This window comes from Melopsittacus undulatus, chromosome 3 (genome assembly GCF_012275295.1).
Source record: "Melopsittacus undulatus isolate bMelUnd1 chromosome 3, bMelUnd1.mat.Z, whole genome shotgun sequence".
NCBI classification, from domain to species: domain Eukaryota; kingdom Metazoa; phylum Chordata; class Aves; order Psittaciformes; family Psittaculidae; genus Melopsittacus; species Melopsittacus undulatus.
In genome coordinates, this window is record NC_047529.1 from 48,632,686 (window position 1) to 48,753,810 (window position 121,125).

Consider the following 121,125-nt stretch of genomic DNA (forward strand, 5'->3'; position numbering starts at 1 on the left):
TTTCAAGAAAGAAGCAAATTTCCAGCATGACTTGCCTTGGATCCAGGGACTTTATAAACAAATTCTGCATAACCAGATCTTCAAGAGAGCATAATGAGGTAAGCAGCTAGATTTCTATCAATCCCATTTCTGAAATGAGAGCACTATATGGAGGCATGGGGAGGCATTTCAGTCATGCTGCTGCAAAGGTTTGCAGGAAGAAACACAAAGTGAACTGTAATAGTGGTGGTACAGGACCCAGGCAGCAAGGCAGAGTCTCTAGCTGCCTGCACATTTATTTAATTGTATATGCTTATTTGTATATCTAAATATATATTTAAAATGAGAACAGCTTGTGTCCCACAAAGTGTGGGGCTGAGCAAGGCCCATTGTGTTTGCTCATCCCTGAGCAGCAGGGATGCCAGACAGGTACGAGATACTGTTGTGATGGTGTAGAGGTGAGCTGGGAAGTGGTGATTTCAATACACTGCTGGAAACACCTTCCAAGCACAAAGGAATGGTGTGCTCTACCCCAAAGGTTTGCCCACAGAAACAGCTCCTACAATTTGGTTCTCCTATGAAAGTAGAAAGACTGAAATCTCCAAGTGGCCAAAGCCCTGTGAACAACAGAAGATACTTTGTGCACAGGTTCATTAATCAGTTGATTCAAAGATGCTCTAATACCCAAGATAGAATTTGTATATAATGATTAATTTGTAGAGTAAACTGGTCTCAATACTACTAATTTTTCCCTCTTTCTTCCCTTGCTGATCTACTAAACTTGTTTTTTTCCCCATATTTCAAAAGAGAAATTATCTATTCTCCTCCCTGATTCTTTGAAATAAAGCCAAATGTCAAGGTTTTGAAACTGCTCTGTCAGTTGGTTAAAGCCAGGCCTTTGCTACCCACATTGTTCGCAAAGTTTAATTAAGGGAAAGGGAAGAGGTGGTGAAGCTTAAGGAGCCAGGATCTGGAACAGAAAAAATGGCAGTGCTGTCTGCTTTAAAATATGCATAGCCTCTCTCCTTCTGTAATCCCATCTCTGAAATTCTTTATTTGTCCCTTCAGTACCACTCAGCGTCTGCCACTTCCCACGTTGCTCACAGCACTAGCAATATAACACATGAGGAAAAGGTTCTCTCTTTTAATAAAATTTCTGATATATTTCATGTTCTAGAAGAGCTGGATCACTAACTCCATGTGTCATCTTTGTGTCACTACCATTACTTTTACCACAGGAAGTTTCAGTTGGCTTTTCTAGGCATTAAGTCATTGGGACTTTTGTCCCCCATGCAGAATTAAGTTGCCTGAGCAGGCAGCTCTTATTCTGGCGTGAGAGATGGGGAAGGAGGAGCAGGAGCCAAGATTCATGCCAAAAACACAAAACAATGTCAGCTATGGCTACTGGACATTTCATGAGCTAGATGCTGTGAACTACCAGTTAAGCACCACCTCATCTCAAATGCCTTTACAAAGCAAATCTCCACACCTCCCACCCCAGCTACAGTTTTTGCCCTAGAGTTTCCTGTTTGGCTGTTAAGACAAGTTTCTAGCTTTTGCAGTTGCCTTACTAAATCTTAAGAACAGAATTTCAGGTAGCAGCCTGATTTTGCAACCAGCCTGAAATGTTAAGGTGGTCTCCAGGATGTTAGATGACAGCAATGAGTTAGCTCTCACCATCCAGGCTTTCCTCTGGGTAAACACCAGCATCAATCCAGAAGTCCTTCACTCAAGCTACAGTATGTTTTGAAAGGTATACATTATAAAATAAAGCTAAAAATCTCAAATAAGGCCAATTAAAATTAATGCCAAATGGGGAAGAGGAGTAGGAGACACTGCTAACCCCAAACATTCAGAACATCAGTCAGTTCTGAAGAACAAGTTGGGGGCTTTTGTTCAAACCTCTACACTAAGCTGAATATTTATCACTCCTTAAGGCACCCAGTACTTAAGGGAGAGCTACAGAAGTAGCATGTACTAGAGATGCTAGCTTCTAAAGAAGCCAGCACACAGAACAGCAAGAGCTTGGGTAAGGGACATATTAGTTGTCCAAAACCTGTCCTCCTGTCATGAAAAATGCAGGGAAGGGAGACAATTTCTTCCCCCCACAGACAGGAACCCTCCTCCCCACCCACTCTTTGCTATAGCTGTTACTGAGAAGTGGTTAGTCATAGCAGGGCACAGATGCGTTTATGCCTGGATGATGAAACCCTGATGATAACAAGAACATGTTCTTTTCTAAAGGACAGGAGACAACTGCTTGTTTTCCTTGCAAGCCAGATTTTAGAATTCCTCTGTGATATGGAGTATGAGTCACTTTTGTTTAGCCTTAGCACACTGAAGAAATACACCAGTTTTACTTCCCAACACACACAAGCTTCTTACTTTTCCACCATGTTTGTTTTCTGTCCAGACTTCTACTTCCTCACAGGATATCAGATGCCACACACACTGCAGACTGCACCAAGCTACTGGCCGTGAGGTCTACAGAAGACCAACAAGAGTAAGGTACAAGGGTAGCAGACATAGTTGAAGTTGATGCAGAATGGCAATTACTGCATGGCAGGGGTATGTACCCAGCAAAGAAAAAGCCCTCACGCTTGAGGTTTGGCCCCTTGAAACATGTAACATTGCAAACATTCATTTGCAGTTCTGTTGCAAGTTCATCATCTAAATTTGAACGAGACATCAATAAACTGGTCTGAATGTATGTACATGTTTGGTTATGACTGTCCTCTGAAAATGCTGTCCTTACTTTGGGAAGACATGCACAACATAGTGGTAAGAAGTCAAGCACTCCCTGCATTTGGAAAGACATAGCACATAGGAAGGATAGGCAAAATCATGGTGAGACTTTCTGGAGAGTTTCATGCTCAAAATGTGACAAAACAGTAATTTGCTGAGCTTACAGATTTCTAATCCAGAACACCCTGAACCAACAGGGCACACATCCTAAGGCTGAAGCATAATATCAACTTTTCCAAGGCCAAACTTGATAGATTCAGAATACCAACATAGTAGTAAGTGAAAGAACCCCAAATGAATAACCAAAAAAACTCTTGAGCAATGCTACTCCCTGAATGGTTGCATAACTTGGTCTTTGAAATCCAGTAAGTCTTTGAAATCCAATTCAAGATTCAAGCCTTAACAGAGCGTGATCAAGTTGTTTCGGTGTTTTGTTGCTTACAAAGTACTTCTAAGCAGTCTTTGGCATTCAATACTGCTTCATCACTTCATTTTGTTACTAAATCACACCATACAGTTTAGTACATTAAAGTCTCTCTTGTATGAAATGTTTTTTCCTCCTTTCATCCTGCCATAAGATGAACTACAGCACAATCAATTCATGTAGCATTGTAGCTATGCTACCTCTCAATAAGCTATTTGAACAGGAACACAGGAAAGAAATCAGGACCAGTATTATAAACTTTCACAGTTCCAATATTACTTCATTTTAAGGAGATAAAGAGCTCTAATGAAGCCTCCCGCGATGTTATAAGTCAAAGTAGAGAATTCTTTTCTCCCTCTCCCCACTTTACTTGTGGCTTTGTACTCTGTCTTTGTATGGATCTCTCCTGCAATGCTTAAAGATCAGCAAAAGTCATTACCACAGGCAGCAGACTCAGTGTCAAGACCTATATGCATTTTCCCCCTCTCAAAGTGTATTACTGTGCTCAACATATCTCAGCGATCATGAAACTGGCAACAAGATATTTACTTTGATCAAGGTGTTTATTGCATCTCAGAGGACACACATGCACTGGGGTTTCTTGTTGGGTTGGTTTGGGTTTTTTTTTTTAGCTTTTTGTATTCTTTTTTTTAAACTGAAATACAAAGAAGAGCCATTTTGAAATTAGCTTTTTATAGAACTTTCCCATAACAGTGTATGTTATCCCTACAGCAAATTCAGATACAACCACTTTTAATGGTACCATACATTGATTAAATAGTTCATTTGAAAGACTTTAGATGAATATCTTTCCAACCCAATATGCTTTTACAGAGAACTGCCAAGCCACTTGTAACACTGATCAACAGTGACCTCATTGAAGAGTCAAGATCTTACGCCAAGCCATCAGCAGAAACAGTATGAGAACAAATAAAAATTAAAGAAACACAGTATGTACAGTAAAGGGCATGGATCTCTGGATCAGAATTAAATCTAATCACCAATAGTACAAAAGCTACTCACAGCGCATTCGGGGCAATGGAGAAAACACTAGCCTAAGGCGTACACAGGTCAGCACTAAATTAAGAGATGTACATAAGAACTGAACAGAGATGAGTAACATCGCTTTTAATGTTTTGACTACAGATATACCAAAGAGTGCTCTCGTATTTGAAATCCCTTCATGCCAGCACAACTATGGTTGCTTTTTCCAACTACATGGAGAGAAATTGACCCTTTACTTATTTTCAGTGCATTTAGCAAGAACTGATAAATATGCCAATTTTAAATGCAAAAACTTAAATACTTAAAATAAAAGATTTTAAAAATAAACCCAGCAATAAATATGGTATTCTTTCAGATATGTTTTTTCATTCTTGGTAAATCATTGAAAAAGTATTTTGTTACGGAAGTTTACCTTTATATTACTTTAATTATCTTAACATATACAGTGCCACAAAAATAAAACATTTTTTCCACAACAATTGAGATTTCTGTGACTGGGAAAAAAGAAATGTATTCCGTACAATTTCATAAGTATTTTCCTTACTATCTGGTATTATCATACTATGTTTTGTAACAGATAAAGGAGAAATTGAGTCCTAGGGAAATTTTAGGTGTCCTCAAAAAGTTATATACATTGAAACCTTCAAAAACCACAGACATCGTTCCAAATGGCTCACCAAACAACAGCTGCATAATCTGCCCCTGTGGGATAGGTTCAGAAAAGCACTAGAAGGCATCAGAAACATACATCCATTGTTTAAATTGTAAAACACAAATAACCCAAGTACACAAATTTCGAGAGAGTAGGGATAACAGCTAGGGTAGTACACATTCCTAATGTTCACTTTCACAGCTGTGCTACACGTTTCAGGAGGAAGAGAAAGTCTGAGTAAGCGCTGGGTTTGGTATTGGTGGCTCACTTTGAAACTCTGAGCATCCGCTTGTAGACTCCAAACTCATGTTTTCATCATCCAGTCAGAAAAACTGCAGCTGTGAATATAGAAAATATTAGATGAAAACCAATATAGTAAGTTAGATAAAACACAATGTAGAAAGAGCACCAAAACTGCTCCTCACTTCACACTTAAAAGGAGTTGTTACCACGAACAGCAGTCTTCCCACAAGCAGTTATGAATCTGTCTACTATAAACCCATTGGAACCAGTGAGTCCCAGCAATGAAGGTGCATCACCACTCCAGGCCATCTCCAACAAGTACCAGGTACACCTTCAGTGGAGGTGGAATTTGGAAAAGAGGGAAGTGGGACTGGGTGGTGCTTGTCAAGAGCAGCCTGATCCCATCCGCTGCTGCTAACTCAAGTGCAGAGTGGGCTTAGAATATGGCTTTGAATTAAGCTACAGGAAGAAAGAGAAGGGATTTATGAAGAAGGCTTTAAAGATATGTAATGATCGTCCTCTCCTCACTTGACAAATTATTCTGGTCTTAAATATAAAATGCCTACCTTACTTCTGCATTATCGTATTTTCATTGGCTTAAGTGTCAGTTCAACCTGATTTATCTACTCGGCCATCTTCACATCCTGCTCCAAAACCCTCACAGTAATGGCTTTGCCATTTTTCCTTCCCTTCTGCAGTGCTGTTCTTTTACTCCTCCTCCATTTTTTTCTTTTTATTTACTCCTCTTTTCTTACCCACTGTTGTTCTACACAGCACTGATCAGGACCTCATACCTTAGCATTCAGAATAGTAGCACCTTGAAAACTGTAAAGCAGGATGTGTAAGTTTTTCCTCTTTTGATCCCTTCACACCTATGATACCAAATCCGTTTCCACACCCACAAGACTGGAACAAGACTATTCAGCACTGATTTGGCCCCAGTATTTATACACTGTTATTATTCTATTTGTTTCAGTATTAATTTCAGGAAAAAGAAAGAAAGAAACAAGCAAACAAAAAAACCCAACAAAACCAAACCTAAACCCCATGGATGGAACCAAGGTAAAAATGGAAGCTACAGAATGAAGATAGCTTTGCCTGGCAATCACTTTTGGAAAAACAAACAAACAAACTAGCCAAAAGTCAAGCTTTCAGGCTAAAATTAGAAGTGTGGACAGATAATGCGTTTTTCTGTTTAAACCAGCACATTATAGTGCATGTTTCTACCTATCTCTGCTGCTACAATTTTATCAGTCATATTCAATCTACTGGCCTAATCAACATCTGTGTGCCAAACATGTACCACAGCATAACATGCTTAGGCAGGCAGCCACAGAATACCTTATTGTTTACAAGAAATCCTTGATGTTAAGATCCGCTAATGGGTCCTTTGTTGGAGGTTTCTTGGGACTCTGAGTAGCAGGAGTTGGGCTTGGAGAAAGCTAATAGACGCCAGCCAGGAAGGCAGAACAAAACAAAGCAGACAAGGGTACACAAGCATTAGGTAGATACAGCTGGTTCTCACATAAGCACACTGCAAGCATACAAAGTCTTCATTTTTCCACAAGTTCAGCATGTTGCTATTTTGCTCAAGCACTGTTTAGAGTCCATCCTTACTAAAGGGTTAACAGTGTTTGGCTGGTTTAATGGATAAGAGTATAGACACTACATATTCTAATTAGCATAGCTTCAAATCACTCTCTCTCTGTAAGACAGAATGGTGTTAGGATCATCAACCCAGACAGAAGTTAAACAACTGTTAGATGTTAAACACCAAGTGCAGAATAAGCAGAGTGCATGCTGCAGGGTATGTCTGAAAACCCCCTTGACTAGCATTTTAGTACAAGTTGTTCTACATTGGTAATGTAAATAAGAGTCAAAAGGGTACTTGAGACATTACTATATTACACTCTGTTCCTCCTCTGGTAGGTACAAGTATCATCAGTTTTTCCACAGAAAATACCAGGTTTTCAAGTTCCATGTATCTCTTCTCACTAGGGAGCCACATGATTCTGTCGTTCTGTCCTTACTCCTCCCCATCCCTGCCTTAGTCAGGGCACTGGAGATACCATGTATGCAGCCCTGGCACCTCAATGACTACCCTTCTCTGAGAAAAAAATGTTTGTCTCCCATAGTATTATTCTTGATAATCTAAGTGCAGAGACTGTTTAATGTGGGAGGAAAAGCAAGATCAAGTACCTTCTCAGAGTAGTTTCAAGTTCTTCCCATTCTACACAGAACACCCAGACAAACTTCAATGGGGATGTGGCTCCTTAATTAAAATGTGTGGTTTGCTACAGGTTGATGGCTTACAAAGGAATATAGAGTGACTAAAAATTAAGATTATTCATTTGCATTCCTCCACCCCAATGTAACTTAGAAGAAAAACTTTACCCCACAGTATTTCAATTTGTGTATCACTGTGGAAAGTATGCATCCTGAGTGCTCCAATGTTATATGCTCTATGGTAATTCATACTTAAATGTATTTGTTATGTACTGACAGAAGACCAGAAAACTACCATCCTGAAACAGATAAAGTTGTATGTACTGAGAAAGCCTGTTCATAAGCAGAAGGCCAGTTTTCTGAGGAATCTTTTTGGCTGGAAGGGAAGATGCTGAGTACAGCTCTAGTAAACTTTTACCAGCTCTGAACAGAATAGGAATACCCATCAGCTTTGAGCTTTTATTGAGGTAACACCCAAAACCAGATCTAGATGTGGTTAGCTGTACAAAACCTCTTCCACTTGTCTCATACAAGAGAACTGACAAATGAAAACGTCAACACAGTTCATGTGATCTATTGCAAGTCAGGCAGCTCATACCACATTTACAGACCTATAGTTAGAACTGAGCTGAGATGATGCATCTACACTAGCTACATTCTAAAGAAAAGGAGAGCAATCAATATTCATCTAGCAGTAACATATACCTGTACGCCAGGGCCAGTGGCAGCTCCAAATGGTGGCCTCATCATAGGCTGCCCATACATAACTGGCTGCTGGGGCATCATGGGTACGCCTGCGCCTGCTGGGGGCTGTGAATAAATGCAGTGTGAGTACAATTCCGGGTAGAGAAAGGAGAGCAGCATAACAAAAGAGACTCACCATCCCAAATGCGGCCCCTGGCTGTGGGACAGGTGGGGTACCTCCTGCGGCAGGAACAGCGCTTCCTGGAGGCACGGCTCCCGTCTAAAAAATGTTTTTAAAACAACTTAAAAAAGCAAGAATCTCTGTCACACCAAGCATCTGGAAACTGCACGGAGCCCCCAGAAGTCTCAGAGCTGTTCTGGACAGTAAGCTGTTATGCAGCAGATAATACCTAACCTCAAAATCACAATGCTTCAAAGAATGAAAAAGTTGAATGAGTCCTTATGCTGATGCTCAGCTTGCTTCTTCAGAAGAAAGCATGGGTGACAGACTCCATTCTCATCATGAAGAGACTCCATTTACTGAATACAATTCAAATTAGGCCCAGGAAAGCATGTACTTTCCTCCTCCTTCTACATAGTGTAAGAAAGCATTGCAGTTTCAAAACTGATAGGCAAAACACTATAGCACTTGTAGCACTGTATTTTAGTAAAAGTTTAAACAGATTGTAAAGCTAAGAGAAATAACTGCTATAGTTACACCCATGTTTCATGAAATGCTATCAAAACATCCAGCTTTCAAGAAAGAATCCTTATTTATCAGACAGTAAACCCATTACAAGATCAGGCTGATGTTACAGAAGTTAGAAATTTTGGGTAGTACAAGTCATCTGATAGTTCACATTCAAGTAAAGCAAAGACAGTTTGAAGCCATTATTTTCAAGCTTACAGCACAGAAATGGTTAATCACTACTATCATATTCAAAACACTGCCTGAGAATTATCTGCTGGGCAGACAGTCCAAGAGCAGCCATATTAGGTAACTTGTAGCAAGTTTTAAACAGCAGTAATAACTGCAGCACAGGTAAGAAGCTGTTAGTATCTTCGTGTTTAGTGAGTAGAATAAGAGATCAAAAAAAGAATCACTTACACTGTACAGTATTGCCCAGCCTTTCTATTAAGAAAAAAAGTTGATGTTACAACTAATATGTTCAATGAAATACCAAGTTCAGGGAATCTTTTTATCTTCCATAAGGTTAAGGAACAAACCGGAACACGCTTAGAGTCACATTAACATCTGGCTGTGGAAGCAGGGATCTGAACGGATCATGCTCCCCTTTATCAGTCCTTTCCTTCCCAATCCAACCTTTTTCAAATGGAGGTTGTTTAATGCCCTGCATAACTTTGATGTGATGAGGTATCACTGCTCTTTGGATTACTCTTGTAACTTACTCATGACAAGTTGCCTTATGCCAAATTTAGATTTTTAGCTCAATTCAACCCTTTTCTCTCAAAGTTAGTGTGTCCTGATACGTTTTACAGGGCAAACTTAATTTTTCCAACAAACTGCTTTACTCTGCTAAACAAGTTACCCATTTCTAACCCAACATCAATACCTGATCTGAATACTGTGTAGTCTTTTCAACTTCTTAATTCAGGAAAGCTTGAGAAAAACCTATTTATTTTCTTTCCTTCCAGTAGTTCAACTTTGCACCAATACCATTGTCTTTTGGGTATTCACCTGATCCTGGTGCTGGCAAGACCTGTACAGCTAACCTCACACAGGTGTCACAAGAGGACACTTGGAAATGTCCACAGGTATTAAGTGTTTATGTAGAATAACATCATTAGTGTAATATCTTGATACATATGCCAGTGTATTTTTCATTGACCTCAACGATTTATTTATGACAGCATAAATCTGGTCTTAAAAATGTGACTTGAAACAATCATATAGTTTATACAGAACCAAACTCTAGCTGAAGTAGACAGGAGTGGTACCTACACATATGATTGCATAGTCTCCTAAAATACTGATGTTTCAATACCAGTGGTATCAATGGATTGACCACCTACCAAAGGACCACTTGGGACACCACCAGTTGACCATGTTGCAGGTGCTACTTTTGGCTGCCAGTTGGCTCCTCCTGTTAACTTTTTCTCTCCAGCGTTCCACTGGAGGTCTCCCCTAATAGACAGGGAGAGAGACAGAGCTATTATTTGCATACCTCCACAGTGAAAATGAAAACCAGTTGTGGCATACATTAACATTAGTTTATGGTGTATGCAGTTATTAACAGAAAGATACTACACTTTTAGTGCCACTCAGTTTCAAGGGTTGTTAGCAGTAGACACCCGTACACTCCATACTGAAGTCAGTAAAATGGTTATGGCCTTTGTGGTGAGAATTAAAGAGAAGTTTTACTTAGTATTGACTCAAGGTAACATATTATTGCATATACCCTTGCAAAGTTGGAAGAGGGACTGCTACTGCCTATTCTACTGGTGCCAGGCAATACAGCTGCCTGCTAGAGGTCTTTGAAAGGTCATTTCATTGCTGGAAATCTTGCTCTGACAGCTGAAGGAGGAAAGCATTCAGTTCTGAAAAAAGCTGATAGATACAAAAGAAACAAATCATTCATAGAATAAAAGGGCTGTTGCAAAACCAGATTTTGTTAGCGGCTGCTCTGTCCAGAATAAGATACACCATTTGAATGAAGTAGGAAACTTAAGTTTTGGGGATAAACTTCATTATGTGCTTATACATATCCATCCTATCATCTCCACAGAGGCACAAAACATTCTCAAGAACATGCATTATAAAGTGGTCTTGCATACAGAGGAAAACTCAACACAGAAGTAAGAAAACAGATTAAGAAGATATATTAAAAAATAAATGCAATTCTGTAAATATTTTTTTTTTTTGCAAAAGGAAGATTTTCACTGCATGGAATAAAATGCCTACATGATAAGCACATTCAGTATCTTCAAAAAGATGAGCAAAACTATTACACATTAGCCTATATTACTGAGGGAAGCTATACAATTTATTATTTGGACTACTTGTTCATCTTAAGTTGTTTGGAAACCAGCTACCCGATATGAAGATGGTAATACACATTTACAAAATAATAAAGACTCAGATTAAAGCCAGCAAGTTTAAAAGCTATGTCAGGAACATTTAACCTTAATTATTCAGTGAACCTATATAGAACAGAATACTTTTTCCAGAATTTTGTGAACTGATTTTTGAGAGGGGGGAGGGGATACAAAATGAGTTCATTGATTCTTAATAAACACAGATGTAAGACTATATAACAGAGTTGAAAAGTTTGTTTGTGTTGGTTCTGTTTGCTTGTTTTGTTTTTTAAAGTCGAACTTACTTTTTTGAAGTGGTGCCAGAAATTCCAAGATCTGAAAATTGTGAGAAAGATTGAAGAAAAAAAAAAAAAGTCATTTGTTAATAAATTAAAGCATGTCAAAGTAACAGCTCATGTTTCATTGCACATGGGCTTATACAGAATAATAATGTTTTGGCTGTCTTCATTTAGGCAGCATCAGAGGACTGGCCACATGTACCCCTTCTTTAAGACAAACTTCTTAGCAACACTGCAGATGCCTTATACTTCAGCAAGCAATTTTTGCTCCATAAGCAGACCAAAGTAACAACAAATTTAGGTCTACAAAACGCAAAGTTATTTAAGAGCACAGAACTATTTACCATGAATAAGTTTCTGTTCCTCATACATATAGAAACATACATGTAAATCTCAATGTCACCTGGAAGTTTTGCACAGATTTATCTGCTCTAGCATACATGGGAACTCCAAGTAGTTTCCTTACTCTTTAGAAGAAGTTTTAAGCTAAGTTTTAAAGAATACTTTTCTGACATGACCAGCATAAGTCATGTAAGTCACAAATTGCTAAGTTTGATTCCCCCCCCCAAAACCTGGATATACCAAATGACTTGCAGAAAAGGCTTCAAGTGATTAAGAGTCCTGCTGACTTCCAAGCATAGTAGTTTCCCCACATACTTAACAGAAAAGTAGGCATCATAAGATCAGCTAGGTCTTTGCTGGGGTACGTTTACATATACTGACAGAGTATTCTATTTGTGCAATCCTCCAAAGTATGACTTTAGTATTATTACACCTTAGCCTAGGCATGCCTGTTAGGCTTTTGAGGGGCCTGCTACTACTGATCTTTTGTTATAAAGGCTCTAGCCCTTTTTCTACTACAGGAAAAAGAACATATTCTAGGTTAGCATTTCAAGAACATGTTTTGGAAAGTTCACTTGCTGAGAGAAGGTCTGTTGCTGGCTGCTGTGCAAGCCTCACCCCACTTCTCCTCTCATTAAGCAAGAAATCAGCTATGTGTTCACCAGCTTTTCTGCTTATCTTGCACAGTGCTATCATATGCTGTAGACAATTTTCACCTTGCCATCTTTCTGCTTTCCAGAGGGCACATCCATTAAGAGTCTGATGTGCCTCTGAATGTACCTTGGACATTCCCTTGCTACAAAACACATCTACTGAATAGATCCCAATATTTGACTGAGATCCTGGGCAGAAAGACCAACAGTTTATGAACCCAGACTACGAGCTATCTGAATCAGGCCTTATTCCCGACTATAGCTTTTCCGATCTCCCCAGAGAAACAGAAGGACATTGAAACAAATTAAACAGGTATTTGGCTCTGTGGAAAAGTAACACAGTTGTATGCCATACCACTCAAACCCAAAATCTGTCACTTACTGCCTACTAGGTTTGCAAGAGATGAATCAAGATCACTTCCAAGGCCTTTGCTAGCTGCTGAAGGAGGGACTGTTGCTGTGGCTGAAGGTGCTATAGATTGACCAGAAGGAACCATAGTTGGCATAAGAAGATCACCTAAGCCATCAAACACTGAAAGTGAAAGGAAAACGGGTTAGAACAGTATCTCTGGTAAGGAAAACACTACCTGTCACTTCACGGTTGCTCTGACAAATCTATCACAGACAACCACATCACCAAACATTGTCTGACATTACAATTAATGCCAACAAGGGCATGCATGTCATTTTACTAGACACCAAATGTCAGTAATCCTGAAAGAGCTATACCAATAAGACTAATATGGGAGGGCATGCCTAAAAGGACATTCATTGGAGAGCTGAATCTGTGTAGATACAGCACCACTTCCACACGACAGTACTTTTCTTACAGACATCCTTAGAAAGATGTTAGCTGTACACGCATTTGTGAAGCGATGTTAATTAAAAATGTCTTTAAAATTCACATCTTGCAGCAAACACCAGTCAGAATTACTGTGGTAAAGGCAGTCTGATACCTTGACATCTTAGGGTAACAGGATTGAAAGTCTCAAGATGTTATTATTCACTCACAAGCAGCAGGGAATCAGGACAACCTAGTAACATCTTATTAGATCAGAAGGAACCAGAACCATCCACACTGACAGCCATTAGTCCAGTCATAAAACTCAGAAGTTCGTTTTTTAGATCACATGAAGTCAAACCATCTTGTACATCTCATGCCCGCATTCTGTCTTCTGATCCATATTTGAGGTACATGCTAATGTTAAGTCGACACAAAGGGGTAGTATGTGCACTAGCAAGCAACCAAATAACCAAGCAGCAGTACTACTCCAACCATTTTTTCTTATACAGTTGCAGAACTCACCAATTTAAAGTTTGTAGCAAGGACCCAGCATGGAAAATATAGAATGGAAGAGATGCAAACAAAACGATAGCAGTGATGACAGTTTAAGCTTATAATCAGGCAAAGAACACTATCCCAGTCTCTGTTTTGTGTACACTCGGGTGCCATGCAAGCTCAAGAACAGCTTCAGCAGCAGCAGCAAGATGACTTGCCTATATATTTGATTTATAGAAGAGTGTTTTCCTTGTGTAATTCCTGATTCATGCAATCAGGCACATGCAAGGGTGTTCACACTAGTGTGTTTTTTACTGATGTAGGAGAATAGAAAATAGGTACAGAGAGCACTTGAGTGCACACCAGCCTAAACATCACCGGGGGTTCTTCCAGTAGAGAAGGAACAAAGAAATTACTGATATTTCTTGTACTCAGAGCCTAAATATGGTGTTAATAATTAATCTAATATAAAACACATTAGAAAATTCGTAGGAAGAAACCCTGTGGCTCACCTGATGCATCAAACGAACTGCCAGTCGTTGGAGCTGTTGACCCAAAAGCTGCATCAAAGTTAGGCTGTAGTAAGCTGGTTTGAGCTGGAGTAACTGGGGATGGTGATGGAGAGGGAGCAATAAAAGAACCTCCAAAGCCTTGAAAAAGCCACAAAAGAGAGGTATGGACACTAGAGTCAGTCTGATGGTTTATGTTTAACAAAAAAAACAAACAAACAAAAAAACAAACAAAAAAAACCAAACCAAACCAAAACCGATCTATAAAAGGCAGTAGAATAGAGACAGTTCTTACTAGACCAATGTAAATAAGTCAGTAGTACACAAGCATACTTGGTATGTCAGGAATGACCCAGGGAATCTAAAATTCTATCAGTCACCAATAAAAACTTTAATGTGTGTTATTTAGACTTCTGCAGAGCCTGGCCAATCAAGCAGAGGACACAACTCTTCCCATACTACACCCTATCATTCAAGATAAGTAACTACACAGGCAGAACGCAACAATCAAGAAATAGTTCAGGAAAAAGATAAAAAGAGGACTAACTTGAGAAAAGCCTATGATCATTGATCAACCACTGTAACAGTCATTCAGAAGACACTGTCTTCCTAATCCGGTTTAGTCTCTCTTGCCATCTTAAAACATTCCGGTCTCCCTCATAAAAATGTCTTCAAGCTAGTGCCTACTGCGCTACCCTACCCCCCCCACGCCAAAGCAAGATCAACAGCATGCACAACTGAACTGCTTGTAGGCTGGAGAATCTCCATGATTAAGGTTAATGTATATATTATAAACCCTATATTTAAATAAATAAACCCTACTCATGACTGTTCTCAAAATCCCTCCCTTGGCCTCCGTATAATTTGCTCTCCCTTGCAACTAAAGCTTATTTATACTATCTACAGAATCTGGAAAATTATTATATAGGCAAAGACTACTGAAATGACTGCCTTACAGTCCTTATTTGTCCAGCTAATCATTTCTGCCTATGGACAGAAGCTTGAACATTTACTCATTTTAGAATATCTGTCCTAGATCATCACCTTCCAGTAACTGAAGGGGGGCTATAGGGATGCTGGGGAGGGACTATTCATTGGGGGTTGTAGTGACAGGACAAGGGGTAACGGGTTGAAACTTAAACAGGGGAAGTTTAGACTGGGTATAAGGAAGAAATTCTTTACTGTTAGGGTGGTGAGGTACTGGAATGGGTTGCCCAGAGAAGTTGTGAATGCTCCATCCCTAGGGTTTGTTCAAGGCCAGGTTGGACAGAGCCTTGGGTGGCATGGGTTAGTGTGAAGTGTCCCTACCCATGGCAGGTGGGTTGGAATTAGATGACCTTAAGGTCCTTCCCAACCCTAACTATTCTATGATTCTATGACCTGTCCCAAGGCAAAGCTCCATGCATTCAACTATCTGCAAAAAAGTAATAAATCTCTGAAGAATCAGACCAGAAGCAGGCTGAAAAGATACAGGGATGACAAAGACAGCTGACTGCAGCAGTTCCTACAGCACTGGAGTCATCTAAAGATCCCATGCTCAGTTAGATCCTTCCCATTTCCTGAGTGATCTTAATTCCACAGCTTTTAGCTTTGTGCAACTTAACAGCAACATCAGGCACAGAAGCCATAAAAATGCTTTAACAGATTAAGTTCCTAGTTGTCTGGGGTTTGCACAAGACCCAGAGTAAGTCTGCAGAAACAACAGTAACCAAGTTATATGTGTTGTCTGGACATCCCCAACTGCCTGACTTTGAGTTTGCTTTTGCTTACACATTCAAGTAGTATTTCTTGCAAGGACTTGCTATTACGGTATGTAGTGGGATATACATGCACACAGTTTAACTGGATAGAAGTATCTAGAAGGGAATTTATCAGCATGTATTTATGTAGTTATCAGCATAGTTCTAGTCTTGTCTGCTGAGAGGCTTAGAAAAAAGCATGAAAAAAACCCTACCATATTTGTTAAATGAGCCAAGAAAAGACTAGAAACTTGACAGCAGAACACTTGACAGCAGAAGACAATTATGCACAGTAAGTATGCTCATAACATTTGCATATAAACACTTAGTGCAACCAAACACTCATAAACCATGAAGGACAAGCCTTTAGCCACCATATGAATTCTGGACACTCTTACATTTAAAACTGGATTACACCGCAGGCTATACATCTGCCATTATCTAGAGTGAACAAATGTTTAGCAATACGCTGTGATGTTTAGACTCTATCTGCCAAACCAAAAAAAAGATTAAAATCTACTTGGAGCCCTTGTGAATGTATATTCAAAGCAAAATTAATTTTTGTCTTAAATCATCTATTCACCCCGACTGCTTCAGGCCTGCTTACGTATTTAGACTTATTACGTCCTCTTTATGATTTTGGTTTTGATTTAATGTGATTCATCAGATTCAGAGAGCACACTGATGAAGTTTAAGCCATCTGGAACATAATTCCTACTGGAATTTAAGGTTAGTTATGGATAAAGACAAAATATTTTGTATTGCAATGCTTGCATAAGCAGGATGAGCTTCTTCCCAATAACAGCTTTGAAACAGAACCAATAACATAAAACTACAAATGACTGGTATGTTTCAGAACCTACTACTCAAAGCCCTATCTCCGGCCTTAAGCTATCCATAGACTGTTGAAGTACTGTTTAAAAAAAAAGGTGGTTTTCCACCTTAAAATCCTGAAGTTGCCTGTACTAAAGCTTTAGCACGCATGTATGCATTATGTGCCACTTTAAGCAGCTGGCTTGCCAGTACTGGAACCAACAGAGAATGGACACATACATTATTGTTGTTGTTGTTATTATTATTATTATTATTATTATTATAATCTAGACTACTTCTACCTTCCTACAGCACAACTGGGCAACAGCCACACTTAGAGCAGGTACTAGAAAACGCATCCTCTTCTGAGATGGCTTCAGTGTGCAAGCACCTACCTGTATCAACTCACAGCACTTAGAACAGGTTACATACTGAAGTATCTCACATTATGTACTCCTCATCATGGAGGACCTCTCAAGAGCATATCAAGTCAAAGCATACACAGGGTTGGATTTCTCATACACTCCAAGCTGGCACAACAGACCTTCAGACAATGCTGACATCAGGGCCCACCATAGCTAGAGTGATTAGCAGTTGCATAAAGGGCAGACAAATCACTCCAGCTCAGAACTTATGCCACAAAGGTACAAAATGAAGCTAGCAATCCCCTTTGAAGTTCATAAAAGATAATCTACACGCTTTAGTGACAAATTCACCTTTCAGAAACATAGGGGAAACTAAGCCAAGTCTTCCTCAATCCACAAGTGCATCAGCTTCCTTTAAACCTGAGGAAGACATACTGGGACCTTGTTCTCTACCAACTTTAAACTGGCATGGGGTGGAGTCACAACTATTCAGTGTCATCACTAGAGCCACTAAGATACATGATACAGCATGAATTTTGGAGAACAGTACAGAATTCTGCTGATGCTATCTGTAGGATACAGACTACAATGATACAGTTATTAAACCTCTGAAATAGGGTGTGACAGTGATCCCACATCCAGCACTAGCAGAGACCTCATCCTGTATAAATAGAGGATCTCTATCACTTCTATGCCTTTGTACTCAGAAAAGCTCTCTCTCATCACCCTAGCTAAATGCAAGACTACTACCAAATTATTCATTCAAGCTCCTACCACTTAAGTGTATAACCTGTCTCATTTAAACCAACCAAGAAATTAAGATGAATTAGCAGTAAGGAACAGCAGCATAGCCTGCAATACTGCTTAAGTACTGCTACAGTCAGCCAAAGAAACTTCATATAAACACTCCTATTCAGTGACCAGTACAGAAAAAATAAGGCTTGTGCAGGAGGCAGGAAAATGAAGAGCATGGGAAGAAGATAATCTAGGAAGTTAACTTGTACTTCAGTATAGTGCCTCCATTATAAAACACTGGTTTTAGTTTAAGGCACCTAAAGTACTAGGAAATCTTGTGAACAAGTATTTTATTCCACTCCAGGAATCCACTTACACCCCGGAACATGAACGATTTCAATGACCATTTCTTAGTTTTGCCTTACAATAACAAGTTTTAAGAAGCTCTTTATTACCAGCAAGTAGGTCTGCAGAAGCTGAGGAACTAGAAGCAGCCTGGGTTGCAGGCTGGGGTTCAGAAGCACTACTTCCAAAAGCATCTAAAGGGAATTCCAGAAAGCATCAAGAAAAGGTAGAGGTCAATATTAAAGGCATCAATTAGTCATTTATCACCCACAAAAGATGACAGAAGGATAACCATTTCATTCACCAGAAGAAGAAAAGGAGAGTGCTCGGCCATCTTTAATGCAAAGCAGTACAATGGATGCAAAATTCAGGTGGAAAAAAGGAGGTGCAACAAACCAGTAGTAGAAAGAAATCACTTTTCTTTTAGTTGGGCCTCTTCTCAGAAAACCTATACAAACCACAGCATTCCTAGACAAGAGAGTTAAGCCGTTTGGAGATGAATGCATCAGATAAGAGCTGGGAATAATTTCAGCCAGAACCTACTGACTCACAATAAGTCTTTTCAGAGGAATATTTCACTAATATTTGAAAATTCACTACTTTTAAGCAACATTCCTGTTCTACAACACTCCTAAAATTGGTTGTGCTCATCCTAATTTCCACCTTGTCAAATCCAGCAAAAATCCTGTGATCCAGATACCCAGTTTGAAACAAGTCATGCTCAAAACTTCAGCTGCTTTGAGAAACAGAACTGAGAGAAAATAGTGTGACATGGAGAGTTCCACAAAAGAAAAAAAAACAGAACAGACTTTCATTGGATTTCTGAGGAAGAGCCATACATGCACTGACTGAAAACAGAATGGCAAGTGTCATGACAACAGAATGACCACAGTGAATGAATGACAGCTTATTTGCAGTTCATTATTGTGCAATACTAAGAAGTGGACATGCCAGTCTTAGCCATATTGCTACACAGAAAAGCTGTGAGAAGAAGAAACCCGCAGCTTTAGCAAAGCGCAAAGGTAATTGAAATGAAGTGATTCAACTCTGAAGTGGTGAGGAAAGAAAAATACCCACCACCAAATAGGTCAATCACACCTGAAGAATCCACCTTTGCTGGAGAGGCAGTGGGTAGAGGAGAGGGGGCTGCAAATGCATCCACTGCAGTAAGCACAGGATAAATAATATTTAGTATCAGCAAGGCAACAATGATAGCTAAATATTTCAAAGCCACCTGGGCTCCACCAGCTAGAACCACAGGGTTGGTAAATTCAGGTAACAGTCTTCAGAACTGCAAATAGAAGGGGTAACATTTCTCACACGGCAACTGGAAACCACAGTACTTTACAGAAAGCGTCGCTTATTAATAATTCTGTTATGCTTAGAGGCAGATTTATTCTCTCAACAACCACATTACTCACTCAGCTTCAGTGTCAGCCACTTCATGGTTTGCATCTTCAGCAACTGTACGTCTTGTGACCAAAGCATCAAGCCCGCAACTTAGTATATTGGCTTAAAGACGTTCATTGGCAAGAAGTTTGAGTTGTTTTCATTGTTTATTTCCCCCCCCCCCCTTTTTTGCCTTTTGGGAAAAAAAACGAACAACCAAACCCAGGAAGTCTGTAGGATGGCCTGTGAAAACAAGCACTCACCAGATAAGAGATCAGCAGTGAGAGAACTCTCAGGCACAGGAGAAGTTCCATGTGGTGGAGATGAAAAAGCATCTTCCAGTAATGAAGAAAAAACAAGGAGAAGTAAGTATCACTCAAGATAGTTTACATCATTGCACAGCATCAGAGCAACAGAGCATTGGAAAAACTCGCTCTTTACCTGTACCAAAGAGATCTATGCTAGGAGTAGCGTCTGGTTTAGGTGCTGCAGGTACATCAGGAGCAGACTCAAATAAATCTAAGGCCAAGAACATAACACATCTTTAACTCAATTTTGAAAGGTGGAACTGAAAGCAGAACTTTCAAGTTTTGCACATTGTATTTGAAGTTAGCAGGCTCTCTGGTTTGAAAGCCTAGCACACAGCATGCATGCAACATGGATTTGTTTGTTCTGTACTCTGACAGATCAATCCACCAGAATCAAAGAGTTAAAAACAAAATTACCACCAAAGATATCTAGAGCAGGAGGAGCAGAGGTGGTGGCGGTAGCAGGAGTGGTGGCAGTAGTGGTAGTAGCAGTAGCTGTAGTAGCAGTAGCAGCAGCAGTAACAGCAGCAGCTGGAGAAGGAGTTGTTGCAGGAACTGGAGTGGCTGCACTAGTTGTAGGGGTAACTACAGGAACAGCAGTCTCTGTTGGCTTCATAGCAAAGAGGTCCAGCTCAGGAGCAGCCTCTGCACTACCTTCGGATGGGGCAAAGGGGTCTTGTAAAAAGGAAAGGGGAAATATATGTGTATGCATACTTAGGATCAGTGAGGCAGGAAGTCAAGAACAAAGCAACTACAGGCAATGCACATACTGCAAACACACACAGAGGAAGTCACTCTAACATCTAGCTTACTTATCCAGACACGTTACTTATGTTTTTCCAAAATAAAGACCATCTGAAAGGCTGAGCACTCTATTTACTAAAGGGGAGAACTTTCAAAGGCTGTTTGACAAGGCCAAAAATAAAAGACAGAAATACGTCAAAAGAACATCCAGATTAGCAGGTTACTGCTTACAAAACTCAGCACTGACAGAACTGTTTATTAGCATTACCAAATAATCACAAAGTTATTGAGACTTGGAAACAGGCAGTTTTGTCAAGCATGCTTTTCAGTCTAAGGTTTGTTTTGACCAATTGCAAACACTATGAAGATTTCAGAAAAACACACTGCCATGTAGTTTAAACAAAAAACCAGCAAAACAAGAGACCGTCTAATGACATAAAACCCACCATTTCCTGAACATGCATCAAGAGCTGCTGCTACAGGGGTTGGGGTAGCTGGTGCTGCTGCCCCTTCAGCTGCTGCAGGGGCTTCCCCAGGAGAAGCTGCAAAGGCATCTTGGGTGCAGTTTAAGAACAGAAATCAAAAGGAAAAAGGATAAAGAGAAGAAAAATATAGTAAAAGAACCAAGTTAAATTGCACAGGTAGATCCCCTTATACAACATGAATGTCGTTACTCTGACAACAAGACAAGTCATGCAGCGCAATACACTTTGTCTCTCCCCCAGCCCCACGTGAGCAGGTTCTAGACAGGGTTTGAAGACAGAGCTTCTTGGGTTTCCCACAGGAAATACAGTGAGTGTAAAAGGCATTATTCTCATTGTATAAGGGTTCAGAGCAGCATGCTCATGTACTACCCAAAATTAACTAATGAAGGAAGAGCAGAGATAGTAGTAAATTGCTGTTAATAAAGGTATTAAAAACTTGCATGCTCAAAGCCTGTAATACGTGTGATTTGTCTGCAAATGCGAATTTGCTTGCATAGTGCTTCACAAACTTAAGCAGTGAAACAAATAAAAATCCAATTATATTGGCAAAGATTTGCATCTACTATTTCCAGTTTTTGAGCCAAGTCAGGCACGCAACACCTGAGAAATTGAATTTACTTGTTTCTTAAGAGTATTCCAATTGAATGTTTCTGAAGCCATAATCTGATGCATAGATTACATTTATTTAGCTTGCTTCTGACAGATTAAGATCATTCATCTTAACTGATGGCCAGCAGTAGTTGTCTCTCCTTCTTGTAGGACCAACTCTAGGCCAACCAGTCAAGGTAATGAAAACAACTGCTTTGGGGTTTTGGAATTTCTTGCTTATGAGTTTTCTTCGCCAGTTATTTTGTTTGCCACTTACTAAGTGGTATGCCTAAACTTCACACTCTGAACTTTTACAGCATTATTCCTCGGCTTAGACCACCATCTGTAGCTCTTACTTACATGAAGTAGTCCTAATGGGCAGTGCCATTTGGACTATCCCCACAGGCAAGCAATTTCTTCACAAAAAGACTGCACAACTAAGATTAAATACTTCAAGATGCTCATAAAGGCCATTTTTCTACTGCTACAAAGTTAGCAAGTTAAAATAAAACCAAACAAATAACAACAACAAAAAATCCAACTGTTGGGGGATACTGCAATTGCACTGTCAACCTAGCACAGGAAAAAGCTGAACATGCTTTAACTTGAGTGTCATTTTAAAATGAAACAAACCATTTTAAAAACAAGTTTGTGCCAGTTAATCTAAAAAGCTCAAAAGAACATGCACTGAAACTTCAACAGAAGAGACGGAAGCCAATTAGTCTTGTACAATAGAATTTAAATGAGTTAATAGCAAAAAAGACCTGCTAATAAGCCATTTCAAATATAATTCTATTTTTCACATAACAGCGGTCAACAACAAAACTGGATGGCAGCTGTCTAAATAAAACACATAATTAAAAAAAACCCATAATTTGTCAAACATCACAGTATTGTATTGTACGTACACCAGACACTGGCATAACCACACAGAAGAAATTTAACACAGAACCAGACTGAAGAGTTTTCAATTGTACTACATGTTAATACACTATGAATATGACCACGCGTTGGGTTTTGCTCCACAGTGGCAGCTTTCAGAGGGAGGGTCACACAGGGCTCTTCCAAAAGAGCACAGTTTGTAGGCTAACAGCACAAAAGCTCATCAATAACACTTGCAACTATTTTCCAGCATGACAGACTCCAGAGTTCACATTAAGTGCAATTTCAGAACACACAGAATTATACACTAGTCCTATGTTGTGACCACTTTTGCCTCAGAGTAACACCTATTTCTGTCCATATAGAGACTACTGAAGTTCCATGTGCAACAAGCCACAGATTAGGGTGGGCACAAATTCCTTCCAGCCCATAGATAGAAGTGAACAGCAAGCTTGGCACCAGCTTTATTATTTATTGCCACTTTTGAATGAATCATGCATGATACCACTGGGCATGATAATGCCAAGCATTATCATTTTCTTTAGCAGCATATACTTGGGTTTAATTGCAGGTAGAATAAACACCCGAGTTCATAACAGAATCTAAAGGAGATTTTTAAATATTACTTGCTCTGAGGGTTCAAGAAATCTGTATGAGCATAGAGACAAACTAATATGAAAAGGTGACCCTACCACTCACAGTTGGAACCAGGGGCATGTTGTTTGCTTGTTTGTTGCTTGGTTTTAGGTTTTTTGTTTGTTGTTTGGTTTGGGGGATTTGGGTTATTTTTGGTTTTGATTTGACTTGTTTGTTTGGTTGGTTTTTAAGTTAATGCCTATTGAGTTCTATGAAGCCTTTCAAAAATCTCTGCTGCACCTGAACAGATGCCCTCTGCTAAAATCTAAGATGATATGCAGAAATGGATACATTTGCGTACTGCGCATTTTATTAACCAAATAAAATAACCCCAAATAAAGAAAACCCCAAACCCCTCAACAACACAAACGAACAAAAACCAGGACTGTTTCATTTGTGTTCCTCCATATCAGCATAGTAACACTGTATTTGCATATCCAGCACTGTAAAGGATGATACAGCTAACTTATAATCATTTCATGTATTACACAACATGGGATACAACCCTGTGGAAGGCACAAGTATAGGAAAGATCACAGAACTAAAATGCAGAGGTGAAAAGAACTTTCTTATTTTCCCACAGGTTTTTCCTCTTCATCCACCTTCCATTACTTTTGACATGGAGAACCTAAGTTAACATGAAATATTCCACTAGGCTCAGAGCTAGGAAAGAATCATAAGAATTACAGGATTTAGTTTGTTTCTTTAAAAAGCACTAGTTTGCTATACCACCATGTTCCAGCATAAGTGACATTCATTAGCCTTTTAATGCCAAGAAGTCTTAAATTGCTTTGCATCTAGTTTCTTTAAAGGGGAAACCATAGTTCTCCTGCCTACTTACAATTTGTATCATGTGAATGCTTAATAACTGACATTTGCAGTGTCTGTCATGAATTCTTATTTGAACTGCATACAGTGTAATCTACAAAATAACTTAAGAACGTGCATTACTAGCATCTAAACCCACCATGTTCAAATCTATTATTGAGATCCAGCATTTCAAGATATTTTGCTTTCTACCTTTACATTTCTCCCTCAGGAACCATTCCAGCTGGAATTTGAAAATGGCCTTCTCTTGTTTATCAGAAACAAGATAAAGAATTCTTCAAGCTGGCCCAGGTAAATGAAAGCATGCCCATTAATCAGATTAAATCCTTCAAAAATCCTATGCTGGATCAATGCTGCACTTCTTTCTCTGTGTTCCAAGAACATGTTAGAAATTAATACATAATGCAAAGCTGCTTTTCCTCTTAAAAAACAAAGCCCAGCCATAAGAAGCATGCAGGCTCCTATCAGCTAAAGTATCAGCAATTGAGAGCAAGAGAGTAAGTCAACAGTCATTCCCACAGTCTCCTCTTCTGCTTCTTCCATCAGTTTGGCTCCCTGCCTCCTGCAGCTTTCAACTTCCTTGCCCTACCCAGCCACTCCCTGAAGACTCTGCATTCTTTCTCCTGAGAACAGTGCCCCCATGCCTTCCCCTACCACACCTCACCGTTCCTTATGGATTTCCAACATGGAAAGCAGCTAAGAACTGGCAAGCTGCAAAGTTAACATGACCTTGAAGACTTTCTGTAGCAGACCTCAAAGGTCAAAAACCTACTTATTAAGTGTAAGCATTCCTGGCACCACAAAAGCTAGAGAGCGTTTGTAAATGCTCCAAACCTACCAGTTCTTGTGTTGTACAGTCTTAAAGTAACAAGGAATGTATGGAACGTCACTAACAGAACAGCCTTCAGGAGAACACACAAAAAATCCCAAACAAACAAACACAAAAGAAAAAACCACCACCCCCCACCCCTTCCCCCCAAAAATAAACCAACACTAAAACATGAGTACAGCAATGGAAGTTCAATATGGACTCCAGGGTCTTAAAAGGGTCTGATCTGTGGGTGTCTTGAACCCACTGCAAAAGTACCTTCGCTGCTGAGTGTGTTTAAATATTTATCTCCTTGAGAACTAGAGATTTTCTGCTGTTGTAAATAAGAAAACCTTGCTTTGTCTGATGCGTTCCAGGAAAAAGTCTGCATTCTTCTAATATACAATCCATCAGAGATTTATAGTATTTGAGCAACAAAATACATTAAGAGATCAAGTCACGGAACTCTGGATACTGCAAAAGTAAAATTCTTTCCACATTGGAGAATGAAGGCAACTCCACTTCTTAATATGTGCCACTAAGCAATCTAATGATCAGTTAAATCTCTAGAAACTAAAAGCATCTAGCTCTTTGTTAGTCTCTTTGCCACTTCATAAACATGGAAGTAGACACATGATCTGGCAGTAGCCATTTTCCAAGCACAGAATAGTGGAAAAAGTTGAAAAAAAGAAGGATGCATCTTGCTGCTGTACTACTGTAAGAATAGGAAAGAGTTGGTGTTTTTCTTATCCTGTTGCCAGTTTACAGTGATTTATAGCCAGTTAAGTATCTAAATTATACTAACCCTAAATGGGCCTTTTTAAGTCCAATATCAATGCTAAATTAATAATGCAATTTGAAAGTGCTGTATCCAAGACTGGCTTGACCCCAATGTCTATATACCAGAAGTTTCACATGCTGTGCATCTACAGGGGTGTTAATGAGCAGAGGCTTTGGCTTCTGCAAGTAACCAGCATCAGACTCTCTTCTTGCTCCTAGTGGTGTCCAGCACCACTGCCCACAATTGTGTTAAAATTGCTTCTGAGCTCTCTGATCCTGAGGGACTTGGACTATTACCCATCTTTGTGAAAGGAGGGGCGAAGTAGCAAGTAGCAGTTGTACTCCTTTCTTATAGCTTCTTGGCAGTTTTACTGGGGATAACTTGGAGCTGTCTGTTGAAGTCAGTCCTAAAAAGTCTTCCAACTGGGAACTTTCAGTCTTCAGGAAACACCTTTGCAGACAAAGTGTTTACGTATCAGACCTATCCAGCACTCCCGTTACTAGAAGCGATGAACAGCCCCACTGGAATTCAGTTTTGATAACAAGTAAATTACTAATTCCTTATAAGCACTGTCATGCTGAAAGTATGCATCAGAGGAAAACTAGAAAAATACAGTGATTGGGTGATATTAAATATCTTAATATTTTGTAAATCAGAATATTTTTTCATTAACCTGGGCTGGTATAATGTTGAAAAGAAAAGGTAATTTCTGACATGTTGTTGAGAAGCGTCCTGCTGTATGGGAGTAACAAAAAAACTGATAACATATAGGGGGACAGTTATTCTTAATTATGAGGTTAGCAGCTAACGTTAGAGACTGAAAGAGCCTAACTAAACTATAAGACTATGTTTCCTCTACATTAGTTGTACAGTTGGCACTTAGTACAAGTTCATTGCCACTTTAATTTAGTGTTAATGCTATGTGTAATAAAACCCAGCTTCAAAAATGCTGAAATACAGTAATTTCAGCTAGCTCAATACTGTATTCTCAAGTAAGATCCAAAATAAACACAATACAGCTCAAGCATGGCATGTAATGAAGGGGCAGAAAGCTGCCACATCCATTCTCTTCAACTATGAAAGCACAACTGCTTTTCCCCAGGAATTATAGTACAGTGCATAATTATTGAATAATGTGGAAAGAATACATGCTTACCCCAGTGTGGACCTGAAAACAATGTTCTTAGTTATTCAACCATAAGGTAACTCAGTGTTAAGTGTACACAGTTTTCCGTTTCTATGTATATGCAGAGGAGCCTATTAGCTAAAAGCACAGCAAAAAGGTAGTTGGACAGTTTATATTTCCTGTTCTACACAGCATCCAACACACAGGCACCTCTGGTATTGTTAATTAAATTAGATGCCTCATTTATAATAGCTAAACCCAGCATAGCTTAATCTACCTTATAAGCTGGTGCAGAGTGCTATTGCAACCGAACTAACCTCCGAAGAGATCCACTTCAGCCGTGGTAGCAGTAATAGTTGTAGTTGTAGCAGCAGCAGCTGAAGTAGTTGTAGTATCAGTAGTTGCAGCAGTAGTTGCAGTAGGCTCTGGGGCAAATGGATCTGAAATCTGTGGCTCAGAGGTAACACCGGAAAGTGCAGCCAGATTATCTATATGCAACCATATAATGAAGATCAAACAGGAAAAGTAAGGGGAAGAGGGAAAGAGACCACAGTTACTCAACTCCAGAAAGCTGGAGCTTTTTATAAGGAGTCTTAACATCCAAAAGTGTTAGAAATCAAAAATATTACTCACCCTCTCCCAATAGGTCTAGTAATTGTCCATTAAAATGCAGCAGAATAAAGAAACAGACCAATTAGAACTGCCAGATTGAAGATGTTCATTAGCCATATGTTCATGCTCTAAATGACGTGTCTAGGTTCAATACAATTTAAGCACCTGATTTTCCAGCATTTAAGAGGTTATTGTTACATGGCACAGCTCATTTTATTTAATAGCTCTATTCAAAACAGAACCAGTACATACATCTCACACATTTGGTAAGTTCCTTAATATCTAATCAGCAAGTTTTCAAACACTGGTAGTATTTATCACTTCTGTTTCATGCAGCTGGTTTTCTTCTCTTAAACTAACAGAGAGAACCAAGTAGTAGCCTCTAAAGGTTGACAAGAAGGTCTTCTACCTTTCACTACCCCAGGGTAAAGCGAAGGACCACTTAGAAGCTCAGATCATCACTATACTAGTTCTCTCTTGCACTTAGCTTAGCAGCACGAGAGTAAGACCAGAAGTAGGTAGACTTGTCTGAAATTTATGAACAGCTAGCATCCTCCAAGAACACTGAAAAAAATTTAACTGGAAGTTCCTGGGCCTAACAGCACACAGATTCAAGACTTCCACCAAGTAAAAGTGTACATGGGAGAACTGAGCCCAAAGGAACTCCAGTGCTCACGTACAAATACAGTAAACGGCCATAGTTGAAGGTTATTTAAATCCATGAACTATGAGTAGAACATACTCAGATACCAAAGAGAATCTCAAGATAATTGTGCTTAGTTGCAAGTATTTTCTAGACCAAAGTAGAGAGAAAGCAGTCAAAATCAACATTATAGTCATTAAAACTAGGCAGAATTCAGCTTACTGTTCTGCCATACTGAGCTGTTGAGATCCACTCATCAGCCCCAGAACCCTTCACAAAACTGGCACTGAAGCCAAGGTACCATAGCAGATAGCAGCTTGCTATCTGCAACAGTAAGTTGCTTCAGTATGCAATATATGGCATCTCTACTGCCTGAAGTACATTCTGAGAAGAAGACAGGCTCTGAGTCTTGTACTTGAGACAGCTGTTTAGTAAAGAAAAGACAGAAAAAATTAGGAGAGCACCTCCTCTTTTCCTACATTTGTAATGAAGTAAGCAACAATGCAGGAAAGACCACCTCTGTCAACACTGGCTATGGGGAGTATAAAAGATAAGCAGGCTGGTTCTGTTCCAGCTTTGATTCCTTAGTCAACTATTTCTGGGAGCCAATGAAGCAACTTTAATGACAATTTAGCAACTTTCATGACAATTCCTACAATTTGATGTCCTCTGACATCAGTCAGATTGAGCTCAGAGGAAGCTTTTTCTACATAAAAAACAACTTTAAGCTACAAAACCTTATGAAAACCAACCAGTTTGGCCCCTTACATTTTTATACTGAAGTTATAATAGCCTGGGCTCAGCAACTACCTATTTACCAACCAGTAGCTCAGTGTTGCTCCTAGATTCATTGTACATGTGACAGGGTCATAGGTTCATCTGATCCACACTGAACAGCAAGCACAGAGTCCAGATGGTTTCCTATGGGTCTGTATGTGGGCAGCAAAATGATTTGAGCAAGCACAGCTCAATCTTCACAAGTTTTTATTTTACAACATATGTTAACAAGGCACTGAGAAACCACATGTAGGTATTTTTGTTATTGGCTCCTTGGGAGAGCTGTGCTGGAGACTGGCTGCACAAGGAGCTGAGGTAAGTCAAAACACCACTCTGAAAGAGCTTAGCAGTATATTAAAAATGCAGCACCCTGGTATCTCATTACTGCACTCCAGGTGGACACCTCACAGCTAGACTTGAAATAAGCAACTGTTGGCAAACTTTTACTTTTTGTTAGCTTATTCCTTTTGTTACCCAGTTATGCCACAGATCACAACACAGTGAAATCACAATAATGGAGCATGGCAATATACACTTACTCGTAATATGGGAAGGATTAAAACCAATGCTTTATTGTATAGTAATATTAAAGTAGCAATATTAATAGCAAATTCATGTTCTAAAGCAGACTGCAAGGTAATTCAGAGCAGAAATTCAAGTCAATTTGCTTTTTTATCTGCGAGTCAGACCTTGTGATGATACAGAATATGATCTACTGTTTTTTCTGTAATACCACAGTCTAGTTTGCCTGCCAAATGCCTATCTATCCACCTTGTGATATGCTGCAGGAGACTTACTACTCTGCCTTGATCATCTCCAGTTCACAGAAAATGGTACATTTTCACAAGTTATAGATCATTTGCTAAATAATTTATGCTGTATTTGGAAATACACTACATATACAGCAAAATATAGCTATAGTGTACTCTATATACCACTAATTATACAGTGTACTACACAGAACATGCAGTATTGCCACAATACATAAAATCTACACTACCAGTGAGACTGAGAAAGCAATACTGTTGTTGGTAATATATATTCCTCAGGTTTATGTGACATTTAAAGTGCCATCTTGATGCTGCATCTTGAAGCATTTGATATTCACATTTTCCTACCTATTCTGAACTGCAGCAATTCTCCCAGCTTCCTCCCCCTGCTACTGCTTTCTCCCAAGTTCCCATGTTAAGTTGCTGGGGGCCAGAAGAGTTTTGCAGATAAGAAGCTGAAGCAACACGGAGGCACTGTTACATATCCTCCCAAAAGCTCTGGGTGGAAAGAAGGTCATCTTGTCCAGTCTCCTGTTCAGAACATTAAGTTCAATACGAGCTCAGGGTAGCCATGGCTTTGTCTAGAAAGGCCTTGAAAAATTTCCAGGAATGAAGTTCACTAGCTCACATCAAAGTTCTGCTCCAGGACTGCCTTACCCTCCAAGTGAAATCATGTTTTCTTCATGTCCCATCTGCCTTTTAAGCTGCAATTGGTTGTTATTACCCTTCATTATAATCAACTATCTTTTTCAAGTAAATTTTGGCTCTGCCCTGCAACTCCCCTTCAAACAGTTGTAGGCCACTATTACGATTCCCCTTTAGCTTCCTCTTTGCCAGATGACAGAGGCCCAGCTCCCTCAGTCTCTTTCCACAATGATGCACTGTAGATGCCTAAACTCCTGGTAGCCCTCTGCCAATCCCCTCTCTCTTACATCAGAACTGGATGCAGTACTCCAGATGTGGCCTCACCTGCACTATCAGGTCCTGTAGTACATATGAGACTGTACAATTTTAATGATGTACAAAAATGTACAATTTTTACCTGCAGGTTTAGCTGAAATAAGTAAATAAATTACAAAAAACCCAAACAAACAAACAAAAAAAAATCCACCAAAACCAAACACCCTCCCAAAACAAACAAAAAAACAACCAAACAAAAAACAACAAAAAACCCCCACAAAACCAAAAACATCACAAACCCAAAACCCAACTCTTAGCCCAAGCTCAAAGGTTTTCTCACTACCAGATGAAACATTAACAGAAATTTCAGTATTTTCACACTAAAGCCATTGCAGTTCTCACCTTATGCATGTCTGACACGGTGTTTGGCAGTAATTCAAAAGAGGGTTTTTTTTTTTATAAAAAGAGACAAAAACCCCTAGCAAGATTGCAGTGCAGTAACAGGTCATCATACATGGACTCCTGCCAGCAGTAGAGCAGACAAACCTGAAGCTTACTCAGTTACCAAAATGCTATTCTGAAAGGCAAGTCTGAATTATATTTGATGAGGTAGGCAATAACCCTGGGCAAAGGAAAGAAGTTAGCTGTCCTTTTCTGTTGTAGAAGAAAAGGACTAGGTACTTTACTAGTCAACTTCTAATAAAAACACCCAAGTTCCCATCTAAGGAGCTTTGTCTGAAAGAGCAAAGCAAAAGAACCCAAATAAGTCATCTAAAAGACGACTTGCAATACAAATCGATATTTTACAATATTAATGGCAATTTACTCTGCATGGATGAGCAACTGCTTAAAAAAGTAAGCTGAGAGGCCTGAGTATTTTTGAACATCTCAAAAGCTTGTGTTCCAGGCCTTGGAAATGACAAAGCAAAACAAATAGGACACAATAAAAAATTGCAGAATAACTAGTCCCAGGCATTGTAGAATAGATGACTCCCTGGTCTTGCTTTCTGGGTAGGATTACATTTCAGTAAATAAAATTGACTCTGCTGAAATAAAATACTCAATTCAACAGGTAAAATTGGAATATGAAAAACATTCTACATGACAGCCATAGCTATCTTCCCATAACAAAGTGGCTGAGATACACTATCATCTTTAATGAACTGAAACGAAGAACAGGAATAGGGAATGCAGAAGCCACCAGTAACCCGTACTAATATTCATAGCGGAGCCAGCATGACTCAGTGTAACATTCCTGCTGTGAGAGGGCTGATGAGTTCCTTAAACTGCCACACAGGATCTCTTCAGATTATACCACAGTGTGGTTACAACTATGTAAGTTAAATCACATTTACTGGCCTAATTACTTGTCTTCAGAGGACAGGAATGAACATTGCCTACATTTATTGCAGCCCTCTACACATCACCAGCTGCTAGTGCTGCTTGCAACAACAGGCTCAGTTCACCACAGAGCACATATTTCAGACAGCTGGTTAGGTGTTCCTATTTGAAAGCAGTTAGGCCTCTACTTCTAGTTTCATATTATTATTCTGTGCAGACAAGGCAGGTTTTAATAAAATATGTTAAGGGTTGTCAGAGGTCATCACACTTGCAGCAGAACTAATTTACCACCATTGGCTTTACATGAATTTTTGTTTTAAAAGATGTTTTGATCCTCTCCCTACTGATCTGTGGGTTTTGCTTTATGAAGAGAAGTGTTGATCTCTGTGTTCACCTTGCCAATAAGCATATGAGCAATTCTAGTTCTTCTGTTTTAAAGTGCCTACCCTACCTGTTCACCTTCAGCCATCCCCCATTCCTGCTCACTTTTAGTCACATAATCCTGGCTCCCCCCAGCTTTGCAGTCAGGCTCTTGTAAGCAGCTTATACTATTATACATATCCCTGGAAAAAGGAGTATCCTTGTGCTGCAAAGGGATGCCTGACCATCAGGTCAGCAGAAGCCTGGGGGTGAGCTGGGAACATCCTGTGCTAGCAGCGAAAGAGCCAGGTTTCAGTTCAGCCAGGCAAGAAGACGGAGACTGCAAGAAGAGATGCTGACAGTGAGGTTTCTCTACCTCCCCATGAAGTGGCTCCAGCAGGGGCTGCTGGAGCTGCCTGCCCAGTACCGGCAAAATCTGGTTGAAGATCCAGAAGATCACTGGATGGTTTGGAAGAGCTGCCAGGAAAGGAAGAGAGATTAAATATTGGAGGAATTTGTTGATTTTAATCAAGGTTTTTCAAAAAATGATTGGGTCATAGAAATTACCCTTTGTTTGGATAACACATTAAACCATTGAGAGATTTGTTTTTTTTCAGGCCTCAGGATTAGAGCGGTGGCCATAAACACCTCTACTGCAGTAAGCACCAAGAATACATTACACCTCAGGATGGGGCCTTAACTTACTTCCATTACTTGATGACATTGTAACAGGTCTATGAGACTTTTACAACCCTAAAAATACAAACAAACAAAAAAAAGAAATCCCAAACCCCAAAACCAAAATCCCAGTTGATCCCAAAGACCAGGACAAATAACTGCTGCAGCTGAAAACAGTTCTATTCTACTACAATATTTCATTGAGCCATGTCAGAAAACAGGAAACCTGCATTTCTAGGCAATAAATAGGCATTGGGTAGAAAGAGTTGGTAAGACTTCTATAACTTAAGCCAGACAGATGTTTGCTTAGGAAACAACATCTTGTTCATTTAGAACATTTAAATAATAAGCAATAGAAGCTCTTCCTTCAGTGAGTTACTTCACCTGACATTTAACTTCAATGTCCTGTCTTCGGACTTCTGGTTCAAGCATAAAGCTTTTACATCTCTAGAGTTCTTTCATTTCTGCTCATTACAATAAGTAACAGCAGTTTGTTCTGGTTCTGACTTTCTAACTTACCTGACTGGAGCAGCTGTAGATGAAGTTGCAAAAAGATCAACTGGAGGAGATGTATCAATAGTTTTTGCTGGAGTAGAACTAGGAGATGTAACAGTTGTGGCTGGAGAAGACTGGAGAAATATTGTAAATATACATTCAATATACCAGTATTTGTCCACAAACAACTCGTGCACAGATTCACATTCTTCTGAAAGTTAAATACTTATGAAAGTATGAATTCTGAAAGTATGAAAATATGAAAAAAAAATTATCCAATTTTGGCATCAGGTCTTCGTATTGTAACCTGTTTCCCCATTTGAAAGAATTTAAGGAAGACTGGGATAAGTTTTCAAAGGGTAGAGGAGTCGAGAAACTCCAAGGTGACTCCACCTAGCAATGCCTGGCTCAAGAGGAAAAGCCTACTGCGTGCATTCAGAGCCCTGCAGACACCAGCAGCCAGTCTCATATGAGCTTGAGTCCCTTGAGTTCAAGCTCACCCAACACCTAGTCAACTAACTCAGACTTGTGACCTGGAGTTGCCTTACCTGCTTTTTAAAATCCCAATAAAGGTAACTAACAGTTCCTATGTGTCAAAGGATTCTTAGCAATGTCCAAGAAAATGGTTTGCTCTCCCAAACTCCTTCATCTCAGTTTTAATACCATCCTGAAGATGGAATAATTTGGCCCCTTCATTTTGTCCACACAACGAAAAATCTGTTCATCCACAACAGCAGCTTAGTACTCCCTCCATAGAAATGGCGAGAGGAGTGAAATAGTTAGAAACTAAGTTAAAAGTGTGTATGTAAACCTTCAGGCTAAAGAAAGTTTCGAGAGCCATCAACAGTACTAACAGTTAAGTCCTTGGGAAGATAAAAAAAAGGTAGCTCAACCTACAATTTTGCTTCATTAGCTCTTCCAATGATGAAGATACCTGAAGTATACGAAGGACAGACACCCAGGAGAGTACATTGCAACCTTTTGTGCACTTGAAGACGCAAGTCACCTTGAAGTATCAATTTAATTCTAAAAGATACTGCAAGCTTTGTTACAGCATCTCACTCTTTTCCTAACAAATGAAAACAAGTCCTATGTTTTATATTTTTTTGCCATTCTGACCACTTCCAAGTGAGAAAAAGAATAGAAAATTTGAAGTGATTTTCTTCCAAGATCTACTAGTGCCATCCCATTATCACAACTCCAGCAGGAGATGGATATAAGTTTTCTAGACTCCCATCAAAGCTTTACTAAGGTTTGAGGCTCAAGTGGTCCAAATTCTTCTTCATGTAAATCAGCGAACAGAAAATTACTTAAAGTTACATGAACACTTTCTTACATCACATAGTTCTCACCAACTGCTACAGTACTGAACAAGAGAGGGGTCTGTTTGGGGTTTTTTAGAAGGGCTTTTTGCAAAGCAATTTAAGAGCTTTCACTAGAATCAATCATAGAAGTGCCTCCCTCAGGTTCAGAAATTTTCATTGAGTTTTTCCTGCACAACACCCACTACTAGACAAAGCTACTGCACCTGGCAATGCTTCAGGAACAACTATTGCTAACATTATAAAGCTTGTTAGTTATTTGACACTCAAACCAAGACTGTTTTAGTGGCAACTCTTGCTTTAAATGAAGGGGAGCAGTCTCACTAATGAAAGTTCATTCTGAAATTCAGTATATCAAATGAAAGTTTTCTTCCTGGCTTTTCACATGAATGTGGTTTTTAAAGAGTCAGAACTTCCTCATAAAAAGCTGCAAATACAGAGCTAAATTTGGAAAAGAAACAGTACTGAGTTTCTCACTGACATGAGGATTAATAAGGGGGGAGGGTGAAGAAGTTGAGATAAAGGTATGCATATCTTTTATAGTTTCACAAAGTGTGACCATCAAATCCTGACAAAGTTGCTTAGCATCCTGCACTATTATAAGCACTATAGTCCTTCAGATCACTGAAGCACTTTTATAGGGCCATTATTTACAAGGCCATTAAAAGATATGGTTTTGTCAGTTAGCTAGGGCCCAGGTGACAAAGTCCAAAAAGCAGATTAGAAGATGGAAATTTAACTCTTTAAGCCCTTATAACAGTCTAAAGCGTATCTGAACAAGAATTAACTAGTACAGCAATGGGCAGCATTTACCTTGCTCAGAGGAGAAGGAGCCCCAGATCTAGGAAAAAAAAGGGGTTTTCAGGTAAGTACACTTTTGGAAACTATGTTTCTGGTCATCAAAACTCCTGCAAAAAGACCAAAAACTAAGCATGAAAGCTTTCTGAAGAGCTCTACAGTTGCATGCCCTCCCCATTTCTCAAACTTCCACATACCACTTTAGACAAGGAATACAAATTTTTACCTCAAAGCTTAAATGAATCTTTTTAAGATAACTGGTATCACAGGATTATTCTACCTTTTAAATAAGCTCTACTCAGTGGAAGAAAGGCAGAGATGCATGCAAATATCTTGGGTTTGGGCCTACAGGAGCCAATAGGAAAGAGTTAATTGGGAAAGATAACACCATGTTATAAAATCATGCAACAGCAGCAGATAACACCAATAAGGAAGCAGTTATCTAGCATAAGTCTTCTGAGGATGTGTCAGCAAATTTTCAAAGTACTGTTCTTTTAAGTAAAGTCAGTTACTTTAAAATAATGCTATTTAAAAGAACAGGAACAGATAGTTGGAAAGGCCAAACTGCAAGTTCTCATGCAAAAAAAACAAATAACACTGACAAAGCCTTAATCTTAAAATGCACGTCAGGGTGTTTGTTTATTTTCATTATTATGAGGTATTAAAATACTGCTACATATTTTTAGAGCTGCTTTCATCTAAGAGATGAAAGGAGGAGCTGAAGTTAAAATTGTGCCCATAGCAAACTAGCATCCATCCTATAGGTTATTTGAATTGGGTAAGTCCTAGAAGCTGTAGAACTGTTTAGAAGATCTGCAACTACGACTGAAACGATCAAAGATAACTTAATGACTATAATGATGAATATACAAAAAGCAAGCACCAATTTAAGTACGATTTAAAAAAAAATATCTATATCAGTTGAAGCCATCTTAAAAAAAATCCCAAAGCCAAAAACCAAACCAAAACAAACCACAACAATGCATGCAAGTGATATTTAAACATACATACTTACCCTTCACTAAATTGCAAGGAAAGCAATGGTTAAAAGAGAAAGCACAGGTTTAGCTTAACCCTATCTAAACTTAGCCATGACAAGTACTAATAAAAAGAACCATTACAAAACAAGTAAATTTTGATGGCAAAAGCCTTAGCAGCAGGGAAAAGCAGTTTCTTCCAGGTGCTTTCCATAGTTAACTTTACTTAATTTTGGAAAGTATCCAGTTGTCCAGTGTATTGTTTGGCGCCAGTAAGGAAAAAAAACAAACCAAACCAAAAAGCAAAAATAAAACATAGCAAAATAAAAAAAGACAAAAAAACAAAAACAAAACAAAACACACACAAAACAAACAAAGAAAAAAACCCCAAAGAATACACAAACAAAACAAAGCAAACCACCCAATAGAAGAGGTTGCCATTAAGGTGACTTTGTAAGGGAAAGAAAAAGCCTAGTCTTACCACTGCCTATTTTCCATTTAAGTGACTAAAGTAGGTTAGGGGAGGCAAACCTGAGTATTAGCCAGTCTCCTAATGTTACTATTAGCCCTTGATACACAGTACAACATATACACCTACTTGTTGCCAGGTTTTTTTCCTTCCAGTGAGTTTAGGTGTTGCTCAAGGGTCTCCATGAGACTGCTGGGAGCCTAGAAAGCAAAGAGAAAAGGTACACTTTTAAACACATTCTATTGACCTAACAATACTTTGAAATCTAGCACCAACTTCCCTGAAGTTCACCATGTGCATGCTCATGATGTTACTTTGTTTACATCACTGGGAAAAGAGCGGATTTCCATGCTAGAAGTATTAGGCAAAGACAGCTTTTGAAAGATAACACCGTGCCCAAATTTGCAGAACAAAAACATTTAGCTTTACTAAACAGTGCCTGAAGCCTAAATCCAGGATGTGTTGCTCGTCATGCCTAAGTCAGTGTTAAACATTAACAGCAGCAGAGCCATCCACATGGATTATTTTAAGAGTAATAGGTTCAAGCTCATCCTTTCAGTTTTGCTTTTACTCAGACCTCCAACACCTCTTTCATGACCAGAAGGCTAGATAATATTTGCAGTCTAAACAAAACAAACTAAAACTCTTCCCTGACTCCCAGCACCACAAAGCCCTATAGCTGTTCCTTCTCAAAATGATAGCCAGGCACGGGGCACTGAGCCCACCAGCTAATTCAAAATTCAGAACGATTGCAACCTTAGACATCTACACAAACTAAGCATTTTCAAGTCCCCCTAATTTTAGCTTTTCTTTTGAGCAATCTTTTTGTGGTCAAGCAAGACCCCCAGGCATGTACTTGCTGTTACAGTGGTGGGTAAGGAAAGTAGTAATAAATGTGAATGACAGCATGCTTAGCTGCTGCAGTATAAAAGTAGTCTAGATAAGAAGACTTCTACAAGATCAACAAGCAAGCAGGAAACATTTGAGAGATACAGTAGCATAAATAGTCAAGTATTTTTCATCAGGGTTACTGTTTAATCAATGGTGCACTCTTTAAATGGGGAATTCTCTTTTATCAGTCTCTTTCCGATCAACCACAATTCCTGGAAGTCTTAGCTACAGTGTCTTTCATACATCATGTTTTTAATTTCAGGGTATACATATGCATCAAAAAAGTCATTTTGTGATGCTTGAAAACAGACTATTCACTATGTACAGTATGCTGAAAACCAGCTGGCTGGCTAAATCATGTGTTTCAGGATACTTAGTACCCGCTAGCACCAATGCAGAGCTAGGTGTACTTTAATTGTCTGTGTATGAATTTTGACATTAAAAGTGAGCAGTAAGGTAACTTAACACATGGAGAAATTTAAAATGTTTAAAAAAAAATCCTTAAATAATGGCTTGAGTTTAAGTATGTCCCACATAGATACACAGTGGAGAAACTTCTTAACCACTGCTGCTTTTATAGGCATATTTATTAATTTTCAACTGATTTGAGCACAAGAATTTGGTTGAACACAAGTGACATAGTTACAAGAACTCTCATTCTCCAGCAGGAATAAAAAGATGAGCAAAGGCCCTCATTTGTTTAAAAAAAATAAAATTCAGACTTCTACATAGTCAAAAAGGCTATAATATAAGTTACAAGTTGCGCCTTCTCAAACATGTAAGCAGAAAGCTATGTTAAAAAAAATCATTATTTCCTGTTACCAATTGCTTCTACACACTTTAAATAGCTTTCCAATGTACTATTTACTTCTTAAATGCCAACAAGATAATATGAAACTCATGTGTCACACATAGGAAGCTTCAGAAAATTTCTACCCAGATGCAATAATTTGGAAATCAAATATTGTCTGGTATCCAATTTGCAACACTGACCATCACTTGATTTCTTCTTAATATCTTCTTTCTGCTTCAACATTAAACTAACCTATTAGTCAGCATTGTGGTGGAACCTTATACATGTGTTCCCCACTAGCTATTTGCGCAAAACTGGCATACTTTAAGAACTGCTAATAAATAAAAATGAGCCAAGCTCTTGAGCTGCCAAGATGCCTCCTCAGTCTCCAAAATTTTGCAACCAAACTAGCAAGTCCAAAGGTGACAGCTGTCAATTTGTATTTCACTACTGTGGCTATTTCGATTTACACACCAAGTGTCAACACAACCAACTTCTTGTGGAATGCTACTATTGCTGCCATGGCTTGCTTTAGGAATTTAAGTATACCATTGATATTATACACAATTTTATATTCCTTAATAGCTGAAATTCAGTTTTATTATTCACTGTTATTTCTTTCTCACTGAAATACACTGCCTAGGTCTTACACACATTCTACAGCATGTTGCAGGTTAGCCTTAGGAAGAGGGTCCCAAGCAGCCTTTGGGAGAATACAGCTATGAGAACTTCTTAAGATCACTGGAGTGGTCAGGCAGTTAGACTAGATGATCATTGCAGATACTTTTCTTCCAAAGAAACTATTCTATTCTATTATATTTTAAAGCATGGTTCATGAGGTGAAAGGGACCCTAAGGCAGCAGTAACTAAGGTGTCGCTGAGCAAGTGCAGCACTGATTAACAATGCAGGACAGCATTTGTGCAGTCCCGGCAGGCAGCCTTTCCAGCAGGCTGACTCAACACAAGCAGCAGCAGATCAAAGTGCTGCAGCAGTTTAAAAGGCATAGAATCACAGAACAGTTTGGGTTGGAAGGGATCTTCAAAGGTCATTTTGTCCAACCCCACCCCGCCCCAAAGCATTTTTCATTAACTGAGTCTAAGGTGAGTTCTTCTGGTTCAAGGACTTAGCTCATGACTGACTGGACCTTGTTAAAAAAAGAGCCCCTGCAGTACAGTTAGGTGGACATATTGCTTAAGCTATTTCAGAATTGGGTTTGGTATGCCACACACTGCTAGAAGTTCAAGTTTTCCAGTGCTGAAAGAGTGGACAGATTCATAGTCCCATAGCATCTGAAACCCATAAAGATTAAAACTCTTCTTCACATCATGTCTCACTTTCAGAATTTTTAACTGGCTTTTTATCCAAGAGAACTATTCTGATGCTGACTTAAAACAGGCTTTCAAGAGGCTTTCAAAACCCACACATTTTAGGTTATGAACACTTGGGATTTATAACTCTTAGGTATCAAAATGCCCAACAGGCTGCTCTTCTGGCATAAAAACTGCCATGAGTGAACTCTTCAGCATGGATCTCTTCCTCCAAGTAAACATCTTTTTCATATCAAATGCAAAGCCAGACACCCAGGCCAATTTGAAAGTGATACTGACAATGGACCAGCACAATAGAATTTAAGTAGCTACAGCATAAGTGCATTCCAATGTTAAAAGTTTTGATACATACTAACAGAGATGTTCAGCAATCAAATCACAACTTCTGCGTTTAAATTTAACTGTACCTACACCAAGACAGTAGTGCTATTGCTGGCCTGAATTTCATCTCTGGACCGAGACTGTGTCAGGAAGAGATTATGAAGCAAGTCACACCACAATCTCTACGCAGTTCATCATCAAAAATGAATTTGAGCTCTTGAGCTACAAGCTGCAAAAAAAAATCCATCCTTTGGAGAGGAAAGAGCAAAACGGTCTACCTTTCAACTGTAAGTCAAACATCATTGTGAAAGACATTATTTCAGTTATAGGAGTCTTCAGAAATAGCTTTGGGCAGATCTTATTTCTAAATTGGGACAGCTTTAAAAATGTTAGATGGTATAACTTCCTACCAACGTCTACATTCCCAATGTGCTTCCTAATTACAGACCTTTTAGTTATTTCACAGATTCAGAAAGACTACAAGAGAGGCTTACCTGTGTAAGATCAGGGATATCACCCTTGTCAATTCCAACTTGCTGTGGGTGTAAAAGAGGCAAAATGTAAGTAAGTGCATTATTCCACTGCAGCAGGCACTAATTTAAGTAGATCTGTAGTATGCTCTTCAACCTATAATGCACTTTATGTTTAGAAAAAGACTACAAAGTTAGCAAGTGCAGATGCCCATGTTTCCAGTAGCTATCCTCAGCAACCTGCAGCAGCCTTTTTTTTTCTTTTTTTTTAACAAATTAAAATATCCATTAACAAAAAAAAAAAAAGGAAAAAGGAAAGCAAAGGGAGTTTAAACTCCATACTGCAAGTCAGGCAGTGCTTTCTGGCCATGCACTGGTGCCCCAAAGGACAACTCATCAGTGAACTGCCACACATACTATCCAGACACCTGACTATACTAATGAAGCTCTCTGAAATTCAGCCAGCAAGCAAATCCTAGGAGAAACCACTTAGAAGAATACTAAATCTTGAGTCATTTTGTGGTTCTGACCTTGTCTCCTCCTAGCATTTCAAATACAGCAAGATGAGGTCCAAGTCTGCAATCTTCTATTAGCTGCTTCTCTCCCACTCCTCAAAGTACCTGTTTATTTAGCTTTTGAAGAAAAGCAAGCTGCACTGCACCTAGATTGCCGAAGTATAGTCACTATAACCCCTGCTCTGTAAAGCTGATCTATAGGTGTCTGAAGCATTTCACTCCCTCAAGTTCAACATTCATATCCAACATTACATGACATTCATAAGTCTAGCAGGCTCTTTTCTGAATAGCTAAATAAATTAGCAATTAGCAAAGAAACAAACTTTTTATTTGGCTCATTACTGCTATCCATTATAATGAAGCATGAAACATGGAATAACTGCATCTTGTGCCAAGGAGCCAACTAGCACAAATGAGAGCCCAGCAAGAGTTAATTAACCATGTAATATTTATACTACTCACATAAGAGGACAATAACAAGGATCAAAACCAGGAAAATTTCACATTCCAGTTAACTTGTAGTTGGCTGGAAAGGTTTAAATAACAGGCTTATAAAATCATTATGCTTTTATTCCTAATTGCTGTATCTTCCTCTAATGTTCAACCCTGTTTAGAAACATGCATTTAATACAGCATTTCCAAGAAACACTGATATAGTTCAAGTAATGTCATCTATTCTGTTACCAGGAAAGTTGAGGCTGGCTGCACAGTAGAGACATGTGGAAATACTAAGCAGAGCTTAACTACTTCTGGAAGAGCTGAACAAGGAGATCCAGGAACTTCTATACTGACTCGCATTAACACACACAATGAGTCAGATGCTTAACAAGTACAACTAATATATTGTTTCAGTGCTAAAAAATTCACAAAACACTTAAGCGCCAGACTCCAGAAGAACGGAAACCACTTACCTCTGCAACTTTAAGAAACTCTGATACTCTGGTCATTCGAGTGAGAAATCGTTTGTAGATTTCAAGAGCATCTTTACATTGTCCCTTTTTCATTTCAAAAAATTTCTCTAGAGAAATAATTTGGCAAGTTTCAGCTGAGGTATCTTACATGAGGTCTGCATTCATCAGTAACGTTGGTTTTCAGGAAAATCACATTTCAAGAATATTGCACTCCATTAACATTTTTCTTCACTTGAACACTGACCTAGTGGTGCTCCTAGTCCTTAGCAGAATTTAGAGGTTGGGTTTGCTGAGCTGCTGAAAACTAGATTGGAAAATTGCACCCCAACTATCTGTAGCATTCTGTGTGATGTAAAACAGGTTTTCAAGATAAAAAGTAAGCGAGTGAAGTAGATAAAATTTAAAGTAATGAAAGATACTTAAACATGTATCAATATATCCTCTCCCGAGTTGTCTCCATTCCAAATAATGGCACTTTTCTCACTGGTGTATCTCTCTAAAGTTGGCTCATGTTCATTATCATGAACAACTGCCACATATTTCAACCTGAAGTTATTCTTTAAATAGCAGTAGACAGCAAAATCTCAATCTGATTGTTATGCCCAACTCACTTATATCTGCTCCATAAGCTTCCCATGCCTATATTATCAGCCAAAGCACCTAGGACTTTCATGAAACCACCAGAACGTGCTGCAACATGGACACAAAAAAATTGCCTGAACTTTACAGTTCAGGAATATCTTTTTGCCAGTTCAGTCTCTGTAAGCGCTCTGTTTCTTTCTGTTCTAGTTGCAGCAAGAGTTTAGGTCAGTCACATTGGGTAAACAATCTCAGTTTTCAGCTGCCTTTATAGACCAGATGAAGTGCTCACAAGCTTTAATAGCTGAAGCTCATTTTCTACAGGGTCAGTTATGTTTCCTGCAGTTTATGCAACTCATAGTTTTAGACTTCATAACAAAGCCTTTTGCAGAGACAGCTTAAGGTGTTTTATGCTAGCGATCACACCAAGCTTCCTCAGCTTCTGAACACACTCACAGCCTTGCAGACTTTGTAGGCTGACAGAAGGTAGGGCTCTGGAAGGGATCCAGCTTTGGCAGTCATGCTTTCAGACAGACTACCATCACACAGCATATAAAAAGAAGAATCTGGTCATCTTAAAAGCGCAATCAAGGAACAGAAGTTGCTTTGCTAACCTTGTAGGACATATTACGACATGTAGATACCTGTGCAATTTTAAGGGCAATGACAATCCACCCTCAGATGAACACTAACATACAAGGTTATGGCTCAAAGTTTTCCCTCACTTCAGAATATAACAGTCAAGAAAAACATCACTTTCATGAAACTGAAATAAAAAACTGTAATAGATCTGAAAGCTGTTTTTCACTCACTCCTGGTGTGCAAGATATAGGTACCAATCAGGTTACTTACCTAGTAAGTTAATAACCCCATCATTGTAGCAAGCAAAAAGTTTGATAAGATCTTTAAATAGAAGCATGAATGCAGCATTTATGACACCATTTGTCAGTTCATTTGGATGAACCTACAAATAAAATACCAGTTATTTACGACAGAGGTACTGAATGCAATCAGAAGTTTCAGCTTGCACCAAGTATCTGATGCTATTATAGATGGACTCAAGTGCTGAATACAAGCTTCCCAACAAAGAAATCAAAGAAAAGTTTCAGTTAGCAGATATATCAAGGATTGCTTTCTTCACCACTCCAAAACAATTCACTAGAGCTGAGGACTATTCCCATCAACAGTAAGCATCTTAATCTTAACTCCTTCACCTATCATAAAGAGGAAGAAGGCAGAGATGCTATTAACAAAGTTTTATGAAACTGGACAAAAGATGTCAGTTCACAGCAGAGCTTAACAAAACCTCAGAGGTCTATGAGTTAATACGGTTGGGTTAACGATGTCAAGACCTTTCCAGTTCTCACATTAAGTTGGGCAGAAAATAAGTGCTCATTTATTAAAAGATCTTTATTTCATTAAAAATACCTCCTCTTCTGAGATAACTATCAAAATTCCTATGCTTTTTAATGAACAAAAGAGACATTAATGAGACATGTACTTCTAAAACTTTCTTCTGAAAGCTTTAATGGGCTCTTCCTTCCTCCTGGGAGTGTGTCCTCCCCACCAAGAGCAGAACTTCATGACCAATTCCTTCAAATACTTCTTAGCAATATTACCCTATACCTCCTGCACAGCTTAAACCTGTTTTTATCCTTAAGGCAGATAAACAATCCCACCAACATTCATAACTTTATAAATATATTGTAGACATTTATATCTACGAACAGTCTGGATTAAAGTTTAGCCAATTTAGTTTACAGCTGAAAACCAGATGAAGATTTTGAGGATGTCAAACAATGTACATGTGGTATTTTAACGGCTGTTTCCCTCCCCTAAAAAAGAAGTTGGTTGCCAAGAGACAGAAAAAAAGATTCTTCAGTCTCCTTATTTTGTCCATTTTTACCCCTCACTGATGCAGAAAATGAAACTCCTAGCTCTGAGTCAGCATTCCTCAATGCCTATCATTTCTCATGCTGTTCCTCTAGCCTGCAATCTGCACATTTCATATATACAGGGAAGGGCCATCCTTCACTTACTACCTCAGTGGGAAATATTCATTACAACACATCATTTATAAGTCACTGTCCAGTGTTAATGCTGGGTCAGCTTCAATACATACATCAAATTCAAGTAGTGCATCAATTTGTTCCTGTAATATTGGCATACTCTTCAGCAGCTTTTCAGGAGCCATTGTTCTCATTACACCATCAGCTCTGCAAGAGGGAATAGAGATTAGAAGCCATGGCGTTTTCCCTCTCCCTTCTCCCAGACTGATTTGTTGTTTAAATTGAAGCTTAAAGAAACTATAATCCATTTCTGATCAGAATGCTGCTGCTGGCACTATCTGATTCTCCTGCTTCTCACATTGTCATGAAAGCTGGCAGGAATTGAGCCACTCTCCCAGCAGGAAACGAAAGGTTTTGTGTTAGTGATGAATGAAAGAGATCAATTTCTTTATGTAAAGAGGACACGGAGAGTTTAAATAACTTGACAAGAAATACTGACACAGAAGTACTTATAGAACTGATAGTCTTTGTGCATCAAGTTTGTTATGAATACCTAACAACAATACATTCTCTTCAGCTACCACAGACACATCAGCAAAAAAACAACCACTAACAGCTGTTTTTCTTCCCCATCAAGTGCCACAATATATGCATCCCAATTCAGTGACAATTTGAATCAGGGCAATCTTTGCTCAGAGCTTATTTCCTCTGTATTCATGCATACTGAATAATTCCATTACTCCTTCACAGCACTTCCACTGATTTTGACCTGCCTTATCAGTCCTGAACCATCACTGAAACAGGATCACACAAGAGTTATGGATGTGTAGCATTCCTTAATTGTCACCCATAGTCTTACAGCAGTCTTCACACATGCACATTTTTATCTTTGAATACCACAAACCTGCACAATCACTATTATGTATTGCCCCATTCTGGCCACTGACAGGTATAGCATCTCCTCTCTGGAAAAGCATACCTCTCTTCCTACTTACTTTATGCTCCACTCTGAGGCAGCATCTTGTTTTGAGCACCAGAAATAACAAGCACAGAAAGCCTTTCCAGGAACATATAGAAGACAGGAATAGAAATCCTAGCAACCCGAACTTAAGTTTATTTAACATGAAGTGTTTCAATGCACTAGGTGACAAAGGGAACTTCAGATGCTAGCACTTCAGCAGCCTTCTGGATCAATGCCTGCTCAATATATCAATACAACTAGCTACCAGCCTTCATACCACAAGCTTCTTAGTGATTAATATTCCAGACAGGTTTAAGAGTAACTACTCTGGTCTCTAGTATGGAAACAGCATCCAGGTATGCAGTAAAGCTCTCACAGTAGGCCCTACACCTTCTAGCAGTTTGAGCAAGAGAAGAGGAAAGCCAGGCAGTGATGCCTGCATTAACAGCTCAGAATCCCAAGCTACAGAACACACAGTCCTTGTGGGAAATAAAATTTGTAATTTGCAACCCTATTCTATTCAGTTTATAATCATTTGCTGTGTTGCCTGATAAGAACTTCAGGTGTATACTTCAGTTTTCCTTTGTATTCTGTCATCTTTCTTACTGGAATTGTCTGAAGAGTAATGAAACATCCATAAATATAGTTTCAAAACGTTTCCTTCTCCAAGTCCTAAACATAGCCTTGCTGCAGCACAGTAAGTCAGATTTAACACCTAGCACTAAAAGCTCCCAGCTCTGCAAGCCACCTTACTTTAGTATTCCGTATTTGCCTTACCTACAGTCTTTTTCCTCCTCCTTCTGCAATTCTTAACCAATTACAATTACTTAAGAAACCTGGCTATTTTGGTGTTTCATTGTAGCTAAACAAAGAACATAAGAACAACATCGCTGAAACACTAAAATTCAGCGTAATGCCACAAACTAGATTTTCCTGGGTCAGGCACACTCTCAGTTTACACATATAAACTTTGCTTACCCTTTCTTCACTCTTGCAAAGTCAAATGCCATTTGTCTGTAGGAAAATGCTTTTTCATTCAAGTATCTACTATAACGCCTTATAAAGGTGGACATGTCATAACCTGCAAAAACAGTTACATATTTTACATTAAATTTTTTCACACTTGTTTGGAGGTTCTTCAGTAAACAATAATATACAGTCAAGAGACCTTAAGGTTATGTGATTTCTGTTGCACTATGCAGCTCCACATACAGAACAGGCATCACAAGATATCTACCAGCTTCTGAAGAAAAGGCCAGGTTGGACAGAGCCTTCGGTGACATGGTTTAGTGTGAGGTGTCCCTGCCCATGGCAGGGGGGTTGGAACTTGATGATCTTCAGGTCCTTTCAAACCCTAACTATTCTATGATTCTAAAAAGTGAAAATGCTGCACTAAAACAACCTACCACTGTCATTCAATCAATTCATCCAATCCAATTCCTTCAGTCAGCCAGCCAGGGTACCACTGCATGGTTCCTGGTAAAACCTGTTAGTGGATCCCACACAGTTCTGTGGTAACATTACTTCATGGCAAAATTAGTTACTCCTCTATTAACAGGCGAAAATGTCAATTTAACAAAATGTTTTCACTTAAGTGGTACATGACTTCTAGGATAAAGATCGATATCAACTTAACCACTCCCACTATTTCATGTATGCCAGTCCCTCCAATTCTTATATCTCCAAAATTCCTCTAACTAGATTTACCAGAACAAAGAAATTTTGATGGCATTCATAGAGATTAGTCCCTTCTTTGAACTGTTACACCAGAGGTCTTCCAGGCACATGATACTGTACAAACAGCCTCCAACTTCAGTGACCTTCAAGCCTGTAGGACTTCTGAACAGTCAGTATTAGAGTTTATCCTTCAGGTATTTCTTTCAAAGCTTCTTCCTCTAAGCTACAGAAATGCATGCAGAAAGTAACCCTTCCTCCTCTTCAGGACAAGTCCCTGTTTGCTCCTTTTGTTAAAATCTATACCCCTCAACCTAGTCATTGACTATTTTTCTTTAATATCTCTCAACATTAAGTATCTCTTCCAACTCAGGTTTAACACTACCAACTCTGACCCCTCATTACCTATGTCACACTGTTGTAATGTTGTATTATCTATGAAATTGCAATTCAAGTTTCAAGCAAATGGCAAAGACACAAAAACCGTTCTTTCAACAGAATTAACTGCTGCCAAATACCAGTATCTTTGAATATGCATACCATGTTTTGCTAACACAAATATAGTTTTAGTATTTGTTTGGCTTTGTTCCTGCCTTGTGTTACCACTCCTAAAAGGCGCTCAAGTCTGTCTGGTGTCACATGTCTTCATTGAGAGACAGAGTAGCATGCCATTGCTTTTTGATTTTATCCATTATTGCAGTATTCCTGCATTCTGCATATAGTCTAACATTCTCCGACAGCTGCCGAAACAGAAGTTTTCTCTCTTCTTTAGCAGAACTATCAGACAAGATTTTCCTCTGTTAAGTGATGAAACAGGAAAATCCACTAACTCCAGAGTCCAAAGTAGAAAAGCAGACTGTAATCTTTAAAGGGAACAACTCCTTAATTTCTGTCTCAATCTTTTCAAATATACCACTCAAATCAAAACCAGTTAGTTCTTTTTTGCCATCCCCTCTGCACATTAAACACCTACAGACAGTTCCTAGAAGGTGCAGGGTCCCCAGGCAACCATACTATCATTTAAGACTGAGAAAAAAATCAAACAAACAAAAAAACCGACAGAAAATAAAAAAATGGAAAGTCATCCATTTCATCCTTAATTCCCATAACAGTTAAGGAGATGGCTGACTTGGCCCAGATTTGCAACAAGTGTGTTCTAAGGGAATTGTACAGTTTCACCTTTAGAGTGGAAATTTTGCAGGAATTGAGAAACACTGTTCTGAAGCTGTCCAGAAGTCTACTTGAACTCCTGTATTCATTAGGTACTTATAAAAAGACTTCAGTAGCACATTTTTATATTATTTGCATCTTAGAATCATAGAATTATAGGATAGTTAGGGTTGGAAAGGACCAGTTCCAACCCCCCTGCCATGGGCAGGGACACCTCACACTAAACTATGTCACCCAAGGCTTCATCCAATCTGGCCTTGAACACTGCCAGGGATGGAGTATTCAGAACCTCCCTGGGCAACCCATTCCAGTGCCTCATCACCCTAACAGGAAAGAATTTCTTTCTTATATCAAATCTAAACCTCTGCTGTTTAAGTTTCAACCCATTACCCCTTGTCCTGTCACTACAGTCCCTAATGAATAGTCCCTCACCAGCATCCCTGTAGGCCCCCTTCAAATACTGGAAGGCTGCTATGACGTCTCCACGCAGCCTTCTCTTCTCCAGGCTGAACAGCCCCAACTTTCTCAGCCTGCCTATCTTATGACTAAAGGAGCAAATTAATAATAGTATCTCATTCAGAATCTTGTTAAGATTGTAGACATGAGTAGGCTTACCATGAGATCCACTTTTGTCCAGAAAATTGCTGAGATTGAACAATGTGTTTCTAGATGCCAGGTACTGAATAAACCTCTGAAACACAAAGTTATTTTCTTATCACAGGCTGTGTCTTGTACCTACTAGCAGGAAGATTACCAGTCTAGTTCCAGCATACACACATAAAAACCCAGATTTTTGTCTTGGCCTGCAACATCTTCCTCAAAACCTTTTTCATCCATTCAGATGAATTACATTTAGTTTAAATATCCTACTGTATACATAAAAAAAATATTCTGGGCAAAACACAAACCAGATTGTGGAAGGAGCAATAAAAATAGTGAATTCTCAAAGAAATTTGAGGAAGCACAAGATTTATCTGCTTACAAAGCAGGATATCCAGGCTACTCTCAGACTTTTCAATCCAGCAGCTCCCAGTTTCAGCCAAGATGAGGGCCTGTTTTAATAACAAGCAAGCCCCACATCAGGTTACAGAAACTAGCAGACTGAAACAGTTACAGAAAGCAAGTCAGAATATTGGAACAGAAAATTAGGACAGAAGTAAAAATTTACACTGTAACAGTGGAGAAGTTCATTGTCTGAAAACACTTACATACAGGCAGGGAGGAATTATTTCACGGTCATACTAGAGCTCTTTAAGTAAGTTTTGGTTTTGTGCAGACATACCAGTCTATACAGGTCAATAAAAAGCAAGGAGGGCAAGGAAAATGCAGTCCAAAAGGCAATCAAGCTGAATTTACAGGTCTAGGAATATTTCAGCACTCATGCAGAGAAGGCAGTTATTTGGATGGCAGTACACGTGCCAGAACATCAACTTCTGACTCAGTCAGAAAGTCCCAGGTAGTCTTCAGTCCTGCATAGCTCTGTTTTCAGAGAGCACATAAATTGTCAACATCCAGCAACAGGCTCCTGCTTGCTTTTATGCTACAAGATGGTAAATTAAGAGTCAGATTATCGGCGTGCCTCCAACTATGTTATTAAAGTTAAGTTTGTTCCTCATCAAGAGTCATTCTTGCCCTTTGTTCTCAGGTCCTTACTAGTTCAAAAAGGATGCCTTTGCACTACTGACATTTTTGGCTTGGAGTCTACTCAATGCCAATGTGGTCTCAAGAGAAAGCTGATTACACTTACCTCATTGCCGTGAACCATTAGATGATGTGTAGTAACTAAGGCTTTGAATACAACCACCCAGCTACTGTTTGTTGCTCTCTCAAAAAGTGTATCAGCCATCTGAGGAATATTCACATTTGTTTCATTAGTTGCTTGGATCAAATCTGTAAGAGAGAGAAAAAGAAAGCATTAGGTGCAACAAACAAAACCAAAAAGTCTGCAGAATGGCCAAGTTGTCAGCCCACCAGGCTGCAGGCCATGGTTGTAACAAATAGCGAGTTCTGTACATTTAAAAAAACCCAAACAAACTGTTAGTATATGCTGACAGCAACACTGGTCTGTCTCTTTCATAAAATGGTACTAGTTTTCCACCAGCTCTGTCCTGAGCTATGCCCCAACCTTTTTCCATCTTCATCCCACATGAAGTTAGGATGCACAACATCACATGGCTTTACTGCTTGCAGGTTTTCAAGTTAATTGTGGCAGTTCACTACCTCTGGGTTAGATGAATAAGTATTACTGAATGCTTCACTCACAAGTAATGCATTAAACACATTGAATATAGTCACATCAGCAAAAACGGGTATCACCAGAAACAAGATACTCTAGTCATCTCAGAGATTAATTTAATCAGTGTGCTATAGCACACCTCCTATAGTCTCTACAGACCTAGACAGCAGAAGAGTACATTCAGGCATGCACCAAGACCTCTTCAACAGTAGAAAGGAAGGCAAGGATAAACATTAGTACATACTGAAGAACAGTAGTTTCCTGCAAGCAACTGCACCTTACATAGAAAAGGTAAGACATTAGACTATCCTGTACATTAGGAAGACGTACACTTGCACAGAAGAGTACATGAAACTAAGGTAAGTACTTAAATCAAACAGCAGGGCAGCAAGCTTGCCACTAGCATCTGTATCTCACAACTACAGGATCTTTGATTTACCATACCACCTATTGCTTACAGGCTCTTGCTAACCAGCCAGCAATGATCTACAAGCTGTTACCTATTTTGAGACACAGCTGGAAACTGCATACTGTAACTACATAACCAAGATCCATGTGATGCCAGACAAGGCTCTAGGAAGATTTCAGGAGACACCTTCATGCACCAAAAAGAGCAAAGAATACAGACCTAATTGTAGGGCTGAGGCTTAAAGTTTGAAGACCTAAGCAAAAAAAGTGTAAAATTTTAACTTACTAGACTAAGCATTATCTGTATTACTAATGAAAACACTGATCTTCTGCTTTCCCCTGAGAGAACAGTAACCACTGTTAATGGTTTTCTATGTAGTCCCCCACACTCCCCTCCCCAACTAGAAATGTTCATCCAACTGTTCAAGTCACTCCGTGATGACAGGTATTCCACCCTAGAAGCAGACAGGTTATTCTGTGACTGATCCTCACACACCTAAACTATGCGAGCCTGCTGTAAAAGCTCTACTGGAGTTCAGTTCACCTGTGCAGCAGGGTCACTTGCTTTCCCTCCCCAACACAGCCCCATATAATGGAGGGCAGTAACACTGCTAAGAGCAGAAAGCCAAGGTCCAGACTGCTGCTAAACTACCCATTCTGCCTCTGCAGGGCAGGGAAAGTCCAGAGGACACGTCTGTCTAAACAGACCAATGAGTGGCATCAGCTATTGAGAACCACATGGTGTGTTCAGAAACCCGCACTGCTGTACCAGAAGCATTCAGAAATTTGTAAATTTATTTTCAATTTGTAGCAATTGATTTTTACAGTATTTTTTACTTCCATTAAACAGACTCAAAAAAGACACAAGAAATCGGTCAGAAACCTGTGAAAACTACAGCATTTGTGTTTAAAACCGTCTTTGGTGTGAGCATAAAAGCTGCAAGCTGTCTTCAGCTTTAGCTGAGTGAAATGGGACATTTCACTGCAATGAGCCAGAAGACAAAAATGGGATCTGTTAGCTAAGTTTGATTTTAAAATGCTTGTTGTCACAGTGGCTTTTGTTTCCATTGTGGTTTTTTTGCAGAAGACTTTCTGAAATGTAAAGCTAATTTCTATAACCTCAGTAATGCTACCCTTGAAGGAGGCAGCTCTGCAGACAACTGAATGACAGCAGCTCAAGCTCAAAGTGCCCCAACAATTCTCCTTGATCTTGTTGAACAAACAGGCCAATATTCTTTTATTCTGTACTGCTGATTAATGCATTATAGAAGACAGAGGTTTGTAAAAGCCTTGAAGCAATTCACAAGTGGCTTGCTCCCTGTTTACCCTGTTCAGAGGTTTTACTGCAGATGACAGCACTTGCCCTTAGTATAAGAAAACATGCATCAAATTTGCAAGCTTTCAGTCCTAAGTTTCAGCACGTAGCTCACTATGGACAAGGGGTGCTATAAATTGTGCATCACATCAGTAGATGTTAGATAATGAAACCTCAAAGGAGTTCACACACAGCAGTGCTGGCAACTGAGTCTGCAGTGCACTACCTATACACTACCACAGCACTACTTCTAACATCACTTAGTCATTTCTGCCTTCTCTCCAAACTGCTGGAGGGTATAGCATCTCAGTCTGCAGCTTTAGAGTAATTATAGTGTGCTGAGTGGAGAGGTATGATTAAATTTAAGCCTAGTACTTTCAAAAAAGAATTAAACCATGCATGGAGATTTTACTCATCATCTGAGGCGGTGGGGGTGGGGAGAGAAAGAGGTGGGGGTTTAATTCTTGCAGAGCTGTTTCCCATTAAGTCACACCACAAAGCTAAGGTACTCAAGCATCCTGTGCTTCTTTCCCCTATACCACAAAGTCTCAGCTTAACAGCAGTTGTCAGCATCTGGAACAACTCACAAGCATAGCTAACTTTAATGAACTCTGTGCAGCAGAGTTTGGTGGCTAAGCTATATTTTACAACAAGAATTAGCAAAATTAGCTTGATTTCAGTGTGGTAGGGAAGAATAGGTACAAGGAAAAAATCTAGGAACTGCATTTTTAAAAGATACCAATTCAGATGTCTATTGATGGGACAGAAACAGTTTTGAAAAGAGACAGTGAAGTTCAGACTTCCAAGCAAGTCACAGATGGTCTTGTTAATACAAAATAGATAGTATTAAATAGTAACAGATGAGGAACAGCCCATCAGAAGCCATATGAAACAACCTTGCAAAGTTGATTCCATTTGAAGTACACACAAGTAGGACAAGGATTAAAGGTACCTTCCTGAGGAATTTTCTGCTGCTGCAGTCATCCATGTCAAGTACACTGACAGCTAATCCCCAAAACCAGAAACTGAGCTCAAATACAAATTCCAAGCAGAGTAAGTAAACAAGAATTGTACAGGAGCAGCAGCAAGTGCCCTCATTGTGACTTTCACAGAAATGAAGTAGTTGGAGAATGAGGACCTATATACCCTTAATTTGAATCCATTTGTTTACCGTAGGACTAAATTACACTTGCCAAATCACAGTACATAACTTTTCCTATTTCCTCTCTTTGCACTTTGGTAGCTGCTATAACAAGCAGTCATTCAGTCTAGAGTTCCTTCTTTCTGTTATACTTTGGACTTGAATACAATTTTTTCTAGTTAAGTTTTAAGATACAAAACCAGTGTACATAGAAGAAATAAATGGTTGACAATTCTTTGACACCATAAGTCTGGTCACCAGTCTTTAAACTCTAACTAGCCAACTTTTTGACCCAGTCTTAAGACATCTGCCACTTAATTAGGGGAGAGAAGCAAAGGTGGAGTATGATTAACACTTTTCATTAACAAAAAGGCAAACCTGACAAATTGAGTAAGATCAGTGGAGGAAGATTCAGTGAGGAAGACTGAAGTAAGTTAAGACACCTTAGCTCTTTATGACTTTTTAGAGACCACCAAAAGATGTGACTAATTTTGGTGTTTGTTAAGCTCATATGGCAAAAAAAGAGAACAAGCAAGAAAGTTTCAAAGTCTTCAGAATATCAGAGTTCTTCAGTCTCTCATTAAAATCTCCATGGGGTAGAGATTTATTAATTACTTTTTTGGCTTGTTTTCTTTTTTTTTTTGTTTGAATTTTTTTGGTTGGTTCATTGTTGTTTTTTTTTTTATGAAAGACATTATATAAGACTTTAAATAACCTTTCTTACTCCTTTACCTTTTCAGATTCTGTTCTGGATCTGGGCAGTGTTTTTTCCTGTTCTCATTTGGGTTCTTTTTATTCAATCCATTAACAAGCAGACCTGGGATTCCCCAGTTCAAAGTTAATTATTAGCAATTTACATTTCAGTATGCAGAGAAGCAGCAGCACTCTGCTGCTTTATCTCTGTACCTCTGTTCAGGGTGATATTGGTGTGAACTTAACAGCAGATGTTGTTCCAGGCTGAATTAACATGCAAGCCTCAGCATGTGACCTGTGTCATACATTCAAGTCCTAAACTTTATCAAATCTGACAGTAACTCCCTTACAGACCTTCCTCACTACAACGCTAAATGCTACGATAGTCTTCACAAGGTTTTTATTCTTGCTTACAAGTACTTAAATAATGCCTTGAACCTACAGAAAAGGACATGAACATGATTGTTCCAAATCCAGGCTAGTCAAGAATAGAAAGAAGTGGCTTAAAGTAAGAATTTACAAGGCTCAACCAAAATGTTTAATAGGCATGTAACAGCACAAGTCCTCCCTTGGAAGACACAGAACTGCATTAGGATGCTACTACATCTTTGGGCTAACCTGTGTAAGAACTGAACTTCCAGATCTATTGAAGGCTGGCCACAAAACAGTACAGGAAAGCAGAACTAAGTTATTGATTTCTCTTCCTATGATAATTCCTCATAAGAATATTAGATGATTTCAATATTGCTGGGTTTGACTATCAAGCAATTCCACAAACAAGAGTCAGAAATTTATCTGAGATTAACCTTTTCACCCTCATTTCACCCATCTCCACAAAAGTGAATCATAATGTGTCCAAGCAGAACAGCAATTCATGCTGTCTCCTCCTTCCTCCCCAAAAGGCTGTGCAAGTTACTACATCTCACCTTAACCCCAGCAAGCCCACACTTTACTGAAGTCCAGCATCTTCCAGATATTGCCTATGCACTTTCAAGCCTGTGCCAACTCAGAGTCTTTGGCAGAGCACATGCTTTTCAGGTACTATAAAGGCTTTCCCAGCAGCTATAGTCATTGTGACTACAAATAACTGCTACCTTCTCTCTCCAGCCTCAATTCAAAGACCTCCCTCTGTCCAAATGTATCTCAGGCTATTGTGAGGACAAATATTTGCTACAGACCCTGAAGTCTGAGGAGTCACAGCAATTAGTCTTTGAACTACACAACCGCATCCCGCATCAAGACAACCTTTAACGCACAATTTCTTCCTCTCTGCCTACTCATAGGCATACTCATACTACCCATACTATTAAGTGTTTTGCAGAAGCGTTTTTTTCTTCTCTATCAATCACATGAAGTCTGCAAGGAGACAAGGCAGATGACTTCAAGTACCAGCAAATTTCTCTTGAAGCTTCCTCCAGTTTCTTAAACTGAGTATTTACTTAGAATCATCTTATTATCACACTACTCCTTTTTAAATACAACAGCTCACCAAATACCTGTTTTGAAAGCAGAGCTGAAATATCTACTGTCAATATACATGGCTGGACTTTATTTTAATGTGCCTTCGTATGGCTGGTGCCCATCCTTCCCCACCATATCTAGGCAAGATATTTGACTGTAAGTCATTTGCAAAGATCACCCCAGCTCATTAGCATTATTAATCCAGTTATGCTGGATTTGTGTTCCGTTTGGTCCTTAATGATTTGTACATCCATCTTTTCCTCTTGAGAGGTTCATGTGCAGCTTCCCTGGAAAGGGGAAGATAAAAGCCAACTGTCAGGTGGTCTTCTACTGGATCTGAAAGGGGATGACCAAGGCAGCTGTCTCCCTAAGAACTAGTGGGGAGAAAGTGTGATTATACCATGTTAAAAAAATTTCTTGCCTTAAGCAACTCCTTCAGGTTCCTTGAACTATAAATACTTTTTACTTAAAAGTTGCCAGAACTTTCAGCTCCACTGCCTCTGGGGGAGAATGATGTGCCTTACCTTTAGTGTTTACATTGGAATTCTCTCCTTGAGAGTGGTACAACTGAAAGATGACATTCAGGCCAGCTACAGAAGCTCAAGTTTAAGCAGCAGTCATTGAGGTTTTAAGTATAGTCTTTAAGACTAGTTACGAATTACTATATATTTCATGGATGAATTCTGAAGCCTTACTAATACCCATGATTTTATTCTTTTTATTCTAAGGAATAAAAGCTTCAATTTTACTCAGGAATTAAGCATCTGGAACGGTACTGCTGTCACCCAGAAGATGGGCTAGACAAACTCCTTAATACAAATGTACTAAGGAAAGCAGCTTTTTTAGCCTCACATGCATGAATCCAGAACACTAAGCAAAGGGGAAAAGGCCCCATGGTCAAAAATATCCTGCCTGTTTTTTTCCTGATGACAGCTACCACAATTTTTTCAAGTAGCTTCACTGTAGGAAAAGCCTTAGTTAAGGATAGAATCTCTCCTCTGTCCAAAGCAGTAAGAAGCTCAGTCTTGAACCTCGTTTGTAGAGAATTCACTTACTCTGGATACCAAAGAATTTGTCTCAGGCAATAAATTCAGCAGAGCAGGGGAAAGAGGAGAAATCACTGCTCTAAATAACCCTAACCCTTTTCTCCACCCAAATCCTATTCTACAACTAACTCAACAGAAACATGTATTTTTCTGTTCAGAGATGAGAATTGAGCAGTTCTGTTTGTGTCAAGATGAAACATTAAGTAATTCTGGAGCTAGATGTGCCACTTCTCTATTTTGTTGACTTATGACAAACAGTACCTAAGCCACAAACCATCATTGTACTACCTTTTTTGCACAGTTTGAAATAATTTAAGATATACAAAAAGCCATTTGCATTTTGTGGACACCGACCAATGGTTATAAGCAATTCTCTTGAGAAATGCTCTTCACCATCCTACAGTAATATGGGATCTTAGATGCCAAAATCTAGGGGAGGAAAGGATGTGGAAAAAACCCTAATAACATTACAAGTAGTATTTGTGTTAAGCATTTGACTAATAACTTTGCATAAGAAAGAATTTTTATCCCACATGGCAGATCTCAGACCTCATTCTACAAGCCATTTCCTTCAGCAATTCAAACCTGGAGGCCTTAAGCAAAGTACGCATTAGTTTAGAGAAGAAATATGAAACTGCAGCCACCAGCCAATCTTCTGCCAAGCTTTCAAGGCATTTATTCAATTTCCTTCAAGGGGTAGGATTGTTCTCTCCATCCATGCAAGCATTAAAGTGACAGTTCCATTGCATTCCAGGTCCTGCTGCAAACAACACAACAAGTTTAAAGGGGGTATACTGTTGCAAGATTATTGCTTAGAAACATAAAAGTCAGTAAGATCCAATTAATTGACTACTGCAACTGGATACCAGGATTACAGCTGTGGCCTATGTTTATCCTTCCATGAGGGTGAACAACCCCTAACATTGCCTGTTGATTATAGCAATTCGTATCTCTTATCACTTAGGTGTTTCCTGGTATATCAGTAACAGGATCAGCTGCAAGTTTTATCCAGAACAGCACAGCTATGCCAGAAAATTAAGAATTTCAGGTTTGCCACAGCAGCATTGGGTTATTTACTGTAATATCTGTACTATAGCGTTTTCTAATCAGCCTGTACATGTTGGGCTGATCTTACACTCCAGCCATACCTGGCAGAAAGTGGTGATCAACTGAAGTATGGTACATAAGCTATCTGAGTTGCTGTGCTCCCTCCATTTTTATTCCAAGAATGCTTTCCACCTAAAATGATCTAATTTCCTCAGAAAAACACTTAATTTTTAATGAGCTTGTAGAAGCAAAACTGTCACTAGCCTATCAACTCTGCCCAGAATAGCAATTTGTGATCCACTACAGATCTGAAACTGAAAACACATTGGAAGCAACCTTTACTATACCAGTGAAAGAAAAATCCTATCCTTTTGCTGTACAGACATGTGAGTTTACGTCTCAGAAATGTACAAAAAAACAAACCAAAACCTAACATCAACTACCAGTAGACTTCATTCTTCAACATGAACCTGCTGCCTTTCATATACTGCAGATTTCTTGATGTTGAAAATAAGTTCTGTAAAATTCACTGGAACATCTACTTGAGAGATGGAAGATGCAGTTAGGACTACTAGTATTTAAAAACCTAACAGAAGTAAGTTGCTACCCAACAGTTCAAAGTCACCAATGCTTCTGGAAGATGTGTTTGCCACTGGCAGTGGAAGTCTCCCATCGAGCTATTGATGAATGGGGAAATTGGAATCCATCACACAAGGTTCACATCCAGGCAGCAAAGCTTCACGTAGGGTCAGATCTCTAGACTGGAACACCTAGAAGAGTCAGTTAAACTCCTAAGCATGATATGGAGTAGAGTTTTGAAAGGTAGCTTCTCAGAGCATTGCCTAAGCAACTTTGAGCTTCCTGATAAACAAGAGGAAGTTATTTAAACTCACCTATTACAAACACAACAAACTTTGTGTATTGATACTCCTGCAATTCACAAATAACAGAGCAATTGGAAGTTTAAATCAAGTGTAGCAAAACTAAAAAGACTGTGGCTTAGAATGCAATATCAGATCACAAAGTCACAGGCAAGCTTCATATATGAAAATAGCATTATGTTTCAGATGCCAGTAATCAAACATCACTCATGACAAAATGTATATGTTTTCAAAACCCTGACACAGTGGATATGCTGGCTTCCTCTTGCTGCCCCTCAGCAGAAAGTACATTCTTCTATAAATAGGTTTACATGAAGCTATAAAGCTTAAAGAGCTACAGGCCAAATAACTATTCTGTGAATTCCAGAGTCAAACAGCAAGATCCAAACCCAAGTCTGCATTTTAAAAAGTTAGGTTTTAAAACTTCAGGGTTGCTAAAGAACTGCTGCAATGAGATGTCAAAGCTTTTGTCTATATTTGACCTCTACATAATGAGAAACAGCAGCCTTCCATGCCAGGAAACAGGCCAGCTGGCTTCCCTCTTCATACAAGTCCTACACTCTCTGAAATGAGAAGTGAAAGTAAGAGTTCTTTTAAAAGAGGTTTGAACTCCCACTTAAGTGCATCTCTGTGGGCTCTTCAATTACGTGTAAGGATATATGATCTAGCTAGTGCAGTCCTGCACTGTGGCAAGATAACCAAACATCACTGCCTTATTTTGAGGCCCTCCCTCTAAACTTGTAAACTTGCATACACTTCAGGAATGTGGGCGACAAATCAGCATGTTTTATTCATGCTTTGAGCAGTCATGTCTTCCTCTCACTTCTGTGAAGGATCATTTTAGAACATTCTGTAAACTATCAGAGAGACTTAAGAAATATAAGAAAACTACGCCAGAGGCACTAGGAGCTTGCCAGGCACTGCAGGTTGACCGCTGACCATCTGCTATGGAAGCACCTGCTGCCACTGTGTCATCTGCATTTGTGCCAAGCCAAGAGTCAATCTGAAGGCATCAGCTACACTTTCAGTAGTCAAGGCACAGTCTTGCCTCACTGCTTTAGGACAGCAAAGTTCAAGACACTTTCTTGAAAAGATATGTTCTTTGTCCTTTAAATACACGGTAGAATAATCTTAGCCCAAGTGGACACCAACCTCTCCAGTCTACTCTTACCAGGGTTTCAGCCATAACCAAGTATCCCAAATACCAAGAAACACCTATCAAAGAACATATTTTATTTTTCATTCCTGCTCTAGGAAAGGAAAGCCACCTAAGCAAAGCACAAGGCTCAACTGTTTCATTAGAGCTTTGGGGCCCAACTACAACAACCACCAACTTGCTTTCTACCTGTGGTAATGTTGTGTATTGGCTTACAACCAAGAAAATAGTTGATTGCCAGAAGGCAGATCCAAGTTGCAGACACATCCTGCCCGCAACTTGCAGTTCTCAGTACATAAGAGAAGCTGGGTGTGCTTTTTTGGTGACATTCAAACATGATCATTTCCTGAGGTGAGCAGCTCTGGAGAGGATGCCTTCAGCACCAGAGCACGGGTCTTGATCCTGAACAGCAAGAGCCACCAAGGGAGCCCCAAGTTCTCATCAGGTCTTGCCCAGGAGATGGCAGCTCTGATGACTGAGAGGACAGCAGTGCTATCCCTGCTGCCAGGAGGGACAGCACTGCCCCGAGTGAATAAAACACCACCCTTGGGAGCACAAGCGACCAGGAGCACGGTAGTTTGCAGAGGCAGGGTGAGTGGAAAGGGTTCAGTAGCCCAGCAGGCTGCAGAGGTGAGCTCAGTCAGTGGTCATCGAGACAGTGCTCTAGGATGTCATCCTCTCAGCAGAAAGCAAAGAAAACCAAGTTCTCTCTGCTGGCCAGGAAGTATATGGAGACACAGAGGTCCCTCATAAGCACGCAACTGTCCAGGCATCTGGCCGCAGCAAGTGCCAGAGCGTGACAGCGATGTTAGACAGTAGCTGTGTAAGATGTCAGTAGATGGATGATTTGCTCTGCATGGTGTGAGAGCTATGGGAAGAGATGGAATGGTTAAGGAGGGTAAGACTCAGAGAAGGAAAAATCCAGGAGGTACTCCAAGGGTGTGGAACATGAACTTCCTAACCCAGCTGATTAGTGAACCAACTAGGGGAGATCCCGCTTGTGCCTGGCTAGATTTGTTGTTCTCAAACAGAGCGGGACTGGTGGGTTATGTGATGGTTTGAGGCCATCTTGAGCAAAGTGATCACAAAATTATTGAATTTTCAATGCTTGCAGGAGTCAGCAAGGAGGCAGCAAAACCTCCACCTTAAACTTTAATTTTGGCTTGATTAGGATGCTGGTTGGCAGAATTCCTTGGGAAACATTACTGAAGAACAAAGGGTCCAGGAAGGCTGGACACTCTTCAAGAATGAAATCCTTAAGGCACAGGAGCAAGCAGTCCTTATGTGTCAAAAATCAAACCAGGGGGAAAGACCACAAGCCTAGCTGAACAGGAGATATTGCCTGAACCAGGAAAAAGAGAATAATTTATCACCTGTGGAAGAAAGGACTGTCACCCCATGAAAAATACAAGGATGCTGTTAGGCTACTTAGAGAGACAGTCAGAAAGGCAAAGGCACAGCTGGAACTAAATCTGGCCACTGCCATAGAAGATAATAAAATGTACTTTTACAAATATACTAATACAAGTAGGGCCAAGGAGAACCTCCATCCTCTACTGGATACTAGGGGAAACCCTGTGACTGAGGATGAGGAAAAGACTGAGGTACTTAATGCTGCCTTTGCCTCAGTCTTTAATAGTCACACCATTCATCTTCAGGGTACTCAGCTCCCCGAGTTTGATGGCAGAGATGAGGAGCTGACTGAAGTGCCTATAATTCAGGAAGAAATGGTTAGCAACCTCCTGCTCCATTTAGACATAAACAAGTCTATGGGGGCAGATGGGTTACACCCAAGAGTGATGAAGAAGCTGGCAGAGGAGCTTGCTAAGCCACTCTCCATCATCTATCAGCAGTCCTGGTCCAGCAGGCAGGTCCCAGAGGATTGGAATTTGGCCAATGTGATGCCTCTCTACAAAAAGGGCAGGAAGGAAGATCGTAGAAGCTGGAGATAGTACTGGAGCAGATGATTCTAAGTGAGATCACAAAGCACATGCAGGAAAACAGGGAGATCAGGCCCAATCAGCATGGGTTCATGAAAGACAAGTCCTGCTTGACCAATCTGATCTCCTTCTATGATGAGATGACCCACCTGGTTGATGAGGGAAAGGCTGTGGACATTGTGTATTTGGACTTCAGTAAAGCATTTGACACTGTCTCCCACAGCGTTATCCTGGGAAAGCTGGCTGCTCATGGTCTGAACAGAAGGAATCTTCATTGATTTGGAAACAGGCTGGAGTACAGAGAGTGGTGGTAAATGATATCACATCCAGTTTGTGACCTGTCACTAGTGGTGTCCTTCTGGGCTTGGTATGAGGGACAGTGTTATTTAACATAGAATCATAGAATAGTTAGGGTTGGAAAGGACCTTAAGATCATCTAGTTCCAACCCCCTGCCATGGGCAGGGACACCTCACACTAAACCATATCACCCAGGGCTTCATCCAACCTGGTCTTGAACACTGCCAGGGATGGAGCATTCACAACTTCCCTGGGCAACCCATTCCAGTACCTCACCACCCTAACAGTAAAGAATTTCTTCCTTATATCTAATCTAAACCTCTGCTGTTTAAGTTTCAACCTGTTACCCCTTGTCCTATCACTACAGTCCCTAATGAATAGTCCCTCCCCAGCATCCCTGTAGGCCCCCTTCAGATACTGGAAGGCTGCTATGAGGTCTCCACGCAGCCTTCTCTTCTCTCCAGGCTGAACAGCCCCAACTTTCTCAGCCTGTCTTCATATGAAAGGTGTTTCATGCCCTTCTTGTGTTGAGGACACCAGAACTGCACACAATACTCCAGGTGAGGTCTCATGAGAGCAGAGTAGAGGGGCAGGATCACCTCCTTCGACTTGCTGGTCACGCTCCTTTTGATGCAGCCCAGCATACAGTTGGCTTTCTGGGCTGCGAGCGCACACTGAGGCCAGCTCATGTTCATTTGCTCATCGACCAACACCCCCAAGTCCTTCTCTGCAGGGCTGCTCTGAATCTCTTTTCTGCCCAACCTGTAGCTGTTCCTGGGATTGCTCTGACCTAGGTGTAGGACCTTGCACTTGGCATGGTTTGACATCTTCATTGATGATCTGGATGAGGCGATTGAGTGCACCCTCAGTAAATTTGTGGACAACACCAAGGATCTGAAGATGGATGTGGACAGGACTGATGGGTTGTGGTCAGTGGCATGAGGTTCAACAAGGCAAAGTTCTGGGTCCCGCACTTGGGCAACAACAACCCTATGCAATGCTACATGCTTGAAGAAGAGTGGCTGGAAAGCTGCTTGGTAGAAAAGGACCTGGGGGTGTTGATTGACAGCCACTGAACATAAGCCAGCTTGTGCCCAGGCAGCCAAGAAGGACAACAGCATCCTGGCTTGTATCAGAAATAGCATAGCCAGCAGGGCCAGGGCAGTGATCATCTGCCTGTACGTGACACTGGTGAGGCTGCATCTTGAATCTTGTGTTCAGTTCTGGGCCCCTCACTACAAGAGACATTGAGGTGCTGGAGTGGATCCAGAAAAGGGCAGCAAAGCTGCTGAAGGGTCTGGATCCCAAGTCTGATGAGGAATGGCTGAGGAAACTGGGGGTGCTTAGTCTGGAGAAAAGAAGGCTCAGGAGAGACTTTATTGCTCTCTACAACTACCCAAAAGGAGGTTGTAGTGAGGTGGGGGTGAGTCTGTTTTCCCAAATAACAAGCGATAGGAAAGAGGTAACAGCCTCAAGCTGTGCCGGGGCAGGGGGACAGATTGGATGCTAGGAAAAAGTTCTTCACAGAGAAGGTGACCAGGCACTGGAACAGGCTTTCCAGGTAAGGGGTGGGATCACCATCCCTGAAGTGTTCAGTAACTGCAGATGAGACCCTCAGTCATATGGTTTAGTGGTAGTCTTGGAGTCCTGGGGTAATGGTTGGACTTCATGATCTTAAAGGTCTTTTCCAACCTAGTGTTTCTGTGATTCTATGTACTCACAAAACCTCCTCTGCAAGAAATCCAATAGGTAGAAAAACAGATTCTAAGAATGGCAACCAACTGACACACTGCGTCAGCTCAAATGGCCAGGGTACAGATTATGTAAATAAACAGCATTAGCATGAAACCAGGACTTTTCAGCATCCAATCCCTTTCATTAAACTAAGTTAAGATACAGATAGAATCTAGAATAAAGCATGAGATCACATTATCCTAGGCAGGCAGAAGGACCAGAAGAGTATTTAGACTTGGTCTGGAAGTCAGTGGTAAATACAGAGCACTGCCATTTCTCATACTGTGCCTACCACTAAGTGTTAAGCCTCAGACACCCAGTGGATGCACCATTTACAAGCAGCCTAGAAAACACTGTTCAAGTATACCACCTACAGTCACGGTGACATTTCAAAGCTGATGTCCAATACCATTTGTGGCACTAGTCCCTGTTGATGCCATATTCCATGTCCTAGTGGACTACAACTCTCAACTGCTTCAACAAATGTGCTTCACAATCTAAAGAGAACTTTCAATGAACCCAAGCATCTTACTGGCTACCAGCTATGACTGTTGAATATACCTCTGAGCACACGCATGCAAAACTTGTTTTGTATTGATTTTCAGTGTTTTCAAGCAGCTCTGCAGAAGTAAATGTGATCAAACCAGCAAGAATAAAAGTATTGAAAACAGCTTTAAGGTTCTAGTATGCAGTTTGCAAGACTCGCAAAAAAGCAGACTTAACTATACTCCGCAAAGGGACAAGCTGCCCTCTGCCAAGTTTTCTGATTGCCTTCTAACAATTGCCAACATCTGGGGTTTTTTTCATATTTTATTTATTTTATTTAAGCCACCAAGCTCTCATCCAAACAAAATTTTGGCCAGTACAAAAATCAAGCAACCATGCTGAGTCTGCTGGGGTGGGATGCTCTAATATCAACTTACCAGTGAAGCTTCACACTGCAACCTTGCTGGTACTGCTGACTCAGAGGAAAAAAAGTACTGCTGGAAAACCCTGCGCTACAGATCACTGCCTTCAAAGCTACTAAGAAGGCTTCTTTTACCACGTCATTTAGTGCAAGTTCAGGGTTCAGCCCTGTGCTAGATGACACGGTCTTTCAGCACACTTGATGTCCTGTGCCAAGATTCAGATCCCAATTTCCTGGCTTGCTTTATTCCTTGCTTTTTACTTTTCATGGTACTTGAAACTCCTCTCTCTAAGGCAGGCAGAATATTGTTCCTAATCTGCCTGCCACGTGTTGAAGATTCAAGTTTCATCTGACACTCATTGGGAAGGCTACTCTATTTCCCCAGGCACACACCAGAACTTGTGCTTTTCCACCCTTACCCACACTGTGATCTCTGACTTGAAAAGAAGCTCCAAAAAAGAACAGGACATGTTCACTTAATGATACTGTTTGGTACCACTGACTCATCTTTAGACTATAGTAAGACTGAGGGAAGGGATATAATGTCATCCCCCACAACCCCAATTTTCCTCACTCCCAGAAACATCGGGGCCAATAACTTCAACAATACCACAGCTGACTGAGGAAGGTCTCTCTTTTCTTTGGGGTACATTGAATACACATGGCAAGGGGTTTTTGGGGGAGGGGAAGAACACTGCAGCTGTGACCTCTGAGAGCAGGGGTCTCCTCCACAGGCTGTAGGGGATATCTGCTTCAGCACCATGGAATACTTTCTGTGCCACCTCTAACCCTAGTGTTCCCTCTGCCATTTCTCACTTTCTCCTTCCTCCTTCCTCTGTCCAGTATTTTTTGCCCTTTCTCAAGTATGCTTTCCTGGAGGTGCTGTAAGCTTGGTGGATGGGCTCAGCTGTGTCCAGTGGTGGACCCACTGTGGAACTGGCTGCATCTGGCACAGAGGATGCCCTGTAAGGGTGGGGAGGCACTGGAATGGGTTGCCCAGGGAAGCTGTGAATGCTCTGTTCCTGGTGGTGTTCAAGGCCAGGTTGAACAGAGCCTTAGGTGACATGGTTTAGTGTGAGGTGTCCTTGTCCATGGCAGGGGGGCTGGAACTAGATGATCTTAAGGTCCTTTCCAACCCTAACTATTCTATGATTCTATCTCTTCTCACAGTGGCAGCCCTTGCAGCAAATCCCTTGCCAAGGACACCAGTACCAGGGGAAGGTAGTAGGGTAGGAAGAGCAAAGTAGTCTCCAGTATCTTGAACACAGGCAGAAAAAATATTAGAAGCAGGTGTGCTTTTGCTGTGCTACCATTTCTTCAGAAGTGGGGACAAACTGGGCAGCAAATTCTCCTCTTTGGCTACTAGCTTCTCCATCCAGCAAGAATCAAGGAAGACAAGTAGCATCCAAAAAGCTTTATGCCCTTCAGAGTTATCCTGACTGACATCTACCTTTAAGCACTTCACAAGGCAGAAACAGAAGCATGGACCAACCACACCAACAGAGCATTTTCCTGGAGACTTCACAGAACTCCTCACTATCAGGACAGGCCCAGACATGGCAGACATAGAAGATGGAGAGTTTAAGAGCCAGGCTGAAAAACCAGAGGCATGGATCAAATCAAACCACAGGTAACCAAACTGCACATTTGTTTATTTGTTTTAAAGAAGTTAAATTGCTGCCACCCAGGATCTACAGGAGTAACATAATGAGACTATTATGAAACATATTCAGCTACTAAATAGTTAATCAGGTTAAAGCTATGGAGTGGTCACTGCCATACTGACCATCTCATGAATAAAGGGCCTCAGAGAAGGATACAGCTACTCCATTTTCATGGAAGCTACTCATGGAAGTCAGTACACCAGAAAGACCTGACTTGTCCCAGAACTTGTCATCCATGACCTTGACAAAGCATGTTTAACAGAAGGATCTTGATGACTCCTGAAAACTGACTAACATATGCCTTCAGCTTAGGAAAAGCCAAGAACGGGGGGAAGGGTAGGCCTAGTCAATCTAGCTTTATCAAGTTACGCTATTTGGATGAAAAAGTTTAATATTACACTGTCTATCCACTCTTCTGTTTCCTCGTTCTCCTTTACTTTCCTTATGCACTGCACCATAAGATGACTTAGAACAGCTCAGATGCACAAGATCAAGTGATCCTGCCCTGTTTCAACCTTTGTATCTTAACATGAATTCAAACTTCCACCCAGCTTCAAATATACTTTGAAAAATTACTAGTTAGCAAAGTCTTAGTTTAATTAAAGGACAGCTTTCTCTTGTTACTACACATGCTCTAAAAACAGTATAGGGCCAGGGGAAACTGAAAGTTAATGCCATTGAAATACTTATGATCAACTAATTTAAAAAGCCTTATTAGCTCCCTTTACCCATGACAGACCTTCCTACTCCTATTCAGGGATCCACATACCTCCAACTGAAGTGAGTTTTCAGTCCCATTTTGGGAAAGAACATGGAAGAAGCACACAGAATCAGAGACTGATGGCAGGTCCTTTTACACACACACATCCCCCCCACACACACACGTGCTAATCCAACATCAAACAATGAATTACAGAAAACAACTGCTTGCTTGGATTGTTTCTTTTCAGGTGTGAAAGAAATTCATTGGGGTGACAAGAAGGAGTTCACGATTTAGAATACACCCCAGCTGTGACAAGTAAAACCAAGACACTATATCACAGCCGATCTTTAATGCTAACTCTTTAAGTCAGTTCTCTTGTACATGGAAAGCCTGACAAATTACTGTCATACAAGATATATAGTGAGACACACAAAAGTAGTTGCATCAGTAAAATGCAAAGGATTATGCCCAGTTTGTACAGGGACTCCATTCTTGGCAAGTTTCTTGAAGGTACTTCCATGGCTGTGAAGACAGTGTCACCTGGACTGCAGAGCAATGCAGTCCTTGTGTATCTGCACTACTCCCACTAGGAAAGGGCCCCGAGTGCCAACAGACTTGGAACACTCCCCAGATCACTTCAACAACAAACAACTTATGAAATACACATCCAAGCTAACCTTAATAGTAACTGAAGTCTAGTGAGTCAAAATAGCTTCACTGACCTCCACCTCTCCCAGAAAAACAGACATATTCCTCATGAATGAGACAGACTAGACTAAGACTAACCTGTGGGATGTAGCAACTTTACTGAGCCTAGAAAAAAAGCTTAACCCATTGCTTTTGATCAATAGCTAGCTCTGTTCTAACACTACAGACCACCATGATTCAAATTTGTTAGGTCATCCCCAGAGTCTGCAGAAGAAAGGCAAGACAATGCAGGAACAAAACAACGACACCAGTCCTGCAATTCAGTTACCAGCATGAATTTGACTATAAACTTCCTTTTAGAGCCTTTGTCAGCCACATACAAAATGCGAAATTAGACTTAGGATGTAAAATATCCCTACACATACACAGGTCATCTCCATAGCCACAGAAAATCAAGTCCTGATTTTCATCTGCTTTGTTTCCACATTTCATTAAAATCTTCCAGCTCTTGATCAGCCCTCCAGGAGGGCCTTCTACCTTATGAGAATTATTTTGAAGAAGTTAGGAGGCATCACATGGCATTTTAGAATACAGAGCCCAGAACTTCCTCCTGCTGCAAAACAATTCACTCAACAGAATAAGTCAAGGAAAATCCCAGCCATTTGCATCATTTTCAGAATCAGGAACTTGTTACAACCAACTGCAGATGCAAGAGCCTCACTGGTTTCCAAGTCACTTCCCTAAATGAAAGCTTGACTGTCTGTTTCTGATAAACATCCCTTATGAAAGGAGCTGAGTTCAGGTCTACCTATTTTTCCCTCATCTAACGTGTGCTTCAACATTTGAAAGTCAAGTTATTTCCTTTCTCCAAAAGCTTCTCCCTGTTGATTCCACCAGTCAACCCCATCTCAGGCTGAAAGCTGCCTTTTACTTGTCCAATACAATTAAACCCTTGGTGTAGCTTTAACCCATCTTTCAGAACAATTCTGAGATTAAAACTTCTATGCTGTGCACTAGGATTACATTCCCAGCTGTATATAAGTACAGCTTATATACTGTTAACGTAGCCCATTTATCTCACTCACCCACTCTGCAATGGCACTTCTCACTGCATCAAAATCAAGTTGCTAATCCCTACTTCTTCATGGGAATACCTCCCTCATTCGCAGTATCTAACTGTAACTTATTTAACACAACCTGGTGAGCCTAAGGAGATGAATACGTATTACTGTGGTGACTTTACAACATGATTTGATTACATCCAAAAGGGTCAGAGCTCTAACATGCCAACTGCAATGGCATGCACAAACCATCCTGGATTTACATTCCTTTTTTCCCCCCACAGGGACTTGGGAAACGCATCTAACACCACCTGGTACTACTTCCAGCAGTTGCTGGAAATTTCCCAGCAATTATTCCTGTATATGATAGCAACCTAACCATACTTCAGTACTTCTTTGCATGACAAGCCTGTGCAACACAAAGAGCCAAAGGACGGCCACTCCACAATATCAATATTAATGCCTGTATTTGAAATCTACACCAGTACAGAAACCTACACAGAGTTAAACACTTAGCAGCTCAGTTTTTGTTCACAGAAGACATTGACTCTGTTCTCTCCCTTCTTCATACGCATGCACTCATACCCAAATCATGCTTTTTATTCCTCAGAGCAAATTCCCTCTAAGCAGTACTCACTAAAAAAAGAATAAAACTGAACCTAAACCAAACAAAATACCCACCCCCACACCTTGTCATTTATCATCTTTCCGTAACCCTCTGTAACTAACATCTTCTGCAGAAAACAGATGAGTACAGGCATCATTGTGTCTGTCCTCACATGACTACTTAATTCATGTTAAACAGTTGATCTCTCCATTTAATTTACAAAGCTCAGTTGCTAAGCACAGCAGTGGAAGATAGGCTGTGTGGCCTGACACCTGGCCACTATGACACTAAATAAAATTCTGGTGTTCCCCAAGGACATAGAACCCCTACACCAATAACAGAATTACAGCTCTTCATAAAGCATCATTCCAACCACTGCTCTCTGGTACCTGAAGTTTTGGCTACATCCTTCACAGATTGACTCAAACCTCATCTTAAAACACTGGCAAGTTTAACCTTTCATTCCCTTCTCCACATCTTCCAATGTTATTTATCCAAATTGAGAGGCAACCATGTAGCTCAGAGCTACCTCCACCTAGCAGTACCTTCTGCATGCGTGGGGCATTGCTCTTTCAGAGGATGAACTTGTAATTTGCTCTCTCATTACAGTATATAAAGCCTATTTTAACACTTGTCCACAAGATATAGTCAGAGTTAAAGGAACTGCCTTTCAATTTATAGTTATGGGAAGCCTCCAGTTTAAGAGCCTGAGGATATAATTTTCTTTTCAAGCATGAACCTGATGCTCATTTTTGTGGATGTCTGCAACCTGATGTCCACAATTTTGAATGTGCGTATCTCCCACCGACAAGATTCTCTTTAATACCAGATAGTTAAACCCTCAACTGTTACATGCAGCTTGTAAGATAGAAAGAAAAATAAACAGGGATATATCTTGCCAGGAAATTATACTTTCTCTTCCTCTTGTGTGTCTTACATGCAGGTGGGCATGAAACTGCATGGAATGCTACCAGCTTCAGTCTCCCCCACATACATTTTCTGAAGTAGCAATGTTTGCCTCAATATCCAAACACAATCCCTTTCCAGACCTTAATATAGCACCTGCCTGTTTAATCCTGCCTATTCCAGACAGTACTTTCATTTATATGTATACACATGCGTGTGTGTATAAATACACTCAGAGACACAGCATGATTTTAAATACATGAGCTATGCTTTTTTTTAAGCTAAAGGTTCTAGTATCAGATACAGCAGGACAATCCACACACAAACTACAGATTAAGAAGGGCTGATAGCCACCAAATACAGAAGACATCAGTAACCACAATGATTTTTTTAAATATACAAGAAAACAAGAGAGAATGTGTGGTGATACCAAGACCACTGATCTATTTAAACATTGGTGTAGACTCGAGTCAGTCTTCAATGTTGCTCACATCAGCATCTCTTAGAAATACATACACGAGTATTCAGATATACTGGAGGAACAACATGCTGTTTGCCACTTCAAAGGTTAGCTATGAAGTCATTAGAACTGAAATCTGGAACTATTTTCCAGAAGTAACAGTACCTCCTTTTAAGAAATACAACATCACCAGAATTGTACTTACATGCACCTGCACCAGCATTACTTAGTAATGGACAGCTTGGTATGAAACCTGCTTTTCTTTACTTGAAGATATTTCGTACCAAACCAAAGCAAAACAAAAATCCAACGGGAAGAACACTTAACTGGGACAGTAAAGCTTGCTGTTGATCTACTGAGTTCAATGCTGGACACAGGTGGTAAACAAGACCAATTAACATGGTGTTAATAAAATTCCTTCATCATTCTACTCCTTGGTGTCTCCAAGCAGGGACTGACAGTTGAGCGGGTTGAAAAGAAATGAAATTGACAAGACAAAACATCACTAGCTCATTGTTTTCTATGAAACTTTTTGACTTCAACATTGCTTTATGCAGTCCAGAATAGATAATAAATCTATGATACAAAGCCACCAGCCACCTTCAATGAAACATGATGTAAACTGTTGGCAGCCTATGAAGTTTCTGTCACATATTTGGTACCTCAGTACAACAGGCTTTAAACTCTCCATAGGTTCCTCAATCTACAGCATAGCGTTATCCAAGTGCATTGTCATTTAAGCACACCGTCACCTAAACATCTTCACAAGTCTGCTGTGGATACCACCACATTCCTGACAGTGCTTGGCCAGCTCCTGAAGTAGCATTTATGCCTCTGCCTAACTTAATCCTGACAAAAGTAGGCTATGACAAGTGCATGCCCATTCTGCCCTGTGCCAAATTCTCTCCGATCTTCCTGTGCCCCTGCTCCACTTCACACTGCCTTCCTGGATAAAAGGCAAGAGGTCATGAGGAAAAAAAGAAAAATGGCCGAAAAAGCATCATTATGCAATAAGAGAAGAAATGTAATAATAACTCATCCTCTCATGGAGATTTCTCATAACCCTTATGGTTTGGAAGCGTGACAGTCAGGCAGCCCAAAGGCACTCTAAAGGGCCCAGCTGTCAGCCTCCTTCACCCCGGGCCTTCTCTGGGGAAACAGAAAAGGGGTGCTCACAGTCCAGGTGCTTCTTCTTGGGCCCCATCACTTCATGCGTGGTAGCCTTGCATACGGCTCTGGCTACGGCAGATCCCGTAACGCTGTACTGAGCAGCTGCGATGCGATCTGTCAGCGTCTGACCCGACATCTTCGACTGGCGTGCCTGCTGCTGCTGCCTGCTCTGCAGAGGCGGAAAACACGGGAGGGGAAGGGGAGATTCCGGGTTTATCGCCGACGGGAGGCGGGGGCGCGCAGAAACACACACACGCACGGACACACACGCACAATGGTCCTTCAGGCAGCCGGGCCCCTCCCGAGGAGCAGCCCCCCGCCCCGTTGTGTGAGCCTTTGCCTCCCTAGAAGCCGCCTGGGGCAAAAAAAATATAGGGTATTTGAGATGCTGCGGGGAAAGGATGAAGGGGAAATAACGATGGGAGCAGAAGGAGGCTGCACATAAATAGCGTACGATGCCGCGGGAGTGGGGGGAAAGAACCCCCCCATACAAACACACCTGCTCCGGCAGCGCCCGCCCCCCGAGCCGGCCCGCGGAGGAGCCACCGCCGCGCCCCGGCCCCGCCGCAGAGCCCGCCCCGCCGCCTCCCCGATGGGAGATTATGGCACCGTTGCGCCATGTTATGCCCTCCCGCTGCCTCCCCCCACCGCCACCCCCCGGCCCCGGTGGGAAGCGGGGCGCCGCTGATGCGGCGGCACCCAGCGCCATGCAGCAGCCCGGGGCGGCGCGGGTCTGCGAGGGGAGAAGGGGATGAAGCGATTGCCAGCGGCCGACCTGTCAGTGAGTCCTTCCCTCCCGTCCTCCTGCCGCTGCTCCTGGGAGGACACCTCCGCCTCCCGCCGCGCTGCCCGCTGCCGAGGCGCCCCACGGTGCAGCCCTCCCTTCCCTCCCCCCCGGCCCCGACAGCCCCAGGTGCGGGGCGGGCTGTCCCTTCCGGCCGCCGGGGATGCGCTGGGCGTCCACGCCCGGGAGCCGCCGCTGCTGATGCTGCTGCTATTTCCAGCCGGAGGCTTAATCCTCCCGCAGCCTAATCCCCGCGCTACTGCCGCAGCAGCGCCGCCCCTACCCCGGTGCAGAGGGCGGGACGGAGCGGAGAGGAGAGGAGCGGACCGGCGCTGCCGTTACCGCCGCAGATCGGTAGCCCGGCGCAGTCAGGTGACCCGGTGCGGTGCGGCCGGGCCGCCCGGTACCGGGGGGCAAAGCCCCCCCTCCACCGCCGCGCCTCTTAAAGGGGACGCAACCCGCCAGCCCGTTCGGTAGGTGTGCGGTGAGGTGCGGCCCTGACCGCCACCCCCATCCCCACCTCGCCTGCCGCTTCCCGGAGGTGCTCCCACCGGGTGCTGGGGAGGGTGGGAGCCGAAGCCACTGATACGTGCCCTGTCTGCACAGGGGTTAACTCTTAAAGTAATACACAGCGGGATCCTAGAGCTGCATATGCACTAGATTGCTCCAGAATCTTTCTATGATGTTGTTATTGTTGTCAAAGGTACCCGATGTATGTCCCCAGAAGGGCTTGCTTTCCGCTATTCAAGCTATCCTAAAGGTGTTGGTTTACAACACGGTGCTATGCTAGAAATGATATACTGCCACAATTTTGGCATATACGTGAAGCCTAGTGGAGTGATCTGTGGAGTACTGAGAAATGCGGCGTACATCTATTACCATAAATTGGCTGAACTTAGTTCTGGGGTAAAGTGATATAAGTGGGTGGGGTCTAAATGGAGCGGTGCTGGTAGGGATTACTTAGAGCTGCCATTTGAACAGACGATGTGAATGCCTGTTATTAATTAGCTGAAGGAAACGGTATGTGCAGTGTGTGTGAAGTGATAACTGGGTTGTTTTGTGTACAGAGACATACAGCATCGGTTTCCTTTATTCTGCCAGGAGCAGAATACTGACGAGGGATTATGGTCTGTGACAGTATGAAACAGCAGCTTTTTTACTACTTCTTTTTTTATTTTTCTTTTCCTAATAACCAAGAGCTTTTAAAAGTCCTAGGTAGCCTGAATGCCTGGGAATCCTGTTACAACACTGCTCAAAAGTTCAAGTTACTGTTTCTATGGAAAATATCTTCCAAATGAACTGTTCAGACGGTGCCTGGGTCCATTGAAGATAAGCGTTTGAATTTTTAGGCTTTCAGTATTGGTTAATTTTAATTTTTGCAGAGCAAATAGAGACTTTTTGATTTCAAGAATCAAATGTTTTCTCAAATGCAGTGTTTGAATAGGGAGAGGGATTTCATTTCAAAAAAGATGTAAAGCGTACGTTGATGATGTTAGCAATAAGTATTAGGGGTCTGCAAACGTTGAATGTTCCCATTAAGTGAGACGCCCATATTCAGATAGCAAGAACATGTCTGTGCCTCTCAGCTCTATTGAGCAAAAGAATAAACACCTGAGTTGCATGGAAAGATAATGTAGCACTGTATTCCTCAGCGTTATTATAGCCTACTGTTCAAGTACAGGCAAATTTTAGTAATATTTAGAAATAATGTTTCATTTACCACAGAAATGTCAACTTCCATTCCTAGAAACTCATTATTAATGGCGGGATTTAGGGGAGATCGAAGCATGCCTTTGCAGAGGCACATAAGCAGTTTTTCCTCTGTACTTCCTGATCTGTTATTGTGGTCATAGTGCCAATTGATTTCAGAGTGAAGAAAAAGCTGGGATCTACAGTCACCTCATATTCTATTACTGGCATTAAGAATGAACTCATCTTGGTGATACTGACAGGAGTTCAGAATGGCTTGACATTAAAAAACCCAGAAGGTTTCATTTTAACTAGTATATTCTAGAAGGAAAAAAACCACAGTTTCAGTTTGCTGATTCCACCCACCAGAAATTTAGAGTAGCTTCACTCGCCACAAGCAAGATGATTTTCAACTTTACACTAAGCAGAGTATTTAATTAGTGATGCAGCTTTTTATTAATGCCAAGTGTACATCTTCAATGTGAAGGTCTAGATACTTGCTGCAGTCCATATTGTTACCAGCAGCTTCGGAAACTCTCGTTTGTATCACCACAAGCTATGGTTGTGAATACTCAGCACATTTTATAACTGCATATTGTCAAAATATTTAAGCAAAGGATAAGTCAGACAAATTGTACTGTTGACTTCAATTTTACGTATTGAAAACTGAATTTAAATGCAAAGAATAAAGAGATCCTCCAGTATGTTGGTTATAAACCAGCAGATGGCCGAGTCATGATCTAGAGTACACAAGGGAACAAAATGCAAGGTAACAGTTACAGAAGCACTTTTAAGATGTTAATTTATTGGCCATTACTTACATATTCAGCAACAAATAACCAGTGTTACGAATAAAACCCACTACAATAATTTGTCATATTTACATCTGTATCATGTTTGGTCAGTACTGCTCCACATGATACTCTGTTATTTATTAATGTTGGTGGATGTACTTCCATTGACTGCACATGCAAAGATTTTGTTGAGAAAAGACAGGATCACTTAAGCCTGAGGGGTTCAAGAGGTATTTCAAGCAAATCTCATTCTCAACAAACATGTCGTCTGAATTTTTGCTGCATGATGATCTTTCTGCTGCAAGGTGCTTTAAGAGGTTGAGATAAGAAGACATCAGTACTCTTAAAAGTCAGAGTGAAAGGATGCTATACACAAAAGCTGTATTGCTTTGGGGTTTAAAAACAACCACCATCACCCCAAAAAAATAAGCCGACCCCACAAAGTAGGTTTGCAATTAAAGTCACACGAGAAATAGGAAGCATCTTGAATAAAGAGAGACCATGGAGGGAGCTGCCCAGGCCTAAATAGGTAAGGGCTTTGGGTTTCCATTTGACAAAGTCGTGTGGTGTGCTGGCTGTGTGAAACCCAGGTTCACAGCTTGACTGGTGGGATGCACCGCGAGGTCTAGATGAGTCTGTATAAGCAGCTGAAAAGGGTTCTTGCTGTTAAGAATAAACTGGAATTATCAGGTTTTCTTGAGTGTTCATAATTTCAATTCATAATGAAGGCCCTAAAGAGAGAAGGTACATTAATGGCAAGCTGAACAGCCATCTTGAGACAAATGCTCAAAGATAATTTTTAACTGAACTTGAAATGAGAAAAAAGAGTCTGTCTGTTTTAACCTCACATTCAGGCACCTACATGGAGGGGAGGAGGCATGTCGAAAGGCTGATTTATCACCCCACACCTGGATTCTGCACTAGAGATGTTCATGTCTTGGCTGATGTAAAACATGTAAGACTCTAAGTTATAGTTTTCTCACCATATTTATGCACTTTTTTTGTTGTTTCCCAGTTTTAATTCTCAGATCTTACAGTTCTTCAGCCAGAACCAGCTTCAATGTCCTTCCTCCTCCCTTCACTGCCCAGGCAGAGGTTCAGACCAGATTGTGTTCAAGACCAAGCCAGCATCAGGCCCAGCAATGTTGATTTGCTTCCCCCTCTTGCTCTCAGGACCAGTGGTACAAACAGCTCCTGGAGAGGCTGGCTGTAACCATAGTGATAGTAACAGTCCTGCATAGATCTGTTTATCTCTGGGAAAGGGGAGAAAAGGACTTTTCAAAGGAGGAGCATACTCCTGACATTGTATCAGGTTGATGGAGCCAGGTGGGTGTATTCCCCCTCTACATCACCTGCAGCGGAAGTTGCAAAACATCAGTAGATACACAAATCATGCAATACCCAGGAGTTTCTATTCTGCTGTTAAACATAACTTCATCACTTGTTCTTCTGCAGCTTCTGTCAGCAGCAATTCATTTAGCCTCTGTACTCACCCTTCTTAGCGGCAGCTGTTCCAGTAGTCCCTTTGCTTACTGAGATTAAAAAAAAAAACACCAATGAGAAGTTAAAGCAGCTTGTCAATTTTCCAGTCAGAATTATGGCCCAAGAAGGATGTAGCCTGAATGTGCTCATACATCCCAGGTAGAGAATGCATTGCATATGGGGAAACTGCTTTAATTACTGAATCTAAGAGAACAGCAATGCACAGTGGTAAGGGGACAGGCTAGGAGGTGTGAGTACATACTTTACGTCCCATAGGAAATGCCTTTTGTGTGTGCCTGAAGAACTTCAAAAATAAAAAGATAATTTAGTTAACGGAGAAAAATAATATGACAGAAAGAATAGCTAACAGGCTTTTTTACTGGTAGCTAAGCCATGTCAAACTGAGCTCATGTTCTGCAGAATATGGAGCAATTGGCATAATGCATTTGATGATAGCAGAAAGGTGGTAATTGGCATATGTTGTGCCTTTCTGTACAGAGCAACCACCCATGTTCCTTCCCTTTATCTAGCATGGTGGTTCTTCCAAGGACAACCTTAAAACCTGTATAATCTTAGGGACCTCTGATGATTGATGAATTAATGGACCCTGTCATCCACATCACAAGGGTAACTTTTGCTGCTGGAGTAGCTCTTGCCCTGGGTCTGGCAATAATACCAAAGTTAGTAAGATGAGAAATGGGAGAGATGATCACATGTGTCAGGAATGGGGCAAAAGTCCTGTAATTATGAAAGTCAATACCTGTGAAACTCCTCACTATTTCATATTGGGTTTGGTCATTAATTTTATAAGCTTGGTAGAGCCTCCAATGCAAAAGTCTGGAGTTGTGAAGTATATCGCACTTCCCCTAGGCTAGACTTAAACTTGTCCCTTGTTTTTAACCTTTTATACTGAGCACTAATTTTTTTCTACAGATTTATTTAAACATGTCTGTGTACCAAAAGCTACCTGAATTGCTGCTTCTAGAGGAAATGGTTATTCTAATATATCATGTAGAAAGAGCAGGTTTATGTTGATATTAGACAGATGTAAGAGTTAATTTAAGAAAGTCTGCAGGTCAGCTTTAATACAAATATTTAATATTCCATTGAAGCTGATGATAGCGGGAAGAGAAATATCTGTCAGACAACTTAGGTGAAGTCACGATAGTTTTCACAGACATTGCCATGAAACAGCTTTGCCGGAGTATACAGAAACAGATCATTTACTACTAACTGACTTTTAAAATTTATTACTCGTTGACTAGTTGATGGTCCTGTCTTTGAACACAAAGTAACTCCCAAGGCATTGATCACAGCTGCATCATTTCATCAAAGAGGGAAGGGTGCTGCCTGAAATAAAGTCCAGACTTAACTTCTACATATGAGGTAGAAAACTGGTCCATGGAGCAGACAACAGAGTAGCCTACCTTGGCTTTTGTGGTCATTAAATCTTTCTGTTCAAGCAAAATCAATCTTTTTTTTTGTTAAGGGGCATTATTTTGTGGTTTGTACTGACAAAGCATTTTGCTGTCAATGGTGAATTGCTGTTGTATCAATAATTGCAATAAGTGTACAATTGTAATAATTGTATTTTAAAACAATAGTGGTTGTGTCCTGGCTCTAGCCATCATGTACAGAACCAGGGATGCTTCATTGTCTGTCACTTGTCTGGGTTCTCTCTGCTCTGCCAGTGCAAGCATTAAGCTGCTGTATCTTACACTGTGGAGAAGCAGCATAAATGATACAAACCATGGCTGAGAAGCAGTTAGCAATGATATGCAAAGGAGAAAGCTTCTCTTTCCTTTTTAGTTTCTCTTTTCCACAAGGAAAAGGCTGTCAATAGAAGGCATTTTCATTCCTGTGCTGTGCTATATCAGTAAAGCATAGCTACCATTCTGAAGTCCAAGCCTGGTCTCTCATCTGCTTGTCTGGCTCTCAGCAGCAAATCTAGGTGTCAGATTGTCCATTTCTGCAAAAGGGGGGCTGCTGTTAGTAACTTTAACATGCTGAATACTTTTCAGTAAATTATGTGCTTTTGCAGCATGTTTTTATTTTACATGTTGTCCAGTATCTGCAGGAGCTGATGTTCAGAGTGTTAGGTGTTAGGCAAAAGCTATTAAGGGGTGTTAGGCAAAAGCTATTAAGGCCTCCAGTCAAGGCCAGGAACTCACCTCCTGCTGTTCAAAATCTCTGCCAGGTGATGTGCGCAGTTTATTTGAGCTTTTTGTCATACTTGAAGCAGGTTTAACCAAATAAGAACTTGGTGTATTGTAGAAAGAACCTGAATTACAAGGAAGATGTTGCTGGGCTTCAGCATAATGCATTTTCCACATGGTCAGTTCAGGTGTGGTACCATCCAAACTTCAGGACTGAGCTTCCAACCACATACTGTGTGCCACGTCTGCTGCTGCTCCAGGCTCAGAAATACACAGCTGCACAGTAAACTGACAGCAAAGTATTGTCAAAGTCTGATAAGAAATTCCTGAAGTTATAATTTCAGTGACAGGTTTGTTCAGCAGAGGTTCAGTAGATGTCAGATATATGTCAAATAAAAGCAGAATTTGCAATCCAGAGAGTGGAATAGGTTTTAAGCAGAAAAAGAGGTATGTATTCAATAGGAGAGAGATTATGAATTATACTAGCTTATGGTCAAATATGACCTCTGCTCACTTGAGAAGAAGCAGGATTAGGCAATTAGATATGTGAAGGCATGCTAGAACTTATATATGCAGCTATGTATTGTCACAGTGATATTTTTTTCTTGTATTAGCAATACTTAATCCCTAATCTTTTAATATTTCTGGTATTTTCAGTGCACATTATAATTTTGGTAAGGCCTCTGAGCATAAAGCTCAGTCTGGTAATGTAAAACCAAATTCTTTGGCTATGCTTTTGAAGAGGTAGCATGATGGGTATGTCTTGGTGTGTTCACACTTCCTACTCTTCCAAGCTTGAGGCTTGCTCTTTAAGTGAATCTGTCAACCCATAGGAGGACATGTTTGATTGTACTGGCCTCCAATGGCAACCTAAGGGCCATTTTAGTGGTGGGACGTAGTCAATCAACTCCCTATTGACTTCATGCTTTATACATTTAATTGGTCTTGCACAATGTTGACTGTGTCACAGCCATGTAAAGGACTAAGCCCTTCTGATTTTGGATTGGTTGGTAAACTGGGATCACTACCAACACGTTAATACAGTCAAGAGCATATATCTAGAAGCAAATCCTGTAGGATTACTTGTTGGAAAGCTTTTACTCTGAAAAAGGATTAGGGGTCGTAGCAGGCAAACAGCATATTTGAACTTCCAGTGTAAGGCTATGTAGAAAGACCTGATCAGACCCACAACTTTAAATTGGATACCACCAACAGGACTGGGGTGTGATTTTCATTTCTATATATGGTGTAGATTGACACTGACTGTACAAGGCTGCTTGAATTCTGATGGGACATGTTTGCTTGCCTATGAGGCATTACCCATTTATTTTCTTGTACCTTTGGCTCTGGGATGATTTTCTCATTTCATCAAAGCTACTTATACTTGAAAAAAAATCCATAAAAGCAGTCCTCAAGTTCTTGGAAATCGGTACTACAAAAAAGGGAGCTATGGATTTGGCACTGGGTAGACAGATTAGTTTATTTTATTCTTAAAACCATGGTAGTAATGTTTTTTCATAGGCTACACTGTTACATTATCACAAGAAAGTATAATTTCCACAGGAGGTGCAGGACCTGACCTTAGTAAACTCTTAAAGAATATTAATCAAAGTTAATTTCTCCTTGAGTATTTGCCAAAGTAGCTCCAGAGAGGACACATCAAAAGGAGCATGACCAGCAGATCAAAGGAGGTGATCCTGTCCCTCTACTCTGCTCTTGTGAGACCTCACTTGGAGTATTGTGTGCAGCTCTGGTGTTCTCAACATGAAAAGGACATGGTACTGTTGGAACAAGTCCAGAGTAGGGCCACGAGGATGATCAGGGGACTGGAGCACCTCCCGTATGAAGACAGGCTGAGAAAGTTGGGGCTGTTCAGCCTGGAGAAGAGAAGGCTGCGTGGAGACCTCATAGCAGCCTTCCAGTATCTGAAGGGGGCCTATAAGGATGCTGGGGAGGGACTATTCATTAGGGACTGTAGTGACAGGAAAAGGGATAACGGATTCAAACTTAAACAGGAGAAGTTTAGACTGGATATAAGGAATAAGTTCTCTACTGTGAAGGTGGTGGGGCACTGGAACAGGCTGCCCAAAGAAGCTGTGAATGCTCCATCCCTGGCAGTGTTCAAGGCCAGGTTGGATGAAGTCTTGGGTGACATGGTTTAGTGTGAGGTGTCCTTATCCATGGCAGAGGGGTTGAAATTACATGTTCTTAAGGTCCTTTCCAACCCAAACCATACTATGATTCTATTAGCTTAGTGCAGTTGGGTAAGCACAATGTTGACTGCTCAAAATATACAGATATATAAAAAATATGATAATAAGGGATGTTTAAGCATCATCCTTAACTTGTGTTTATCCTGTTGCTGTAGAATACTCTGTCTAAGAGGAAAACAATTACTGGTTAAATATTTTGTGTTCAGAAAAAGAGCAAAACATTTCCTGATGCCACATTGAATTCAGCCTATGAGAAGAATGAGCTTAACATTATTGAGATTTTTTAGTCTTTATTTAGCTACCTGATGTGACAGCCTGTTTTCTAGAAGTGCTGAGTGCCAGACCTCTCTTTGAAAGAGATGGTACTATCCGTATCTTGCAGATCTGGAAAGTGCTTTTTTAAGATCAGAAGATTAACAGGAGCAAGTTACTGACCCCGCCTCAATTAGAAATTACATTTGTGGGAGCTAATATTGTGCTATATTTGGGGTAAGGGGGGAAATTCAAGGCTAAAACTAGAAAATGTGATGCTTTTAAGCATACACACTTGCATATATAGCATGCATGTTTTCATCAAGAAATGCTGTAGATAGATTGGCAAAAATGATCTCTAGGAGTAACTGTGGTAAAGGAAGAGGCTTGATAACCAGGTACTCCCAGTGTGAGGCTATCTAAAAGGAAGTGTAGTAAGATTATAAGGCTATAGATAATTGCTCATTCTTATGCTTGAAAGAGAGGAACAACCTCTAGAAGCAAGCATGGATCAAGACCAAGATACAGACAGCGACTGACTATCTGACCGTGTCTACTGGGCTACTTATTTATATTCAAGGGTGTATATGTATGAAGTGCTTAGATGGAAGACTTCAGGCTAAAACAATAACTGATCCAGATCTAGCATGAATTTAATTTCTGTGTGTTGCTAATAGAAAAATTATGGCCATTATTGACTAGCATTGATTGTTGACATTTTTGCTTCACAATGCACTTTGCCTTAGCCTTCATTTCTACAGCGTCTTCCATTCAAAGAACTCCAGGTACTCCAGAAACATCAATTTAATCTACCAGCTTCACTGTGTGGAAGGTGCATTTTATTACACCTGAGGACTGCCTTCTCTTTATGTCGAGGAAGCGCTTACCACGTTGCTGGCACTGCTAGGCACCTTCTCTAATAAGCTGTTTGCAGTGCTAGAGACCTAAGGAGCAAAACCAATAAAGGGCTATCTTTGTTCAGTGTGAAACAATCGTGTAGTAAATATCTAGGCAGTAAGTTTAAAGATGGCAGGAAAATGCAGCTGAGTAAAAAATAAATATATATTTATATATATAAATTATTCTCCATTTATATTTTGGTGTACAAATAGTATTAATAAGCACATGGACACATGTATGTGGCTTTCATCTGTGTAAATTACAGTTAGTAAGACTTACTGGTGTACTTAGCAGTGGAGAATATGGAAGTTTGTACTTTTGGATCTTTTTTGCATTTACAGTGTCAGACTTGGCAGACCATGGCAGAGCACTCAGTATTTGTGGGTGTTTCATCTTGATGAGTTTGAGTGGGACTACTGTAAAGGGATGCTAGCCCACTGTATAATGCTATCATGTTTATATCTCTTTTCAATAATTAATGATATGCATTTATGTCTCTTTAGTCAGTATTCATAGGAATAAACAGCTTTTTCTGTACAACATGCAGGATTAGACATTGCTTTTTACTTACACTGAATTGCCCTGGAATTATAAAACTATCTGATAACACTCATGAAAAAGACAGAATGTATATGCTATTCCTTTAAACTTGGAATGTGTGCATTTTATGCATATTAATAGTAGTATCATCATTAAATAAACTAATTTTTCAATAGGGATGAACTGCTCTTTCTCTCTCAAGACTGACACTGAAGAGTTCATTGAATCCATTATGAAGTTTTGATATCCAGAATGCTTGATACTCATTCTCATCTCCAATAATGACTTCAGAATAGATGTAATGAAGTGGAATAACTCATTTAGATTGGATCTTGTCAACATCATTATTAATTTAAAGCATCCATTTTTTGCAGATTAAAAGTAGCTGTTGACAATCTACACTGGCAAAGAAAGAACTGTGTGGAATAGTGGGCCTGGATTTCCAGTCTGCTGCTGCACTTTCATGCCTTTCTTGCTCCATAAAGGATCTGGAAACCTATTTGGATCACCCCACAACTATTTCTAGTAGCATAAAAACAATATATGGATGTCATGCTGTTCCTTTCCAGCCCTTCAGTAGGAAAGATGGCTGATGTCAACCATGAATGACAGCAATGGGGACACTGCAGCCTTTTATCATGGTTCTTCAAGCCTGTATCAGGCCCCAAAGAGAATGTAAGTGGTCACTGCCATGCATCAAGTAGACCATAGCTCAGCTGTATTGATGAAGCTAGGCCTAAATTGTGTGATAAGCCTTTATGTAAAATGCCAAAGTAGTTTGTATAGTTAATTCAAACTGATAGATATTACCATAGCACTCAGACTGGATGATACAAGACAGTGCAGGAATGCCCCTGCATGCTCTGATTTTTAGTGTGCTTGTTCTTCACTGCACTTAGACATCCTTGAAGTGTTATTGAACTGCCTTAAAAAATCCTGAAGGAAGAAAATACCTCTTTACCCAAATAAATCAGATGCAGATTGTCCATGCATCCCTTGCACACTTACAATTCTCTGCAATAGTTAGCTTGGAGTGTTAATGTCTGGTTGCCTTGATTTACAGTTCAGCCATCTGTGGCCCAGTATTCCTGTAGAAAGTTTTCATATAGATTATTTACAAAAGCATGAAATTGAAGAGGATGGTATATAAAAGTACAGGATATAAAGTGTTAAAATTTGACTAATTTTCTGTATGTGTTTTATGCAGATGAAAAAGAACCTGGATCTTACAGGCTTCATTCACAAGCAGTGGTCTGAATTACAACAAATGCTGAGACCTTGTGCAAAGGCTCTGTAAGAATCCTATAATTCTTCTGGGACAGAGTGGGGTTAAAGAAGGTGGGAGTCTTCATGAAAATCAAGCGCATTCTCTCTATGTTATAAAATCCCACACAAATGCAGGAGTCTGAAGAACCCAGATGCAATATCTTTTTCTGCTACAGTTTTGTCATTCACACTTGAGGGACACGTGAAAAACCAGCTACTTATCATTTAGTTATGAAAAAATGATGAGTTGTGTCATACTCAGTTTGAAATCAGTTGAGGATACTTTGAGGATAGTTTCTTGAGAGGAGGTTGCCTAAACAAGGAGTAATTTCCTGCTGCTTTGTGCTCTACCTAACATCTAAGTATTGTCTTGAAAAGAGTAAACAGTGTGAAATGTTCTTAGGAAAATAGTAACTGGGGAAAACAAACCAAAATAGAATATGGGTAAAAATGAAAATAATCTAGACACCTGTAACTGGGCAACATGAGATCACTGCAGAAACAGGGCTGTCTGGTTCTCACTCAGAAGGATGATGTATTTGTCTGTTTCTATATTCCATGACCTTCTACAAAGTTAAATGCAGTTTTACTCCTCATTTGCACTCCCAACATTGTTAAAACTCCGGCATTGCCCTGACAATGTGGCAGTGCCACAGTTTTAAATAAGAGATGGAGATCTAGCTCTAGGAATGTGATTCATTTGTTGAAATGTGAACATCTATCTGAGCTATTTATCTGCTTTCTAGCCAAGAAATAGCGATTCTGAAGTACAATCTATCTTATCATAGAATAGATGTCTTCATAAAAATCAAATGAATCCTGCATATTTCTGTTCCTTGACAAAAAAGGAAATCCAGATAATGAACTCACACACAACTATCCATGGTGTAGGCATCTAAAGTAACATAAGATGAATCTTAGTCCCAGCTTCACCAATTTAATTTAAAGACTGTGGCCTTTGCTTCTCTGTTAACACTGTTGTTATCCCTGATGACGGGATAGGACACTGGACAAGTATTACGTCAGGAAAGCACATAACATACTGGAACCTCTCTAGTGTCTTCATATGTTTGTGCTGGGGATTTCAAGAGTGTCAACAATTCCTTACGGCTTTTAGGCAATTTCAGAGGCTGCTGAAGTGCAGGATGAGCACTTGGTCTTCAGCAGTATTACAGGCTCCAGGCTGTATCAAAGGTCACAAAACCTGAGACCTGCTGAGCTGCAGGAAATATGTCAGGTCATCCTTTTTAAAAGGAAAAGAGATTTTAGACAGGACAAAATTAGAGCTCTCCACAAATCCTGGGTAAATGGGCTTTAATATTCTTCCTTGAAACTGAGTGGGAGAGATGGGGAAAGAGAAGGGAAAGGAAATTCCCTGTTTTGCAGACGCAGATGGAGGAGGAACCGGACATCTGCTCCTTCAGTAGTGGCTGCTTCCCTGGAAGAGACTATCAGGAGGGTTTCTGACCTATTTGTGCCATGTCCTTTTATCTCCTGTTACTTACATGACCCAGTAATACTAGAGCAGAGAAAGTTACTGTGATTTATTCAGCTATCTCCATGTTGGTTTCAGGAACTTCCCTCTTGCATTTGGGCACCTCACAGATTAATCCTCACTCTGTTCATGCATCTGTGTAGCACAGGTAAAAGCATTTTACCTTAATTTTGCAATCCATTGCCTATGCAAATTGATTTCAATATGTCAGATTTTACTAGAAATACAATACTAAGATCTTCATCCAGTGTAAATTAGAGTTATTTTATCTTTGGAAAAGAAACTGCAACATTTAGAAAAGACACTGTTGTACCCAGTTCAACAACATTTCAACCCAGTTGCAGCTCTTGTGCCTTTCAGCTGGTGAGGTTGTCAGAAGAAAGTTTAATGAGAAACTCTGTGTGTGTGTGTGCGTGCATGTGCACAAGCGTGCAAACAAGCACACGTAATATGGTGGAGATTTTAGAAATCACAGTTGCACAAAACAGGAAGACAAAACACATAGGAAGTATATTAAGATGTACCCACACGGTAGGCCTTGGTGCCTTTTCTAAGCTCATATAAACACGGGAAAAATCTTTCCTTGAAGAATAATAGAATTTGGTTTGCTTATATGTAAGCATCAGGGAAGCAATGGGTAGGAAAGATGCAGGTGACTGTGTATATCTACTGAAAAGTCCCTCATTATGGAAGGTGATCACTGACTATAGGATAGGAGCTAAGCCATTCTTTGATGTGAATAAAAGTTTTAGAATTTGAATCTCAGAGAGCATCCTGAATATGTTTAGATTTCCCTACCTTTACTTAACAGCTTGCATTGAAGTGGCAGACATAGGTCCCCATAACATCCACTGCTTCAACACTTGCATCAAATAGCTAATGCAGAATCTTTCATAACTGAAAATAGCCTTCATTTCATTTTTCTCTCTACAACTCAGTACATTCTGTGACTTCAAGAAGCATTTGATTGCTGCCAAATGTATTTAGTTCTTCAGTTTAAAAAAGCAATGCTTTTACTGGGAAGATGTGAACTTTAATAAATATTATTCTACCTTCTGACAAATCATTTATTTTGTATACTGACAGATGACAAATAAGGTACATATTTCATTCCAGATTACCCTGTCATGTTTCTATAATAAAACAAAGTGATATTTGAACACCAGCTAGCCAGCATTCTTGCTACAGGTTTTGAAGTCACTGCTAGACATAATACTAATTCTTCTATCAAAAAACAACTATGAAACAGTTCGGCACTAGAAACCTTTAATGAAACCCAATCTGTGTACACATGGGAGACGCTAATGTTTTTATTGAAACTTTTTTTTTTTTTTATTAAAAATCTATAAGGCCAAGCAACAGAGTTAAATATTACATTGATTTTATAAGCTTGCTTTCTGGCTCACTTGTGATGGCAGTGCTGAGAGCATGCAAAGCAATGTTAGATTGGCATGATTTACATAGTTGTCCTTCCTGAATTCTGTCTCTAAAATCCAAGTCATTCTGTCATTGGTATGACCAAATATCACAAATCTAATTTGGTGCACTTGTTAAGACAAGTATATATATATAGTCCTGGTTTTCACCGGGATAGAGTTAATTTTCTTCCTATCAGCTGTTATAATGTTGTGACTTGGCTTTAGTCTGAGAACAATGCTGATAACACACCCATGTTTCAGTTGTTGCTAAGTAGAGCTTACCTGAAGTCAAGCAGTTTTCATAGTGTCCTGTGCCAGTGAGGAGGTCCACAAGAAGCCATGAGGGAGGACAGCTGACCTCGATAGCCAAAGGGATATCAACTGGGGGGAGTTGGCTGGGAGGGGAGGATCGCTGCCTGGGTATGGGCTGGGCATCAGTCAGCTGGTGGTGAGCAATTGTACAGTGCATTGCTTGTTCTTCTAGGGTTTTATTCCTCTCTCTTTTTCCCCGTTTATTATTATTGCTGTTATTATTATTTTTTACTTTATTTAAATTATTAAATTATTCTTACATCAACCCACAGGTTTTACCTTTTACTGAATCTCCTGGGGGAAGGGGGAAAGTGAGTAAGCATCTGCGTGGTGCTTAGTTGCTGGCTGGGGTTAAAAAACAACATATATTTAAAGAGTTATTAAAATAAACTATAATTTAATTCAGGGGGCTAACAGTTAGTAAAGGCTAAGTTAAAGCCTTACTTATGCAAGTTACTACATTGCAACGAGATTAGTCACCTAACATAAGTAGGAGTTGCTTCTGTAACAAATCTGCAAACACACAGAAAAGCAGAGTTAATCCTGAAATACCATTTTTAGCTTGCTCTCATTGTGTCTCTTTAATATTATAGAGGTCGCCTAATAGTGACAGTTTTAACCTAGGCTCTCTTGCTTTTTCAGAGAATAAGTCAGTCCTTCATCTGAATGTTTTTTTCATAGTTTAATGTCCTCATCAGTTTTAGCTAGGCTAAGAAAAAAAAAAGAATAATAGATTTGATGAGAGCTGGTTAAAGAAAGTATTGCATTGAATCTGGATTGCTCCCAGCTGTCTTAATTGAACAAAGGGAAAGCTTCCAAATACACCTTCTACACTGGCTGTCTGCCTTCAAAGTTCTCTAAAGCCAGAAGTTCTTCCTCCCAAAATTAAAACTCATACTGTAAAAAAAAAAAAAAAGAACAAACCCCAAACTATTAAAATCTGCTGTATGAAGTTAGACCAGAAATAATATAAACCAGATTATTTCATCACAAGTTAATGTCAGAATTAAGTTATATTACGTATCTCTTTTGCTGTTGGAATAGATAACAGGGCTCTAGTTTTTGTCATTGTGTGATTTTGCACATGGATAAAAACCTGATTTTTAAAAGCAAAAACCCCTGTTCTCATTTGGGTAGAGATAAATCAGTAAAAATACAGGCATAATTTCTTAGTGATGTGGAAGTCAGTCTGCCAGGTCTGTCCTCAGACTGAAGTAGTGGCTGCTGATACCCAGAAGCCATTGAAGAGAGCAGACTGGTGGCGTCAAAAGAATCGACTGGTGCTTGGATTACTTTACCATCTAGAGAGAAGATAAGCCCAAAATGCAGTGTTTCATCGAGCAACATCATCCCACTGATATATTACCTGGCCAGTCTGTCCTGACTACAGGTCCGCATAGCCTGGATTTCCAGCAGCAGCTGAAGGGTGATGCAGTAGGTACGTAGGTTGACAGCTATCAGTGAAAAAAATTTCATCCTAATGATATTGGTGCTTTCTGACAGTGGGATAGGGTTTCTGCCTCCCTAAACTGACAGAGAACTCCATCTTGTCATGGGGAGGGCCTATTGGAAAGGCAAAATGAAGCTTGTGGTGGCAGAGTCTTACAAGGATTTTTCTTGGGGTGGAGGAACAGTAGCAGAGCGGTGGTTAGCAGTTGTTAGCATCCCTCCAATGTGTATTTTGAAGCACACCATGCATGCACTGGTTAGCAAAAATCAGCACATCCTGGTCTTGCCTGGTATGGCACTTCTGGGGTGCAGCCTGCCAAATCCCACTGGTGGGATGTCAAGGACCTCATGGAATTTGCTCTGTAACATTATGAAGGCAATGCTTATGTAACTGAAGGCAGCAGTCTGTCTGTATGTCATGTATAACAGCCTGTGCTCCCTCCATGAGACCAAAGATTTTTCCATATGGAAAGCATACCAGTTTCACAGGAGCCCCAGAAACATGTGATTTTCATAGCAAGTAAGCCTGAGCAAAGGCTGGCAGCACAAAAAGTACATATTTAAAACAAAGGGGAGCTATTGATTATTATCTGTATGTGATATTACAGTCTGCTTGCAAGAGCAATCTGGCTTACCTTCTGTATGCATAATTCCCTGTACTAGTCACATAAATTGCAAGTTAATTGGGGCTGCTATTTGCCACTGGGTGTATAGCAATTACACCTAAATTATACTAAAAGATTCATATACATACAATTTAGTATGCAGAGTCATGTAATAAAAGAACGTTAATGTTTTTAAAGAGCTATTCAGCCTTTAAACTCCCTAATTCACAAAAGTTAGGGAGTGCCAAAATTAGGAGAGTAACTTGAATTTAGCTCATTTGTGAGTACAGTTAATAACACCATACCTAATGACACAGTCACATCCGTTTCCCACACCACTTCTGCCTCATTTTATCTGTAGGATGGACAGACCTTGCTGAGGGGCAAACTGATCAAATATTCCACTTTCTGTAATCTCAAGCCTTACTCACACATTATTACCACAATTATTCACTGTTCTATTGAATTATTAATCTCCTCATGAGATTTACTATGATGATCTATTTGCAATATTATCACTGTTTACCAACATTAATTAATGTATCCCTACAGCTCTGTTTTGAGGTTACTCTTCCTTCAATTTTAAGGCTAGAGTCCTGAGACAGACCTCAAGAATGGATGTTAAACCCAGACTTACCAAGTATTGTCTAAATTTGAGTGCCCAATTTTAGAAGCTCAGAGCCTGATTTTTTCCATGTGTTAAATCACAGCTAGCAATTTTATGTGCAGCTGTGAATGTTCAGCCCTTTTCTAATTTAGACCCAGATGTCTCCCGTTGGGCCACAAGAAAATTAAAAATGACAGAGGCAGGGATAGCATCAGTTTCTTCAGGGCAGCATTCAATTGCCTGCAGTCCCCTGTCTCATTTGCTGCACATTGTATAACTTCCGGAGCTAGCGAAGCAGCAGTCTCACTGGCAACAACTGTACTGGCTACATGACCCTGAAACTCTCTTTAATGATATGATTGCATCTAATTTTTCTGCGGTTATTTCTGCTTATTTGGTGCAGAGAGAGAATGATCTTCAGAAAAATACCATAATGCAAATAGACCAAGTTGCATCATCAACCTCCATTCTAGCACTTCCCAGCTATTGAGACTGACTTTGCAAACTCTGCTTTCTTTTACTGCATGCTACCTATGCGTTCTCTAGTACATCAACGTGCTAACATCCTAGGGGCATCTCAATGCAAAATAATTCTTAAGAAAAGGCCTTTTTATTTTTCTTTTCTTTTCAGTGTTACGCTCTGAAGAGGAACAGTCTTGTAGTGAAAGCCTAAGGCAAGGAAATAGGACATTTAGTTGCAAAATCGGTTCTGCCATAGACTTTCTTAGTGACCTTGGGCAGTCCTTACCCTTGCTGTCATTCCCTTTCATCATCTTGAGGCTGGGACTAACACAAGGTCTGCTTCAGCACAGTTTCATGGAGCTCAACTCATTATTCTTGGAAAAGGATCAGATTCTCAGGTGGAATGTGCTACGGAAGTGTGAAGTATTGTGCAATAGCATGCTGCAGTAGAACTGTCAAACACAAAGTGGTGTTATTAAATAATCCTAATAATAATGGCATAATTGTATCAGGGGATAAGCCTTTATAAATTGTTCACTTGCTGTACGAGATATCATTATTAATATCACCATTTCTCCTTACCCTGGCCATGATGATTAGGTACCAAGGCTCTGATGGTTAGTATCAAATGTCTGACATCACTGCCTGGCTTCAGAGCTGTATTTACCCAGACCACCAAGAAAATATATAGAGCTTGCCTTTAACTCTGATGACTGGGACTCCAAACGGAATTTCACTGCAGTTTTTATGCATTTAATATCCTGTTTCTGGCAAATTCTGTGTCTTTTCCATTTACTGCTACAGCCTTAGCTTTGTCAGCTTCATAGGAGTCTTGGCTACAAGGAGCCTAGCCCCACATACCCCATTTTTTCCATGAGACTCTAAATTAAGTTGATAAATGTAGCTATGTGATTGCCACCTGGGACACTTCTGTAGGGACACTCACCTGGCTTTCTGAATCTGGTTAAGCAGCAGAAAATACTAATAAGGAATATTTAAGCAGCATTGAGATCAAGCTAAATGAAATATTTCAGAATTATCCTTGGGGATTACTACCAAATGTGAATATTTCTAATGAGGCTCTCCACGGAATGCTTTCTGTGATCTGTAAGAGATCTGTAACACTCCTGGTCTGCACAGGACAAGAATGAGCAATGATGAGGACTGGGCTATCATACACACTGATCTGAACTATTTTATTAACCACACCAAAACTTATTTTAATGTAGCCCAAACCAGTCTTATACATTTGAGAACAATGTACTCAAACAGTGTCTGTATTAAGGGAGGTACGTTCAGAAGAGGGTTTAAGGCCCACGACAAGCAGCTCACAGTGAGAACCCAGCACCACACACAATATGCATGGATGGGGTAGCAACAGCATGAGTGTAGGAAGATGATGCTGTAGGTGGAGCTGGTGAGGTGGATATTGAAACGCCTCATCACACAGTCCTTTGTACAGCTCTTTAGCAAATAGGGCAGTGCAGCAGAAAGACACAGTGCAAGCAAAAGGCACAGAAACAAGATAATTTCTCGTTTCGTGTTTGACAAAGTGCCAGAAATTGCAGTTGTTACTTGGGGTAGTTAAAGACGTTAGGATTTTTAAAATATTAAATAATTAAATTGTAGTCTATCAGCATCCTTCTGGAGAAAATATGTTAGGTAGGATAAGTCTCTTCAAATTGAGAAGGAATGTTATAAAAAAATCAGTGCCTGGAATGTTAAACTGGGCAGGTTTAATAGGACAAAGATCAGATTTTTTTTTTAGTGGGGAAGTAACTAATCATGTGATCATGTCAGCGTCAAGGATAGGTGTTTTTTCTGTCCTTTTGGATTCACAGTTTGGACGCCATCTGGAGGATAGGCAGTAGTCCAACACAATATCAATATCAATGACATATAGGACGACTTAATGATCCCTTTTGGCCTGATACTCAAGGAACTGAAGTTCATGGGACTTCTGCCATTGACTTTAACGAAGACAGGGTTTCATCTTCTGTTCCCAAGGCTTTAATAATGGAAAAGGTATTAATTACCTCTGCTCAAATGAATGGAGGCAAAGTGATGTGCAATACCGTGGAGGAAAGCTGCCAACAGAAAGCAGCAATGGTGCAAGTTGAAACCAACTTTCTTTTTTTTTTAATGAGTATTTTCTGTATTTCAGCTGCATAGTCTCTTGAAGCACATCTGTGTGGTCAGTTCTAATTATAGAACACTTCTGGGACATAACCCTGTGTACAGCGGGAACCAGGGCTGCATCACAGGCTTTGGAAAGCAGCAGATGAGAGGGGAGATCCTAGTGGTCCAGATTTTGCCAGAAGAATGGATGCAATTTTCGTAATTGAAGGCAAGCAAAGCTGTCAAAGATGGGGCAAATTGAAGGTCATCTGCATTCTCAGTGAAGGGAAGCAGGAATAACAGCAGTGGATAATTCTGGGCTTTGGAGATGACTACATCTCTGTCAATGAGCCAAGAGAAAAGATAGATTCTTCTGCTTCAGCAGGGCTGACTATCGCTTCAACTTCAGAGACTGGCTTATTTGTATAGCTGCATTTAGATGTCTTGCCAGAAGTGAGGCTGCTGGCTATGTACTAGTTTATTTTAATAAAGGCTGTTCGAATGTTACAAATCTGCAAATGTTTCTTTCCTTTCTCTGTCTGCAGCATACCCTGCACACGAAGGGCTGATCAGTTATTTAATCCTTTCCATGTTATAAAAGCTAGAACGTTTTCCATACTAAAAAGTATTTGGAGTTTAAAGGTCAAGTACAGCAAACACTCCGATAATACTGCAGATACTGAAAGTGTGCTTTAGATTTTCCTGTTTTCATTTAGATTTGCATTTTGAGTCACCGGATCATGAAATGCAAGAGGTCCCTGTAAGGTATGAGCATGATCCAGGAAACTATGGACATATATCCAAGATGAATGCAAACCTACAGGCAAAACTACAAACATACAATTGATCAGAAAGTCCATAAAGTATCCTCTAAAAAGATTTCGACATAAAATATCATTGGGGTGGTGAGGCACTGGAATGGGTTGCCCAGGGAGGTTGTGAATGCTCCATCCCTGGCAGTGTTCAAGGCCAGGTTGGATGAAGCCTTGGGTGATATGGTTTAGTGTGGGGTGTCCCTGCCCATGGCAGGGGGGTTGGAACTGGATGATCTTGAGGTCCTTTCCAACCCTAACTATTCTGTTATTCTATTCTATGATTCTATTATATTCTATCCGATTTTTTTTTAATGGCACAGTGAAGCCATCAGAACAGTCAAACAATAATGATTAATTTTATGCTTTAGCCAGTTCCTCCTGTGAGCATGGAAAGAAAAGAAAATACTTAAATGAGTGGGTTCTAGGTTATCAACTCTCCCTGTTACATGCCTTTTTCATTCAGACAAGCCTTAAATTACAAACTGTGTTTGCAATAACCTCATCCTGGAACAAAGATTAAATGAATACCCCTCTGCCCCAGCCATCCAAGTACAGAGCTTGGTCCTCTTGCTCCCTCTCAGAAGACAGAAGTCTTTAGCATCTGGTCCACTGTTTGGCTTCTGCTCAGGGGTGATGAATGCTGGGGTCTGTCTGGTACAGCTGAGCAGAAACAGAGCTTGGGAAGACAAGACATCCAACTTAAATCACTGCACTATGGCAATGTGAAAAATCCTCCTCCATCCTCACGTGGGTCTATTGTGTGAAAAAGGTCAAAAGAAAGGCAGGTTGCATTAAAATCAATATTGTGAAAGAGCTGACAGATGTTATGCCATTGTATGATCTACTGTGAGTCTCTGCTGGGGCTACTGATCCCAAATTGGAACACCCTCATCTAAAAGAGACAAATTCTAAACTCCTTATAAATGGCTAGGCTAAAATGTTCATTATGTAATCATTTAATTGCAGGAATGTAGATGTCAGGCCATAAATCCAGAAAATAAATTTTAAGACATACACTGCAAAGATTTTGGACTTGTTTATAATATAGTGACCAGTCTAAAACAAAATGGTATGAATATGCTGAGATCCAAATGGTGAGGAAGACAACACAGCATTCATATAATTGCATTCACTTTCACATTTCATTTGCATAAAATTGCAGATGATGATTAGATCCAGGATGTATGAATTCTGCATTGCTTTTTCTGACATGACCTATGATCTAAAGGATTCAGTTAGTCTCAGTGCTTCTTCAGCTCTTTATCCAAACCAAAAAAGGCTTTTCTTCCTGCTGAAATAAATGCATTTGTAAAGGCCAGGTATTACAATGCTATTGTCTGAAGATCTTATCCATTATTTCAGGTGTAGTTTGCTGAGGCTGGCCACAATGTTTACTACCTTTAATGTAATTGCACTTTTATAGCTTAAAACATCATTTCTCTAACTATATTGATCAGTTTGATTTTCCAAAGCTGGATGCTTCTGCAAGGCTTCTGTACACCATATTCAAAGCTCAAACAATGCCAGGTCTACCATACCAACACAGTCACTTCAGTGACTGAAATACGGAAAATATCTGTTTTTCACAAGTTCATTGTACCTTGGTTTCCCCTCTTTTTTTTAACTTTTCTGTCAGGAGGGAAGAGAATGACAGCATATCACAGAAGTCTGCCAGGTCCAGCCTTACTTCTGCTTCCAGCCAAAACTGGAAAATAAGAGGATAATTGAGTAAAAGATCTCTTAGGAAATTGTTATGATCACTAGACTATTAGGTGATAGTTTCGCTGTCATTGACCAAATTCAGACATTTTCAACAGTGCCATATCCAACTCTATTTCCTGTACTTCTGATATTGCAAAAGCCACCAAAATTCTTTATTAGTGCTGCTGCAATGTTACACCTACTCAGCTCAAGAAGAAAAGGTCCTGATACTACATTTTTGTCATTTCACAGCTTCATTGTGTTAAACTTTCTCTTTCAGTGATCCTGCCCATTATTGGTATATTCACAGATGATAGCTTTTTTTCTCTTTAATATCCTTGTATATTTTATAACTCAGGGACACATGTTTGTCTTTTTTTTTTCCCCCATACTCCCCAGCTACATTTATTGCTTTCCATTATATATATCTCCTAAACAGTTCAGATAACTCGCATTAGTTCCTGTGGTTCCTACAGGTGTTGGAATACTTGGAAGTAATACCTCTCTCTAGGTATTGTCATTTTCTAAAATCCAACATGGTAATTTACACCTCTTAGCAAAGTCAATGTGCAAATAGTTAGGGGCTATCAAATTCTCAGCCTTCAAACACCTGACTAAAATTCTGGCTCATGGGTAGTCTACAGCAATTTTATTATCAATATGAAACAGCTGATCTTAGTCAAAATATGGGAATGCATCTCCCACCCCCTTTCTCTGGCTCACACAGACAACTTGAGGGTATGCAACATCTTCTTCACTCAGGTATTACATCAGAAACCTCACTGATGTTGTCAGGAGATGTGCTGCATGAGTAAACACCAGGTGATTGAGACTATAATATGGATCTGTAGCCAATTTTTTAGTCATTTGGCCATTTAAATAATCAGTTAAAATATCCTTCTTTTAAATTCAATGGAAATTCCCATAACCTAAACTGACTAACTGGCATTGCAGCCGTTAATTATGTCAGCAGAATTATTGGTGCAATAATATGAGTAACTGGAGGAAATTCTGAGGTCTGTCTTATACACAGACTGCACCAGCTGGTCGCGTGTTGTCAAGTAGCTCTGAAAAGACAGCAGTACAGTCAGTGGGATTCAGCTCCAGATCAACACACATGAATTTCAGTGCCTTCCATTGCCCACGCACCACCTAAGAATCATAGAATAGTTAGGGTTGGAAGGGAACTTAAGATCATCAAGTTCCAACCCCCCTGCCATGGGCAGGGACACCTCACATTAAACCATGGCACCCAAGGAGCCAAAGTCCACAGGCTTTTGAACATCCCTTGGGTGTCCTGCTGTGCCATCAGCTCCTGCTGCAAAAGGGTTTGGGTCTTCTCCAGGTCCCACTGTCACATGTGGAAGCTCTGCGTGGATGAGTGAGATAGATAAGGACATCTCGAATGGTACAACATGCGTGTGCATGGGCGCTGCATCGCACTCACACTCTCTCTCAGTGATGGAAGGAATTTGGACATTTGGCCCACATGTAGACCTAGGTATGCAGACATCTACATGCAGCTGTTTGCATCCTTCCCTGTATAGAAGAGAGACTAATTTCAAGAGACTGTTTAGGGTTGGTACAAGCCTTGGCATGCCCTATATTTCTCCAGGGATATTTTAGGAGGCCTCACAGCTATCCACAAAGAGTCAGACAGTGGGACTGAACCAAGAGGGAAGAGAGAGGAGACACAGACCTCTTCCTCAGGACAGGGAATCTCTCCTGGCAGTGCTGGGTTTGTGCACATGCCCTTGCTCGTGCTCCTGGCTGCTCCCCACAGAGAAGCTGCTGCTGGGGATGGAGTTGGTGGGCAGTGCTGACAACACTGCTTGCCAAGAGACGGGCACACAGACAAGCTGCAGCACAGTCAGGGATGGACAGTGCTTCCAAGGCCTCTGCTTACCCATTCAGTGGTTTTTATATGACAGCTGTCTTTGCAAAGCCATGGGCATGGACAGACAGCATCCCCCAAAACAATACAATGACCTCTGGCCATGGCACTGACTGCTGCCTGTCCTTGAGGATGCACGGGAGGAAGAAGGGGATGACACAGTAACTGACATCTGTAGTGAATACATCATTCTTGTAGAATAACAGATGCTGTATCTTCTCTGACACTGTTTTCTTTTCTCCAGAAAGCTTTCCTAACTCCACACCCCAAATTAATATATTGTGCTTTGGCTACAAAGGCTAATATGAAAAGTGTTTAGAAACACCAGAAGCTACTAACAGCACTTAGGAGCTCACTGGTAGAGTCCAACAGCTGACAGAGAAGTGGAACATGAATATCCGGAGGTGTATATTTATAGAAGCATTGTGTATGAGTGTAGTTGCTGATCTCATTAAAACACATCTGCATGCTTGCCTTCCTAAAATGATTCTGGGATGTGTGAACGAGTATCTGGCCGTAGATGGCACCAAACAACCACGAGCAGAGAAATCCCTTCTTGCTGCTGGAGCAGCTTGTGCCTGCACCCTGAAGAAGCTCCAGCAAATAGCCTCTCTGCCATGAGATGCTAGTAATTTCACAACTTCTTCCAAGACACGATTCTGTATATCTCCCAAAAACCAAACAGCCTTTCTGACCTTCACAACTATTTTGTCCTGTTTAAATCTTCCCTCGTGATTTTTTATTTATTTCTTTTTTAATATAGCAGCACAAAAAAAGCCCTACCATAGTCATAGATGTAATATGTTGGTGTTTAGGAAGAGCATGGGAAGGGAACATTGCTGCTTGGAAGACCTAGCAGTCTGGATGGGCTGTTGCTTAGGATTGTCTGTCATGAAGCCTAACTTTTGCTTTTTCAGGAAATTAAGTAAAGTGATCCTATGTGTAAACTGCTGAAGCTCTCTTAAAATCTAATTATTGGGTTTTATTCCCACAACAGTTACCAGGATCGTGTTTTCCTCCTCTGCCTCTCTGAAGCTTAGGAAGGTTTTAATTTCCAAACTAGATTAATTTGTGGACATATTACCCTTTTTCATTACTGCACCAACGCTGTTTTAGCTTAAATGGCTCTTCTCCCTAGCTGGTATTTCCTGCTCAACAGAGCTTCCCAGCAGGCCCATTAGACTGTGTGACTCCCAGCCACATGATCACAGGCTTGGGAGGAAGATGAATTCCTTTAGCCTTCACCTCCCTACCCTGAGGATATGCCCAGAGCTTTTGCCATCTCTGCTCCCAAGAAAATGCCCAGCAGTCATTGAGGCTAGTGCTTCACAGACCAGGTAAAGTGCTTATAAAGACATCCACTTGCTTTGAGCCATCTGGAGGGGATGAGCCAGGTAAAATTAGGGGAAAGATGAGTAAGGAGTAAACAGGCAAGGGAAGAAGTCACATGTTGAAAATAAGGGGTAATGGGCACAAGCTACTCCTGGGTAGATTCTGGCTGGACACATAATTAGAACAGTCAGCTACTGGTATAGCGTCCTCAAGGAAGTGATGAATACCCCATTGTTGGATACTTATAAGATTCAGCTGGACAGGGTGCTGGGGCACTTAGCGTAGGTCATGCTTGCCTGGAAAGGTTGGTCCAGATGATCCTTGAGGTTCCTTCCAACCTGGAATTCTATGTCTGAAGTGGGTGGATGGGTTCTCTGGAGAAGGCGGATAGTGTTGAACAGTGATGCAGATGGTTGGGGCTGACTGTGTCTCTTGACTAGCTTTGGAAGCTTCTGTCATTGCCTGTTATGAGCATACCAGGAAGGCTAGAAAACAGGCATCATGGACCACATGTGAGGTCAAGGTCCCTCTCACTTCACACTATTACCTCTTGTCCTGGAGTTTTGCCGTTAGGGTCATCAGACTCCTCCAGCTTCTTTGCCACAGGCACCCCTGACCTGCTGGTGTCCCACAGCTGTGTGCACATGAGTGCACACCCATTCCACAAACTTAGCCATTGAACTGGATCTCAGAGTACATTCCTTCATATCATTTACTTGCCTTCAAGCACAATGTGCTTACTCTCCATACCTTCTTCTCCTTCCCTTCTCCTCTGTTATGACCACCTTGAATTTCCCCCTCTTGTGCCTTATCTATGTGGTAGAGCTAATATTTTTACACTTTGGAGAGCTTATTAAATGCATTGCAGAGGTCTTCTCAGGCTTCTCGCTGAAACAGGTCATTTATTTTGAAAGGGGGAACTGAGACTGAGTAAGATTAAACAGCAACCTGCTGTACTGACTGCACTGGAGGTTCATTTACAGTACTTACCTAGAGGTGGTCAATTTGTCCCCAACCATAGGTACTGTACTTTGGTCCAGCTCTACTACTCTTTATGCAAACTTAAATGCACACATTGAAGGTTTGTGTATCCCCACTTAAGAGCAGGGGCTAGAAAGTTTACATCTTGCTGGGTATGAATGTCTGCTTTCATAATCATCAATTCAGATGTGCAATATTACATCTGAGAGGACTCCATTCCATTTCATTTTAGTCAATGAATATTGACTGATACTGAGAGATTGCTTCTGGGACTAATAAGGGGAAAGTATGACATGGATATGAAAACAGGATGGACAAATTTATTTTGCAAACACAAATTTGGATTTTCAAGACTTTGTTCAGCACAGGTTTCTCATTAAATATAGATTATAAGCTCCAGAAATCAAAGATTGCCTTGTGTATTCTGTGGCACACTTTAGCTATGAAATCAATAATATTGTGAGGTTTTCCTCAGTAAAGATTGAACAAAAAATGCGGAACTAGAATATAAAGAAGGCTCAATTGGCTCAGCCCAAAAGTTCATATACGGTCTTCATCCAAGGAGGCAAAAAGACAGGGGAAACATAAAGGGATGCTGCTTTACATCTGCAGCTTTCAGGAGTCTGGGTCTTGCTCTGGTTCATGTTCTGCTTATGTTCAACTCATCTCAACATTGTAGTAAAATGCTCTTTGAGAAGTTGTATCTTGTTAAATAAGTGAGTGTTAGTAACATTTGTTGCTTAGACTTTTCCTGTCCCTGATTCTTTAGTTCTGACCATGTTGTGGTGGCAAAGCTAATGTAGTCCCATGGCTTGTGACTAACCAACATTTATATGATCAGATGCATAAATTATATGTCAACTATATAAACTGATATCCAAGCCCAGATACCACTTACTACAATGTAAATTATCCTTAGCATTTCTCTTCTAATGTCTTTGCTAGTAGTCATACATGATTACTGTGATACATATAAATAACAGCTGTATTCCATGTTCAGTAGTATTCTGTAAGTTGTATTAGTATATTTTCTTCTTTAAAGTACATTTCTTCATTGCTGTCCATCAGAATGAAATGCTGATTTATGTCAGCTCACTACAGGAAAAGAGAAAGGAGAGGGGGGATGACTGGAGTGGCCACTACCCTTATCTGAGCCTGCTGGAATTTAACAACCATTTCTATCCTTCTTTCTGTTTGTTTAATAATGTAATAGCAATTTTATGTTACAGCTTTCCCTGAACTGCCTTTCCATTCCTTTTAGCCATTGAGACTCCTTTTTTTTTTACTTCTGATTTTTTTCTGTATTACCAATGCCCACCCCTGAATTAATATTCATATAAAAAATGAGATTATTTTCAGCTTCAATTTGGAATTTATTTTCTATTGAGTACTTCGCACAAATTAAATTCAAAGCACAGTAGCAGTTAAATTCACCTGCCTTTCTGCACATCCCGTGACACCTAATATCAAACTGATGCTTTTTAGACAAACCTGATGTTTTTTAGACAAATGCTCAGTGGCTGAGCATTACCCATTTTCCAAAACCTAGCAGCACTGAGATTGGGTTTGCATGATCTCAGGCAGTAAAACCATCTCCACAGGTACATGCAGGTAGAAAGTGTTCATCATGTCTGAGCTCATGGAAAATGAAAAGACCCTCCTGCCAGATCCCAGAGGTATTTGGAGTATGTGCTGGTGGTGGCATGGAGGGTGTTATTTTTTTCCTGACCCTGAAGCCTTGAAGCATGAGATTTGATTATAATCATTGTCCCATCACAGAGCTGCAAATTTTATGAGCATTAAAAGCACAGCAGTGTTTCCTTCTGTCTATGGAAGACCACCAGTGGGTGAGCCATAGATTTCACAGATGCAGACACACATACAGGTTTCTCTCCCACACAAAGGGAGACAGCTAATTCATGTGAAAGGTGAGCATCATCTATTGCTTTCCTGGGTAAAGTGTTCAGTCATTCACTCCTCTTTCTGTTCAAAGGAAGCTTCATTTCATCTAAACTCAGCTGATAATTCCTGGACCATATTTTGCTCTTATTTCCAAGGATGAAACCACCCCAGCTTCTTCATACTGGACATGGCTATAGAGTAACCTCCCAGAGTCCTTTTGTAAAAGGTTTTTCCCAGTCTCGGAATGATTTCTGGGTTTCTTCTCAAGGGTGGTGTAGCGAGGGTGCTCTCCTAACTAGGCTGCATGGGCCACATTTGACTCCTCACTCACAGCCCACCTCTCTCCCAAGGTGACCTCCCCTTCCTTATGGCTGCAGAAGCAGTGGGGTAACAGGATTTGTCTTCTTCCTTGTGTTTCCCTTTCCCATTTTGTTCTCTTCAGAGATGCTCATTTCCAGCATATTCTCTCACGCTGAAAATGTGTAGATATGTGCTTCCCCTCCCCCCAGTAACTGGATCTTTCTTTTGTAGATGTTAGAAAACCTACTGAATCAGGACCATGTACACAGCAGATACAGAGCACTAAGCAGCTGATTCTTAGTATGTGTTACAGATGCAGTCTTCTGAGATCCAAAATCTTGCCAGCAAAGACTTTGTGACTCACCCTGTGAGTCATCAACACAAATGATGAATAGCCTTGAACTAGAAACTGAATGATGGGAGACCCAGCAAAACCAGCCCAGTCCACTGGAGGTGTACATTCTCATCTAGCACAAGACCTGTCTGTGAACATCCAGATTTATCACTTGCCTTCTTGATTTCACCAGATAAAAGCTTTTAGACCTATATATATATAAATATATTTTATGTATATATAAATATATAGAAATGCTCTTCAGAAATCCAGATATATTGCATTGACACACTGTCACTATTGCTCAAACTGTAGCTGAGTCAGATAGTGAAATTCCCCTTCCATGAAACCGTGATATTGTTTACTTGTAATTTTTAACCTCTTTGCTGCCACAGTCTTATAGAAATCATTCCAATGCTTTGTCTATTAGGTTAACTTCTGTATATTTCCCCCTCTTTTAAATATTGTAAATTAATACATCGAAGTATTGGATAGTTACAAGTTCTCTTCATATATTTCCTTTGAAGTCCTGGGTGTGAAGTCCCTAGACCTGTACATTTGAACTGTTTAAGTCTGGTAGGCACTGCTTTGCATTCTCCTGTGTTAATTTCATAAAAATGAAAAAGAAAACTTCTTTGCTGCTGAAAAATTGTTGATGTGGTTTATATTTTTCTTTATCCCTACATAGGCTGAGCAGAGATATGGCTCTTTCATACCCCCACAGAGAAGTCTGATCCTCATGTGAGAACTTCACCCAAAGGCTTTTAGGCAGCTGCTTCAGGGAGCCATTATGGCAGTGAGTGTTTGGGGATACCCAGTGTACTACAATTCTGTTGGTGCCTGCCACATTAACTAACAACCACAGCACACTCATAGCTATTTCATCTTCCTCTTCCTCTTGAGAAGCAGCTGTAAACTAAACTTCCTTTCAGCTATGTGATTTGTAGATTTTGGATTCGCAGCCTGATCAGATTCAGTGTGATTCACCAGATGATTTTTCTAAGCATTCAGAGAGCTGCAAAGAAAGGAGCATTTTAGTACTCTAACCACTGTTTAATGAAACACTGCATTTACTCCCCTTCCTGCTCTACAGCTTTTCTCTCCTCAACACTTAATTCTGATCTTCAGGGTGTATTTAAGCCCTAGAAAATTTAGCAGATTGCAAAGCAGTTATTGTGCATCTTGGCAGTAATTGCATTACCAGTCTTCTTTTCTATTCAGTTATTACTTATCATACCTATACCAGGCCTTCCCCTGGAAAGCCTAATTGTTATTGATGTTATTGATGACTGTGATTTGGGAGTCCTGTGCCACTATTGCTTCAGTGCATTTTGCTCTCAGATTGCAAATATTAAGTATAATTTCTAGCGTACTGAATTTTAAATTACATAAATGGGAGTGGATTACTTAAATCACTTTGCCTTCAGTGTGGAAATAGGCAGCCAGCTTATATCCATTTCTGGAGTGTATTTTGGGGGGACATCACAATGTGCCCACAGTAACCCTGAGCAGGTAACTGCTGGGGTAGTTTGGGAACACTGAGTACACCCCAGCAGTTTCCACATGAGCTGCAACCACCTTCAGTTGTTTCTCTCTTGTCACATTGCACAATGATAGCCAACAGGGTTTTTTTCTCGGGACTATTGTTGTTAATGAAAAATCACAACAAAAAGCTTGCTGCTCTATAGAATCATGGAACAGTCTGGGTTGGAAGTGACCTTTAAAGGTCATTTAGGCCAACCTCCCCAGCAATGAGCAGAGACAGCATCAGTTACATCAGGCTATTCAGATCCCATCCAAACTGACCTTGAATGTTTCCAGGGATGGAGGATCTACCACCTCTCTAGGCAACCAGTTCCAGAAGCTTCGGAAACCTTCACTTAACCTGAAGAGCAAATTTCGTGCATGATGTGAAAGCGTCAGGAATTGGTTGGGTTCTCATGTACTATGGATGAGAACCTCAGCACCAGCTGCTTTAACTGAAATATTAAAGTAAATCCTAAAGGGTTTCTAGTATTAGCCGGTTTTGTAAAATGTTTCCGGTGCTTTAACCAAATTGTGCACAAGAGTGAAGCAGGTAAAGCAAAATCATGTCCAGCTGAGAAAAAGGCATGTGCTCAAATATACATAAATACTGCATTGTATTATTTGGGATTTAAATTACCTGACAGCATCTTTCTAAGTTAACATACCTTTGGAAGCATACATGTGTGAGCTTAACTCATTCTTACTATGTTAGAGCATTCATATATAATCTCTCACTCCTGTGAAGTGAGACACATTCCTAAGGAGCCTATATAATGTGAAGAGGAAATACTAAACATGAACCCCTATTTTTTATAATTATTAGCTGTGTCCCCAGAACAGATGAGAAACGCTAAAATATGTTGATTAAATGCTGGCCTATGTCGGGTCATAAGCCAAGCATGTGAAGCAGCTGAAGAGCAACATAGTCATACACATATAACTAAAGGTGAATTTTTCATCCTAAAGGAACCAAGCCAGCCCTTCAAGGAACTGCAAGACCTGGAATTCCACCAACACTGGATCCGTGCACAGGCTGAGAGCAGTTACTGGTCCTCCATGCCTGATGCTTTTTCAGCTGAGCTGTGGTTTTGTTAAAGTGTCAAAGTTTCATAGCTTCAAAACAAATAAGGGTCTCAACGGAGCCTTTTTAGATTACTCTTTTTATACATGACAATTACAGTTTTCCTAGACAAGCAGTGATTCAATAGATACCATAACACAAGTCACCCATGCATTCATAGTGAGATAAAACTTTTAGTGTGCATCTGGAAAAGCATTGTTTTTATTATAAAGCAAATCTGTAAATGCGTTTGTATTGTGTGGGAGCTCCTCTGTTCCTCTTTCCATGAGATGCAGAGGGGACAATGAAATTATCAGATGAAACACCTCGCAGTTTGAAAAGATGTATTTCCCTGGCTTCATGTTAGAAATGTAATTAGCTATTCAAATCATCATTTACTTCCTTCCTCCCTCCTAGCATAGAAAATGCAAAAACTTACAGTGCTTAAGCAGAGCCACAAAAGATGGCAAATGATAGGGAGGTTTTATCCTCAGATCATTTTAACAAGACATGAGACTTGCAATCAGCACAGCACCTCAGCCTGAAACAACAATGATCCGCAAGAATGCTTCGAGTGACAGGTCTGCGAAGTCTGAGACCAAAGGCAGTTGCTTTCCATGAGCTGATCTGAACATGGGAAGGATAATATCTTTTTAATGATGCTTCTCCAGGAGATACCCATATGGGAATTATAGCTATAACTTGATACAGTTTATTTAAAGGGCAGTGCTTTACTTAAAAGATGTGAGATTGTAACTCAAGAGTTACTCCTCACTGGCAGCTGGTTCTGAACTAATGATTTGCAGTATTAAGTTTAAAAACCAGGTGCTCATTTCTAACACATATAAGCTTGTAGAGCAGGAGAAGAGAAAAAGCATCAAGTACAGAATATGCACAGATGAAACATAATTAAAAATAATGAAGTGTCTAATGTAAATAAGTCTGCACTAGAACAGGCTGAGTGGGCATTTTGGAGGCTTTCTGCGTGGCTGAGAAGTTAAAAGGATGGCTCCTGATTTGTGACATTACAGAGGTTCAGCTTTTGTTGCCCAGATGCTCCAACACCCTTGTGAATCCTGTTCTCAAATAAAGTTAACTAGGAGAGATTTAATCACAGGCCTAAGGCCTATTCTTCTACCTTAGATTCAGTTATTATTAGGTTTCCATTTTTCAGATTTCTTATTTTGCCTCCTTTGTATCATAAAATATAACACACATAGCTGTACTCAAACAGCCAGCAAACCCCAACTCTGATGTTTTAGTGATGGTGACAAATAGGAGATGATGAAAAACTTCAAGATAAAATGCCTGTCAGGGACACCCAAATTGAAATTCTCAGCACATTTCTTTATTCTGTGCTGCTAAATATAGCTGAAAGAAATCAGCATCTTTGTTTCTTAAGACTTTGTTTCCTTTCACTATTTCTTTCCTATACTAAGCTGCAGATTCTAATCCTTTTTGTCATCACTATCTGTCATGGGAATTATGATATGATGCCATTCTCACTGACAGGAAAACTCGTCTTGGTTTAGGAACACAGGCAACCACATTGTATAATCTCTTTCCTCAGTTTATGATACAGAGTCAGCCCTAAGGTATCAAATGGGATAAAGACTTAAACATTCCGTTCTTAAGCAGGGAAAAGAATTAGAAAGCAGCATGTTCTTCGTATAAGAAAAATAATCTCAAATTTGTACTTTTCTGTGTCTGGCATTTTAAAGAAGTGTCAGCATCCCTTACTTAAAGCTAATTCATTCACCAGGCTCAAGCGGTGTGAGTATCTTATGTCAGGATCTTCAGGCTTGAAACACACAAAATCAGAGATTCTGAACAAAAATTTCATCCTGGGCTCTATACTTTTTGCAAGAGATTGTGCAAACTGCCATATAGAAGTATGCAATCTGCAGTGGAGCATCATCCCCCAGTCAGAGAGGCACCAGCACTGCTCAGCTTAGCATGGGAATGCAAAGGGATGCTCTGGAAACTGAATCAATCCTCACTATCAGATTTATGTCATTTGCTTTCTTGTCAGGGTGTGACTCCAGTTTTGATATCATGTCATCATGAAGAAGTCTTGACCTTATTGAACTCAATTTCTGTTTTCCTCCACTGCCCTCCTGTTAAATCAATATTAGCACATACCATGATTTGGCTTATGAATATTGGCATGTAATCTTGATCTATTAAAAGATTGGAAAGAGATCAAAACATAACTGTACATAATTCTTCTTATAGATTTTTATCAAAAATGAAATGTCATATCAGAAAAACATACAGGCTATCAGGATCAACACAATGAACTGCAGATTTCCCACTACACTTTCTGCACATCTGGATCAATGGATGTGCTTTCAATCTATTTTTATTTTACTTTATGGAAATATGCAACCTAAAAATCTCCACAGGTTAGGAGAGGACATAAAGATAATCATCTTCTAAAAGACTGCTCAACTTGAGTCTCTCCATAGGTGCTGCCCAACAAAAGACAAGCAGACTCTATATTTAAAAGTAGTCGTACCTTCAAACTCTATACTTTCCTCTCCTCATTTTGTGCACTGCCTTGATTGAAAGTACAGCCAGATCTGCTTGGAATTGCTGAGGTTATAAAAATACACTCTAAAGGTTTACAAAGAGTAAGGAAAAAGAAATTTAAAGTTTCAAGCTAACAGCAGAGATAATAAGGGAAGTGATTCAGACAGTACTCAGCTTCTTTTCTCCACTGATCTCTGGAGAAAAAACAGATCATTCTCATACTGAAGAAATGCTAACAGGTGGAGTTAAAATGGGAACTCAGAAACCCTGCACTGAATGTAGAGAATGAACAGGAGAATAAGGAAAAATCAGCTCTAAGAGCCACCATATCAGTGACAAGGTTGGCAAGGGAGGTTCTCAAGGAGGAAAAAAGACAACATCAGAAATGCTTCTGCACAAGAAAGAAAACAAAAGAAAAGCAGACACATATATTTGAGCTACAAAGTACATTTTAGCTACATAACCTGTGAATGAGAATCTTGAGAATGATGCAACTTTCCTACAGCCATGCTAATCATGCCAACGGATATAAATTACATTTACACATCTGACAGCAACCTCCTTGTGTACTGTAGGCAGAGGTTTCAGTAATTAGACTCTCACTCCCAGTGGCTGTGCTCTCCTCCTACTAGCCCATTGCCTCTGGTCCCTGTCTGACTGCCCTTCCCTCTGACTCCCCTAGGTTTTTTTCCATGCAACCCCCTCCTTACACCCATTTCCCCAGCTGATATAGCTGGTGTGCTGAGCAGGCTTGGATTCCTACTGTCCTCTCGTGATCTGTTCACCTCTGCAGATTCAGAAGATGCTTTCCTTTGCCTTAAAGCCAGTGAAGCCTGGAATAGTTTTCTGGACAGCAGAGTATCCTCAGGAGTGTTAGAACCTTTCCCCCTTCCCCATCAGGATGGTCTGTTGAGTCCTGATTAGGCCATTTTCTAAGGAAGTTGAAGACCTAAGTTTCAGTTCTTTCAGCCTGAGATAACAGTTAAACAGATATATCCTGGGGCAAAACTGGGCTGAGATCTCCCAGCTGGTTTAGAAGTATCTCTAGCTGCTCTTCAGCTGATAAACAAGGCAGATAAAACGGACATAGTCAGAGCAGTCCATGGTCCTCCCTGCCTTACTACTGAATTTAGCCCTACAACTGCAGCATTAGTTTTTCTGCTCAGTTCAAGAAACACAACTCTGTGGATATGAATAGGAAGTTTCTGTGCACATTATGTCTACCACATTTCTTATTGTAATACAACTTTGACTTTCAGGAAGGTTCATCAGATGTGAAAATGTAAAGGGAACTGATTCTGAAGATAACGATAAGGACAACTAACTAACAAAGGGGTGTTTTGTGTTTAGTTCTTGCTTTCTGAGACCAGGGCCTGATAATAAAAGGGAACAAAAGAAACATGATGAATGAGAGTGGGACTCCTAAGAGGAAACAAAACACAGTTGCAAACAAAGATAGTGAAATAAAAGGGATCCTTTAAACCAGTCCCTGCTTTCCCGCAGAACCTACAAGACAAAATTCACATAGGCCAAAAAAGCTGATAGCTAAACATGTATGCACTTGTAAACAAGATATAGCTTGGAATCAGGAAAAGGGTAAGGATTAGATGATGTGTTGACTGAATGGAAAATTAATTGGGTCAATTAGGCCTTCAGTGCTCATAAAACTTCAAAGATTTATTTAAATAATATTCTTATCCTGTGTTTTAAATGAAAAATAATCTTGGATGCAAGCATTCCCCTGGTTTTAGACTGCAACACAAAATTTGCCGCTTGGCTGTAGAACACAAACAAGCACAAAACCTCAACAAGTGAATCTGGCTGGGTTGGGTGCTTTCGGTTAGGTTTTTTTTTTGTTTGTTTGTTTGTTTGTTTTGGATTGGTTTTGCATCCAGTTTGGATGAAATAGGAATAATAAGAGTTTCAAAACAAGTAACAAGGCTAAGGCGTAATGTCATTCAGTGCAAATGAATGCAGGTGCTTTGGTTTCCTTTTAGAGAAATACTGACAATTTAGAAACCCCTTCAGCTTTCTCTTTTTACATTGTAATCAAAGGCATAAGAAACAACAACAGAAGTCCACTTTTACCGTGTTTTTACTGCTGAGTGCACGTGTGCCTTTCATATATCTGTGTAAAATGTAGGTTATCTGGATACAAACTTGGACAAAAGTAAATCTAGCCCCTCCAGACCATGGCAAGGGGAAGCTGTGAAAAATTCAACCTAGTCCACATCACTGGGGAATATCTGCAGATTTGAGTTCTAGTTGCACAGGGTATTGGGTTTTGCTGGGGTATTTTTTAGAGGCATCTCAGCAGAGATACCCCTCTCTTTATCCCAAAGAAATCATTTTATGTATTCACACAAGAGATTCGACTCATAAGATATAAATTACCCTTCTGTGTGAAAAGTGTGATCAACACTTGCTAGAAAACCTTTCAGGACCATTTGTAAAAATAGCTGAAGTTGTGTTGCTTGTATTATCACTCTGAACTGTTCCCAGGCTGAGACCAGATCTTTGCATTTGCTCAGGCATAAGGGGAAGTGTTAATGTTTACTGAGAGCGCTGTTGCTTAAGGAACCTCATTAAATTTGTCATTCCCAGTTCCTGGTGTCTCAAGACAAGTCACAGAATGCACTGAGCCACCAGAAAAGGTAGATAAGCACAACCCTATTTTTGCTGTTTTCTGAGTAACCAACTGCAACAAGAGGAAGCATTGGTCTGAAAAGAACCCTATTACTGTTACATTCTTTTCTTACCAAATTCCCACTATAGCAGAAGAATGCAAAAGTGGAAATAATTGAATTGCACATTGAAAGTGATATATTTCATATGAATTAAAGTTGTTTATCTTTACTGAAATAACCAGACACGGGGCTGCTGTGCTTCATTCAGTTAAGAAAGACTTGGTATTCTTGTTTATTTTCCATTTACAAACAAGAGCCCCTGAGATACAACAACTCAGCTGCAGCTGCTCATCCTAAAATTATATCACTTAGAATCCAGTCCGGTTTTCAATAGTCAATGGTTATTTTCTGATGGGTAGAGTGGAAAAAATAATCATTAGCTTTTCCCTCCAACTTTTAAATTACTTCAGTTAGAATGTAAGAACAGCTACCCCTGGCTAGGCAAGGCACCTGTCCAGTTAAGTCTCTAACACTGGATGCCGAGATGGCTAGGATGTACCTGCCTTATCTATGTCTGATACTTTATAAAACTTCTCTATGTTTTTGTCTCTATGGCACTCTGTGGCATTGAGTTTCTCAATTTAATAACACATTGTATGAAAAAACATCTTCTGCTAATTTTAAGCCTGCTGCATGGCAATTTTATATGATGCTTCTAGTGCTTAGGTTATAAGAAGTAGCTGTTTACTGTCTCTATATCATTAATGATTTACAGACATTCAATAATATTCTTTGTCAGCTTTTTTCTAAGCTGAAGAATCCTGTAATTTTTCCTCCTCCTGCCTAGATGCTATTTCCAGACTCTGTTCCTACTTGCTGCCTTTCTCTACCTGTTCCAGTTATACTGTATCAGTGGAGCAAAAGTCCATCCAATATTCAAGATACAGTTTCACGAATGGCTAGCAAGGTGGTATAATCATGGGGTTTGTTTCATTTTGATATCTGCACTTAACGAGTCGTTGATGCCTTAAATAATGACTAGTACATTGGTGAGGTGTGACAGTCTTTACAAGCCTTGCTTACTCCCTCACATAGAAAACATTTGCCTTTATTTCATTCTTGTAATGTACTTACGACTAGCTGCATCATTTATATGTAACTCCCTTCTTTGAACTTGGGATGTTGACGTCTTTTCCATTTTTGCAGGTATACTGGATTTGAATACCTTGGAATCACTCCTACAGAGTTATTCCTCCACAGTAATATGTAGAAATAGCTGCTGCAGACTGCTCAGAATTAAACCTAGAGTGGCTTTTCCTCTTGTGGATCATCTGACTGGTTGGGACAAGAAGCAAAATTGTCTAAAACTCTCATCTCTGAATAATGCCATGCTCTGAACTTTTCAGGCAGCTGAAGTCTCCCACTGCATTTACCTGACCTTTGCAGCCTTTAATCTGGGGGTGTTTTGCAGCTGTTGTCACCAACCAGTCAAGTCACCAGCAACACAACCTTGATTATCAGGTGGATTTATCATGCTTAACTTCCCCTTTTGTTGGAGCTTACCATCAGCAGAGAGGTATGGGCACTTGCACAGTGGGGCTGGTTCCATCTCTTTGGCACCCTGCCTTGGGATGCATTGGGCTGTCCTCTGTATAGGCCAGTCTGACCTCTGAATACAAGACACCTGGGGTTTTATTACTGTTCCTTCTCAGTTAGGGAGTTTCAGCCCAAACTGATCTTACACCACATTTTCATTGTTACCGGTTTGAAAATTAGCTTTAACAAAAACTGTTGCTCCTCTAATGGTGTAATATTCTCTGTTCTTCAAATATACTTGTACTTTACTGTGTTACAGCATCCTACTGATTATCTCCTAGCAGATACCTACTATTGCAAACAGTTAAAAGTAAGTGTTCTAGTTCACTAATCTCCTTCCTTAGAGTCCCAGCAGTCACACAGAACACCACTTTATGTGGAATATTGATCTAATCCCTTTTTGTATGCCCAGTTTTCTTTGGATTGTTTGCATCAATTTTTGCTGTTTTCTCTCTGGATTTTTTCATCTTCTCTCAGGCACACAGAGTGGTTTTGGTTTTACCCTTTCAGTAATGAGTCATTCCAACTGGCGTGCTCTCCTGCACCTGTCATCTTGTCCTAAATCCTTCACTTAAAAATGCTTCTATGGGCTTTTTGAATCCTGAGTACCAGCAGACTCCTTCCAGTACACACTGAAAGCTGGGGGCTTCCAACATTCTTTGTTCACCTTTATTCTGTTTACTGGAGTGCTGGTTTATGGAAACAAACACTCTTAAAGATAATACTAGAGATGCTCAGGGAACACAAATCTTAACCAAAAAATACAAATGTATGTAATGCCATGGGAAACTTAAATATCGCTGTTCAAATCAACAGGAGAGCAGAGGCATGGTGAGTTTGTCTATCTCACCGACAGACTTCCATGACACAGCTCAGTATGGTTAGGAGGAGCTGCAAAAACAGATCATGCATAATTTATTAAAAGTAGAGATGCATGGTTTTAAATATACAAACAAAATGCAAGCATTTCTCAGCCTGTTCATAGTCATTAAAGAATAGAAAAAACCCCAAACATACACACACACACACACACACGCACACACGAATGTTTTGAAGTATATGATTTGTTGAAAATTATCTCCTCAGTTCCAGTGCTCACCGAGGCGTGCTATTAAGCTGAGCTAATTTCTTGTGTGTGCCTCAGGAAGCCATTACCCCAACTGTCACTACGGTTTGCACACACAGCACAGAAGAGGACACAAAAAGCTCCCCAAGTGCTGCCAGAAAGCTTATGCTGCCGCTGCTTTCTGTCCTTGAGATCCATCCAGATGTCCTGCTGCTTGGCCTGTGATAAGAAATCCCATGTCCATGTAAAGCCTATGAACATAACAAAACCTTGTACCACGCATGCCGCTGCTCTTTCTGCCACCATCAGCCTTACACACGAACCTAGAGTGTGCTACTGAGGCAGAGGCCATTCATAAATCTAAGCCTTTGCAGAGTATTCCCAATGCTTCCTCTGTTACTCCACTACTCCAAGAGCATTTTGGATACAAGCAAGGATTAAGCTTCATCAAGCCAGAACCTCCCAGGGATATTATCTCCCATGCCTCAAAAAATAGTTTGGAATTTTCCAGAAGATTAAAGCTACTACCATTTATGGTATGATGAGTGAGAGCAAGGAACTGAAAACTCCATGTGGAACTTCTCGTATGTGTTGTGCATGCAAAAAACCCTTGGGTATTTTACACAGAAATGTTGATTATAATTATAGTACTAGAACATCCTTATCTGCCAAAGCGTCTGCCTTGCACCTGCTCTCCTGCCATGGAAAGAGAGCAATGAGAGAGAACAGAGGCTGCAGCAGGAAAGGGAAAAAAATAGTAATCTTTTTACAAAAGCTCCATCAGTTTTTCTTCAAAACGTTTTTTTCTTGTTCTATGTATGGTGAAAAACAAGTACAGCTCTTCCACTGGTTCCTTGCTCGTGGACATAAGCAATCTTTTGAAGGGCATCTCAGCTCTACAGTTCTTTGAAGAACTGAAAAGAAAGGATGGATTCTAAGAAGCTACTATTTTCTCTTTGATTGAGCAGGCACAAGTCTTGTAGTGTCAAGACACACGTTCTTTCCGTCTCTCCAATGGGAACATGTTTGTTGGCACTGTGGCATCAGCTGAGAACTGAGTGACTCCCTTGCATTTCAAAGTAAAACTGCAGCAGGTTTTAGTGGTAGCCAGGACTCCCACTGCATTTCCTTTTGAGGAATCCCTGCTGGATTGCCAGCATGCTGCCAGTCAATATGAGAGGGTTTTTCTGATAAAAGCAAAAAATGCACAAGGAAATTAAGCCCTTACATGTTCTGCAGTTTCTACATAGACCTGGTTTTCATCCATTACTAATATAGGTCCAAATTCAAAGGAAAAGACATTGTTTCAACAAGGTGCTTAGGAATGTGTATGTATAAAAGTTGCTTTAACAGAGCATTCACTTAATGTTTGTACAAATTACACCCAGAACTCCCTATTCATGTCTTCTGAATCCTCTCTAAGTATATCAGTAAATAAAACCAGCATCAAATATATGTCTTTCAATGTATTTAAATATTTATTTCAGACAAAAAGCTACTTGGTGCACATGTCCAACAACATTTTATTTTGAAATACTGGCCGAATGCTAATGTCACAAATACAAGTGATCTCTTGCAGTGCTGAAATAATGAATACCCGGGATAATAATTTCCATGATGAGTTCTGCATTTCAGCTCAAAAACACTCTGAACATTCTTTGCATTTTAAATCATTTATTTTTAATAGCAGCACCATTTTAAAATACATATATTTGTCAAAGCTTATGTACTTAGGAAGAGATATCTGATAAAGTTTAGATTTTTTATGTGTCAGTTTCCAACTAGGTCATATATACTCAGGTAAAAGTTAATATATATTTCATATATATATATATAAACATAACATATATGCCCATGGCATCTTTATATATGTAACATATTTATATTCTTGGATGGTAAGAATATATATATACTTCTATACATTTTATATATAATATAGTTTCACAGCCCAGATACAGATGTAGATGATCTAGATATATGTTGTGTGAACATAAGAAAAACCAAATAACAAGAATTTATAATGTCTAGAATAGCCATAAAGTTTTCAATAACAACAACAGAAAAAGATATGAACTGCTGGTTTGGAGAAACAACCAGATTACAAAGACAGAAGGTAAATGTATTGGGGAAAAAAAAAAACAGACTTTTTATATTTATGCTGCAGTAATGCCTGGAGGCGAGAGAGATACTTGGCTGACTAACAAAATGCTAATTATTCAGAGACTTCTGTTCCACAAAGTAAAGCCACATCAGTAACTTGGAAAGTGGGATCTGTGGAACTCTCAAACGTACTAATGAAAAAAATCTGTCAGGACTAAATTTAAAAGATGAGAGAAGAAAATTTTCAATGATGTGATATCACACTGATTTGCTATTCTGTATTTCATATTGTGAATGCCAGAGTGTACAAGAATGCAATGTGTGATAATGAGACTGGCTGCAGGTCAAAGAGGAAAGAAATCAGTAAGATGTTGAGCAGAGGAAGCTGGTAAAAATTAGGACACAGCTTTAGAAACACTGTGATAGTTATCTTCAGGTTCTTTAAAAGTGACAAATTTATGCCTATCAGAGAAAAATTTGCTATCATCTCCTTTGAAAATTTTCCCTGTAGTAATCTGAGTGTATATATTAATATCAAAACCAAACATTGTACTTCATAATTTATCACCTGATATAAAATATACTGAATATTCAGATACATTTTATAGTGAATACCCTTATATCTTGAATATTAAATTGGGGCATATAAAGACATGCACATAAGCTTTTGAGGGAAATCAAAAGGGGAGGATCTTAGGCAAAATCTCCAGATGGAATAAATGAGAGACACATCTGTCTCACACTCCCAGACAATCGTGTGTGAAAACATTACTAAGACTGTCATAGCAAGCACCAGAAAATTGGAAAAATGCCAGAATAATAGTTGTCCATACAATTTAAATTCAGTTCGTGTGCACATATGTATTGTGGCAGTCAATGGCATCTCCATGTTCTGTTTTTCACAAGTCCCTTCCTTTTCTCAGTGCTCAGAAAAGGTGACCACAATGAACTGAATGGCTATTCAATGTATCATTCATTCTCTGTAGAGCCTGAACACTCCAATTTTTTTTTTCCCAAACCTGATTTCTCTCTCCCTTGCCCTCAAATGTATTCGTATTTTAGTCATGTCTCTTCCCATTTTTGGCTTTTCATCTCGCTTGTTAACCAATCCCAGATTCTAAGCTCCAGACCTCTCTCCAGACTACCTCTGGGCCCAAGACATCCAAGTCTAATGTCCTTTACCAGGAAAAACTTGTCCCATGCCATTTGACTATTTTCTCAGCCTTTTCCCCATTTGTGTGCACTTAGAGCTCTTCCTGTGCTGAGTCATTCACATCTATTTACCCTATTAAAACCTTCTTGGGTCTTCTTAGCCTATTAGTGCAATTTCTTTCTCCAGTTTCTCCTCCCATCCCTCACCCTTCATACACAGTCTATTCCTGTCTGACATTACCATGTTACTTTCTTCCAGTCCAAATTGTTCTTCCCATGCTCAACGCTTTCTTTTGCTAGCTCCTGTTCCAGCCATTGTTGCTTTCCTCCTACAACGTTGCACTTCAATGACTTGCCCTATCATTTCTCTCCTCCTGACCTCCACTTCTCACTGGGGTCTTGGATCCAGTCTCCTTGCTCAAACATAGTTTTTCCCATCTCTTCAAGCTACCCTTTCCCACATCTACTGGAGCCAACTCCTCCAGGATCTCACCACAAACTCTTAGGTCAGCCAGATGTGATGTCACTCATGGGCCCAAGCCCTTGTCCAGTTATGCCATGGTCTCAGCACACATGGTTCTCCTATTCTGGATAAATCACTTCAAGATCTGCTCCAACCTCCAGCAGCACAAAGCTTAAGTTGCAAGAAGAGGTCTGGTCAAGTTCTGGATTATATGAGCCCTAGGCAGATTTAATTCTTCAAAGGATTTAGTAAGTAAATTCTTCAAAGTTGTTTTAGGAAGTGACTCAAACTATCATTTTTGTGCACCTGGAAATTGGATGAATTTGACTGGATTTTCAGAGAAAAAAAAAAAAAACAATCAACAAAACAACCAACCAACCAGAAAACAAAAAACAAACAAGAGGTAAATACCTGGTGTTATGGCAAACTCCATAGTCCAAAACCAGGCAGTGGTCCTGTACTTCTTAAACTCCTCCCCCCTCAAAAGGCACTAGAAGATTTTATATTGAAAGATGATGTTTCTACCATTTCTCCCTAATTCTTGGAAAAAAGCTCAGTGATTTGAGCTGTCTTATTTTGACTGCAGTTTACCCTCAGGCTAAGCCTGAATAAACCTACCATGGGGAAATACAGTCTAAATAAAATTTGGAAAGTTACAAGCAATGGAAGTTGTAATTTTTAAGGGTACTGGCAGGCAGCTTTAAAAATAAATAACACCAATATTTACGCTTGGTACCCCTGCTATTTATTATCTGCATCTTCATTAAGACAGGCAGACTACAAACAGATCTCTATTCCCTGGATTCAATGTTATTATTAAGGATCACTGGGATGTGAGCATGCAATGCAGAAGTACTGAAATTGGGCCACGGTGGAATTTACAGCCTCATAACATCAGTCACCAGAAGCCAGGGAGGAACTGCAGGGCTAGGGGGTCTCTGTCAGCGCTTATCTCTGGGTGCCTGTGTAAGAGCTCTGACAACCCTGCAGTGCAGTGCAAGATATCGTGTGTACTCCTCAGGGCTGGCACTGCTATATTTAGGACTCACACTGCCTTTCTCAGGTGCTTATTTGTCAGAGGTACGGCTCACACATCACTGCCTCACAATTCATCCTCTCCTGCCAGAGGTTAAATGCTCTCCAACACCAGTTTAGTGGCATGCATCCTTTTTGAAAGTTGATACTGTACTAATGTCTTAGAGATACAGGGGAAACTGAAAAACAATCACTTTGCATCCATGGCTATTCTCATAGCCAGGAACGGAATAAATCTGAAGAAACACTTAATTGAATGGAACATTGTGAGAGGAAAGATGACACTGCTAGGGACCGTATTATCAGAGGAGTCAGATCAGGACATTACAATGATTATCAATTTTCTTTATCTCTTCTGTCAAGAGCTGTTGGACTAGAGTGAGTTCATCTTATTTGGCTTATTTTTGGGGATTGAGAGGGCAAATCCTGCCAATGCTACACTGCAGCACCTTGCGCTCCAACTGCAGCAAACACTGTGACATTATGCTGCATTATACTGAGCCAGCCAGACACTTTTACTGAGCCCCAGGATTAATGATGTATCAGTGTTTCACTGACTCCTGTTCTACTAAAAGAAGTTACAAGATTGGTGTTCAGCACCAATGTCTCCGTTTCTTATATGTATGGAATGTAAAGTGCCCATAACAGCAAGTGAGATTCCTATTTTTTTTAAAGATCCCTGTAATGGGTGGCTGATCCCATTACACATTCTCAGTCCCTTAATGTGTCACTTTCCCATGTGGATATGCTATCTGTCACCATTTGCCAGCCTGGGCCTGGGAGCAGAGTGCAATGGGGGAGGGAAATGAGGAAGCCCAACCTGCTGTGTGGAGTCACACCTTGCCACATGTACACGCAGGGGCCTCAAGTAGGTGTGCATGTGCCACACACACAAACACACACAGATTGCTTATTCCCTAGTACATACCAATGATCACCCGAATGTGCATGTGACCACAAAGTTCATAACAGCATCAGGGCTGGGATAAATCTGGGAAAGCTGAAGGTTTTCAGTCTCACTGATAGAATAAGCTGTAGAGCTGTGACTTGCAGTAAGGCCAGATGCTGTTAAATCCTGTAAACCTAAGTCACCAGAAACTAGGTTCCAAATAGCACAAAAAGGGTTCTTTCCTGGAAACGCATCCCTCCTTATAACTAAGTTTTAATACCACAGTTCCTGCAACTCAGTTGAAAAGGGAAAGGGGAAGAATAAATTCCTCCATAACATGAAAGAATGATGTTTTTTAATACTGTTACAGCCTAGTCAAAATCCAGACAGATGGAGAGAAGTAGGATGGATGTCTTCACAAAAGAGCATTTTATCTTTAAGCCTCCAAACATAACTTTTCATAGTAATCACCAGGCACTTGGGCTTCAGTGGAACTACACTGTTTGGATATGTGCTGCATTTTTGTATGTAAGTAGGATACAAATCAAAATACACAACACCAATAGAACAAGCAGGGTTTTTATTAGCCAAGGAGCAGTTTTACAGCCATTGGTAATATGAATAGACTGATCTGCTGATTAAGTCCTATTCCATCTATTTTTTTTCTCCTAAGGAAACTTCACTGTATTTATTTTATTTTTCAGGACCTAGTTTGGATCTCATTTACTGACAAAAAAAATCATTTTGTAGAAATATTGAACCAAGCTCACTTTCAGGTCTATTAGTGATATAGAAAATACTGTATCAAAACCAAATAATGGTGAGGACAGAGGCTGGTAAAAACATTTGTCTTTGTTCTTTAAAAACTGATGCTTCACCTTCAAATTATAGCAGAAAATGTCCCATATATCATATAACTAAAAGATGCTTGATGCCTCATAAGACACTACTGCAAAATTTCCACTAATAACAATTGCAGACAGATTAACATCTCCCAAAGTTGTGCACATTTATTTCTTATGAAAATTTGCATTTAATGGAAAAAAATTATAATAGACCAAACACGTAAATAAATGATGTATGTACAGTCAGTATCTGTATGCAAATACCAGGCACACACTTAATTTCCAAAACCCAGTCCAAAAATGTTGCTTGAATTGGAAGACTCAAGATGAAGTTAGGCTTTAAAATACTCAAGATCAAATTTTGACTGTTAATGAGTGAGGAAACTGCACGCAGTCTCAGTAAGCAGAAGAGCACTTCCATATATTTGACCTCACTTTTCTCACTAGAACAAAGGCTTAGCAAGATCTAGCCAGTTCTCTCCCTATATACTATATATACTCATGCAATAATTTTCTTACAGTGTCCCTGTTTTACTAATAAGTGAAAGCTATCACTGACTGTGTAGAGGATAATATGAAGCCAGCTGAGCATTCTCTGTCCAGATATTCCCATGTCCAAGTGTGATTAGCACTGTCTTGTCAAATTTAGCCCTAAGCCATTTGTGAACACCTTCTTTGTTTATAGTAGCACACTCAAATCTGCACAGACCTGTGTTTGCTCTTCTGTGTATCCTATTAACAGTGCATTACATTTCAAGATGTCATACTGCAGAAAGCCACAAAAGCACTTTTAATCAATTTTAACCAAACCAAGTGAATTACTTTCATTCTGAATAAATACTGCATTGTATACATTCTGAGAAAACAAAAGGCACAGAAAGGAAAATATAATTTTAATTAGATGATTCAAGAATGTATGAAGGGACTGCCTCTATCAGACTTCATGTTGAATTCATAACTATGATTTCCACTACTGTATGCAAAAACCCCATTTTAAGTGTGTTCCATCCCTCCCACTTGACCAAGTACTTGCTCAGTGGCTGTAAGCAGCTCCTGCCCACAGAGGTTTTAGCATGGCTGGGTTAGTAACTTACTAATGTACTGTTACTTTTGCTCTGTGTGCAGACGAAAGAAAAGACAGCTATTACAAAGAATTTTATAGCCTTGGTTTAACAATTTCTAGCCTATATTTCAAGGTCAATGGGAAGAGAACAAAATGTTAGAGGCTTTTTTGTTTGGGTGAGGTTTTTTCGGTTTTGTTTGTTTTTAATGATGTCAGTAATAAATCATTATGCAAAGACATACATTGTATTTTTCTCAATAAATAAGACTGCATTATGAAATCATAAAGCCAAGAAGAGTCATATAGTGTGAAAATATGCAGGGGAAGAACAGCTGTTAGTCATTATTTTCTCCTTATCCTTTCAACACCTCTGTTTCAGTTTGCTCTCTAATGGGTAAATCACACTTTCTCCCTAGGACATTTTCTCATTTTCAGGCACGTATTAAAAAGAATCTTGAGATAATTAAGAATCATTGGCCAAAATCACCCCTAGGTTTGTTGTTTTTACTGTAGGTGCTGAAGCTAAATTTTTTACTTCTCAAACAGATAAAGCTGATGTTGTGTTTGTAGTCCTTCATGATGAATGATGTTTCTGCTTTTCTTCTTTAGAAAATTACCCTGGCCTCTATTTTTTTTTGTCTTACACAGCCTGTGTTATATTTCTCAAAAGAGAAATACCAACTACCAAAATTATTGCTCTCACTTCATTTAGGCAAAAGAAGAATCTACCATCAGACAGCTTTTAAACATCTGTTTTACACTTTACCTCATTGGACAAGGTTTCATAAGTAATCATTTGGAAACAGAGGAAAAATAGATACAATTTTGCTTATGATCAAATTCACCTTATTGTACAAATCACTTCGCCCTATTGTCCATTTTTCAACTGTAAGATGAGTATTTACTGGGAGTTTTAGCCTTTTGTTCACTCAGATTTTAATTAATCTGACTCAAGATCACAGTTAAAAGGAGGCAGGGAAAAAATCCAATCAACTACAAACATCACAGTGCAGCAAAAGTACTCTCGAAATCTTTTTATAGACATTTGGTTCAACCCTAATGTCCTACTAAACTAGGTTTTCCACAGTGTAATACTTTTCGCTTTAATAACTTGTGAAGTCATAATTATCAATTTTTCCAGTTGGTCAAATGGCAAATCTCTGCAATAACAGAATACATCCACTGCTGAAGTTGGAATGTATCACAGCATGTGCAAGCTTAAATGCATGCAGTCTTCCATTTATTTCTCTTTCAAAGGAAGAGGTTGCTTTTCTTCAGAGAGACAGTCTACACTTGGTTTTGACTTAAAGATCTGAAAATACTCATCTGATTAAATTTCCTACCCAGCTTCTAGTATGTATAATACTATTCAGTGTAATGTGCCACAGATACTGTGGAGAAGGTACAAGTAACTTCCTCTTTGCAGCTATTTTTGGGCAGCGCTAAGGTAGGCACACTTCTTATGGCCACACTC

The 121,125-nt window shown here is 40.1% G+C and overlaps 1 protein-coding gene across 1 annotated transcript; it reads right to left on the bottom strand.

Moving 5' to 3' along the window:
* Positions 1 to 3,692: 3,692 nt before the first annotated feature.
* On the bottom strand, positions 3,693 to 72,058 carry SNAP91 (synaptosome associated protein 91). Its single transcript, XM_005153141.2, has 29 exons — positions 71,902 to 72,058; positions 50,161 to 50,303; positions 49,029 to 49,104; positions 46,548 to 46,650; positions 44,722 to 44,815; positions 43,452 to 43,563; positions 42,021 to 42,127; positions 40,619 to 40,660; positions 36,920 to 36,990; positions 36,360 to 36,365; positions 35,360 to 35,387; positions 33,249 to 33,358; positions 32,428 to 32,528; positions 27,282 to 27,296; positions 26,966 to 27,136; positions 20,961 to 21,068; positions 20,188 to 20,445; positions 19,904 to 19,981; positions 19,726 to 19,797; positions 19,151 to 19,234; positions 18,184 to 18,267; positions 14,080 to 14,217; positions 12,671 to 12,820; positions 11,300 to 11,330; positions 9,993 to 10,104; positions 8,155 to 8,238; positions 7,980 to 8,084; positions 6,390 to 6,490; positions 3,693 to 5,143 (listed from the first exon to the last, which is right to left on the bottom strand). Exons 1-28 carry the CDS (start codon positions 72,029 to 72,031, stop codon positions 6,398 to 6,400), a joined length of 2,706 nt encoding a protein of 901 aa, XP_005153198.1. The 5' UTR covers positions 72,032 to 72,058; the 3' UTR covers positions 3,693 to 5,143; positions 6,390 to 6,397.
* Between the last annotated feature and the right edge of the window lie 49,067 nt (positions 72,059 to 121,125).

Bases quoted from the DNA above. Each gene is read 5' to 3' on its own strand.
- SNAP91 (XM_005153141.2), bottom strand. From the start codon at position 72,031: ATGTCGGGTCAGACGCTGACAGATCGCATCGCAGCTGCTCAGTACAGC. The intron at 32,529-33,248 runs GTAAGTTAGAAA...CTTTCCTGGCAG, and splicing joins TCTACAGCTGCTCCAGTCAG to CTCTTCCAAACCATCCAGTG. The intron at 21,069-26,965 runs GTTAGTTCGGTT...ACTGCACCCAAG, and splicing joins TGAAGTGGATCTCTTCGGAG to ATGCCTTTGCAGCTTCTCCT.